General features: G+C 40.7%; 1 protein-coding gene and 1 pseudogene across 1 annotated transcript; both read right to left on the bottom strand.

Moving 5' to 3' along the window:
- Positions 1 to 13,898: 13,898 nt before the first annotated feature.
- Positions 13,899 to 14,734, bottom strand: LOC138174839 (protein canopy homolog 3 pseudogene; annotated as a pseudogene).
- A 6,482-nt stretch (positions 14,735 to 21,216) lies between these two features.
- On the bottom strand, positions 21,217 to 88,882 carry TMEM154 (transmembrane protein 154). Its single transcript, XM_069105549.1, has 7 exons — positions 88,659 to 88,882; positions 56,726 to 57,028; positions 56,597 to 56,635; positions 45,540 to 45,567; positions 43,761 to 43,846; positions 42,761 to 42,818; positions 21,217 to 27,230 (listed from the first exon to the last, which is right to left on the bottom strand). The coding sequence occupies exons 1-7, from the start codon at positions 88,735 to 88,737 to the stop codon at positions 27,215 to 27,217; spliced, it is 609 nt and encodes a 202-aa protein (XP_068961650.1). The 5' UTR covers positions 88,738 to 88,882; the 3' UTR covers positions 21,217 to 27,214.
- Between the last annotated feature and the right edge of the window lie 17,255 nt (positions 88,883 to 106,137).

Consider the following 106,137-nt stretch of genomic DNA (forward strand, 5'->3'; position numbering starts at 1 on the left):
TTCTTTCTTTCTTTCTTTCTTTCTTTCTTTCTTTCTTTCTTTCTTTCCTTCTTTCTTTCTTTCTTCAGGGCAGTTGGGGTTAAGTGTCTTGCCCAGGGTCACATAGCTAGTAAATGTCTGAGGCCAGATTTGAACTTAGTTCTTCTTCACTCAGGGCAGATACACTGATGGCTCATTTCAAACCCACTGTCCCAGCAAACAACTACAAGGGTATATACTGATGACAGCATTTTAGAATTGTTATGAGTAGTGGGGGGCTTAGTAGTTTGCTGCTCTATCCTGAGGGAATATAAGAAACCTTGGATCAAAAGATCCAGAGCTGGAAGGAATCTTAGCAAGCTTCTGGTTCAACCCATAGAGTGGCCCTGAAAGGAGTGACACAGAGAAGATGATTTCAGGTCTTCTGACTCCCAAAGGTGCTCTTCCAACCCCTCCATGAGCTAGGTGGCATAGTAGATAGAGTGCTTAAGTTGAAATCAGGGGAGTTCAAATCTAGCCTTATATATTCATTTCTTATGTGACCCTGGGCAAGTCATTTAACCTGTATTTCCTCATCTGTAAAATGGAGATTAATAATAGCACTCTCCTCACAAGGTTGTTGTGAAGATAACAAGATATTTGTAAACCTTAAAGCACAATATAAATACTAGTTAGTAGTAATAGTACTAGTATTTCTGTGTTGTTCTAGTTAGAACTATTCCTACTGCTGTGATCAAATTTGAAGGAATGAATGAAAAAGCATTTATTAAGTACTTACTATGTGCCAAACACTGTGTTAAATGAAGCAATTTTTTTCTATGGGAAAAGCATTTCTTTAGGCTTTAAAAGGTCCATATTTTTTCATCTGGCAGAGTATTCTCCTCAAGCCACAGCACTTAGCAACAGCTTCATCCCTCCTGATTAGAGAGCTGCCATTAGAGAAATACTCCCCAAAGCCCAGTGAGTCATCTCAGAGCTTGACAACTGTGACCATTCCAGATGGTGACAGCATCATGGCCCATAATGGGTCTTCCTGGCACCGTTCTCTGCATATTGTTCTCAGAATCACAGGGGACAGATCATCTTCTAGCCTGGACAGTGGGAGTATAAAACAGTGAGACGAATGCTGGATTCTACAAGCCACACATGAAAATCTCACTGTTCTCTATACCCATCTCATAGAAGAGAGAGAACATAGCCTCCCCTGCTACAAATTGTCAGCCATAAAGTAGAGAAAAATCCTTGGGAACCAGCAAAATGATAAGTGAGTGCCTCATCTGGGACCTCTTGAACCTGGTCCTCTGCTACCTATTCCCAGGTCTATGGTACTCAAAGGCTAACTGTCCATCTTAGTCCATAGCTCACAAATCCTTGTTTCCACTAAATCTCTCTGGCTAAGCTATAATAAAACATGTGACATCATAGTTAAAACAAAGAACATGTACTTGAACAGAACACAAAATAAAAAATAGGGAATAAAATCAAGAAGCCAGCATTCCCACCATCCACTTCCTAAGGCTACCATATCTCATCCCTTCAGGGACAGAGGCTGTTAATCCTGTCTTCATCTACTGCTTCCCACCCACCCCCAGTCTTCAACATATTTGGAGAGTGATACAGTCAGGTTTATTCATACATGGTGTATTCATACAGAGATTGGTATACATGGACAGCTCCAAAGGGTACCTTCCTTTCTCTTGAGCTGGCTTCATAGTACAGTGCTTCAGGTTAGGGAATGAGTAAGATGATAGAGGTGGGTCAACTTGATAAATGCTTAAGGCTGCTTCCATGTCTGGGAATGACTGATGATCATCAACCTGGGGACACAAGATGCCAGTCTGGATTCTTAAAGGAGCTGTATTTGGGCATGAGAAAAGTAGATCACTATAGAGAACTTTGTTTCTTCCTCTTGGGTTCTAGAGGGAGGAAATCTTCTGCTGCTATTTTGACAAGTGAGTCCTAGCTCTGGTATTCCCTAGGCACAGACTCCATCTTTTTCTTTTCTCTCTCTTAAGCTCTGAGGCCTTGAACTTCAGTCCATTTTTTGTTCCCTGGGAGATATCTCTACAGTTCCCAAACAGTGCACATGGAAAGCACACCTATCCAACCAGAGTCCATTCTGATAATAGTGTCTGAGCCCAAGCACTGGGCCCTGGGGAATGCAGTTCTCAGAGTGAACGTGGTATTTCTTCTCCCAAGATATTTCCCTTTACTTAAAGAAATTAGAAACAGATGTTTACATATCTCAGCTACTATGTTAGTAAATTTCAGGTGTTTTTGTATTCCATTCAATCCAACAAACATTTATAAAGCACTTATTAAGTGAAAGTCACTGTATTGAGCATGGAAATTCAAAGAGGAAAAGGAGACCATCCTTGCCTTCGGGGAATTGACATTTTGCTGGTGGGTCACAATGTGTACAAACAAAGGGTACCAACAAAGTAGAAGGTGACAAAGGTAAAGGAAAGGTTCACCACTACCCCACCACAGCAAATAATCTATGAAAATATGAAGAGAGAGAAGTCATTTTCAACTTGGGGTGGATCTGGGCAGACTCCATGCTGAAGGTGGTGCATGAACATGAAATCTGAGTAAGAAGACTTTAGCAGACATAGATGAAAAACAAGCATGTTCTTTGTTCTGCGTACTAGAAATATTAGCAGACCTCACAAGGTGAAAAAAAATTATTTTTCTGCACCATGATAAAGGAAATATATCAGTGTCCCTGAAATAGATCCCAAAGAGTCCAACTTTGTTGACATTTTAATTTGCCAAATGTTTATTTTCAGCATTGGAAAAAAATGTTCTCCTCCTTCTGGTTATGAGAGGTTGTACCCACCTGAGTATCTGGGTTATTTTAGAGAACTCTAAGAGAGAAGCCCACAGATAGAACAGGTTTGGCTTAATCTGAGAACTTGAAACGTAAAAAACATGGGGGGGAATCTCGTCATCATTGTAGCAATGAGGACTACTCATTTCTCAATGAATTGCGTGAAGTTACTAGTAAATCAACTGAGTAACTCGTAAAAAAAAATGATGCATTGGTTTAATTCCATGTTACTCCTAAGCTCAGCTGCTAAGTTAATATATACATGAAGATGAGACATTGGCAGAGGGTTCTTTGGGTAATAATATTCATTTCTATGTATGGCTCATTTATTTTTTATGTGTTTCTCTTTAAAGCTGTCCTCATTTCTCCTGCAGCACTGAGCACAGCTCAGAGTCCTCAGAGAAGAATCCCTAAACAAGAGTAGAAGGAAGGAAGCTGTCTCATGATGTGAATGGCAAGACTGAATCTGCTTAGAATAGCCCTGGAGGAGGGGCAAATAAAGGGAAGAAATTAGAGGAACGAACCAGTGGCAGACATTGATTTCTAAAGTGCCAGTCAGTCTCTTCTTTGCTGGATCATCCCCTCCCCCTGAACCCCATGTGGAGGGATGTGCATTTGCTTCCTACCCAGACAGTGATGCATCAATACAAGGAATCTAAGCCATCATCTCCTCTCATGCTCTTGGGACAAACTTTAGACACATGAGGCATTTTGCAATTTTAAATGGATTGCCTGAAGAATCAACAATGCACACTGATTGGGGGTGGAGTGGAGGGTGGGATGAAGAATTCTCAAAGGAAGACAGACTAAGACATATTCCTGGGAGGGGGAAAAGATTTTAATTACTCCTGCTACCTTTGCAATGTAGGTCTAATTACTGATACTCCCTCTAGGGTCTAACCCTGATGCCAAATCCCTGCCTGTTTCCTGTGCCTACTGAGCATAGCCTGGTCCCAGGATCCAGTCTGATTTTTCACCCTACAGCTCGGAATGGACTGCATTTTGTTGCATTTCTCAAAGAGTTTCTTTTCAAATATTTAGTTGGTTACCCTTCTAGGAACTCTCATAAACCAGTGCTAGTGAGAAAATCAGGTTGGGAGGAAGGTTAAACCAGGGACCTGCCCGAGATTACAGGTCTCCATTACAATGCTGTGAATAGAAAACCAGAAATTCTGACTCCAGATGCTATCTGTGGTTTTTCACTCAAAAGTCAACAAGTAGGCATTATTCTTGGCCTGTCTTTGTAAACAAGAGATAAGGACTTTCCATTGGGAAGGACTGGACCATCCCTATCTCTGGATGAAATGCAAAGATCTGATCTTTAAGTACACAGAAGCTAGAGAGAAAAGACTTTATAAAGGTTCTCCCCTTCTTCCCATCATTTTCACATGAGAGATAGTGTGGAATAGTGGAAAGATGCTGAGCCTGGATTGGAATCCCACCGAGGCTATCCTGGAGCATCACAAAGGAAATACCCCTCAAGAGCCCAATTGTTGAATTTTCACCGCGTGCATTTACACCTTGAAAATCAGTAAATGCTACAAATGGGGGTTTATTTTTTTGTTTTTGTTTTGTTGATTGTCTAGACCAGGGGTGGGGAACAAAAAGAAACTATGAGGTTTGGATTCAGTCAAAGGGCCACCCTTGAGTACCTAGAAGGTCAAATGTGACCTTGAGGCCGCAGGTTCCCCACCCCTGGTCTAGATTTAACAAAATAATAGAGAAAAAGTGAACAATGCAGATTAAATTTAAAAGCACGTGGCAATACATTTTTTTCAGAGAGTTAGATATTAAACATTTACTAGCAAATCCCTGATCCCTTCACCTCTGTAAAGCTCCTAGTGAATCAGATATAAAGCTGATATTTCACCAGTGCAGTGTTCTTCAACTGATAAGGAAACTGAAGACCAGAGTATTTTACCTAAGGCCACATAGAAAGGGACTGCTAGGGCTGAAATCCAAAGCCACATCCAAAGCCTTTGATCCAATGCCTGATCCAATGGATCAGGTCCAATGTCCCTTTCACCGTGTCATCCACAGATTTCAAACTGAAAGGGACCTTAGGAGTCATTGAATACCATCTCCTCATTTTGACAGATAAGAAAAGTGAGATCCTCACAAACTGAGGTTAAGTGATTTGCCCACGGTCACATGGGTTTATTTCCATGAAGTGCAAGGTGGGGTCCTCAGCTGAGAGTGTGGGAAGAAGGATGCAATGAAGGGTTTGAAGAGAGATGAAAAGGTTTCAAAGAATGGCATAGCAAAATAATTAGGGAAGAATAGAATGTTTGCCTAAATACAGTGAGGGCCAGTTGAGATTATGCGACATAAATGCATAATGAACAGAGCCAGAATTACTTTATTTCCTCCAACTATTCAGCAGCTCATAAATAGTAGTGGAGATGGATGGTGGGAGTATTTCAGGGCTAGGGTTTGGCAAGCTGGGATCAGTACCAGGACACAGGAGCAAGGGAATCATGGATAGAGGATAGCATAGGGTTGAATTGATTCTCCGAGGGGTTTAGATAGTAAGATAAAGAGAGTGTGGTTGTTGTCCTTCATTCTCAAATAGGACCAAAATGGTATCACTATGCTAGAGTAAAATTTCAGGATGTCTGACTATGGCTGCTCAGACCAATAATGAGCTCAAAATGTTCTACCTCAGATCAGGCACAAATAGTACATGTGAACATCCGGGTGGAATTCTCTAAATTTGTGCATCCTGCATTTCCTTTGAGTTGTTTTAATTCTGCTTTGCTCATAGAGCACAGCACCTTCTCTGATGTGGACATGCCATGCTGAATGGTCCTGTGCCAGTGTCTTCCATGTCACACAGTCAATTCCAAAAATCTTAAGAGAGACCTTAAGAGTGTCCTTGTTGTGGGGCGGCCAGGTAGCACAGTGAGTAAGAGCACCGGCTCCAGTGTGGAGAAGACCTAGAGATCGAATCCCGGGCTCAGACACTTAGCACCCACCCAGAAACACCTGGCCAAGTAACCTTGAGCAAGTTACTTAACCCCAATTTCTTAGGGGTGGCCAGGTGGCTCAGCGAGTAAGAGCACCGGCTCCAGTGTTGGAATGACCTGGATCAAATCCGGGCTCAGATACTCAGCACCACACCCAGAAATAACTAGCTGTGTAACCTTGAGCAAGTTACTTAACCCCGATGGCTTTAAAAAAAAAAAGTGTCCTTGTATCATTTCTTCCCACCACTGTATGGTTGTTTGCCCTGTATGAGTTCTCCATAAAATAAATAGTCTTTTTGGCAAGCATACATTTTACATTCGAACAACATGACCAGTCCATTAGAATTGTGCTCTCTCAAGCAGAGTTTGAATGCTTGGCAGTTTAGTTCGAGTAAGGACCTCAGTGTCTGATACCTCATCCTGCCAGGTGATGTTCAGAATCTTCCTAAGACAATTCAAATGGAAGTGATTCAGTTTCCTGCCATGGCCTGGTAGACTGTCCAGGTTTCACAGTCATACAACAATGAGGTCAGCACCCCGGCTCTGTAGACCTTCAGTTTGGTAGTCAGTCTAATACATCTTCTCTCTCATACTTTCCTTCGGAGCCTCCCAAACACCGAGCTTGCTCTGACAATGCATTATCAATGTGTACATCCCTGGAAAATACACAGTTAACCAAAACAAGTAGGCATATGTTTCATTTTTAATTATGAACTTAATATTAACATTTATGAACTTTATTAATTTTATGAAATTGTGAACTTAATAATCATGAATTTTAATATACAAAAAAGGATTATACATGAAATGATGAACTTCTGTTATATGTGGTTTTTAATTGTCTGTTAAATTTAACATAGTAGTAATAAGACTGACTTATTTGTGTCCCCTGCTGACTTTCTTTTGTTTTCTTTGCTTTAAAAAAAAGTTTTACTTGATCTCTCTCCCTTTTCCTCTCTCTCTCTCCCCCTCTCATTCCCTCTTTCCTTCTCTCCCCCTCTTTCCTCTCTCTTTCTCCTTCTTCCTCTCTTTCTCTCTCCCTCCTTCCTCTCTCTCTTTCCTTCATTACCCACTAATCCACTAATTCACCCACTGACTCCACTGCCTTAAATAGAAACTCTCCCTTGTAACAAATAAACATAGTCAAGTAAAACAAATCCACATAGTGGACATGCCCTAAAATAGATGCCTGACTCTCTGTTTCTAGTGCTTCCCTTCTCTGCCAAGATATCACCCTGGACACTGAGGTCCAGCAAGACAGTGCTTTATCTGAGATCACACAACCCTAGACCTGTTCCCTGGGGGCAGAGATGGCACCATGACACTGGTCTCCTGGACATCTGCAGGCTCCTGTTCCAGGCCTCCTTTTATGGCCCAGAAATGCTTCTTGAAATACACAAGGATTTTTTATAGTTTATTAGTAAGGTTTTTTTTTTTAATCAGTAAGTTTCTGTAATAGTTTGACACTGACAATAGAATCAGATCATAGATTTACTCCCAACTCATTGTGACACCTTGGGCAAATCACTTCCCTTTACTCCCATTGGGCATCAATCCTCATCAATCCAGAAAAGGGCTTGGAAGCTCCCTTCCAACCCTGAAGCTCTAATCATTGATAAAAGGGGAAATGCTATTTCCACTCTTTCTCACTTTTTAAAAATTGCTTGACAGGAATGAAAGACTATGGGTAAGGGGGCGGCCAGGTAGCACAGCAAGTAAGAGCACCAGCTCCAGTATCAGGATGACCTGGGGATCGAATCTGGGCTCAGACACTTAGCACCCACCCAAAAACACCTGGTCGTGTAACCTTGAGCAAGTTACTTAACCCCAATTTCTTAGGGGTGGCCAGGTGGCTCAGTGAGTAAGAGCACTGGCTCCAGTGTCGGGATGACCTGGATCAAATCCGGGCTCAGATACTTAGCACCACACCCAGAAATAATAACTGGCCGTGTAACCTTGAGCAAGTTACTTAACCCAGATTGCTTTAAAAAAAAAAAAAAAGACTATGGGTAAGTTTGTCCAGGCTTTCAGAAAGAAAAGAAAAGTGGATCCTGTTTCCTGTCCCTAGGGGCTACAGTTTTCATTACAGTAATCTGCTATTTATCTCCATATTTTACAACGGTAAAGAAGAGTACAGTGCTAGGCAGAACAAGATATCCAATAGTTGCTCAATGAGGGTGAAGGAATATTTTTATAAGAACAGTGTTTACTGACTTCTGCAAGTTTAAATCAGGAATTTAATGCTTTTGTACCTTAGGCACTCATGTTAAATTTCTATAATTGGGGCTCTACTTTTTAAAGATAAAGAGCAGGAAATAGACCACAAATCTAGCTATAATCTCACCTTTTAAGTTCTACCAAGGATTTCAAATACCTGTATTTAAATGATTATGGAAGAGTGTGTGAGGAAGTGCTGGGGAACATGAGGGAGAAAGAAGTTGACAAGCCAATGTTATATTTAGCATAGATTCATAGGGGAGCAAGGGCATTATATGCCTGGAGGTACCAGCATGCCCTGGGGCCCACCTTACCATTGGTCCTTCCCCTCAGGAGGCATATCCCTCAGGTAGGTCCTTCCCCTGGGGAATGGGCTAAGGGTAATGTTCACCCTACATTCATTGTGACAGGACCATATTTACCAGTGGTCTCTCATTCCGCCTTTCCCAACACAAGTTAGAAGATGGAGACAAAACCAGGAGCTGATTGGCCCTGAGTGGGGTAAGGCTTAAGATGTGCCTCCCCATGCTTACCTTAATGTGGGATCTGTCAACACAGGTCTCACTTAGGTAGGGTTCCAACCCTCCGATTTGGTGGATGGCTGAAGACTATGAATAACCACACCTTGCCCTGCTTTTCCGGCTGCTCAATTGTTGCAATTGTCACTCTATATATCTTTGCTATAGAACTAAATAAACCTCCCCTTTTGTTAACTTCTCTGTGACTTATGATGCCTTCATTCCATTCCAAGCTCTACCACATATGCCAAAGTAACCTCATCATCCTGGAAGTTCACTCTAACCCTAAATTTCTTACACTGAAAGTGCCCTTCTCCCCATGGCCTCTTCCTTTGATTGGCAAGTTTTTCTCAGGACCTTTGTTTTTTGTTTTCTGGGTTTTTTTTGGTGGGGGGGGTTAAGAGACTTGCCCAAGGTCACATAACTAGTAAGTGTCAAGTGTGTGAGGCAGGATTCGAATTCAGGTTCTCCTGACTCCAGGATTGGTGCTCTATTCACTTGTGCCACCTCACTGCCCTTCAAAACCTTTGTTTTAAGGAGGACTCCTAGGTGAGCCATGTACTCAGGACTCTCTGGAATTTTTCTACCATTCCCCCTGTAAGTATTCCCGCACTTAGCCTTCCCTTTTCAGTTTCTTTTGATGTGCTGTCCTCCCTCTTTCTGCTTCAATTTGTGTTCCCAGCACTTAGCACAGTGCCTGGCACACAGTAAGTACTTAATAAGTGCTTGCTGACTTGACTGACTTGCCTCATTCCATCCCAACATCAATCCTAAATTAATAGAGTACCAACATCAGATCACACTCCTCTACAAATCTTTGCAGAGACATCTGGTCCTATGGATTCTAATACAAAAACATCTGTTTCAAAGGAAAGATTGGAGTGAGAAGATCTGGGTTCAAATTCTGACTCCAGAATTTATTAGCTATGTCCACAAATGGCCTAAGAAGCCCAAGCCCTTTTATTTTTCAAATTGATTTTTTCCCCTGAATTGACAAAGATTGAATAGAATCAGTCTTGGTGTATACCTATGAGAACAGGAAAAGGTGAACGAATATGAAACTTCAGGTCTACATTGGATAGAGCTTTGTTTTTCTCTTGTGCTAACCTCAGCTCTTTAAAAAAAATAATGTTTTACAAGAGATGGAGAGCATTTTGAAATGTAAAATGGATAACTTTGATTACATTAAACTGAGAAGTTTTTGTACAAACAAAACCAATGTAACCAAGATTAGGAAGGAAGTGGAAAATTGGGAAAGAATTTTTACAACCAGTGTCTCTGATGAAAGCCTAATTTCTAAAATATACAGAGAACTGAGTCAAATTTATAAGAATACAAGTCATTAGGGGGTGGCTAGGTGGTACAGTGAATAGAGCACCGGCCCTGAAGTCAGGAGACTCTGAGTTTAAATCCGGCCTCAGACATTTGACACATTTACTAGCTGTGTGACTTTGGGCAAGCCACTTAACCCCAATTTGCCCTCCAAAAAAAAGCAAAAAGAAAAAAAAGAATACAAGTCATTCCCCAATTGATAAATGGTCAAAGGATATGAACAGGCAATTTTCAGAGGAAGAAATCAAAGATATCTATAAGCATATGAAAAATGCTCTAAATCACTATTGATTAGAGAAATGAAAATCAAAACAACTCTGAGGTACCACATCTCACTGGTCAGACTGGCTAACATGACAAAACAGGAAAATTATAAATGCTGGAGAAGGTGTGGGAAAATTGGAACACTAATGCATTGTTGGTGGAGTTGTGAACTGATTCAACCCTTCTAGAGAACAATTTGAAACTATACCCAAAGGGCTATAAAAATGTGCATACGCTTTGAGCCAGCAAGAACTATATACCAGAGATACAGGGTTGTATCCCAGAGACATCATACAAGTGGGAGGAGGACCTGTATATACAAAAATATTTATAGCAGCTCTTTTTGTGGTGGCAAAGAATTGGGAATCAAGGGGATGCCCATCATTTGGAGAATGACTAAACAAGTTGTGGTATATGAATATAATGGAATACTATTGTGCTATAAGAAATGAGGAGCAGATGGACTTCGTAATAACCTGGAGAGACTTATATAAACTGATGCTGAGTGAGCTGAACAGAACCAGGAGAACTTTGTACACCATTACAGACACATCGTATCTGTGATGACTGACTGTGATATACTGGGCTTCTCTCAGCAATGCAAGGTTTTAAGACAACTACAAAAGACCCATGATGGAAAGGGATATTCACATCCAGAGAAGAACTATAAAGTCTGAAGCAGATTGAAACAAACTATTTGCTCTCTCTCTTTTTGTTTTGTTTTGTTTCTTCTTCCTCGTTGTTCATTCCATTGGTTATAATTCTTCTTTACAATTTGACTAATGTTTAATGTGAAGGTATTTGTAGAACTTATATCGGATTGCATGCTACCATGGGGGGAAGGGGAGGAAGGAGGAGAAATTTGGAACTCAAAAGCCTGTGGAACTGAATGTTGTAAATTACAAGTAAATAAATATTTTTTTTAAAAAGAAAAAAATGTTTTAGAAGGGAGGGCAGAGTAGGGGAAAGGGTAGCAGAATGCATGCCATCTTGGGGTGGGGGGAGGGGAGAGATGGGGAGAAAATTTGGAACTCAAAATCTGGTGGAAATGAATGTTGAAAACTAAAAATAAACAAATAAATTTTAAAAATAAAAAACTTATATTTTATTGATTTTGTTTATATAGCAATATATATATGTGTGTGTGTGTGTGTGTGTGTGTGGGTGTGTTATATAGCACTACCACTCCTTCACAATCCCCTATCCTAACCTTTTACAACAAAGAGAAACTGTACAACAAAACCAAATTGTCACGGTGACTGCAGCTGAGTGTGTGCTCTGGGCCCAGCATTGTGCTCAGGCCAGTTCCATGATCCATGTTCAGAACTGAAATGAAGTGAAATACTCATGGATCAGAAACTACTATCAGAAAAATTTTACTTATAAAGAACTTAAATAGGTACAATTAAATTTAATTAATGAATTAAATTAAATAGGTATAATTACATTTTCTTTAAAAGATACTGCTCCTTTCTAGCTCTTCATTCACCAGGGCAGCTAATCATGAATCCAAATGACATTCTGCAAGGCAGTAGGAATTCCACCAGATCCCAGGGACACCAGCTACCTCTCTATGGATTGGACTTTGGCTGCCCCTAGTCCTTTGGCCCAACCAAAAGGGTGACCTCCCTATAAGAAAGCCATCTAAACCTACATAAAATAAACACTATTCCTCTTGGTTCACAGTGTTTGCAACATTTTCTATTTCCAGTCTAACACCTCTTTACTAAGAAGAGGCAAGTATGTTTTAACATTTTTCTTCCAGAATCAATATTCAACAACCCCCCATTCTTGCCCATATCCCCAGTGAGACTCAATGGCAAATTGATCAATGCTACTTCAGGAATAACCCTGAGTGTCCTTTAGTAAATAGAGAGACAAACAGATAAATCATTGCCCTGTACAGAATTGTGAAGTAGCAGGAATAGTCATTGTTTTTGGAGCCATCGTATCTTTTCTAATAGACCCTTACTCTTTCTCAGAGAAGCCTTCCTGCCGCTGCCATCTTGCCCTTGTCTAGGTACCCACTAATCATGCATAGATGTTAGCTGTTATTAATTCTTTTTAGAGATCCTTACCTTTTTAAAGAGTCAAACAAAGGCTTCAAAACTCAAAATAAATAGTGATCAGGAGATTGATATAGAGGATGGAGAAAGTGGTAGTTTGGGGGTAAGATTTTTGCTGTAGAAGAAAGAGCACTGAATTTGGAGTAAGAAGACCTGAGCTTGAATAGTGACTCTGTTTCTTACTAGTAATGTGACCATGGACCAGTCATTTTACTTTATAACCAGTTGCCACATCTATAAAATGAGATTGAACTGGATCCTTCCAAGGTCAGTTATATCTAGTATTGCTGATTATATTGTGATCCTATGACTTTTTTTTTAAAAGAAAAGAAATTATGTCATGTGTAGATATTAGAGAAGAAAAGCAGGAGACCCAGCATTAAGGAAGTTGGAGTCAATGCAGAAAGCAGCTCACTGGAAGTGCTTAACAGAGACTGGTGATCCTGAGCCACCCTGGCAGAATCTAAGATGGAACTATTTAAGGAAGGGCTCCCAAGTAATAGGGCAGCCAGGTAGCACAGTGGATAGAGCAATGGCCCTGAAGTCAGGAAGACTCATCTTTGTGGGTTCAAATCTAGCTTCAGACAGCTGTGTAAGCCTGTGCAAGTCATTTAACTCTGTTTGCTTCAGTTTCCCGATCTGTAAAATGAACTGGAGAAGGAAATGGTGAAAACCACATCAGTATCTTTGCCAAGAAAACTCCAAATGGGACCCAAATGGAGCCACAAAGAGTGAGATGTGACTGAAAAAAGACTGAATTCCAAGCAATAAGTTGTGAGTGTTGGGCAAACCTGGTTGACATCATCCTGTGGTAACAAGGTAAAGGGCAGTGTACCTGGGAGAGGGAAAATGGTGAATGGTCCCTCCTATTAAGCTGCTAACATCAGTTCTTGGGATCCTGGTGGAAGCTCTCCATGCCCTGCTATGATATTCTTCAGCTGCTGGCATACCCTGGGCTTGTGTCCTTCCTTTGTATGTATTTGTGGAAACACTACTTGTCTTGACTGTGTAGGGGGGTTAGGGTAGTGCATATGTCTATAGAACCAGGCAATTACAGGATGAACCCCAAAAGGGTCATCTTCTTTAGAGACTTTTCACTGTGACTTCTCCCTTTTTCCTTTTTCCTAAGGTCATCTCTGCTATGGAGGTCTTATCCTCTTTTTTTTTTTAAAGGCCAAATATTTTTTACTCTGCACATTGTGCAGTAAAATGGGTTGGGGAGGGGTAGAGACTGGGCGTCACATGGCTGTGGGGGGCTAGAGCCCTGGGGAAGACAGCCTCGACTAGGACTGGGGTGAGGAAGGCCTTCCTGGTAGGACTGGGTCCAAGAGAGGAGTTTCTGATATGAGGGGAGTGGTATTGCTGAACCACCCTCACTGGAAGAAAGTGGGGGTGCACCCATGGGACGATGAGGGATGGAGTCCTCCCTGAGGGCTCAGCAATGCTCAGACCCATCCCTCAAAGGTTTACAATGCAGTTTTTAGCTCTAGGGGCACCACACAGCTCTTCTTCCAAGCTCAGGGAAGAAGTGGCTGCCAAGAAAGGAAAAGGAAGGGCAGGCTCTGTAATCCTCAGCAAGACAAAGGCACAGCAGGGGGTGCAGTGAACCCCCAGAGCTGGGGAGCTCATCCTCGTCTGCCAGAGGCACAAGAGAAAACAGAGTCTCTCTCAGCCAAGGGCTTCCCTTTGCACCCCCGGGACAGCAGATGGGGTGCTTGTTTGGATTCTACAGTTCATCGGTGGGGCTATGTGAGAGGGGTGGCTTTCTGGACACCCTCATCTTCCTCAGAATGAGGGTCCTCATCTAGGCTTCTTGGATACTTCCTCTGCTTGCTGTTCTTATTGTTGGACACCTTGCCTCTGCCTCCCTTTTTCTTGTCTTTCTTCCCTCGCAGGGCTGCTGTGTCCCCTTTCTTGCTGATCCATTGTTCAGCAACTTGTATCTTTCCCCTTAAACACAAGATTGGTGCAAAGAAATGAGCTTAAGTCCTCTTCCTGGTGGTTCCGATACCAGCCCCCAATCACTTCCTCAAATTCCTCCACCAGCACAATGCACTGCTTCTTGAGGTCGGCTACCTCAGCTGAAATCTCATTCCACAGTTCATAGGGTATGTCCATCACCACCTTCATTCCCTTGTGGACTAGATTGTGGAGTGTTTCAAAAGTCTCAGACATACCCTTAGCTAACAAACCAGTTGCTGCCACTTCTTTTCTTATGCAAGCTATAGTCCAGAAGTCTCTTGCAGATGGTGGCAGTTACTTAAATTAACCGAAAATCCAATATAGTATATTTGACTCTGGAAGCTTTCTGGTCTAGGATGCCATAGCCGGTGTCAATCACTTCCTTGGTCTTGCCTGTCTCCTCAAAAGCTGATTTCAGTTCCATGGCTACATACTTGCACACCTCGCACTTGCTGGGCAGTCGTACCCTCAGCTGAGGTGCCCAACTCGGAGGGCAGGACAGGAGCAGCAGCAGCAGCAGGAGGAGGAGGAGGAGGAGGAGGAGGCAGTGGGGCCGGGACCGGGAGTGGGCAGCAGCCACTGTGGCAGCAGCTGCTCCATGGCTGGGCCGGGCCAGCCAGGTCTTATCCTCTTAAAGGAAGGGGCTGTTGACTTCATCTGCTTATCGGGCTAGCTTTACGAGAATGAGCTAGTTAAATGTAGATCAGACTGGAAGAATCTGGCATAGTGAGAATCTACATTATTACCTTATTGAAATAGCAGGAATGTTTATTGACTTAGCATGTTGTTCGGTTGTCTAAACTGTGTCTGACTCTCCCCTCCCCACCCCAATTTGGGATTTTCTTGGCAAAGATACTGAAGTGGCTTGCCATTTTCTTCTCCACCTCATTTTACAGATGAGGAAATTAAGACAAACATGGTTAAGTGACTTGCCCAGGGTCACACAGCTAGTAAGTGTCTGAGGCTGGATTTGAACTTGGGAAAATCAGTCTTTCTGAGTCCAGGCCCAGCACTCTATGCACTGTACCTCCTGGCTGCCACTTTGGCATAACTGATTCCATGTTGTTTTAAATTTCCATTTGGTGATCAAGTTGTTTTGAGTAAGTTGTTTTTTAATAAAACAATAAACTCTTGTATAACAAGATGTAGTGAACAATGTGTGCCTTCTCCAACAACTGGTAAGTATATATGGATGATCTGATAGATCACCAATAGAAAAATATTGTAAACAATTGCCCTGCCTTCCTCCAAAAAGCAAAAAAAATAAAAAAGATAAGATTTGGGCAGCCCATTCACTTGAGCGATTGTGCTAATTGAGGGAAACTTGTCAAATGACTACCCTGGAGGGGGCACATGGCCTCTAGTTAGTTAGAAAGAGAACTTTATTGTTAGTTTGGTATAAAGAAAGGTGATCAGCACCTCTAAGACTCAACTTAGTGCATTGTTTTTATAGGGAAGTATTATTTGCACATATAGATTAGTAAAAGTTTGATTGAATGCATTGAGAAATGCATTTCCATTTGTAGTATATATACTAGACATAGTAAAGATATATATAGTGTATTTTTTTTTTTTGCTTTTTGGAGGGCAATTTAGAGTTAAGAGACTTGCCCAAGGTCACATGGCTAGTTTTTGTGAGAAGTGTCTGAGGCCAGATTTAAACTCAGGTCCTCCTGGCTCCAGGGCCGGTGCTCTATTCACTGAGCCACCTAGTGGTCCCTATATATAGTGTATTTCTATCACACTTGATAGCACATGAGGGCAGATAGGTAGCAGAGTAGATAGAATACCAGGCCTGGAGTCAGGAAGACTTCTCCCTGAGCTCAAATGTGGCCTCAGACACTTACTAGCTGTGTGACCCTGGGCAAGTCACTTAACCCTGTTTGCCTCTGTTTCCTCATCTATAAAATGAGCTGGAAAAGGAAATGGCAAACCCCTCCAGTACCCTTGCCAAGAAAACACCAAAAGGGGTCATGAAGAGTCAGACACGACTGAACCAACTAAACAACCACAAAAATGACCACATGTGACATAAAATCAGTCATGTATGTTACACATAGTATCATAGATAAAGAGATAAAAGGGGGTGCCAGAAGTCATTGAGTCCAATCCTTCCCTGAAGAAATTGAGGCCAAGAGAAGTTAAGAGAGTTGCCAAAGGTCACACAATGTAAATGTAGAGTCAGGATTTGAAGTCGGGTTCCCCAGCTGCAGATCCAGTGCTCTTCCCATTGAACCAAGGCTAAGACTGTAAAAAATGACCAAAACTTGAGAAAATTGCCTCCCTAATACTCCATAGTCAGAGAAGTGCATGGAAGCGTGCTCAGCCGAGCAAAAAAATATGTGAAAAAATCTGTCCTGCAAAAATTATATTAGGCCTAAAAATTAGGATATTGCCATAACCCACCTCCTAATGGCCCTGCCTGCTTATTTGAAACTTTTATCCTGTGCATATGGCTGAATTATCAAGAGTTAGAAGGATACATAGATGCAAAGAAAGAAAATGTGCAGGATTTTTTTTGTGCGCAGGCTGGAATGTGGTGGCAACAGCATCAATAGAAAATCTCCTTATTTATTTAAAAGGAAAGAAGGAGCAAGGTTATAAAGAGGAAAATGTCCAGACTGAGGGAAACTCTAGAGTCCATTTGGATTGGGTCAGGGGAGATGCATGAACAGAAAGGCACATTCATTCTGTCTAAAAAGTCAATCAGTAGCCATGGGCAAAAATCCTTCCTGAAAAGCCATTATAAAGATGGGCAATCTAATGTAATTGCTATTGTTGTTTATCCTTCATTCTCTAAGAGGACCATGACATCAGACATGGAAGAAATGGATATAAGTGAAGGAGGCCTGTGCAAAGCCACCAGCCTCACTTTCTCCGCAGGAGCCATCTGGGCTTGCTATACAACAACGAGGCTGCTTTCCTAAGTGCAAACTCATTCTTTATTGAAACATCCCTCTTCTCTCAGGGCTGGCTGAGCCACCCCAACAGATCAATCAATCAACAAACCTACTATGTGCCAGACACTAGGATGGCATTGGGAAAGGCCCCCCCCCTTTGAGGAGCTTACCTTCTCTCTCAAATAAGCCCTCCTTCTTGTCTATTAATCCTTATGTTCATTTCTCTTGTTCCTCCAGAAGCCTCAGCCCACACCCAGTCGCTCTTGCCTCACTCTGAAGAAGAGTTTCTCTCTCCTCTTCTGTTTAGTCTCACCTACTTCAATGTTTCCATATACATTGTATTGACTTATCCAAGAACATATTGTATCCACCTTCCCCAAGTAAAACATTAGGCGAGACTTGTTTCTCTGTGTAATGAGAGGAATACTGTACCAGTCCCTTGCTCACCCATGACTGGGAACAAGCTTCCAAAATTCCGTGTGGATTGGGATCGGGCAGGGAACACTGTATAATCCCTCAGGAAGAACACATCTGCACCTACTCTAAAGACTGCGCCCACTGGCCAATCTACCCATGACTTGAGTTTTGTCTCTACCTTCAGGGCCTAACACTGTGCTTGGCACATAGTAGGGACTTGACAATTTTACTTAAATTGATGGAGTCAGGAGTGAGTCAGTCAGAGGAGAGGATCAGTAAGCTTCAGGTGGAACCAGGACTAGGGACTGGTTGAGTCAGACAGTTATATAAACTAGGGTTGGAGTACAATGGGTATCATATTTCTTGCCTTGTCAATGAGTGGGGGAGGTCTGGAGGAAGAGAAAGAATTCAGAAGTGAAAATAAAAATGAAAAACAAGGAAAATAAACTGGAGTTGGAGGGAGAAATGAGAGAGGTGAGGAATCACGCTGAGCAGCCTTTGAGCTACTGGTGTGTCAGAGTCAAGGAGTCTCCTGGGGGATACTTCCTCTGTGTCCTTGGCCATCTGACTTCTCTGGGCCACAGTTTCCATATCTACAGGGTGAAGGAGTTAGATCAGATAACCTCTACAATCCTTTCTAGCTTTCATTAGAATTTCATGATCCCATGAACAGGTGTCAAAATTGGGAAAATACAAGAGGCCTTGGGGTAGAGTGCTTGGCAGAGTCCCAGCAGGTCAGCTGAGGTGAGATCACAGGCAGAGGACAGAACAAAATATGACCAACTGGACAAAGTAAGTCAAGAGACAGGTCAGGGAAAAGCCAAGACCAGGGTTGGAGCCAGCCACTGGACTTGCTACCAGAATGTTTGGTTTCACAGCTGGAAGCTGTGTCCCTGGAACCAAGGAGGTACAGTGTGTACCACAACTGCTGCACTCTGGGTTGACCAATCTATATCTTAAAGGGTCCACCCAGCAGGGTGGATCCTGTTACTTCAATTTGTGGTTGTGCTTCCTTCCTCCATAAGGCCTTCCTGCCTGTCTCTGAGGACAGCATTAGAAAGTTTGCTGCTGGAGACACAGTCGAGGAGGAGATGGTAACCAGTGTTATGACATCATCATCCAAGAGCCCAGTAGCTGCCTTTTTGACCAGCATCCTGATATATCTCCTCTCTTGGTGCTCTGTGGGGAGTAGAAGAGGCAATAATCTAGAGCAGGGGTGGAGAACCTGAGGCCTCGAGGAGACATGTGGCCTTCTAGGTCCTTAGGTGCAGCCTTCTGACTGAGTCCAAGTTTTACAGAACAAATCCTTTTGCTAAAGGGATTTGTTCTGTGAAGTTTGGATTCAGTCAGAGGGCCACACTTGAGTACCTAGAGGGCCACACTTGAGGACCTAGAGGGCCACATGTGACCTCGAGACTGCAGGTTCCCCACCCCGATAGGGCCTGAGAGCAGACAGGTCCTCTGTGGGGAGTACAATAATTTTCTTGGTTTATTTCCATTATAATCCCCTGACCTTTGAACTGGGGCAAGTTACTCCATGGAGAACTAGGTGTCTCAGAATTCAAATATGTCCTCAGACTCTTACTAACTGTGTGACCCTGGGCAAGTCACTTAACCCTGTTTGCCTCAATTTCCTCATTGTAAAATGAGCAGGAGAAGGAAATGGCAAACCACTCTAGTATCTTTGCCAAGAAAACCCCAAATGGGGTCATGAAAGTGGGACATGACTGAAAAAGAATAACTCTCTACCCCTATTTTCACTCCAGCATACATTCTGGGGTCAATCTCAGGAAAGAGGGCAGTGATATTAGGAATCATGGATCATATGCTCTAGTGTTAAAAGGAACCTCAAAACCGGTCAGATTGGCTAAGATGACAAAACAGAAAAATGATAAATGCTGGAGAGGATGTGGGAAAATTGGAACACTAATGCATTGCTGATGGAGTTGTGAACTGATTCAACCATTCTGGAGAGCAATCTGGAACTATGCCCAAAGGGCTATAAATAATTGCATACCCTTTGACCTAGTAATACCACTTATAGGGTTGTATACCAAAGAGATCATAGAAGTGGGAGGAAGACCTGTATGTACAAAAATATTTATTGCAGCTTTTTTGTGGTGGCAAAGAATTGGAAATTAAGGGGATGCCCATCAATTGGGGAATGGTTAAACAAGTTGTGGTATATGAATGTCATGGAATACTATTGTGCTATAAGAAATGAGGAGCAGACAGACTTCATATTTACCTGGAGAGACTTACACAAACTGATGTGGAGTGAGAAGAGCAGAACCAGGAAACATTTGTACACAATTATAGACATAATGTATGTGTGATGACCAACTTTGATAGACTGGACTCTTGTCAACAATGCAAGGTTATAAGACAACTGTAAAAGATTCATGATGGAAAGAAATGTCTACATTCAGAGAAAGAACTAGAAAGAGCAGAGTTTCAATGCAGACTGAAGCACACTACCTGCTCTCTTTCTTTTTCTTGTTTGGTTTTATTTCCTCTTTTCCATTGTTCATTCCATCAGTTACTATCCTTCTTTACAACCTGACTAATGTCTAATGTGAAAGTATTTGCAGATCCTATACTTGATTGCATGCTGCCATGGGGGAGGGGGGAGGAGGAGGGGGAGAAAATTTGAAACTCAAGGGATTGTGGAACTGAATCTTGTAAACTAAAAGTAAACAAACAAATTAATAAAGATTTTTTTTAAAGAAGTAACAAAAAAAAAAGGAACCTCAGAACTTCATAGTTGGATGGGACCTCAGTGGCCCTCTAATTCAATCTGTACCTGAGAAAGAATCAGCAGGACAACCCCCTCCCCCACCCCCTGCCATGGTCATCCAGCCCCCCTTTCTTGAAACCTTCTAACAATAACACATCTCCTCCTATGGTTACCTGGCCCACATTTCTGTCATTCTAATTGATTTAGTTTTTCCTACATCAAGCCTATCTCTTCTTCTTTGCAGCTTCCAGCCATTTTTTTAGTTCTCAAATCTGTGACCAAACAGAAAGAGTGGGACATCTGTAACACCATGGGACAGTACTTGAAATACTTAAAACATGGCTCTCAGGTTCCCCCGAAGTCTTCTCTACTCAAATTGAACATCACCTTTGAAAGCTTCTCCTATGACCTGGAGTCAAGGTCCTTCACCAATCTAGTTGCGCTACCCGGATATTCCGTAGTTCATCAATGCCCTTCTTAGATCATATAGTTCTGTTTCCACATTCCACAGGTGAGAAAACAATACCACAAAAAGGCAGTGAGTTGCCAAGTTCATATACAACTAATAAGGAGGAAAAGCAGAATTTGAACCCAGATCCTCAGATTTCAAACTCTAGGATTTTCTACTAGATAAGTAACTCAAGTAAACCTTACTACTGGCCCCTTCCTATACCCTCTTTACCCCCACCAATTTAGCTTCAGTTCCAGGCATTCTGAAGGGACCTTAGAGGCCATCTACTTCATTCTATGCCTAAGCAAGGATTCTTTCTACACCATCCCCCACAAGTGGCTGCCCAACCTTTCCTCTTAGACCTCTAGTGAAGGGATGTCCATCAGCTCTGAAGAGCCTGTGACCTGCTGGGTTACTTGTTATTCCCTTGTTTGTCATGACCCCCCAAAATATCGATGATGAGCACTAAGGACCCACAGGGCCCTAAGGAGTCATCCTGGTTGGCACTGGGTAGTGTGAGAACTGATGTAAGAGCTGGTTGAAAACAAACCAAAAGAAAATTGCATCGACTCCGACATGGGATTTTTCCATTTTTTATTCCAAACTTGAAAAATAAAATTTCTTCAGACAATTACAATATCATCCCCCAATTAAAAAAAAAATAAACACATGGATTGCTTAGGACAGGTAACAATATGAGGACAGTGACAAGTTTGCCAAATTCCATTTGTTTTCCAGTCTAGCCCATCTCTTAGCAACAATTTCTTCTTTCGGACAAGAAAATGTTTTGCTTCTCTATCTGTATTTATAAATCACCTGAATGTAATGTGAAGTCCAAATTCTTCCAGAAAGCAAAGGGGGTTCTCTTTGAGATGTAAACATCTCTGAGGTTTAATAATCAACCTTGCTTGATGCCTGGTGTTTAAATTCTCTTTCCATTCTCAAGAGCTCCATTCAGTAACAACAAAGAAACTGAAGGGCCAATGGGTCCCTCCTCCATGATCAGCTTTGCTTCTCAATCTGAGATGTAAAACTCAATTCAACAAGAATTTATTAAGAAACTACTGTGTGTAAGGCACCACACTGACAGATGCACAGTCCTTGCCTTCAAAGTGCTTCCATCTGATTGGAGAGGGTGAAGGATCCTTCCTTGTTGGGCAACTACAATTCCTAGCCTACTAGTACTCAGCTACTCTTAAACAAGCATCTGAGGTTAGTCTGTTTTATAACATATGGCAATCTGGCATACAATTGGGAAGCTGGAAAGCAAGATGAAAATGAAAAAAAAGAAACACAATTATGCACACACAGACATTCTTTACAGGTATGTTATCAGGGAAGAACTTCCATATTGTCCAATCAGTGCCAAAAATTGTCAATAGTTTTCAAGACAGTAATCATGTTGAATGGCACACCATTCAACAATGTGAGGTCCAAAATAGACTGAATTACCATAATAGTAAGATTTTAACCTTTTTCTCCAGATAATTAATTTCATGTTTGATTGGCTCACTGAGTTAATATATAAGATTTTCCACTGTTTGTAAGACTAAGGAGTACAAAAAGTCTCCATCACCCTAAGATCATTGTTCATCTGATTTTAAACAAGAGTCAAGATTTGGTGAGCGCATATAATTTCATGTAAGATACTATGCTAGCCACTGAGGAAGACAATTATTCTTATTATGCCAAGTTTTTGTTTGTTTCTTTTTTTTTTTCCATTCCAGGATTATGTGATTCCCAGTCTTTCCGCAGGCTAGTATTTATAAAACATGCTGAATTTTCACATCTGTTCCCAATGTTGCAGTTCCAGCAATTTCACCTTAGTTGACAACACAAGGCCTCTCCTTAAGTGGTTTTCTCAATAGGAAAATGAAGCACATTATGTGCAGGTATGCCATAGAAAACAAGCTGCTTTATGTGCAGACCCAGTAGATTACTTAAAGAAATAAAAAAAAAAAAACTAGAGATCTGAGAGCTTTTATGAATAATCCAGTGTACTTGTGTCTAAGGAGCCATATTCTCCTCTTTTGTTTATAAATCATATTCTTCACTTATCAATTAAACTTCCTACAGTACCCTCAATGTCTACTTCCACAGAGATTTAAGATCACAGTGTTTCCTTAAGCCTCGGGGCTTGGCAATGTTAGCATCTTACAAGAACATCAGAGTAAAGGGTCTAGGCCATCTGTAGGGCTGAGAAAAGGTTCTGTTTCATATGAGTCTCTGGCTTTTTTTATGGAATGTGCCACTTAGGAAAACGAAATGGGACAAAGTCCAAAAATGCCCCCTCACCTAAGGCTTAACTGGAGAAGCCCCAGAAAGACGGGCCAGGAAAGGACTATGTGTTTTCTACTTCCTTATTCTCCCCCCCATATGGAACAGACTGGTTGGTTGAGGACCATGAAGAAACAGCCCTAATGTCAAAGCTGCTTCAGACTCCCTTCCACGCAGCAAACATGAGGACCTGTGCTGGCATGTTCTAGAAGTAAGAAAACTCCCTGAGAGAATTCAATTTACTAACAAATCTAAATGCATCTCCCCCTTCCCTGAATAAAAATTCAAAATGAATGGCAGAATAACATGACATCAGTACTGGAAGGGAGCCCAGAGGGCAGCCAGTCCAACTGATGCCTCTCCAACAGCCCTAGTAGGTGGTCATTCATCCTTTCCTTCTCAGCCTCTAGTGAAGGGGGGCTTATTCCATCCTGAGGCAACCCATTCCATTCTTGAATCACTCCAATGGTTGAGGAATCTTTACAATTATATTAATTCTAAATGTGGTACTTGAGAACTTCATTTTTTCACTCAACTTCCATTCTTCATTCCTAGTTCTGGAGCCAAGCATAAAAAAGTCATGTTTTCCTCCCATATGTCATCCCTTCAAACACAATGATGAAGTCTTCCCTAAATCTTCTCTCCTTTAGGCTAAATATTCATAGTTCATAGATATGGAGCAAGGTTTTTTCCCCTGTTTTATATCCTGGACCCTTTGGGCAGTCTGGGGAAACCTAGGGACCCCTTCTCCAAATAATGTTTTAAATGCATAAAACAAAATGCATAGGATTGCAAAGGAGATCGATTATAAGAAAAATAAATTGTAATAATTTCCCATCCAAGGTCATGGGCCCACTATTCATGGGACTCTTTGGAGGTCCATAAACCCTAGATAAGGAGCTCCTTTCTGATCTAGAGCTAAAGGGGACCTCAGAGGCTGGCTAAGCCAAACCCCTTCATTTTGCAGCCAAGGGAGCTAAGTCTCAATATTAAATGACTGGTCCAGAGCCACACAGGTAGAAAGTATCAGAGGTGATATACTATGAACTCAAAACCTTTCCCCGTCTGGGTTGTTCTATTCTAAATCCCCCATTGCTTATCCATGTCCTTGTTTTCTCCAAGCTAAAGATTCCCATATCCGTTAGCCCCTTCTGATATGGTCTGATCACCAGTCTTTGTTCATTCTATACCTTGTCAGTGTCCTCCCACCAAGTACCAAGAGATAATCCCTTTATTTTGTACTTTGCTAAGTCTGCTGTCAGAAGGTGAAAGCCTCCACTCTAGGCCTCCTTTGGTGCTTCATAGTGGCATAAAAGTAACTGAGTTCTCAAAGCCTAGGTTGGCTATGGGCAAAGTATGGCATGCCCTATCAAACTGGAAAAGCCTTTGAGCACAGACCCCAGCAACAGACTGTGCATCTGCCATCTGAGGATCAATTCAAGAAAGTCAGAGGAGGTCACCACCAGAGGTGACCACCAAGTAGTGAATATTTTTGTACACAGCATTTCATGCAGACATTCTACTAAGGTGTTAAGGGATCAGTGACTGCATTAGTGATGGACATACCCACACTGAAGAAATGTACAGATTTCTGTCATTTTGGCCTAAGTAAGATGAGAGCCAGAAAGTGATTAGGCAGGTAGATGACACAGCAGACAAGACAGAGTCAAGAAGAGCTGGGGGGGAAGTGACATTCTGTCAGTGTGGATTCCCAGCAGCCCCGCCACTCCAGCTGGGAGCTCCACCAAATGGTGTGGCCTCCTCAGAACTTGCAGGTGGTCAGATCACAGACCCATGCTTTCAGTTCTGTCATTCTATGATATCAATATGGAATGTAAAGAAAAGGAAATAGAAGTATCACTAAGTGAAAAGAAGAGAAAATGTTGTTGGATGAATTCTCTAAAGACTGCAGAAAGAGCCCTGCTTCTGAAGTCTGAACATCCAGGCCCAAATCCCACCTTGAATGACTATTATCTGTCTGACCTTGGGCAAGACACCTCCTGGGCTTCAGGTCCTTCAGTGATAATAAGAGGTCAGGTTAGATGGCTTCTTAAGTCCTTTCCTCCTCCAGATCTGTGATCCTATGACTTTCAGAACCAAATGGAAATCCCAGATAATATTCTTTTGTTCCCTATTCCTGAGCAGCTTTTGTGCCTCTTACACTCTTCTTAAATTGGATTTAAGGCAGGTGTTGGTTCCTAAATCCAATCACAGACAGTATGTCCCATTTAGAACCTTATGGAAATGAAATGACATCTTGGAATTTCTCAGTCTGTAGAGGGAATTTGAGAGAATGGACGAGTCTGAGGATTGGGGAAAACTGAAGGACAGCTGTGTGGTTTAGAACAGCAGGGGACACTGAGGCCACCAGTGATCTGGGAACATGGCAAATGGACCAAGTAGAAAAGAGATTTTTCCTAAGGTGTTGGGAGAGCACCCAGACTTGGTTTTCCTCCAAGTCTGAAATGACACAATATGCTCTAGGTCATTTTTAGAACAAATGATGATCTTTCAGTATTGACAGTGTGACTGTGGGCAAATCACCTAACCTCTCAGTGATCTTAGCAATTCTATAAGACAATTAGTGGTGGAAAAGGTGCATTTCTGCATTGGTGGAGGGTTTCCTCTACGAGTTTCCTAGGCCAATGAAATCACAGGTCTAGATCCTATCCCTAGGAGTTTCCACCCTTACTAAGAAAAGAAAAAAGCCTTTTCTTCAAAAATCCAAAACAGGATTTTTGAATGCTTTTGCAGCTGTTGTCCATAAGATTCTCTGTAAAGCATACTGAATAAATTGGACCTGGTTGAACAGTCAGGAAGAAAAAAAATACAAACCTGGATTTGGGGATTTGGCTTCAAGAGAGGGGAAAACAATTACACTAGAAACATAACTCCTGTTGAGTTGAGAGAGAAAAGGATTATCAACCTCCCGGCATGCAAACAGATAAGACACCATGAGGTTGGAACTCTGCCTTCAAGTTCTCAGCATAGTTTGGAATGCAGATACTTGTGTGGGCAATGAAAAAGGGGCAGCTGCCTTACTATATCTTAAGGCAGCCTTATAAACAAGCCCTAGAACTCCAGCAATCCACAAGAATGTTTTTACCAGCCCACCAGCCCCTCAGGAGGTACATGGATGGTAAAATACATAAAACTATCATTCATCATAAGTTGCCAGAAATAAATTGTCACATGTCCTAGGAGAGCAGCAGGTTCTATGACTGCCTTGAGAGTCAAGGTTGAATCAATTCTTCCTTCCTTCCTTCCTTTCTCCCTTCCTTCCTTCCTTCCACCCTTCCTTTCTTTTCTTTCTTTCTCTTTCTTTTTTTTCTTTCTTTTTCTTTTTTCCTTCCTCTCTCTCTCTTTCCTCTTTTTATCTGAGAAATAAAATTAGCCCTCAGAATTTTATCCTCTTTTCTTGTTATAAGGGACAAGTTCATTCATTCTCTCCTATTCCTCTTCCCCTCCAATGTAAACACCAAGAGTGAGCAATGCCTTAAGAACCTGCCTGAGTTAGAGGAAGGAATTGATCAGAGTTTAAGGTGATTGCTGCTTTAAGGCAAAGATCACCATGAAAGGAAGTGTGAATGTCACAGTTCCCTTCCTGAATCCTCAAGGGCTGTTAAAGGGAACTTGGCTAGATCTACTGATGATAGGCTACAAGTCACCCCGCACTTCAGTAGGGTTATGAAATAATTCCCTGTGAAATAGGGACAGATTTATCAGTCCTCACTGAGATTATGTCTTAAGTTAAAACTGTAAATTGGGGTGCAGCCACTTCAATGATACAATTGACCTATGCACTGATGCCTTACCTCACATCAGACATATGGTCTACAGATACATGCAAAACAAATGAGGCAATGAGGTTACCCAAAGAAACTCATCAATATGTAAAATGAACCAAGGAATTGATTTCAGCCCATGAAGAACTAAGAAAGACAGCAAAGATTTCCCACAGGTGAGTACAGTGAGGTAGAGTCATCACCACAGTCAGTGGAAAGTTGAGGAAGATGAAAGGACAACCACAGGCTGTGAGTCCAGCACTAGGGAACTTTGGGGATTTGTGGATAGAAGCCAGAGCTTGTTTCTAGTGTGTCTGCCTTTGTACATCCCTCCAGGTCCAGGTGAGGTCATCAGCATTATGAAGAGTGGGCGCAGCAAGGAAAGGGAAAGGATCTTGTATCTATAGTTATTTGAAATTAATTAAATTCTTATCCAATTTATCCCCTGTTGGCAGGCTTCTCAGTCTCCCTCATGGGCTGTTCCTCTTGGAAAAACATGGGCACTGTTCACCTTCAGGATTCAGCATCACTGTAAAAACAAAACAGCAGAATAGGTGAGCTAGATCTGATCCTTGTGCAATGGAGGAAGCCAGAAAAATGTCCATATCTCATCTAGGATTATAATTTTCATTGGCACCAATAACACCCCACCAAATTCAATTAGTCAGTCAACACTCATTTGTTAAGAAAAAAAAAAAAACATGGTTGCTGCTTTCTAAGAGCTCACATCCTAATGGAGGAGAGAACAAATAATTAGCTACCTACAATAAAGATATATAAGGAGTAGATGGAAGCCAACACCAGAGGAGAAGACATTAGCATCTGGGGGATGACAAAGAAAGATCTTCAAAGGGTGATATTTGATTTGAGTCTTGGTGGAAACTAGGGAAGCTAGGAGGTAGCAGTGAGGAGGGAGTGCATTTAAATATGGAGGACAGTCCGTAAAAAAGCATGGAGTAGGGAGATGAAGCACCATGTAGTTTGGAGATGGAAGATTGGGTACAGCCTTTGTGGTGAGTGAGATAGTGAAGCAATTGGGAAGATATAAAATGATTGCCTTGCTTCTGTGAGGGTCCAGTTGAGATTATATGACAAGTACATTTCTGAATGGCTTTATCATGTACAAAGGTGTTTCACACTCCTGATCTTATTTGAACCTCACAAGAAGCATTTTACCTCTGTTTCATAGTTGAGGAAACTGAGGCTCAGAGAGAAGTGTCTTACCCTTGATCATGTAAATTATCAATGGCAGAAAAGGGACTCAAACTCAGACCTTCTCTCCAAAACAGATCTAGAAGTCAGGGTTTCTCCGGCTCTCTCTTCTGCTAGCCAAGGAAGAAATCTGTAGCAGAACCAAAAGGCGACCACTTCCCTTACTTCAGCTCACCTCCATCTCTAGCTTTGATGCTGAGACATCCAGATGGATTTTTTTTCCAATTTTAATTAAATCTAGCCCAATTCTTTATGAATATATGTCAAATTGTCCTTTAAAAAATTCCATGTGTTATTTTCCCTTCAGCGCTGGAGTTCCTGGCATGTTTTCAATAACCTGTTTTGAGCATATCCACAAATGATTTAAAGGTGGCTATTGCCTGTCACATAGAACCCCTCCAGCTCTGAATCCCCCTCCCAGTGGGAGCAGATATGAATGAACATCTTTCCCCTCTTCCATTGTGGTGCTGTTGACTGATATCTCCGTTGTGTTTTTTACTTTAAATTTGTTTTCCTTTTTCTAATTCCTCTTTCAGCAGTTTTTTCTGCAGTGGGGTTGTATCTTTAACTGCCTGTTCTGGAAAGCTGGCTTGGGGATGTCTTCTAACTGATTAAACCAGGGCCACTAATTATAGTTGTAGACAGGAATTCTGGCACCTGTGGAAAATTGAGTTTCCAAGGGTGGAGGGAGGGAGAGGAAAGCCCTGGGGTGGGAGGGCCTAACCATTCCCCCATATGCAGAGTGCCAGAAGAGAAGCCAGGCTATTGAAAGTGGGAAGGTATTGGGATGGAGCAGTTGGTAAGCTGGGGACTGAACTTAATGGGCACAAAGATAGAGTAATTCGGAGGGCCATGAAGGACAGGGACAAGGATCTGGACAGGTTGGAATGAACCTTAAAGGGGGAGAGGTAGTGATGAGGGTAGAAGGAAGGTCTCTAATGTGATAATAGGGAGTAAAGAGCAGATTATCTCTTCTCCATGGCCCTGTGTGTCAGGTAATGTAAGAGCAGCCATCCTTGGAGAGGGCACCATGAGATGTAGTATCTTCAAAAAGAAATCTTGGGTTCAGTGAGCACCAGGAGATGGAAAGGATTAGGACAGGAAGAGATCTAGGATCACAGAATTGGAGCTGAAAGCAAACTTGAAGGTTAGGGATATCAGCCCCCTCATTTTACTAATGAAGTACAGAAAGGGGAAGTTACTTTCCCAGGTCACACTTGCCAAATACAGGGCAGGGCTTCAGAATCTTTCCCAGGCAACTGCTCCCTCCCCCTCCTCAGCTGCTAGTGGCTTTCTCTGCAGGGCCACCTTGTAACTACTGCATGTATTCTTGTATATATATATTTACATACATGTTTCCTCCATTAGAATATAAGATCCTAAAGGTTGGGTACTGCTTTTTGTGTTTGTTTGTTTTTTCTTTGCATCCCTAAAGCTTAGCACAATGTCTAACACCCAGGAAATACTTGATAAATTCTGTGAAACGACTGATCTATTGAATGCTTTTCCTTCAACCTTGCTTTCGATCTGACTTTCAGAATCATAGTAAGAAAATAAGTAAGTAGGTGAAACCAAAACTGCTCTTTCTTCACATGGCCAATGCATTCACAACCATTTTCCCTAAAACCAGGTGTCTAAATGCCTGGACTTGACAATGTTTTGTTCATTAGAATAATGAAAAAACTTGGCAAAATATGGGCCAGTTTCCATTACCAAGAATCCATGGGTTTAGGGCATTAAGGAACAGGATGACTGTAGCTCATGATGCAAATTATTCCAAGCCAATGAGAGTAGGCCAAAGTGAAGGGCATGGCCACCACCTAGACAGTCCCAACTTGGACACTGAGTGTCTTTAATTATGGCAGACAAGGACATTTCTAGGCTCTATGAATGCTCAAATGCACCTTTCACCAGGAGAGCGATGGGGTGGGGTGCAGTACAAGGCTATTGATGAATCAAAAATATTAGATTGTTGGCTGATTCCAGAGTTGAGCCTGGAGGCACTTTCTCACACTCCACTCCTTCTATTTACTTAGGTGTGTTCCTTGGTTTCTGGGTTGCTATTCATCACCTGAGTGAACTGGTCAAATAAGCCCCAGCCAACCTCATGCAGCTTTGGCAACCTCAGGAGCCTCCCATTCAGAGCACCAAAGCAAACTGATATGGGGCCAGCCCAAAGCAAACTTGGGAGAGCATTTCCAAATCCCACCCCCAGCATTGTCATGGGGTTTAGCCAAAAGTCTGGGCATTGGCATTCACAAATACTTTTACAAAGTGTGTGCAACATGAACAATTAAGAATGGGAAACACGTCATTCCAAAAGAACGTACCGAAATTTTAGAATAAGTGGAGTCACTAACCTGACACTGGAACTGGAAGGGACCTTACGGGTCATCTAGCCTAGTGCCATTTTTTCTTTTTTTTCCACTTAAAAATTCCTTCTATTACTGCCTTTTATTTTACATCATATTGTTCTCACTCTCCTATACATATGTATCTATATACGTACTGTGTGTATATATGTATACATATGTGTATGTAGGGGGGGTCCCTCTTATTCCTGACTCTAAACTTGCCTTGCTAAAAAGAAAAGAAAAAGTATTTAAGCAAAAGCAACTAACCCTGGGCAAACACATGCAAGATCCTGCCCTCCTATTACCTCCCCTCACACAAAGGGTAAGAATGCTTCACTATGTTTTCCAGGACCACTATTTCAGATGAGAAAATCAGCCTACAGAGGAGAAACTACCTTCCCTTCCATAGATAGGAAGAGCTCAAGTAGGATGGTGTGTCCACTGCTAGTAAGAAAGCATGTGGCTAGAATGGGACTAAAAATGGATGATGGAAGACGAGATCCAACCTTATATCTAATCTCATTACTTCCCCTTGGTTGCAATTTAGGCTCCAATAAGTTATGTGGGTCTTCTCTCATTGATTCAATTTGACAGGAATTCACTGAGTGCCCTGGAGAAGTTTATATTCTACTGCAGGATGTAATAGGTAAACAGAAAAATAAAAACATACACAGTGCACATGATCTGAGGAGTTTTGAGAAAGCCCTAACACCTAAGGAATCTAGATTCCTATAGGGGATAGCACATAAGCCGAGCCTTAAAGGAAACGTGAGATTCTAAGCCACAGAGATAAGGAGGGATTGTATTCCAGCCATGGGAGACTGCCTTTGCAAAGGTATGGAGGTGGTAGTTCAGGAAATAGTAAATACATAGGACATAGAGTGCATGAAAAGGAGCAAAATGAAATCCATTTGGGAAGGGAGTCTAGAGCTAGTTTGTGAAAGGCATGGGGAAGGCATGTGCAAAGGCATGGATCCAAGTAGTATGTGGAACACAGAATTTTGGAAAGAGAAAACAGGCCAATTTGGTTGCAATAGAGAGGAAAGGGGAGTAATGGGGTGTGGGGCAGGGGGCAGGGGGAGGCAAACTGGAGCTAGCTGAATGTGCCAAACTGAGGACTCTGTGTTTTCTCTTAGAAGCACTAAGAAACCATGGAAGATTCTTGAGCAGGGAGTGACAGGGACAGACTTTGTTTCCAGAAGATTATTTAGACAGCTGTTTGTTTACATTGTTCTCCTCTCTGAAGAGGCATTCATCAATAGTCTGCCCTACAGATGTGCTTTGGGAGAAGGGGTTCCAACATTGTGGATTTACCACATTAATGAAATCACATGGAAAAAAGAAGCATTTATTAAGCACCTATTGTGCAACAGGCACTCTGCAAGTATTATTATGCAAATATCATCTCATTTGATTCATGCTGTCCTAAGAGCTGGGTGCTATTGTTATCCTCACTTTATAGATGCAAACAGAGGTAAGTGACTCACCTAGGGAAACACAGCTGGTGAGTATATAAGGAAGGATTTGCACTCAGGTCTTTGTAACTCCAGGGCCAGGACTCTGTCTTACCACCTAGCTGCCTCAGGATCCTTGCTGCTTTTGTGGTATAGCATGTACTGCAGGTTGAGTCCCTTACTTGTATACTGTCTTATCACTCCATTCAGAGTCTGCTTACACTAACACAGCAGTCTCCTAAATGGAAATCTCTCCACTTTCAATCCATCTCCATTTTTCTTCTCTCTCCAAATTTCTTATCCCAGCAGGCCCTCCAAGATCTGACTCCAATTTCAGTGTCAGACTTTACTTGCCGGTACTCCCATTTTCATTCCCTGAACTTTCCTCTTCTATCCCTTTCCTTACACCATCCCAGAATGCATTCCTACTTTAATCTCCTCCTGATGAAATCCTACTCATCCTTCAAAGCCCAACTCGACTGCAGATTCCTTCGAGAAGTGTTTCCCAAATTATGAAAGGGACTGAAGTATATGTATATATATATATATATATGTATACACACACACACACACACACACACACATATCAGGGACTGCCTACTAACCAAGTAGCAAGACACAAAAAGCCATAAAATAAACTTTTACTTAGTCCTAACTGATAAGATGGAGTAAGGGAGTCCAAATGATAAAACAAACAGGTAGGGTGCTGGACTCAGAACCATGAAGACCTGAATTCCAGTTCTGCTGCTAACACCAGCTATGTGACATGGATAAATCACTATACTTCTGAACCTCAGTCTCTTCATCTGTGAAATGGATCTGTAATATCTGCACCCTCCCACACACAGGATGGTTTCAAGGGTGAAAGAAAATAATGTTTATGAAGCTATTTGCGAACTTTGAAAAGGTCACCTCTTGTTATTGGGCAAGTTACTTCCTTTTATGGGTCTCAGTATCCTTATCTGGAAAGTGACATGGTTGGAATAGATGATCTCTGAGGTCCATTTGGGCTCCAAAATTCTATGATCTGATTAAAACTGTATAGAAATTGTCCTTCCATGAAATATAGTCCTTCCATGACATATAGAAATGTCCTTCCATGGCAAAGAAAGGCTTAATATAGATGGTGGAAAAAGAAGAAAGTAACCTATTTAACTCTATCACTAAAATGACCTCTTTTTTTCTGATTCCAGGTACCAATAGATTCAGCCAATTCAGTGAATTCAGTAGAGGAAGAAAATCTAGCCAACCATTTGTGTTTGCCATCTTGCAGTCCAAATAACCAGCTGGTTTTCAACTCTTTTTTTTTCTTTTGGTACAATGTAAACACAGTCCAAATCCTATTTTAGCAGGGGAAAAAAGCAAAGGGATGGGAGAGGAAAAAATTAGGCAGCTCCTGAATAACCATTGCTTGAGTTATCCAAGAAGCAGGGAAATCACCCATTTTAATATTGCTCTTGAGTTTGGAAACATGAAGCAAAGAGTGGCAGAAAATGGAAACTGTGATGACGCATGTTTGGCACCAGACGCGTTCTCTCTTAATCTGCAATCCTGGTGCTCAAAGCAGTAGCATCCAGTAGCTCCCACTTACATCGAACTCGATGCTTTGCACAGTGCCTCACTCATACGAACTCATTGGGTCCAGCATCCCTGTGTTGTTGTTCAGTCATTCTTCGGTTGTATCTGACTCTTTGTGGCCTCATTTGGGGTTTTCTTGGCAAAGATATTAGAGTGGTTTGCCATTTCTTTCTCCTGCTCATTTTGTAGATGAAGAGACTGAGGCAAACAGGGTAAAGTGACTTGCACACCTGGCAAGTAAGTGTCTGAAGATGGATATGAACTCAGGAAAATGAGTTTTCCTGACTCCTGGTCAGGCATGTTATTTACTGTGTCATCTAGCTTCCCCAACATCCCTGGGATGTAGGTGCTATTATTATTCCCCATTTTATAACTGGTGAAACTGAGGCAGACAGAGGTTAAATGACTTGAAAGTCATAACAGCCAGTAAATGTCTGAGGCAGGATTTGAACTCATGTCTTCTTAATTCCAAGGGCTGAACTCTAACCACTGCTCTCCACCTAGCTTCCTCTGTATATTAGTACCAGTAAGTGAATGGAATTCTGTAATTCAGTGATAGGGAATTAAGGGAATAAAAATAAAAACTAATAACCATAGCTGCCATTTATATAGGCTTGTATATAGCTTTATGAGTTGTTAAGCATTCTGCATTATCTCTGATAAGAACCTGAATATGCTTTCTGATCCACTTTGTTGTTCTGTCCTTTCAGTTGTGTCTGACTCATCATGACCCCATTTGGGGTTTTCTTGACAGAGATATTGGAGTGGTTTGCTATTTTCTTCTCTAATTCATTATACACATGAGGCAAACAGGGTTAAGTGACTTGTGCAGGGTTATATGGCTAGTTAAGTGTCTGAGGTTATATTTGCATTTGGGTATTCCTGATTTCAGGGACAGAGCTCAACTTTGCTATCTAGCTAACATAAATTAAATGAGGAGTATTGGGGGCAGCAGGATACAGTGGAAAGTCTGATGGATTTGTAGTCTGAGAATCTTAGTTCAGATCTTGGCTTTATACCTGGCTAGGTAAGTCTGGGCAAAGAATTTCCTCTTTCTGGGTCTCCATTTCCTTATCTGTAAAACGAGGGGGGTCATACTAGGTGACCTCGAAGTCCCCCCTAACTCTAACTGTATGATCCTATGAACAGCTGCACTTCATTTTCTACTTAAAACAGAAATAGGAAGGGGGCTTAAGGCTCTGTTTTGTAGCTATCTTATGCAGTTTTGTGCATTACTATCACACCTTGCAACCCACAAGTCTTCTTTGACTTGACTCACTCACTCACTCAACACCCATGGTCAATCAGTTCTAAATACTGTCATATCCACCTTTATAAACCCTCTCACACATCCTGTTCTCTCCTCTGGCACAGCTGCTACACTTATCCCCACTCACTCCAACTACTGAAATTGTCTTCTACCATGTCTCTCTGCTTCAACTGTCTTCCCAACTCCAGGCTGTCTTCCACTCAGCTGCCAAATTGACCTCCCTAAAGTGGTAAGTCTGACTGTCACACCCCTACTCTATAAACTTCAGTGGTTCCCTGTTACCTCCCTCATCAAATATAAAATCATCTGTTGGGCTTTGAAAGTCCTCCACAGACTGACCTCTTACAATTTTTCCAATCTTCTTACATTTCACTTTGATCCAGTGACGCTGGCCTCCATGCTGTTCCTCACAGAGAAAACTTTATGTTCTGACTCAGGATAAAATGACTTGCACACCTGGCTAATAAGTGTCTGAAGATGGATATGAACTCAGGAAAATGAATTTTCCTGACTCCTGGTTGTTGTCCCCCATGCCTGGAATGTACTCCCTCCTTTTAACCTTCTTCTGGCTTCCTTCAAGATTCAGCTAAAATCCACCTTCTATAAAAAGGCCTTTCCTGTCCCTTCCTTTGCTAGAGTCTTCTTTCCCTCTAAAACATCAGTCTACCTATTGGTTTCTCTGTCTGTCTGTTTGCCTGTCTGTTTATCTATCTGTCTATTTATCTATCTTCTATCTTTCCATCAGTCTATCTGTTTATTTTATTTTTTATATAGTTGTTTGCTTATTTTCCCCCACCTTACAATGTGAACTCCTTAAAGAAAGGGGGACTGATTTTTCCTTTTTTTTTGTATCCCCGAAGCTTAGGCACACAGTAAGTGGTTAAAAAATGCCCATTGACTTGACTTGATCATAAGATCCTTAAGGACAAGGACCTTATCTTAGATAATGTTTAACATTTGCAATCTCCCATAACGCCCGGAAGTGCTCTCTGCACACAGTAAATGCTTAATAAATGGTGATTGATTTTTAGTATGCAACAGAAGTCCAGATAACTTCCTGACAACAGAGACAGACAAACATTGGTAGGAGTTCCTTGTGATCTGCACTGAAAATGCAAAAATATAGGTTAGACTAGATGGAGAACTGTCCAGAATGTTGACATTGAGGTCTTGACTTTGCTCAGGCTAAAGTAACTTCCACAGGGTGCAGGTCTTTCTCCTTTTAGCAGGAAGAAAAGGAAGCAGGTTTTCCATCAAGGTTCTCATTCTAACTGCTTTTTTTTTTAGAGGGCGGAAGGCAAGGTAATTGGGGTTAAGTGACTTGCCCAAGATCACATAGCTAGTAAGTGTGTCAAGTTTCTGAGGTCAAATTTGAACTCAGGTCCTCTTGACTCCAGGGCTGGTGCTCTATTCCTTGTGCCACCTAGCTGCCCCTCTAATTGCTTTTCTGAAGAGTTTGGTTGACCTAGAATCTGGGAAACATTTTGGAATTCAATAATAGCTCACATTGACATGCAAACCTTAATTTGTATACATGATTTCTTTGATCATGTCTTTACAGGTATGATATTTTACATGCATGATAACTCAGTTCTCAGCACAGAGCCAGAGTATAAGAGGCCCTCCTTAGTGCTGCTTGATTGGTTCTCATAGCAATCATGTAAGTTAGTGCTACAGATACCATCAGTCCCATTTTATAGATGAGAAAACTGAAGTCTAGATTTTCTCTGGCTCATACAACAAGCAAGCATCATAAGTAGGACCAGAAGTCTGGTCCTCCTGGCTCCTGTTCCAGCAATCTACCCACTGCACCATGCTGAGAATTCATTAAGGGTAAGAAAAGAAAGGAGTGAGAGGGCTTGTAGACAAAAACCTGCCAATTGAGACTCTTACCTTTGGGGGGGGGGGGGGGGGGGGGGGGGGGAACTACTGCAACAACGCCAGATCATGACCTCCAATAAAAAGCTAATCCTTCTTAACTTTGGTACTGGTTTTCACCTGTAGTTAAACCACCTGGGGGAAGTAATGTCAATAAAAACAGCTCATAGATTTAGAGCTGAAAGGAATCTCTGAGACTCTTGAGTCCAACCTATCAATTTTGCAAAAGATAAGACTGGGACCATCAGGGGATAAGTCATATAGAAAACAGTCGGGATCTGAACCCAGGTCCTCTACTACCAGTACAGAATATTTTCCACTGGAGCACCTGCCTCAGAAAAGCAGAAGTAAAAAATAAAATCTATAGGGAAGCTAACAACTTTGCAAAATAAATTAATTACAAGGGCAAGGTTGTTTTGAAGTAGAACCACATTCAGGGTTGGGTTTAACTATAGGTACATAGGTAACTTGTATGCGTGTACATACATGGATGTTGTGATTCCAAGTTACATAGGTAACTTGGAAGAGCTTATAGCCATAGATTTGGACTATCTTATGCCAGGAGAACAGCAAATTCTTCACTTCTTGGGATGGGTAATATTCTGTGACACATCCTTAGGGGTGGGGAGCAGAGACAGAGCAGTGCCAAGCTTCCCTCAATACCCCACAAGCTTGGTTTAGCCTGGGCCAACAACAGAAAGTCAGAAAGCTCTTTGGGACAGTCAGATTCTGTCTATTTATACTCATTGTCAAATATACTAAGAGAAGAAAAAAAAACTTTATACGATATTAATCCTTCTAAATCCAAGGAGAGGGCATTGACCTTTAAATTCAAATGTAATGTATCAGAGGAGATGCTGTGAGGGAACAGGCTTACAATTTTCAGGACTAGAATTGATCATAATAGCCCTTCTCAAGAGTATTTGATGCTGAACTAACCTGTCAAAGTTGAACTTTGCCAGGCAACTGGTAACTGTTCAGATGCTAAATTTTCTCCTTAAATGGGAATTTCTGAACTTCAGGAACACTTGTGCAAAAGAAATCCAACTGATTGGCTACTTTCCGATTTCCTGAAATTTAGCTTTTAGGGAACATATTAATTTCCCCAGGAAATTTCCTCTAACTCGATTCAATCCTGACCTTCCATTCCTGGGAGGTAAGAGCAGATATACTTAGCACAAAGTGGTGAATTGTCGATTATATACTGAATCTAGATTGTGTTGATAAGTAACCTGGGACAGATAATCAGTATAAAAGAATATTGTAATGCTAGGAGACAATGTTCCCTAAAACATATGGGAGAAAATGGGGTCTCAAGTGGAAACAGCACTAAATTTGAAGTTGAAGATATAGGTTCAACCTGCTATAAGTAGCCCTGCTGCTTAAATCTCCTGAGTCTTCAGCAAGAGATTTCTGAATTCTGAAGTTCAGTACCCCCATCTATAAATGAAGGGATTGGAATAGATCAGGGATTCTTAACCTGAGTTAGATGGAGAGATTTCAGAAGATGCCATGACCTTGGATGGGGGAAAATGCCATTCTTATTTTCACTAATCTCCAACTGAAATTTAGCATTTACTTCAATTATTTAAAAACATTATTCTGAGATGGGGTCCATAGGCTTCACTAGTCAAAAGGGTCCGTGATACAAGAAATGTTAAGGATTTTTGGACTAGATGAGCTGATCTCAAAGGTCTTTTCTAGTGCTGACATTCTCTGATGGTCAAAGATTTTGACATACCTCCAATGAAAAATGGTACTCTTTTTCTTCAGCTAATTAACAGTGACATTTGGATTTGAACAGGCTAGCTTTACTCTCAGCCTTTTTTCTCTTGAGCTATTCTTCCTGAATCCTTCAGCTCAGGATTCAGGATAAACTTTTATTTACTCAACCTTGCTGAATGGCCAAGCTTTAGTCAATTTCAACACTAGATTGTCTGATTTGGGGTCATTCTTTACTCCTCCTTCTTAATGGGTTGTTTTTAAAAGAATGTTTTGATTTTTAAGGCACGTATTTTAAAAGAAGGAAAATGAAGATAAATTTAGTTTTGAGAATTTTGAACACGATATTCTCCTAGGCAGTGTCTTTTACATAGCAGGACTTAATACATGCTTGTTAGATTGGATAGAATCTGGGGCAGTTAGGTGGTGCAGTGAATAGAGCACCAGCCCTGGAGTCAGGAGGACCTGAGTTCAAATCCAGACTCAGACTCTTGACACACTTACTAGCTGTGTGGCCTTGGACAAGTCATTTAACCCCAATTGCCTTACCTTCCTCCCTCCAAAAAATATAGATTGGTTAGAATTGGATTAGAGATATGTGGAATGCCATAGAGCCAGAGTTTGGAATGACTGCTCTACAAAGATTCTTGTTCAGTCATTTCAGTTGTATCTGACTCTTCATAACATCTAAAGATTTTTTTTTACTCATTTCTAAAACTTATAAAAAATTTTAATCAACAAACTCAAGATCAATGTAGCATAGATGCAATTTGGGGATATGAGCTAATTTCCCTTTTGTCTTTGTATGTCCAGCACCTAGCCCAATGCCTCTGCATGTTCATTTGGACAGACTCTTGTCTTGGGGTTTTCTTGTCAAAGATACTGGAGTGGTTTGCCATTTCCCTCAGTTCATTTTACAGATGAAGAAACTGAAGCAAACAGGGTTAAATGACTTGTCCAGGGTCACACAGCTAGTAAGTGTTTGAGGCCAGATTTGAACTCAGGAAGCTAAGTCTTCCCAGCTTCAGGCTCAGCACTCTATCCACTATACCACCTAGCTACCCCCATCTACACAGACACATTCATAAAATTTAGAACTGGACAAGATCACTATCCATTGTCCCATCCAACTCTCTCACTTTGCAGATGAGAAAATTGAGAGCAGAGGGGTCCAGAGACTTGGCCAATGCTACAGCAGGTCTGACTCCAAGGTCTTCTTCCTCTAAGGTTTCTGCCCTTCCCACTATATGAAGTCACCTCTCACTTTGTGCTCTGACTGGGTTTACAGAGTGCAGAGTGAAATGAAAAGCTACTTCCAGTGAATTTTGGCTTCAATATGCTAAAGCAGAAATATTTAACTTGAAGCTCTCCAACTGTAAGGCTACAACAGAACCAGATTAAAACATAATTGGGAAATCTTTAACCAAATAAATAAAAACACAGTGGAACAGAGATTATGTCGATACATAGTTTTCTAAGTCAATATGGGTCTGTATATTGTTAATAATACCCAGTATCTATTTGAGTTTGACACCACTGTCATAAGGAAACAAAAGTAGGTTATGGCTTTTTGCCCAACAGACAGCAACTCTCAGAATAGTCTTTTTCCACCCCATCACACGAGCAAGCATCTTGTTTGATTTTGTACTCATTTCTAAAACATATAAAAAAATTCATTGACAAACTCAAGGCCAAGGTAGCATATACACAATTTGGGAGCAGTAGCTAATTTCCTTTTTTGTCTTTGCATGCCCAGCACCTAACCCAGTATCTCTGTGCATGTTCATTTGGATAGGCTGTGATTTCATTTTATTAGCATTTATTAGCAGGAAGGAACTTCCTTTCCCAAATCAGATTTAATTCTCTTGTAATTTATAGTCTCAGAGCATTGCCTGGGGGCACTGAGAAGTCAAGTAACTGGCCCAGGGTCACACAGCCAGGATGTATCAGAAGTGGACTTCAACCCCGGGTCTTCCAGACTCAGGACAACTCTGTAGTCACCATCCCAAGCTCCTTGTGTATAATGGGTGCTTAATAAATGCCTTCTGGATTGGCCTTATATATGTATTTGCATTTACTTGTCTGAGTGTTGCATTCTCCTGGAAGGAAGGGACTGGACGTTTCTTTTCTTTCTCGGTTGTTTTGTTTGTCTCTGTATCACTGTCACCTAGCAGCCTAGCACAGTATCTTACACATAACAATGAATTAATAAAAATATGTGTTGAATTAAACTGAATTGAACTTTCCATCAGTAAATTAGACCCTCCAGAGGAACATCACAGAATTGATGAGGATGCTTCCTCTTGATTAGACCGAGTAGAAGGAAGCCCCGCCCTGAGCTTATCACTGTACAGGGAATAAGGTAGAGCTCCACATTCAAGTAAATGACTTCTCCGAGAGCTGGAACTGCCTGGCACTTATCACAGACAAAAGTAAGGCTTCTCAGTGAAACTGACTTTCCTTCCTATATGACATGCTTCTGGAGCGGGGACCTCAGAATTAACACAGCAATAAGAGCTGGAAAGGTTCTTAGAAATCATCTAAACCCAACCCCTGCTTTTTATAGATGAGGAGATGGAGGCTGAGAGAGGTCAAATTTAAGTAAGAAATGGTTCCTTCTTAAAATGTCACACTGTTTATAGTAGGCTATTAATAGTCCTAGTTAGTTAACTATATTGTATAGTTAAATAGCATAAAAATCTAGTTTGATGAAAAGCCTCTTTACATTCATTGTGTGATTTTGTCAGGGGGAAGGGTTGTTTTCAGCTCAAGGGATCACTGATTTGTTCAAGGGTGAAATAATCTATTTTGGGATCTTTCCTTGTTCAGTCTATAATCACTATATGTCACGATTTGATTCTTAGGGCAGGGAAATCCTTGGTCTCTTTCTCATAAATACTTTCTCTGTAGCTCACCAGCATTTGAACTGCTTTTAGCAAACCTTCCATTCCACAATTAAGAGATAACCTTTAAAAAGCAAATACCCAGAGGGAGCAATTCATTGACTTAGATTCACACCACTACAAAGGAATGATGAAATCAGCTTTTCCCCTCCTACCCCTCCAGGAACAGGTTTGATAGGGTCTCTTAGAACAGAGGAGACCTTTTGGGGAGGGGGAGAGGGGGAGAGGGAAAGGAGTGGAGCAAAAAAAAAGAAGCATTCAGGGTTTTAAATATTGACTTTCCAGCAGCCTTACTCATGGATATGACCAAAATACTGCATTTCTCATGCTTCTGGATTGGGACTCTGCAGCTATTCATTAGCCTGTGATCTCCAAGATACAATCATCAGAGCATCAGAAAATCAGGATTTATCATAGCTGTCATTTACTACCTCGGTCATTACTTTCTGGGTCTCAGTTTCCTAATTTGTAAAATGAGGGTGTTTGACTGGAGATGACTTTTCAAGGTACGTTCCCTATTTAAGGGTATGGTACTATGGTTCCTCCAAGGCCAAGGTCGGCTAACTCTCCAAACCCCAAACTACGCCTATTGCCAAGGTCTAAGCTGGGTAATTTAGGCTTCTTTACATATGGTCATGGACAAGGTGAATGCAAGGAGAGATGACCAGAAGCAACTATAATTAAGCATAGGCTGTGGTTGGGAAAATGAAATTTACCCTAATCAGATGGACTGGAATGTGTGTGGATCTTTCTATTTCAACCAAAGACAAATATGATGGTCAAGAAAAGCACTTTAAGGTCCCTGATTTCATGTTTCATCCCAAAGACACCTGTGGCCCCAGCACCATCTTCTCATAATAGCTCAATTCCTTGGGCCCCTCTGGATCACTTCCTCTAATTTTTCCAAGTGTTCCACCTTTGGGCAAAATAGCCTGACCAGACAATCCCTGTCTACAAACCAGCTTTAAAAATTCTCAGATCTAAGTGCCTTCTTTCTATACCAAAGGATATACTCAATGGTACCCTCTGCATTATACCCCTTATGGGTGGCCATAAGATTCTCAAGTAAGCAGAGCCACCTAGTGGCAGAAATAAAAACGTTTTTGTAATGCGCCCCCCCCCCCCAAATAGTCTGTCCAGGTGTTGGCTTTCTTTTTAATCATTAAATGTAAAGCTTCCTTTTTTTCCCTCACTGTTGTTTATACTCACCCCCTGGGGAGACTGTTTCTGCCATCTGTTTTCTGAACAAAACATCCACTTCTCTGACACACACAAACTACAGTTTAGCATAATTAGGGTGACTGAAATAAAACTGGAACTGAACAGTTAAGGATCTACTGAGAAGGTCTGGGAAGTATAAATATGAATTTTAAAAAATTTTTAAGTGGCTACTAGGCTATTGGCTTATAGATACAGAGCTGGAAAAGACCTCAGAAATCAATTAGTCTAAACCCCTCATTTTATAGATAATGAAATTAATCTGGTAAAAGGTAAATGACTTATCCAGAGTGACACAGGTTGTACATGCCAGATCAGAGTCCAAGACCTCTAACTCCAGAGCCAATGCTCTTCCCACTGAACCACATTGCCCTGTATGTTTTGTGCAGTTTTCCCTTCACAACCTTCACCTCCACCTCTGTCCATGCACACAGCCAAGTGAAGGGAGCACCTTCGTTATCTGTAATTACCTTGGGTTGTGGTTTGACTCCTTCTCTTCTTTGACTGTGGGTAGACATTCACATTCAGCTGGGAAAGAATAAAAGACATTTTGGTCATCATTAGTCAATGTCACTTCATTTCAGGGATGTCAGGATAAGCACAGGAGAGTCTAGCCTCATCCTTTGGGTGACTAGTTTGGACTCTGCCACCCTGGGGAGCTCTATAAGTTTCAGGTATGGCTTTGGCAAGACACTTTAGAGTTCTTTCAATGAAAAGCATCTGACACCAACTTGGTGTGTTCAAACAAATCATCTCCCCTTCCCTTCACTCCTCCCACCCCAATATACCAGAAATTTCCATATTACCTTGATTACTCAAACTACATCAGTGTCCACACCAGATCCTCAGTCTGGTTCTAAGAATGATGATATGGATATTTCAACATGTAAAATGGATGAAAAATGGCTTTCTGCTGTGGTCACAATGGTAGTAGAATAACTTCCACAGAAGACAAAATGCAATAGAAACAGATAGAAATGAGGATAAAGATAGCTCATTGATTTTTTTTTTTTGCATAAGGAACTCCCAGATGAGGAAAGTCCCTCTATCGATACAGGCTTGCTCCTTCTCTGTAACTTACAGCCTTAAAAAGTTGCCTAGAATACTGATGGGTCACAAAAGCTGGACTCCAACTCAGGGCTTCCTGGTTCCAAGGGTGACTGACTATGTACTGTACTCTTTTACAGAAGCATTTAAAGCTATTAAGAGCATTAGAAAACTGTTTTTAAATGAGATTAAAGATCTCTAAAGAATGAAGAACAATAAATGTATTGGCTATTATGACATATCTTAAATTTCTTTTTGTCCAATTGCTACCACACTTTGGTTCCCAAATAGAAACATCCTCTCCTGTTTTGAAATACTGCTCCTGGAAAAAAAAAAACTTGGTTATCTTTAGGAGAACTCATCTTTGTAGATATGAAAAACCTCTTGGTCTCATTACAAAATATAATTAGGAGTCACCAATACCATTTCTGTTTATGCTGTTCATCCATTTATCAAGCTCTTCCATTTCTATTTCCATGACAGAGGGCGTATCTTCTTCAAAAATAGGGCTGGAGAGAGGAAGCAAAAGGGAGGTTAGAAGAAAAACAAAGGGTCTGAGCAGGCCGAGTTTTTCTCCAGGAGTCCCCAGTGTTTTAGCACTGTAGAAACTTAGTACTATTTATGCTTCAACTTCTGATTTTCAGAGTTAGCCTAGGGACTCTGCCTTATTCGATGACATTAACCTTCACTCAAAGCTAAGGATAAAGGAAACTTCAGTCTCTCACTGGACAAAAAAAAAAAGAGTGAATATAATATCAACATGTGGGCTATAGGGAGAAAACTTCAGGGTGGCACAAAAGCCAGACCAAAGGTGGAAAATGCAGTCAGCACTGACATATCAACCAGAAGACTGTCTTCAGGAAGGTAATTCTTCATGTTTTTAGTCCTGCCAAGTCTTACTTCCCTTTTCATCAAAGCCTTTCAGAAAAAATCCCCTGAGATCAAGAAACCATCTTCAATCCTCTACCCTCTTCTATCTTTTTCTCTCCTCTGAAAAAAATGGAACTTTTCCATTTCAGAAATCCATTGCAACCAATTCTCAGATTTCATAATTGACTGTAGAACAGAATCGGGGAGAAACCGTCTGGTTATTATAGATATTAAAAAAAGAAAAGCCCCAGCATATCCTTTTTGCAGGGTTCAGACCTCTGGTTTCATCAGTGTGGAAATGTTCCTCACAGATACAGCTTAGCAGCTTAAGCATAACAAAAGTCTTAGGAGTTTCCTGAGCCACTTGTCCATCACACAACTAGCATGTGTCAGAGGCAGCATTTGAACCCACATCTTTCAGACTCTAAGAACACTCCTCTAACCACTACATCGTACTGCTGCCCCCATATCTGGTAATGTGGACATTTCATTAGACAAAGGTCAAGCAAATTGTACAATCAGATAATAATTGGTTGAGCTTGGGGGAAAGGGCTGGGCTTTGTACAGAAAAGCCTCTAGGGGGAGGAGGGGGGTTGCAGCACGGTGGATAGGGGGTGGAACCTGGAGTCCAGAAGACTTAAGTTCCATTCCTTCCTTAGACTGGATGTGTGACCTCAAAAAGTCAATCAACTTTTCTCAGCCTCCATTTCTTTATCTGTAAAATGGGGATAATAATAGCACCTACCACGCAGAGCTTCAAATGAAATAATGTATGTAAAGCAATTCATAAACCTTAAAACTCTCTATAAATGCCAACTATTATTTGTAAGGGTTATATTTCTGCCACCCTCTTTTTTTTTTTTTGATGCCACTATTCCTTTGGAAGGAAAATTAATTGGTAGGGGGAAATTGTTCATAACAAAAAGACTACAATGTGAGAAATAGATAAGAAAAACATCAAGATTGGGAGATAGCACCCAGAGTTTGAGTTTTTATTACCCATCTTGCCTTTAGAATAATTTGTAGCAAATACAAAGGGGTTGTTCATTTGACAAGAATAATCAAACCAATGAAATTCTTCCTAGTAGTTTACTGAGAATTTAGTTTGGAGGGACAGAATGCATTTCTTCTTGCTCACCACTTAGGGACTATCTTCTGGGTTATAGTGCTAAAAAGGTGCATAGAAATCCTTCACCAGGAGAAGGGAACTTCCCCTCCCTTCCAAGGAGAATCAGAAGAAAAGAAAGACTTGAAAACAAGAGAATCCTAAGGATCTTCAGAGTTGTGCTTATCAACAATTGGGCTAATTTAAGAACTTGGAAAAAGGCTTACCTTTTGACGTTTTCACTGCCTAGTTCATCTGAAATAAAATAAAGATAAAATAAATATCTCATAATTATTTATCACTGCATTCTCCCCCTCTTGGAACTCTCCTCCTCTTTCTAAAATCAGACACTTCTGCATAAAAAATAAGGAAATCAATTTAAACAAATTCTTTTGGAAAAAAAAGTACAATAAACAGAACAAAACTGAATGTCTTGTAACTATAATGACCAATTTTAACCCTGAAGAAGAAATGCACCTTCCTCCTCTCATTACAGAAGAGGTTGACTTTGAGTTTGGAATGTTGCATTGACTCTCATACTTAAAAGATGTGTTCATTGGCTTTTTTATCTGTTGTTTTTCTTTGTTCTCATGGGGAGAAGGGGAAAAGGTATATTTGAAAATGATTGTAATGTGGCAGCAAAAAGCATCACTAAATTTTTTTTAAAACAAGTAATAACCTCTAAGTTAAATAGATGCATTTCAATTCAGCAAGGACTTATGAAGCCCCTCTTCTTTTCATTGCAGTGTGCTAGGTGCTGGGGATATAATAACAAATCTGAAACAGTCCCTTTTCTGAAGAAGTTCACATTCCTTTGTAAGGCAAAGTACTAAAACAGGAGCCTTTGGAGCTTGGATACTTCAGAGATAGTTTAATTAGGAGCCCCCTATTCCCAGCCCCCTTCAGATTCACTCTTCAGCCTAGCTTCATTACTAAGAAAAGGAGGTCATAAAATCACAGAATTTTAGAATGAAAACAGCATGCTGTTATATGTTTAACAATCAGGCTGTGGAGGAAGGCAAGGGGGCAGAGGGAGGGATGTATGCACTCACACTTTTAAATTTAATCTGCATTATTAACACTTTCTTAATCAACAAAACAATAAATCAAGCCCTGATTCCTAATGATTGCCATTTCCAAGATATAAAGACTCACACTGAATTTTTAATAATTGGGTCCCCGCAGCAGGCTGGTTTGAGCTGGCTCCAGCCCATTCCTGATTTTAAGGGATTTCAGAGGCTGCCTAAGTCTAACTCATAGCTGGAAAAAAAAAAAAAAAAGGATGATCTTACAATGCCCCAGATAATTGGTCAACCTTTGCCTGAAAACCTTCAATTGAGGGTCAAGAGCACTGAGAGAAGAACAATGGAAAGAAATTCAACCCAATTCAACAAATGTTTATTTAGCCCTCACTGAGTGCAAGACACTGGGATAGAAACTGATTGATTAAAACTGGAGAAGATAAAATACTTGGAAAGACTTGGTACCTGCCCTCCTAAGCAGTAAGGATAATAGATTTGTAGTCAAGAGACTGTCTCTTTGAATTCTGCCCCCAATAATCTCTCTAAGCCTCCATTTTGTCATCTGTGCATAACTTAATGCACAGTGTTATTGTGAGGGAAATGCTTTGCAAACCTTAAGTGCTATAGAAAAATGAGCTATTTTTAAAGAGGTATAAACAATGACTTGGTTGAAGGTACATAGGTATCAGTAGCACACTTATCCAATAAGGCAATGACACCCAGATGGTTACACATGGTTATTTTAAGGGTTAGAAAAGATAAAGCACTTTGCAATCCTTAAAGCACTATACAAATATTAGTTGTTGTTGTTACTACTACCATTGCTACTGATATAGTGTATGACAAAGTCAGGATCCAAAAAATATCAAGACATTGGAATAAACCTAGTAGAATGAAATTTAATCAATTAGAATATGCCTATTAAGAAGAATAAGACTCTTTCTGGAATCAGAAGACTGCTTTCAAATCTCAGCTCAGACACTTCCTACCTACTTCCCTGGGCCTCAGTTCTCTCATCTGTAAAGCTGAGAGGCTTGGACTGGATGGCCCCTAAGGTTCTGCTTTAGTAAGACTTAATAGCTTGGTGCAAAAACTCAACTTCAAAAATACAGGTTGGAGGCAGACCCGGACAGATAATAGTTATATCCCTACTATGTGCTGGATACAAAGAAAGGCAAAGGACAGTCCCTGTCCTCAAGGAGCTTACAATCTAATGGGGGAGACAACATGCAAATAAATATATACAAAGCAAACCAGACTGAGGATAAATAGGAATTAATTAACAGAGAGAAGGTGCTAGAATTAAGAAGATTTGGGGAATACCTCTTATAAAAGAGGTTTTAGTTGGGTCTTGAGAAAAGTTATTTCATTTGAAAAAAGAAAAAAATGACCAAAAACTGTGAAGATGTGAGCATTATAGGTGTGCTATTATATATATACATGTACATATATATGAATGTGTGATATATGCATATGATTCAATAATGTATATGTGTATATATACTTTTTTGGTTTAGGTGACTTTTAAGGTCCAGTGCGGTTAAGTGACTTGTCTGCTATCTTACAGATACTCTCTCTGAGCTATAATTAAAATCCAGGTCTTCTGCCTCCAAATCTGGAGCATTTCCCATCAATCCATGCTAAAGGATGGGTAGAAATTCAGCACATGGCTTTGGAGGGTGTGAGGCATAGCAGTCAGAAAAAAAAAAGCTACATAGGAGACATATCAGAACCATCTTAATGCTGCTGATCAGAGCAGGAAGAAAACTTGTAGGTGATTTAGTGAGAGCTCCTCTGTTTTCAGACATTGTTCTCAGACATCAGAAGTCAGCTGAAGAAGAGTCTTCTCTGGGCACTCTCCCTGGCATCCCTTCTGAATGATGCAACCATTCAACAGCATAAGATGAGTATAGCACTCCATATGGTTTTTGGACAGCCCTTCCCCACATGTAAGATCCCAGTCCTGAAGAGGAGGCAAAGAGTTTCTGCTCCCTCACACCCAGAGCAAATCATGGAGCACCTGAAGGCAGAGCATTCTTCTCCATAATGACTCACTCTGAGCTTGGTGGCATTTCTTCACAGTGGCCCAACAAAGTTCTTGATTTGCACATAGGTGTCCTATATCTTCTTAGTTTGTCCTGTCCTGCCCAGCAAGAGTCTCAAGGACAAGTTCTTCCCCTATTCCCATTTTTTTAAAAACTAGACTTGTAATTTCATTATAATGAACTCTTGGAGAGAGACTTTCACTACAATGCAAATCAGCACCTTCTCATTAATTTGTTGTCCTAGGGAATTGCCTGGAGGCACTTAGAGATTAATTGTATTTAATTTTTAATTTAATTAATTGTATTAATTTTATATATAAATAAATTGTATTTATTTAATTCTTCCTAACCCCTCTTCCCACTGTGTCACTGCTTCTCAATGCTACAGTGTTTATTAACTGCCTGTAATGAACCAAGCGCTGTGCAAGGCATTGGGACTGCAAAGACAACACAAGACCATCGCTCCCCTCAAGGAAGTTTACATCCTATATTCTAGCATGGGATTCAGGCAACATGTCGGTTTACAGAATGATGATAAAGTAGATCAAGCCCAGAAGCTTGTCTGTTTCCAGCACCTAGGAGAGTGTCTAGCACATAGCAGATATTCCTTGGAGGAAGGTACAACCTTCCCCGATTCTGGAAGCATAATTGGGGCACCTCCAGCACAGCAGCTTGGAAGGCTGGACTTTGTGGCAGGGGGTTCCAGCATACCATGAGAAACACTGTCTACCATTGCAATAGAAACTGGTTGGGAATTCTCTTCTTGGTTGTATCCTCAACACCTGGCACATAGTAGGCACTAAAAATGCTTGTTGATTTGAGGGATTTCAGACAGCCAAGTTGCACCATTGGCTTTTTATCATCTGAGGACTATTCAGCTGCAAAAATACCAAGCAGTAGGAATCACTGCATAGAGCCAAATATTGGTGATCTCTAGCAATTGCAGGCTGCTATTTGTCCATGGGGAAAATAGCCAGCAGGCACCTGAAACTGTGCTCCTGGCAGTCACGAGCTGCTTTTATAATTTCCTGTGAGCTGGCAGATTCTAATGGCATCTCTAATCCAAGGAAATCTGCTACCCAGTTTTCTGTTCTTTGGCATCAATGTCTGATTGCTTTCACAAGCTGAAGGGAATTTCCTTCTTCAGCAGAATAGGGTTGTCCCAGCTTCCTGAGGGTGCTGGATTCTCAGGGAACCTATGTTGATATGGAAGGTGTATCTTTTCTGGAGGTGACTAAATGATAGCAATGCAAATTGTAACAATAAAAATAACGACAACAATGATCATACTTCTGTAGTGTTTTTCTTTTGTAAATTTGCTTATTTTTACATGCATTTATAATCTATTCTATTAACTCCTCCCCCCAACTGAACAACAATCCAAAATAAGCCCAAAATAATACCCTCACCATAAACATTCATAGTCCAGCAAAACAAATCCCCACGCTGGCCATGCCCACATAGGTATCTCATCTCTTCATTTAGGGTTCATCCCCTTTCAGGGAAGAGCTAAGTGGTATGTTGAATCTTCAGTCTTCTAGATTTGTGGTTATTAGCTGTGATTGGAGTTCTCAAGTCTTTTGAAGTTGCTTTTCTCTAGAATGTTGTTGCCATTGTGTAAACCATTCTCCTGGTTCTGCTCATTTTGTCATTTCTTATGGCACAATAATATTCATTATTCTATTCCCATGTCACAATTTGGTTAATAGCATGGCTGGAGCATGCCTCCTCCAAATGCCAATAAGAAAACACTCCTTTCCCCCATCTTGTTTCCAGTTTTTGGCTCTTTTCCTCTTTGATCTTTTTGGATAGCTGAGGCAGAGGGTATGCAGAGTTTAGTGATTTGGGGACTTGGTTCCAGATCACAATAGAACTATTTGAAGGTCTGTAAATTGCTTTACACATGTTATCTCATCTTATACTCACAACAGCCCTGTGGGATGAGTGCATTATCCTCATTTTACAGATGCAGAAACTGAGGTTCAAACAGGTTCAATGACTTGGTCAGAGTTACATGGTTACCCACTGTCTGAAGCTGGAATCAAACTCAAATCTTCCTCATTCAGTCCACTACCCCATATACACTACCTAAATTTAATAATAGCTAATATTTTTAAAACACCAGGCACTAGGCTAAGCATTTTACACTTGTTATCACATGTTATCCTCACAACAACCCTGGGAGGCAAGTGCTACTATTATCCCCATTTTGCAGTCAAGGAAACTGAGGCAGATAGAAATTAAAGAACTTGCCCAGGATCACACAACTAAATAAATGGTGGGACCACATTTGAACTCAGATTGACTCTAGTCTAGAACTTCCTGACTCTAGATACAGCTCTCTCTCTACCCACCCTTTCATGAGGAATATTACTATATTGCTTTAAAGATAGTCTCATCCCTCCCCCTTCCTTCTGAACATCCCCTTTCAGAGGAAACTTGTCTTTAGAGGGAACCATCTTTGGGGCAGTTGGGCCCTCTTCAAAGCCATGAGGATCCCTCTGCTTTTACAATCCAGGTCCCTGCATTATAACCCTCAGGCATCTCCCCAGAGAGCATGAAGCATTATCATTTGTAACTTCATGATGAGGATGTCAGTTTATCTTTCAATGCCCTATTCTCCCACAGGCTCCCATGGCACCTGGGACCTACCTCTGCATACAGATAAGTAAGTTTTAAAAACCCATTAATGATATACTCCAGAGGAAACCTCACAAAGTGACTGCGATTGGCATTAAATTAGGATGGAAAATCTGATGTGGACTGCCCATCCTTACTTGGTAACCTTGCCCTGGACACCATGGTAACAGAGAAACATGGAAGACATGAATGGGAAGAGAGAAAAATTTAGCAAAGGCAATGACCAATGACTTGTCCTCCATTTTCTAGGTTTCTAGACCGGTCTACCTAGCCTACTTCTCTTTATATATTCCCTTCTACTCCCTTTTCACTGTCCTTTAAGTCAATCTGACCCCTCTCAACCTTACTGGTTCTGATGGCTCATTTTTGTCTCATCAGCCTTACCTGATCTGACCTCTCATTTCACAACCTCTGGTCATCATTGTTTGATTCCTATTTAAGATTTAGAGCTGAAAGAATTTAAGTGATCATGGAATCCAAGGATTTTTAACCTAAGGTCCATGACCTTGCTTTAAAAATATTTTGATAACTTTATTTCAATACAATTGGTTTTCTTTGCAATCCTTTGTCTTTTATGATTTTGAAAATATTATCCTGAGAAGGGGTCCATAGGCCCTTTATCAGAATACCAAAGAGGTCTATGGCAAAAAAAAAAAAAAGGCTTAAGAAACTCTGCTCAAGTCCAACCCATTTATTTTACAGCCAAGGAAACCAAGACCCAGAGGTGGGAAAATGTAGCAGCAAGCACCCCAGCATCCCCAAAGTGGCTGCCAACACAGGTTCTTAGATCTGCTTTTCTAAAGGAAAGCAACTCAAAATGGGTTAACAAGCTTACTTTAATCAATCAAACACATATCCTTTATCTAGTTCAAGGGAAAAAAAGTCAGCACCCCGAACTTCAGAGTATACAGACAGGAGAGGCAGGCCCGGAAGAGGCCTGATCAACTCGGAGGGCAAGTCTTCCCACCAACCACAAGGTCCACTACCAGGCCTATTACCAAAGGGCTGGGACTGGAAAGAGCAAGGTAAGAAGCAAATACAGGGGCCCCTGTCCTGGTCAGCAAACACTCCTGGGGCTACCACTTCATAGCCCAGAAATTTTTTTAAAAAGCCCCTTTCAGGACCTCCAAAGGCTAGGATGACAGAGTGAACCTCACTTGTTCCAAACCCCCCCTCTGACCCTGAAAACATAGTAACTCTTGCCCCAGGGCAAAACCCTCTACAGTAAAGACTTGGGATCCTAGAGGAAGGGCGTGGCTAGGACCCTGCCTCAAAATGGGTAGAAAGCAGACTACAAAGACAAAGACTCTGGAGTCCTACTATCCTCAGAGGGAGGAACCAACCTCAGAGGGAGACAATGTGCACTCCACACCCAAAGCTGAAACTTCAACAGGGAATGGGTCCCAAGCACAGAAGGCTCTCCTAGATGAGATCAAAAAGAACTTTGAAAACAAAATGAGAGAGATAGAAGACAAAATGAATCATTCTCTCAAAACGAAAATAGCAGAATTAGAAAAACATTGTAATGAGGAAAACATCTCTCTAAAAAGAAAAGTGTATGATATGGGAAAGGAGCTTCAAAATTTAACCAAGGAAAATGATTTGCTAAAAACTAGAATTAACCAAATGGAAACAAATTACTCTATGAGGAACCAAGAATTAGTCAAGTAGAGTATACAGACAGAAGTTACAAGACAGAGAAACAGATCAAGCAGACAGGCTTCCAAACTGTCCAACCATTACATCCATACCAAATCACAGTTACCAGAGAGGAAAGCATCAACATCTGGGTTTTTCAAAGCCAGGGGGCTCTCAATGGCTGCCCAGAGTCTCATCTGGTCAAATCACACAACACTTCTCAAAGTGAGCCCCAAAACAAAGTCTCACATCAGGGATTATATAGTCTTCTCCTGGATCAGAGAATGTAACCACCCTCTTGACCCACTGCCCAATGACACAGCATCAAGGTGTGGGCATTCCTGAAAACCAAGCCTCCTGTCACAGGCTCCATCTGACCACATTCAGCCTATTAGGGGGCAGAGTATATTTTCAAATCAAGGAAGGTTCTCAGAGTCTCTTAAGTCTATCAAAGGGCCTAGGGGCAGGGAAGATCTTTAAATTTGCATTCCTATAACATTTGTCCCCAAGATCTTTCATGCCCATAGCATAGACAATTTACATTTGAATTAGCACTAACCATCTCTTAGGTTACATTTTCAAGATACATAACTAAAGTTACCAAAGTGGCCACAGGGCCTTAAAGAAACACAAAATACATTACATTATCTCATCAATTCAAAACAAGAGTCCAAATAAAGTTCTCTAGGGTGGAGGGGGGTGTCCTTCCCCAGGTCAATTGCCACTGTGAATACAACTCCAAATATTGTTTGCTGAAGAAGACAAGTTGCTATAGTAGGACAACTAATGAAAAGCAAAGAACAGAAGAAGCAAAAGATGAGATGAGAAGTGTTTAGCTAAGAACCTGTGTTGGTAGCCACCCTGGGGAAGCTGGAGTTCTTGCTGCTGCTACACTATGGCATCACAAACAGTATCTGCAGAGTAAAAGGAAAGCTTGGGGGCTGGGATAATTGTTTGTCTCCCAGTTGTGGTAGCTGTGACTCTGTGAAGCCATGGACCAGGAGAGAAGAACAGCTTGCATTGGGACCTGGGCAGAAGCCAGGAGTGGCTGCCTCCTGTGGGAGGAAAAGGAACCCAGGAGTTAGGAATTCAGCCATAGGACAAGATAAGGACTGTGAGGCAAAGCAGGGGCACTGAATGTGTTTCCTTGCTGCATCCCACAGTTTGGGACACAGGGGGAGGATAGACTTGTGACTATGGTGGGTGGGGTGAAGTGCCATGGACCCCCAAGGACTCCACCCTATTGGTTTTGTTGCCCATCTGCCCCTCAGAACTTGGGAGCAGGGGCTGGAGCAGTGTGAGGGGAAGGACACCCCCCTCCACCCTAGAAAACTTTATTTGGACTCTTGTTTTGAATTGATGTGATAATGCTATATACTTTGTATTTGTTTAAGGCCCTGTGGCCACTTTGGTAACTTCAGTTATGTATGTTACATCTGGGTTTTTCAAAGCCCGGGGACTCTCAACAACGGCTTCCCAGAATTCAGATCAAATCACAGAACACTTCTCAAAGTAAGCCCCAAAACAAAGTTACACATCAGGGCTTATATAGCCTTCTCCTGGCTCAGAGAATGTAACAACCTTATTGACCCACTGGCCAATCAAAAAGTATCTACTGAAAAACAAGCCTCCCTCCCCAGGCTTCTGGTGCACTTTAGCCTAGGGTCAGGGAAGATCTTTAAAATTTACATTCGCCTTACACATACTAAAGCACTTAAGTAAACAATAACAACAGATTTAAATGCTCACTGTCTAGAATGATCTCAGAGCATCATAGTGCTACATAATTCATTTATTTTTTCTCAGTGATAAAAGGGAAACGGAGCCCTTACTGAGGTGAGACTGACTTTCTGGAATGTTGGACCAAAGGCTTCCAATAGTCAACTTTAAAATCTTCTTTCATGAAAACCTAGGAAGACTTATATGAATTGATGCAAAGTGAAGTGAGCAGAACCAGGAGAACACTGTGTTCAGCAAAGCAATATTGTAAGGATGATCAACTGTGAATGGCTCACCTACTCTGATCAGGACCAGGATCTAAGACAATTCCAAAGAACCCTTGATAAAAAGTGCTATTTGCCTCCAGAGAGAGCTCTGATGAACTTGAAGGCAAATGGAGACATACTTTCTCACTTCATTGAGGGAGGGAGGATGGGTCTCTGTTTTCTTTTGCAAGATGGCTAATGTGGAAATATGTTTTTGCATGACTTCACATATATCATTGACAGGAACTTTAACTACCATAGGGAGAAAGGTCCTTTTAACCAGGGTCCTAACTACCTGGAGGGCATACTTCCACCCTGCATTGAGGGCAAGTCCCACAACTCTCATTGTACTTGGCTAGCCTGTATTGCTAAGTAACCACCCTAAGCTGCCACACCCTTTCCTCCTACCTGCTATAGGGATGAAAACCAGGTTACTCTTTCTCGAGTTAACTGCACCTTAAAACAGAATATCCTTTATGCTGTTGTTCCAACCCTACCCTAAACTGGTTTTGCCCTACATGAAAAAAACTCTTAATTATGTCTCCATTCTAATTTCTCCTCTCTCCGATCATGATTCTGGCATTCAAGGCTTTCCAGAAGAGAAGAAAATTGGCTTTGTATATAGAAGGCTCTTCCCCCCTTTTCCCTTTACAGTTTCTGGAAGAAGCAACAAGACTCTCTGCAACGATCCAAAGTCACCACGCTCAGATGTGCTGTCTTTAGACCATCAAGGTCTCAATGTTTGTCTAGTTGGCAAGTCTCTAAGAAACCTTCCATTTTCTGTGGTCTGCAGTGCCAGGCTGAGAAGCCAACAAGGGGAGCAGAGACAAGAGAGTGGTTATTCAGTGCAGACATTCATCTCTGTAGCAAACCCATACATGAGTGAAATGGTCCATTTCACTCCCTTTGTGCTGAAGATACAGAGAGAGTGTCTGGGGGTGGTGGATTCATAGCCGGATCCATAGTGGATCCAGACCGGAGTCCCTTGGGAAATCAGAGCTGAGAGGGCTTGCTGATTGATTCAAAGGATCTTAGGTCTGGAGCTTGAAGGAACTTTACAGGTCATCTAGTCCAGCCCCATCATTTTATCAATAAGGAACAGAGACCAACTTCACACAGATAATAAGTAGCTAAGGAAGAATCTGAACTCAGGTCTTCCGATTCCAGATCTCAAACATTACTTATCTGACTTGGATTCTATTCAAGTAAATATGCTTTGTTTACCCTCATGTGTAATTCTGGCTTGGTCGGGGAGATTGAATAGAAATGGGGGCTCATTGGTTATGAATTGAGATGGGTAATTATGTCCTTGAGTGCTGTAGCCCTGGAAGTAGCCCACAGTGGGTAGGCAACATTAGTGAGTCCTCAGGTACTACATTTATGATTGGTATTTCCAAACCGCCTAGGGCAACTAGGAGGCACAGTGGATAGAGTGCCAGGCCTGAAGTCAGGAAGACTCATCTTTCTGAGTTCAAATCCAGCTTCAGACACTTACTAGCTGTGTGACCCTGGGTAAGTCACTTAACCCTGTTTGTCTCCATTTCCCCATCCATAAAATGAGCTGGAGAAGGAAATGGCAAAACACTCTTGCACCTTTGCCAAGAAAACACCAGATAGGGCCACAAAGAGTCAGACATGTCTGAAACAGCTGAACAACTGCCTGATTCCCACCCCTCATTAGTGTTCTCTCTCTCTCTCTCAAAATTGCCTTTTATTTACCTGTGTCTGTGCTATACTTCCAACTTCCCTCTCCTCCCATAAGCACCTGGACTGTAGGGACTGTTTGGGGTCCATCTTTTTGCATCTCCCTTGCCTAGAACAATGCACTGCACTTCACAGGTTTTTAGTAAATGTTGATTTAAATTGGATACACTCCCAAGTTTGAGTTTAAACATTTATAAATGCTCTTTCTCCCACCTTCCCAAATGCAAATGGCAAATGTAATACTACTCACATGACTGTAAAGCACTTTGAGATCCTTGACTTGAAGGCACTGTGTGTAAGAGCAAAACAACTTCATTATTACTGTAACATTAACATTCAAAGTAATTGTTCAGTGTGAAAACACACACTAAATACTCACCTGGCTTGGATTTTCTCCTTTTATTGTGTCTTACAAGGAACACCAACAGCAAAGATAGCAGGAGCAGTAACAGCAGTGGGATCCCCACCATTAACAGAAACTCTGGACTCAGCACACCCTCCTCGTCTGCCACAACTGAAGGAGGCGTAGCTGAAATTTGGGGGTCTCCCATTGGGCTGGCCTCAGTTTCTCCTTGTTCTGTGGTACAGGACAGTTCTGTGTGTATGTCCACAACGTCTGGAGGGCTTGTTTCTTCTATGACAAGTGACCCTTCTCCAGAATATTCTGAATCTGTAGCAAAACCTGTAGAAGCACATACACATTGGCATGCGGACAGGGCTGATGTGTTGTTTTTCATTACTTTTAAGTGATCCCGTCCACCACACCAGGGATAAAATTTGTTCTACTGAAAGCTTTTCCCTCTAGTTCAGTGTGGTATGGGCAGTGGTTTCCAGCTTTTTCAAAGCTAAAGACCCATTCATTTTTAAATAAAAAGCTTAATTTGAGAAAAACATTTGTTTTCACACATAGGATTACAGATTTAAGCATAAAAGAGATCTGAAAAGTTGTCTATCCAAGCTGACTTGTCCAAGGGCACCTGCCTAGTAAGATGCAGCCTCCTTTATGGACAGTCACCAGTCTGATCCTTTCCACTGAGTCTGGGGGAGAAGTCACTAGTCTCTGGCCAGACAGCATTTGCTTTAGCTACCTAATACCCCAAGGTTTAACATCTTCATTGAATGCAACTTCCTATTCTAGGGACTTAGGTCTTTCTGGACACCTCACTCCAGTTTATGGGAACTATCTTCTCTGCCTCTTGATTGTAACTTAGGATGCCCCTAGTTAGTTGTTCATGTAAGGGCTACTGACGTTATAACTACCAAGCAGTTCTCAAGCTCAGGGTGCCCCAGTTTTCCAATTCCAAACCTCTTCATTCCCCCAGGTAGGTGAGTGAGCAGTAAAAGGCACAGGATCATTAGCTTTTCTTTTTGTCCAGCTGCAAGCTTAGCCTTTTATGGTCAAGCTTGATCAAGCCTTAAAAAAGTGTTGGGCTCATCTTTGGGGTGGGGGTGGGTGGGTGGGGTTTAATTGCTATAGTTTTTCCTGCTTGCCTCTCCTGCTGTTGCTACAGCAGCAGTAGCAGGCAAGTTGGACCAGCAGGGATCATGGCTGCAACGAGGCAAGCTTCTGGCTTCTCAGCTCACTGGGAGCAGGGGCTTCATCTGTTGTACTGTGGCATTTTCTTTTGCACAGCTGCATGCATTTCCCCCTTCCACACTTACTTCTGAGAACTATTATGTATATGTATATGTGTATGTATGTATATATATATATATGTGTGTGTGTGTGTCTGTGTGTATCTATATATACACACATATAAATGTATACACATTATTATTATGTATATATCTATCATAGATACATACACACAGATATGTTATCTGAATAATAATGGCTTATAACACAAATTTGTTATGAGGATCAAATAAGTTAATATATGCAAAATGCTTTGTAAACCTTAAATCATTTTTAAATGGCAACAATCATAATTTTGATTATTAGTGCATTGATTTAACATGAGACAGCATGGCATCAGAGACAGACAGCTGGCATCTGAGTCAGGAAGATCTGAGTTTGAGCCTCTCCTGACAGATACGTACTGTGACCCTAGGCAAATCACTAAACTTCTTGATGCCCCAGAGAACTCTCTAAGATTTTTTTTTTAAGCTATCGGGGTTAAGTAACTTGCTCAAGGTTACATGGCCAGTTATTTCTGGGTGTGGTGCTAAGTATCTGAGGCCAGATTTGATCCCCAGGTCATCCTGACACTGGAGCCAGTGCTCTCACTTGCTGAGCCACCTGGCCACCCCGAACTCCCTAAGATTTTAAGTTGCAGAAATGGTGCTGAGTTTCATTGATAGAAGGACTTTCCTCATTAGGAATTCCCTATGCCAGTGAAATTACTAGTCCCTCCTATCTAAGATTGATTTAATACATAAGGAGCATTAACAGCATGGTTGAGTATACAGAATAGAGGGAGAGACAGACACACAGAGACAGTGAGACACAGAGAGATGGGAGAGGCTGAGACAAGAGAGAGACAAGAGGAAAAGGAGGAGGAACAGGAAGAGAAGAGGAGAGAGAAGAGAAACAGAAAGACAGAGAGGGAAGGGGGAGAGAGAGAGAAAACAGACAGACAGACAAAGAGAGAGAGAAGACCAAGAGAGAGAGACAGAGGCAGATAGAGAGGAAAGAGAGACTGAGAAAGAGGAAGGAGGGGAAGAGAGGAAGAGGGAGAGACAGAGAAGAGACAGACAGAGGGAAGAGAGAAGGGGAAAGAAAGACAGAGACAGAGAATGAGAGAGACAGTGAGAAAGAGACACACAGAGCAAATAGATATTTTAGACACATTTAAATTAAGAACATCGCGAAGCTTTCTTGATTTAATGCAGCAATTCTCAGCCCTAGTTTAGAAATACTGCAGGCTGACTTTAATCATTTCATGTTCAGATCTGGGTTAGATTCCATGACCTCCGAAGCCCTTCTAGCTCTGGGTTTTGTGAATCTATTTCAAGGGGTGTCATGGAATTCTCTGAAACCAAGTAATTTAAATTCTGTGATGACATTAACATATGTCATACAACACTATGAGAAGTGGAACAGGAAGGATGTATTGTGAAATTGAATAAATGATTATAAGAGATCCAAGTTCTAAAGGACTGGGAATTGATGATAGTATGTGTTGATTGCCATCTCTGAAACTAGTGACTCACAATTTGTGGGACTGTGCAAGACTGAGATTATCTGACTGCAATCCCCCTGGGTATTTAATGAAAACAAGATGCATATCATTTGAAATTCTCTCGGGGCAGCTTCATAGGAACCAGGAAGCAGCTTCAGTTACATTATGTTAATTTAATAGAATATTTAGAAACTTTTCACTATGAAAAACATGCAGGAAAACTACCCTTTTCCCAGAATCCAGGTATTTGATTTTTAAATGACCATGTAAATGAGCATCTGAGACAGGGTAGATCTGCTTACCAGCATTCAACTGGGGGCAAGAGGAATGCTGTTACCCATATAGAAAACATCTTTTTGGCAGCTGATTCATCTTTCCATTATGTTGTTGTTGTTGTTGTGGTTGATGTTAAGTTGTTTCAGTTGTGACTCCATTTGGATTTTTAGTTGTTTTTTTTTGGGGGGGGGGGGCCGGGGCAGAGAGCGGGGAATGATACTGGAGTGGTTTTTCATTTCCTTCTCGAGCTCATTTTACAGATAAAGAAACTAAGGCAAACGGTGTTACATGATTTGCCCAGGTCACACAACTAGTTAAGTATCTTAGACTGAATTTGAACTCAGGTCCTCCTGATTCCAGGACCCATGCTCTTTTCATACAGCTTTCCATACCTTTGTGTTAAACTGAAGAAGAGCTGAAGGGTTTCATTTCTATGAGGAGTAGACTGGTGCCTATAATTCAATGGGAACTAACTTGTAAAAATTTCATTAGCTTTTACATTTCGGATCTGGCCTCAGACATAAACTAGCTGTGCAACCACGGACATGTCATTTAAACTCTATTTTGCCTCAGTTTCCTGATCTGTAAAATAAAGATAATAGTTGTATCTACCTCTGAGGGTTGTTGTGAGGGTGAAATAAGATAATAATTATAAAGCTTTTAGCACAATGCTTGGCACATAAATGTTAGTTATTATTATTACAGGATTCATGGTCTCCTTGGGAACTATAGTCCCAAGAAGAATGGAATCTGGTCAGCAACACCAAGTCCCAGTCAGCCTCTAGGAACTTCAATGTGGCAGTGCTACAGAAGATCGGGCTGTGGGAAATGTCCTGTCTTACTGAAGATCCAGTCATATCTCTGTCTCTAAAGCAATCAAATCCTGGCTCTGCAGCTAAACTGCCTATTATAACACTTAAGCTCTCTTGCTTTCAGCTTCCTCATCTAGAAAATGGAAGTTGGCTTGATCTCTAAGATCTTACAGCTATCAATCCTATTGTCTATTGTCAAATTGGACACAGAAATGCCAGGTTTGCATTCCCTTTTTTTCACACCTGTATAGCAACTTATTATCCTGATTTGAGTTAAAATTGCCAAGAGAATCTGGTTATGTTGGTTACATAGATAAACTCTTCTTTCAGTCAAGTCCTCCTCCAATGCTTCTTCCTGGTTTAGAAGTAATCCTGGCTTCTCAAAGTCTATGCCAGTGAAGTGAATCTAAGCTCTAGTAGGTTCTACCAAGGTGCAAAGACTTTGCTTCCAGCTCTGTGATGGAATATGTATCTGTTGTCTAAGAGATTGATCAATTGGTTGGATGCAAGTGGATACATTTTTCAGCTAGTTCAACTCTTTTTTTAGATATGTTGATATATTTCATTTTTATATTGTCAATATTTCTCCATGTTTCCCCTTCAGCTCCAAAAGCTGTCTCTTATAACAAAGAAATTGGTTTGTTTGTTTTTTTAAAGGTGATGAGAAAGAACAAAAAATCAGCAAAGCTGGTCAATACATTGAAAAATATGGCAACATATACAGTGTGCACACCTGTGGACCACCACCTCCCACTTCTGCAAAGTATTTATGGGAGATGTCTTCATATCTCTCTTCTTTGGGACCAGGATTATTCTTTGTAATTTTACAGCATTCATTTTCAATGGTTTTGTGGCTGTTGTTTTTTCCATTTACATGCTATAGTCATTATGTATACTGTTCTCTTTGCTCTACTTACCTCACTTTGCATTAGTTTATGTAAGTCTTTTGATGCTTCTCTGTATCCAACATATTTGTCATAGCTATAGCATGGTAATATTCCATTACATTCATGTATTATTAGCCATTCCTCAATCAATGGACATGTACTTCATTTCTAATCCTCTGCTACCACAGCAACTTTTTAAAAAATTGATATTTAATAAATTTTACAATTACATATAAAGATAGTTTTCAACATTCTTTTTTGTAAAATTTTGAGTTCTAAATTTTTCTCCTTCCCTCCCTCCATCCCCCTTCCCCAAGACAGCAAGCAATCTGATATGGGCCATACATGTATAATTATGCCAAACATATTTCCACATTAGTCATGTTGTGAAAGAAGAATCAGAACAAAAGGGAAAAACCAGGAGAAAGAAAAAAAAACAAACAAAAGGTGTGTGAGGGCATGGAATTGTATGCTTCAATCTGCATTCAGACTCCATAGTTCTTTCTCTGGATGTGGTTAGTATTTTCCACAACGAGTTTTTTGGAGTTGTCTTGGATCACTTTATTGCTGAGAAGAGCTATTATACTCTATTTTAGTTAATAGTTATACATATATATTATATATATAATACAGTTAAGCATCACACAATGTTGGCCACAGCAACTCTTGAAGACCCTTTACTAATTCAGTTCAATTCAAAAAGTACTTAGTGCCTACTATGTGCATAGTGAGAGAAGTTGTGTGTGTCCCTTTAGAGAAGAATCTTCAGAACAGATTCATTTAGTAACACAGCAGTACTTGCAGCCCACTGATATCCCTTCCTTTTGAATAATACAAGAATGTGCTTTACCTAATACCTTTGTCTCTTTCTTCTAGAGCTCAGAACTTAGGCTAAGGAGTTAGGTGATTTTGTGACTTCATCCTATGCTTACAAGTCACTTTGACTTAAGGTAATTTCATCATGTCATGTCTCACGTATTTACACATAAAATATTTTGTGATGCACTGGGTGTTTTTAAGGAGCAATAATACTGTGATTTATAGGTCTGTTCTTCCTTTATTGATTGATAGCCACTAATGAATCCTGCTTATATTTACTTCCCAGGACTAGGGCATGAAATTCACACACCCAGGACAAACTCCAATCCTCAATGAGCCTCTCCTCTCTGTCCCACTACTGCAGTCTATAGTCATTCAATTCAATGAAGGTTGTACAGTCTGATGGGAAGAGCAAAAGATTTGGGTTTGAATCCTGAATGTGCCACTTATTCCCTATGTGATATTAGGCAAGTTGCTAACTTTTCTTGCCCTAAGTTTCCTCATTTTTAATTCAAATGTCTGAGTATTTATTAAACACTTACCCCATACAAAGTATTATTCTAGGCGCTGGGATATAAAGGCAAAATGAAAAAGTTCCTCTCCTCAAGGAGCTTACATTCTTAGAGTGGGGGTGGTGTTACAAGATAATTTGGGAAGGAAGATAGTATTGACATAAGGAATTAAGAAAAGACTGACTGCCAGAGCTGAGCCTTGAAAGAAACTAGGAGTTCTAAAAGGTGAAGATAGAGGAGTACATCTCAGGCACTGAAAATAATGTGTGATAGGGACAGAGGTAAGAGATGGAATGTTGAGTTTGGGATATTGCAACTGTGTTAGGGAATGTAGTAGGGATAATATGATGTATCTGGAAACTAGGCTGGAGTCAGGGTAATGCATTTTATCCTAAACACCAGAAGGAGCCCTCGAAGCCTCCCGAGCATGGTCAGATTTGTGCTTTGGAAGATTATTTTGGCAGTTTGGGAGAGGGATTGGAAAAGGGGGAGACTGGAAACTGGGATTCCAATTAGGAAGCCACTTCAATAGTCCAGACAAGAGAACCTAAGTTCACACTGAGGGTGTGAATGTGAAGAAGAGGTGGATGCAGAGATGGGGTAGAGGCAAGAATGACAGTATTTAACCACTTGTTGGATGCAGTGTGGTGAGGGACAGAGAAGAACTGGGAATGATTCTAAGTTCACTGTGTGGCTGGAAGGATGGTGGTACCCTCAGTAGAAATAGGCATGTCTGGAGAAAAGGTAGATTTAGGAGGAAAGAAAATCAATTCCATTTTGTACAGGCTGAGTGTGAGATACCCATGGGCAGCTAGATAATACAGTGGATAGAGTTCTGAGGCTAGAGTCAGGAAGATGAGTTCAAATCCAGCCTCAGAAGCTGACAAGCTATGTGACCCTGGACAGGTCACTCAACCTGTCCACCTCAGTTTCCTCATCTGTAATACGGGGAAAATAATATCCCTTACCTTCCAGGATTCTTGTGGGAATCAAATGTGATAAAAATTGTGGAATGTTTAGCACAGTGCCTGGCATATAGCTGGTGATTAATAAATGTTTATTTCCTTCCTATGGGACCTCCAACTTGAGACTGGCAGCTGGTGATACAGTACTAGAATCCAGGGAAATTGGGAGACATCTACAATGAGAATCCAAGAGAGAAGGTAGAGAAAGAAGGGCGACAAGCCAGGGACTTGTCTAACCACAGGGACTATGGTTAGAGAGTGGGAGAAGTATGATTAGTTTACAAAGGATGTTGAGGCGTGGTCAAACAGGGAGGAAGAGAACCAAGAGAAAGCAGTATCAGAGAAACCGACAAGGGAGAATATATCTGGAAGAAGGGAAGGGTTAATAGTATTACAAAATGCAGAGAGTTCAAGAAGGATGAGGACTAAGGAAAAGGCACTGGATTCAGTAGCTAAATCTGATGGCAGAAAGTGAAGAGGAATTAAGAGGCCTCTAGAGGGAGATGAAAGAGGAGAGAGCTGGCTTGAAACTTAACATCAAAGAAGCTAAGATCTTGGCAACTGGTCCGATCACTTCCTGGCAAATAGAGGGAAAAGAAATTGAAGCACCGTCAATTTTTATATTCTTAGGCTCAAAGATCACTGCAGACAGCGATTGCAGTCATGAAATTAAAAGACGCTTGCTCCTTGGAAAAAAGCTATGGAAAATCTGGACAGTATACTAAAAACCTTGCCAACAAAAGTCTAGATAGTCAGAGTTATGGTTTTTCCAATACCAATGTATGTGAGAATTGGACTACAAGGAAAGCAGAGCACTGCAGAGTCAACACTTTCGAATCGTGGAGCTGGAGACAATGGGATCAAATCAGTCTTTAATTAATTCAGGCTGTTCACTGGAAGGTCAAATACTGAAGCTGAAGGTTAAATACTTCAGCCACATAATGAGAAGGTGGGACTCATTGGAAAAGACCCTGAATGTTGGGGAAGATTGCAGGCAAAAGAAAAAGAGGACAGCAGGGGATGAGATGGATAGATAGTGTCGTGGAAACAATAAATATGAATTCAACAGACTTTGAGAGATAGTGGAGGATAGAAGGACCTGGCCATGGTTCATGGGGTCACAAAGAGTCGGACATGACTGAACAATGGAACAGCACTGGTAGTTAAGCTATCATTGGTAACTTTGGAGAGAATAGTTTCAGAAGGGTTGGAAACCAGTGTGCAAGGGATTGGGAAGAGTATGAGAGGGGTGGAGTGGAAGCAATGAATATAAAGGGCTTTTTCTGTGAATTTGGCGGCAAAAGGATGCAAAAAAATAAGAGGATCATTTGAGGGAATAAGAGTCAAGGAAAGGTTTTTCAATGGTAGAGGAAATCTGGCCTTCTCTTATCCCCCAAACTCCTCTTCAAGCTCTTGGGTCTGTGTCTCCCCCACCATGGGTTAAGTGTCCTACAGTCTCTCCTCCAGCGACTGCATTGCCTTAGGCACTCAAAATGCTAGATGCGGCCCCTTAAGAACCTCAGCCCTGGCAATTACACTTTCGATCTGTTGCTGCAAAGCTCTTTACCCCAGAGGGGCGCTGAACCACAGCATCATAGTCTTGTTCAATTACCATCACTTAATGAAGAAGGATCCTGGGTAGAAGAATAGAGCCTCCATCTGACCATGTAGCCCTAGAAGACACATCCTTAACTGGGGGTAGCGCTGGGGAGCTGGGAAACTGTTTTTAAAAATATTTTAATAATAATTTTATTTTTATCATATTTGATATAGTCAGTCAAGAAACATTTATAAAATGCCTATTATGCCAGGCACTGTACTAAATGCTGAGAATGCAAAGTAATAATACAACAACAGCATGATACAAAAAATACAAACACATGCTTATGGAAATATATGTTCTATGTTGTTCAATTGTGTCTGACTCCTGGTGACCCCGCGGACCATAGCACACCAAGTCTGTCCGTGGGGTTTTCTTGGCAAAGATGCTGGAGTGATTTGCCATTTTCTTCTCCAGTTTTATGTAGGCAGAGATTAAGTGACTTGTTCAAGGTCACACAGCTAGTGTCTGAGGTCATATTTGAACTCTGGTCTTTCTGACTCCAGGCTCAGCACTCTGTCCACTACACCCCCTAACTACCCATATTCTATGTATATCAACACATATTTCTGTAATTATAGAAATATATCTATATCTATAGAATATATCTATAATGTAAAACAAATTTAAGACAGAATTTCTACTAGACCCATAACTGAATACAAAGGGAACTGAGCCATCTCCAGAACTGAGTTGAAAGATTGAACCAATGTTGTTCATTCAATTCCCACAATTAACCACTTGCTGTCCTAATTCCCTAATTTCTGATGAAAAGGGGGATAAAAATTGTGACTTACACTCCACTTAAAATCCCAGATCCAGTCTCCATCCCAAGAAAGCCATTTATGTGAGAATAAACTGCAAAGTCCAGTGGAGTCTGTGTGGATGGATGTTTGTCAAAAATGTTCATGCAAATACACATGTCCTCCCTAACTATTGTATACATCTGAATGTGATCCTGAGGAAATTGTAACCAAGCCTTCCCTTTTCCTCCTTCCCCCACCCCCCAGGCAGTTTCTGACACACTAGAAAGAGGCTTTAGGAGAAAGGCTGGAGCTGAGGCTTTTCACAGCATGGCTTCTTCCCTATCCCATGGTCTGGAATTTTATCACATAAGTGGAAATGGCTTGGTTTCTTAACGAAATAAATGAGTTAATAAAGATTTCTTCTGGGGCGGCTAGTTGGCACAGTGAACAGAGTGCCGGCCCCGGAGTCAGGAAGTCCTGCATTCAAGTCCTGCCCTCAGACACTTAGCACAAAAACTAGCCATGTGACCTTGGGCAAGTCACTTAACCCCAATTGCCCTCCAAAAAAACAAAGAAACAAAAAAAGATTTCTTCTTAGGGAGCAGGTAACCAATTTGCTATTAAGGACTAAAAGAAAAAATATCTAATGTCACCATGATGCTCCCCCAGAGATCAGCCATCATCCAGAGGCAGCCCACTGCTCAATAAGCAGACTGGCTTTGAAACTATAGGATGTGGATTTGAATCCCAGGCCTCTTTCTTTCTGGCTTGTGTCCACCTCTCCGCATCTCCAATTGTTCACCTGTTAAATGATGGAGCTGAATAAAACAGACAAATAAAAAACTATGTGAAGGAAGCAGAGCCAGGAAAACAACATACATGTATTGTTACATACTCATAACCACATGTAAATATATAAATATATAGACATATTTGGGCAGCTAGGTGGCACAGTAGATAGCTGAACCTGAAATCATGAAGACTCTTCTTCCTGAGTTCAAATCTAGCCTCAGATATTTACTAGCTGTGTGACCCTGGGTAAATCACTTCACTCTGTTTGCCTCAATTTCTTCACCTGTAAAATGAACTGGAGAAGGAAATGACAAACCACTCCAGGATCTTTGCCAAAAAAGCACCAAATAAGATCCTGAAGAGTAAGGCACGACTGAAACATCTAAACACCAGACATAGCAATATACACCTGAGTATTACAATGGAAACAAAAACAACAAAAAACAAAAGCTAAACATAGTGTAATTATAATGAACAAGCTTGACCCTAAGAAGACATATGAACATATACCCCATTTCCAAGAGCATGCTGGTAAATGTTTAACAACCAGCTCCACAGAGGGGAAAAAATATGCTCCAGTCTAATATGCATTATTAATAGTTTCTCCATTATTTTCTTAAGTCTAGACAATCTGCAAAACAATTGCTCAAACTACCAGTATCCAAAGTGTAAATACTCACACTGAACATTTAACAATCAGTCTTTGAAAATAGGCATGAACTAGTTCCAGCATGCCCCTGCTCATTTCCTCCTTTGCAGAGGGATAGAGGGACAATGGAATGTTGCATATATTATTGGACTTTCGACTGGTTTTGCTGAATCGCTTTTTTCTCCCTCTTTTTTTATTCTTTGTGACAATAAAAGATGACTCCTGAGTAGGGGGAGGGAGAAGGGTGTATTAGGAAATGAAGAAAAAAAAACAAGAATGGGGGCTAGATGAGATGATCACTAATGAAGGTCAAAACTCTAAATCCCATATACAAAGGATAATATACAAGCATTTGCTGAGTCGACTTCAGTGAAGAAGTTCCTATCATCTCAGGTATTTGTGAGCTGATGAGATTTTCTTAACTCTTCTATTAAGTGATTGTCAAGTAAGGGCCCTTAAGCCAGTGGTCCAAAGGAAAGCAGAATGAGAAAAGTACCTGCTTTAGAATAGAAGACTCAAGGTTCAAAACCCTGCTTGACTCCTTTCTAACTGTGATGATGGAATAGGCTCTTCCCTTCTACAGTTTTTAGTTTCTTCATCTGTACAAGTAGGGGTTGTATTATTTGGACTGTCAGTTCCTTCCCTCTAAATCAATGATACTGAGTTCAAATCCTGGACAACAATAATAGTCCTTCCTCTAAGATACTGTAAGGGTGAATGACAGCACACAAATTTCATCATCACCATCACCATCATCATTAATCATCTCATTTGACCCTCACAACAACCCTGAGAGATAGGTGCTATTATGATCCCCATTTTACAGTTGGGGAAACCGAGGCAGACAGTGGTTAAGTAACGTGCCCAAAGTTACACAGCTAGTAAATGTCTGAGGCTGGATTTGAACTCGAATCTTTCTGACTGCAGGCCCAGAGCTCCTTCTACTATGGCACTCAGCTGCCGTTTTTTTAGGAAGCATAGTGTGGCAACAGCACAGGAAGGGGGCTTATTTTCCCTTTGTGCATGAGGAAATGCTGCACCATGAAGCCAGAGGATAGATGGTTTCTTATTGTATAGACAGAATTGGAAATCCACTAAAAATCTGCCCCAGATACACGGCCTTCACCTCTCTCAACTCCCAAATAAAGTCATGAGTAAAGTCATCATCTCCTGCTCCTTTTCTTCCTTGAATCTTCTTGATGAATATAGATGAAACCAGAAATTAGGAAGTGAAAGCAGGTGGGGGCCAAGAGCCTGCACCCCAAAGAAACACCTTCTCCACTTTGCAGGTGTGGTTTTCTAGCAGAAGCCAACAAACTGAAAATAGGTACAGAAAGATTGAACCCAAGTGCGCTGGAGCGTGCGTGCACACACACACACACACACACACACACACACACTCGAGTCTAACAAATCTGCCTTTTTGAATAAGACAGAATTCAAGAGGATAGTAGTTAAATAAGACAAGAATTATTTATGAAGCTGAGCATCTTCATTAAGGAATAATGTAGTGAAAACACCTCGATTTGAAGTCAGGAGAGCTGGTTTGCAATTTCAGCTCTGCCCCCTCCTATGAAACATCGAGCAAAACTCTGCCTTTCTCTTACCCTCCATTTCCTCACTTGATGGTTTCTTCCTGAGTTACAGCTGACAAGTCACTCTGACAAGTTGCTGGCTAAGTTGACTTCACTAAGTGTTTCCCAACACTAAGAGAAGAGTCAGGAGCCCCTGAGTCTATTTCCGGTTCCACCCTAAATTGCTGTGTGTCTTTGGGTAGGTTACTCTGGACCTCAGCCTCCTCATATTGGGCCATTTATTAAAAGCTGGCGAAGGACCTTTGAGGTCAGCTAGTCCCCAACCCTCATTTTAGAGATGAGGTGTTAGACCAGAAGACCTCACCAGTTCCTTCCCACGCAAACTAGCTCTGAATCTATGCTCAGACATTAACTAAATCAATTCTCATTTTAATTGGTCTAAATTGATGCTTCCTGTGGATGGTCTTGGTTGTGTTCCAGATATAAATGGACTGTCCTTACACAAAAGAAAACCTTTGGAAGCAGATATTATCACACCACATGGAATTTGGCTGTGGGGCATCCAGAGAAATAACAGGCAGAGCTCAATTATTATTATTTCATTATCCTAGACGAAAATCTTTGAGGACTTTAGGGGTTATCTAGCTTGAACTCCTGATTTTACAAATAAGGAAACAGAGGTCCAGGGAAGTTAATTCATTTGTTCAAGGTCACACAGAACCTAAGTGGGAGAGGTGGGATTGGAATTCAGATCCTCTGACTCCAGATGCAGCCCCTCTTCCAATGCACTAAACTACTTCTATAAGATTTGCAAAGCCCTTTCCTCACAATAGCTTTCTGAGAATGACAATACTATAACAAATCTTACTATTGAATAGAATGTAATCTCTTTGAGGGCAGGGATGGTTTCCTTTACTCCTTTGTATGCCCTGTAGCTAGCACAGTGCCAGGCACATAGTAGGGACTTAATAAAGGCCAGTTGAATTGAATATAGTCACTTAACATATGGGGTAGCTAGATGTACAGTGATAGGCCTAGTCAGGAAGACTCACCAGCCAGTCAGAGCTGGCTCCAGCACACTCTTGGGTATATACTAAGCATTTCATTGCTGCTAAATAAATGAATGCTCACAGTAAAAAGCAACTAAGTCAGAGAAAAGGAAGTTCTCTCCTAGGCCCTGGGACAAATCTGATCTTAATCAAGAGAAGTCCAGCCCTATCTCTATAGCTCACTTAGCTCAAAGCAGAAGTGGTGGAAGGAAGGAAATGAGTAACTGGCAGAGTCACCCTGGGCAAAGGTATGACATCATCCGAGGGAGCACTCTCCCAACCCCTTCTTCTTTCGGTGGCGGGCTATCCACCCAATAGCTCATCCTGGGAGCCAATGCTATCCAGTAAGCACTGATTAGTTCCTGCCGTGTTAAAGGCACTCTACTAGGTTCTGGGGATAACAAAGCCAGAGCAGCCTCAGAACTTTCATTTTCTCAGTTTGGGAGGGCATGAGATGCAACAAATATAGGCCAGTTTCAGGCAGCATAGGATAATGGGTAGAAAGCTAGCCTCAGAGCAAGTAAGACCTAAGTTCATGTCACACTCATGTTGTCTGTGTGACTCTGGTTGTTGCTGTTGCTGCTCAGTCATATCCAATTCTCTGTGACCCCATTCGAGGTTTTCTTGGCAGAGATACTGGAGTGGTTTGCCATTTCCTTCTCCAGCTCATTGTACAGATGAGGAAACTGAGACAAACAGGGTGAAGTGACTTGCCCAGGGTCACACAGCTAGTAAGTGTTGGTATCACTTAGCTGCCCTTACTTTGGGGTTTTCTTGGCAGAGATACTGGAGTGGTTTGACATTTTCTTCTCCAGCTCATTTTACAGAGTTAAGTGATTTGTCTATGTTCACACAGCTGAGGCCAGATTTGAACTCAGGAAGATGAGTTTTCCTAACCCCAGGCCTGGTATTCTTTTTTTTGTTTTTTTGTTTTATGGAGGGGGGAGGGTAGGGCAATTGGGTTTAAATGACTTGTCCAACATCACACAGCTAGTTTTTGTGTGTGTGTGTGTGTGTTGTGTATGAAGCTGGATTTGAACTCAGGTCCTCCTGATTCCAGGGCTGGTGCTCTATTCACTGTGCCACCTAGCCGCCCCCTAGGCCTGGTGTTCTACCATGTCCCTTAATGTTTCAATGTTCTAGGCAAATCTCTAAAGTGACAAGTTGCAAAGAAAAGTATTGACCAGCTTTGGTGGAGGGAGTTTCCATACCTGGAAGTTCTTTATACCAGGAGATCACTATCTTGTCACTATCCTGCTAATTAAAGAGAGATAATACTGATACACTAACAAGCATAAGAAAGGTTAATCTCTCTCTCTCTCCTGTTACTAACGAAAGTAACCTCCTAAACATCTTTTCAAGGTGGCATTTGGGATTTAAGATCATGGACTGATTTTAGAGGGCATCTAATCTAATCCCCTAATCTTACAAATGGGGGAACTGAGGCTCAGAGTGACTCAACCAAGGTCACCCAGGTAGTAAATGGCAGGACTGGGGATAGAACCAAGATCCTTTACTCCAAATGCAGCATCCTCTCCCCAGCACCACGTTTTAGATAGCCACTCAGTGAGGCAACATGGAGTAATAAAGTGCCTGTCAGACTTAGAGGTGCCTGGGTTCAAAGACTCTTACCCTAACTAGCTGGATCAGTCAACAACAAGCATTTACTAAGTGCTTACTGTGTACTAGGCACCAGAGATACAAAGGCAATAAGTTAGTCAAATTAGAAAATACACCTATTACATTATTACAGATAATAGACTATTCAAAATTAAAACTGCCCTAAGAATTTGGGGACATGCTGTATATTTAAAATGCTATGTGAAGGTCTATTGTTGTTATAATTACCAGGCCCTCATTAGCTCTGCCTGGACTATAGCTTGGAAAGCACCTTTCTGCTGTCAGTCTGTCACTGTTCCAGTCTATCTTTCATTCTGATGTCAGATTAAGCCTCCTAAAAGATTCTAGAAGGGGCAACTAGGTGGCATGGTGAGTAGAGCACTGGCCCTGGAGTCAGGAGGACCTGAGTTCAAATCCGAACTCAGATACTTGACACTTAGTAACTGTGTGACCTTGGACTAGTCACATAACCCCAACTGCCTTGCCTTCCCCGCTTCCAAAAAAAAAAATTCTAGAACTGCCTTCAAATATCTAAAGGATTGTCATGTAGAAGAGGGATAAGAAATGTTTGAGTCCAGATCTAGGAGACACGAGTACAAGTTTCAAAATGGAAGATTTAGGCTCTACCAAAAGAGAAAACTGCCTACCAACCAGAGTTGTACAAAAAGTAGAAGCCTCAGGAGGGGTTGAGCTCCCTCTTCAAGCAAAGGTCTGAGAATACGGGAGAAGAGGGCTATTGGATTCTTGTTCAGGCATGGGTTGGATGACCAATGGGTTGGAAGGCCTTTCAGTTTCTTCCACCTCTGACATTCTATGAGTAGTCAACTCGCAACTTAACCAGTCGCTCCAGGCTTCGCACAGTTGGGCTCAAACCTTGTACTGTTCCCTCACCTGTACTATTATCCAGTCAAACAATACACTTCTGTTTTCCCATTTCCATATCTTTGTAGTTACTATTTCCAGTGCTTGCTCTTTCCTTATCTCTGGGTTTACTGCTCATCCTTCAAGGCCTAGGGAAAAACCTTCTTTTTTGTGAAGCCTCTTCTGATTTTTCTTTCTTATTGTAAATGATCTTTCCTTCCTTGGAATTCTCATAGCAAGTTGCTTGTACCTCTAATGTACTATTATAGTTATATAATGTCACATCTTAGCTCCTCTAATCAATTGTAAATTACATGATACAAAACCTTGTCCTCTGTATCAGAGGACATATTGGCAGAGGGGAAAAAGAGCTAGCTTTGAAGTTAGAAAACCTGAGTTCAAATCCTACTTTGATCCCTTATTGTCTGTGTGATTTTGGGTAGGTCACTTAACTTTTCCGGGATTGACTTTCATTTTGTAAAATGGAGGCACTTGTACCTATAAATCTATTGTCCTACTGTCTCCACCAGATCAGCAGATAACAAAGTCCTTTGCACTGAGCAGAACTCAATAAATATCTGTTTACTTTATGTATTTCCTTTCCCAGGGGAGTACTTGAATTTAAAAATAATTCAGAAGAAAAAAAGACACACTAATGGTGGAATTTCAGTCATTCTGTAGGGTTATTTTTCCCCTAATGGAAGGAATGATTCTTCCCTATGACCCTGAAATCCTGTGTTGTTGATCTTCCATGGTTAATCAAACACAATCATTAATTAATATAGATTAAGATCAAGGCTGGTCCTATTGAAAGTAGACACAACCCCACTCCTTCAGTCTACATTCACTTTATTCACATTTATTTAAGGAATTAAGCAAGGAACAAACATGCAATTATGCATGATAATAAAATATGAGACAATTATGCAGATGGGAGGAAGACTAAATGCCAACTTTCTAATGCCACAGGTGTTCTAACTACCCAAATAATGGTAGCTATATTTGGAGACCTATGAAGGGATTGCTTACCCCAGGAAGTATTAATAAGGAAATTAAACAGAGGGCATATTTTGGATGCGATCATTGGCCTTGACATAACCAGAGAGAGCCGTGACTGATGCTGGGGAATAATGAACAAAAATGCCGACAGTGATTGGTTTTCCTCTCTGCATCCCACCTTGGGGACAGACGAGGGGCTGGAAAGCAGCCCAAAGGGACAATTAGCAGGTAAGCTGCTCCACACTCTTGCCGTTCAGTTTGCACCCAATTAAAAGGCCGTCCATCGTTTCGATATTAGAGTGAGATATGAAGATTTGTGCACTGCAGCAGGAGATCTGTGTGAACATGTATTCACAATGACCAATGAGGCTTGAGACACACATTTTGCAGGAAAGTGTCAAGCCAGTGCATTCTCTTGGGCTGGAAACTAAATGCTATCTTACCAGGAACCAGCCACATGACTTCAGGTAAGTAACCAAGCCTCTCTGGGCCTCACTCAGTTTCTTCCTCTATAAAATACAGATACAAAAACCTCCGAAGGTCTCTAAGGTTTCTTCTAGCTCTGTCATTCTTTTAGTTGCTAAGGCTGTCCCTCAGTTTCCGTTTGGAAATGTGGGTTCATTCTTTCAGGCCACTGGGGTACCTGTGAGTGTACTGCCCTAATCCAAGCCTCTCTTGTCTTTTTAAAATGATTCTCCCTCCTCTCCTGAACATGGAAATGCATAAAAAGTCTTAAAATTTTTTTGGTTGAGATTTGTAATTTCATAAGTTTATACTTATGAAACTCCCAGTGAGCAAATTCCCTCTACCAGTGCAGAGCAGCAGCGGTTCTATAATATACTGCCTTAGAGAGGTTATATCACCCAAAAAGATGTCAAAAGAATCACTTGAGTCCAAATCTTCCTGACTTCAATAGTTGTCCACATCCACTACTCTTTATGGCCTGTCTTAAAACCTTGGGGCAGCTAGGTGGTTCAGTGAATAGAGCATTGACCCAGGAGTCAGGAGGACCTGAGTTCAAATCTGGCATCAGACACTTGACACTTAACTAGCTGTGTGACCTTGGACAAGTCACTTAACCCCAATTGCTTTGCCTTATCCCCTCAAAAAAAAAACAAAAACAGACATATACCAACTTCTGTCTGTAACGGGGGCCATCCCATGGAACATGTATGGGGATGAGCCTGGCCCCTGTCCCCTTCCATGGGCAACATGTGCTCTGGTTCCTTGCTAAGAGACATATACCAAGTCATTCCCCAATTGATAAATGGTCAAAGGATATGAACAGGCAATTTTCAGATGAAGAAATTAAAGCTGTCCATAGTCATGTAAAAAAATGCTCTAAATCACTATTGATTAGAGGAATTAAAATTAGAACAACTCTGAGGTACTCAAACCTATCAGATTGGTTAATATAACAGAAAAGGAAAATGATAAATGTTGGGAAAATGTGGGAAAATTGGGACACAAATGCATTGTTGGTGGAGTTATAAACTGATCCAACCATTTTGGAGAACAATTTGAAACTATGAGCCAAGGGTTATCAAACTGTGCAATATCACTTCTAGGTCCCAAAGACAAAATAAAAAAGGGAAAGAACCCACATGTACAAAAATATTTATAACAGCTCTTTTTGTGGTGGCAAAGAATTAGAAATTGAGGGGATACCCATCAATTGGGGAATGGCTGAACAAGTTGTGGTAAATGAATATAATGGATAAGAAATGATGAGCAGAAAGATTTCAGAAAAACCTGGAAAGACTTACATGAACTGATGCTGAGTGAAGTGAACAGAACCAGGAGCACATTGTTATAGCAACAAGTACCCTAGCACACCCAGGATGGCTGCTAGCACAAGTTCTTAGATCTGCTTTACCAGGAAATATAGCTGTTTAAGGGGTCAACAATCTTTTTAATTACATTCACTGTTAAAGAGAAAAGTCAGCACTCTGACCTTCAGAGAAAATACAAGCAAAGAAATAAAGACCAACAGACAGGCTCTGACTGCCTGAATCAAAGCAATATTGCTATACACTTTATATACATCCCTGGATCAAGAGAGCCTTTACATCTGAGCAGTCAGGGAGCTCTGAACATATGGCCTCTCAGAATCTCAACCGGGAAATCATAAGATCCTTCTCATAAGCAAGCCCCCAAAGCAAAATACCAACTCAGAGTATATATACACTTCTCAGAGCCAGAAGGTATCACAGCCCTCTTGATTCACAGCCTAATTAGAAATTAGCAAAAGGTGTGAAAGTCAGGGCAGTTAGGTGGTGCAGTGAATAGAGCATGGGCCCTGGAGTCAGGAGGAACAGAACTGAGTTCAAATCCACCTCAGACATTTAACCCTTACTAGCCACGTGACCTTGGGCAAGTCACTTAACCCCAATTGCTCTGCCTTCTCCCCTCCAAAAAAGCAAAAAAAAATTTTTTTTAATAAAATAAAAAGGTGTGAAAGTCTTTCTACAAGCAAGCTTCCCTTAATGGGCTTAATGGGCTCCATGTGAGGCCTATTAATGGGCAGGGAAGATCTTATATACCATTAATATTACAATTGTACACAGTAACAGCAATATTGTGTGAATGACTTAGTTCTTCTCAGTAATGCAAAGATCCAAGATAATTCCAAAGGACTCATGATAGAAAATGCTATCCACATGCAGAGAAAGAACTGTGGAGTCCAAATGCGGATTGAAGCATATCATTTTCACTTTTTTGTTTTTTGTGACTTTTTCCTTTTGTTCTGTTTCTTTCATGTAACTAATGTGGAAATATGTTTACATGACTGTTTATGTATAACCTATATCAGATTGCTTGCTATCTTGGGGAGAAGGGATGAGAAGAAAGGAGGAAGGGATGGAGAAAAAATTGAAACTCAAAATCTTATTTAAGGGGTGGCCAGGTAGCACAGAGAGTAAGAGCACTGGCTCCAGTGTTGGGATGACCTGGAGATCGAATCCCGGGCTCAGACACTCAGCACCCACCCAGAAACACCTGGCCATGTAATCTTGAGCAAGTTACTTAACCCTGATTGATAAAAAAAAATTATTTAAAATGAATGTTGAAAACTATTTTTATATGTAGTTGGAAAAAATAAAATGCTATTTGCTAAAATAGAAAAGAAAAGAAGAGAAAAGACGTATATAACCAGCAACCTCAAAATATCACGGGGTTCAAGCTCCCTGCCTTCAGGAAGTTTAGTTATTACTATCTTCCTTTTATATATGAGATAACTGAGGGCCCAAGAAATGAAATGACTTGTACAAAGCTAGTTTACTTCCTTATTCCCCATGACACTAACCATTTAAATTAAATTAAGTCCCCCCTTCCCTTCCATTACAAATATCTGTTTTTAAAACTGTAACCCCAAATTAAGTAGAAAGGAATCTATCCTAGTCAGCTCCTATTTTCAGTTTTTGTGCCGACCACCTTGCTCATTTTTCACCTTTACATTCCCATGAGGAATTGCCTCTTCAATTTTTCTACCAGCAAAAAGAAGCATTTGCCCCAGGTCACAAAGTTAGTGGCCAAGATGGGACCAAGATTAAGCCCTCTAGTCCATCTTTGGCATAATTCCTTCTAATCAATACCTGCCCCAAAAAGCAAAATGAGAAAGTCTGAAAGCCAAGGGCTACAGGCCAATGTGAAACACAGTTACCTGCTCCCCCCCCACCAGGTGAGAGATTTATCTCAAAGTTTAGGAAAGAAGGAAAAATCAAATGATTTCTCTAAAGTGATAGGAGGAAACAAGCTAGTCTAGATTAGTGATTAATGACTGGTGACACAAGCCAAGGGCTATAGATAACATCCTAGAGGAAAGTGGAAAGGAAGGACCAAACTGGCAACCACTCTAGAAGAAAAAGAATGATTTGACTGTAATGTAAATAAAACTTAAAAACAACAATCTGTCATTTCATTGAACTGTCAAAATGATTATGATCAGGCCCAGACAATCCAATGTAGTAACTATGAGATATAATGGTATAATGCTAGGCAGACAGTGTGGCATAATGTATGGTCTCCTGGATTCCCTGGTATTGGGAAAACTGGAGTTCAAATCCTTCCTTATACACTTAGTAATTGGGTGACCCTGGACAACTCATTTAACCTCTGGACCTGTTCCTCATCTTCCGACAGGCATAGCAATTTATAAGTTAACAATAACTTTGTTAAAACTAACAACAATGAAAGCTCTAAGAACTTTGATCATCACAATGACCAACCATGATTGGGAGAGGACTGATCACTATCAAAGCATGCTGTTGTCTCTTGACAGAGAGGTGACAGATTTAAGGTACAGAGCCAGTACTGTGGTCATTAGAGGGATTTTGTTTGTTTGGTGGGGGGTGGAAAAAAGAAAGGAAAAAAATGGATTTTTGTTCATTGAAAAAAATGTAATTAAAAAATTTAAATTGCATCTACCTCACAGGGTGTTAGTTTCTATAACACGTGTAACAAGCCTTAAAGCACTATATAAATGCCAGTTACTATCATCATTGTGTCAACCCTATTTCTGCCATGAATGTTCAAATGCCACTTAGTCTAGAAGGGAGGAATCTCCCATTGAGATGTCTCTTTTTTCTTCCAAATTTTGATAAGGTAAAAATTATATAAATTATAACCAATTTTAAAATCTTACTAATTTCCACCACTTTTTTACCCTTTCCATTCATGCTTATATATATTTTAGTAAATGTTGGGTAAGACATGAACCAAATGGGGGTGGGGAATTGAATTTGAAAAGATTCTCAATGGTTAAACTACAAATGATTTCTAGAAAGTCATCATCCTACAGACAATCTGTTGATGAGACTTAAAGCTTAGCTGGGCTGGGCCTTGTATATCAAGCATATGGTCCATAAATACAGGGTTGTGCTTGAGGCCTTTTCAGATTAGACAGCACCCAATCAAACTTTCTGTCCCATGGTACAACCTTCAAGAACCTGCAGCCACCTCCATACCACAATGAGGCTTCAGAAAACAACTTTAGTGGCGGGATCCCAGAAAGCACCAAAAATCAACTAAATTTTTTTTTTTTAATGAACAACAACAACAACAAAACATTTTTTTCTCTGCCCCTCCCCGTCACTGAAAAAAAATCACTTCTCTGTCAGGAAGTGGGTAGCATGCTTCAATCCTGACTAGTTCTCTCAGACTCATGATTAGTCATTCTTTGTTTTTATAATGCTGTTCTTATTGTATAAATTGCTCTCCTGGTTCTGCTCCTTTCACTCTTATATCAGTTTATACAAGTCTTTCTAGGTTTCTCTGAAGCCATCCTTTCACCCTCTCCTATGGTACAACAGTATTGCATTACATTCACCTACCATAAACTGTTGTGGGTTTTTTTAATGGCCAGTAATAATCCTAGGCCCTTGTATAGAAAGTTCCTCTTTTTAAGAAAAATCATTGGGGAAACATTAAATATTCATCTTTATTATTTCTTTTCATCTATGTGAAAATTACAGTTAAAGATTTTGTGATCTCCTTTAAAAACATCTAAGATTTTTATTTTCATTGCTTTCTTTGGTTGGACTTTTTATTAGCCTGAAAACCACCTGAAATTTAATCATTCTGATCTTATGACTTAAGGTAGCTTTTTTCTTTTATCTTTTATTTCCTACTTATTCTTTGTTCCCTCCCATACAATCTATTACAAGAAAATGTGAGGCAGAGTTTATAGTGGGAAGACCACTGAGTTTAGGCCATTGAAAGACCTGAATTCCAGCTTTTTTTCCTGCCTCAAGGACTTGGCAATTCAATTAGCTCCTCTGCATCCAGGTTGATTTAACTGTAAAAGGGAGAAAAATAACACGTGTACTCCCTACTGCACAGGATGTTTTGAGAGACAAAAATGGACATGCAAAGCATTGAGGCATAATGTTCTGATCTGTTGAAATATCAGTTTTTCCATGTGACTGAACTTCCTTTGAACAGTTAAAAATAAATTGATGGTTGCAGTTGATAAGCAGGTGTTAAAAGAAGCAAAGAATCTCTAGACCAGGGTTTCTTAACCTTTTGGGGTGTGTCATATCCAGATCCCATTGGCCGTCTGGGTCTCCTTCTCAGGAAAAGAGTTTTTTTTTTTTTTATTTTATAATTATAAGAAATGTCAAATTTCAGTTAGAGGTTATTCAAAATAAAGATGTGATTTTTCTCACCTAAATTCATTTCTCCTTTTGGAATCCCTGGACTCCAGGTTAAGGACCACTGCTCTAGACTAACGCTGGGCAGAAACATTCATTTCAATGCCCAATTCATTCAGTGAATCCACTAAAGCAACTAGGAACAATTAAATCAAGAGTGTTTTTTTTTTGTTGTTGTTGTTGTTGTTTTAAGCAATCGGGGTTAAGTAACTTGCTCAAGGTTACACAGCCAGTTATTTCTGGGTGTGGTGGTAAGTATCTGAGCCCGGATTTGATCCCCGACACTGGAGCCAGTGCTCTTACTCGCTGAGCCACCAGCCGCCCCTAAGAGTGTTTTTATATGGAAAGTCACCCTCCAGTCAAAATAGCTTTATAGTCTAGGAGGTAGAAGTCTAGAAAATCCAATTTTTAAAAATAAGCAGTTTACTGAAAGAATGATTAATTAGCATATCTAGCACCAGAAGCAGTCTATGAATTCCTATCTCTCCATTAAAGCCTGATTCAAATGGAATATACCTCTTCTATAAAGGCTTCCTTGGTCCTCCTGGTAGGTGCCAAGCTTGCCCATCTCATACCTTACAAAGCACTTTGCTTTACAACTCTCTACTATATTTAGCATATAATACTGTATATCATAGTTAGCTGCCATTTTCTTTGGAGGAGGGGTGAACTGGGGTTTTGCGAGGGGGGATCTCTGGGTAGGAAAAAAATTTTTTTGTCTAATTCAGACTTTTCTCATGAAAATTTAGAAATTTTATCTTACAGTTTGTCATTTCATCTCTCTGTAAGCTTCACAATCTAAGCCCAGCTTATCTCAAAACACATTGCTTTGCAAGTCTATTATCATATAACACTGTGTCATAGTTATCTCGAATTTTCTTGGGGGGGAGGGCTATTATCATTTTGTGTGGGGAACTTTGAGCACGAAATTCCCTTTTATTAATGAAGATCAACACTTATTCTACAACTTTTAGTTTGCACAAGCATTGTGCAAAATGCTGGATGTAGGATATTTTAAAGTAAATCGATATAAAACCTTTATGTTATGGCATAAAGGGATAGGTTTACTTTTGAGCAATGTCTCACATAGTGTCAGAAAATTATAGGATTTAGAGCTGGAAAAGACTTTTATGATTATCTAGCTCAAACCCCACATTTTATGCGTGAGGGAACTTGGTCCTATATTCTTGAATGCCCACCTCTAAACCTGGTAAACCTTCTCTATTAAGTGACCTGGTACTTTCCCATAGCAAGTGACACAAAATCTCCACCTTCCCAAAAGTCATTCCTTCTATTACCAATAAGGCCATCCTATTCATGTATTAGCAATGACAGCTGTAGCTGGGAGCTCCCTTTAAGCCACAATCTATTCCCAGGAGCTGACATGAACTGACAGACAGGAGCCCAACTGAACTGAGAGCAGTCACACTCCCTGCCATGAGAGGCCAGTCTGGGTTGGGCTCCACCTTGGGTGTTTCTGTCTAGAAGTTCTGTCACTAGAACTAATGGGCCTTCTAGGTCTAGCCTGGATCTGGCTTTAAGAAGTAAGGGGAAAAAACATGAATCAAAACTAGCATTTCCTAGTGAGTCACCATGAGTCAAGTCTCAGAACTTCATAAGCAGGTAGAGGACTCAGAGTCTAAAGGGTCAATGGAAAAGGGCAATTCTGGTGTTGTGGCTTCAGTCAGTTCCAAAACAGCAAAAAAAAATTGGAATTTTCTGATTGCCCCAAAGGCTCAAATTCATTGAGATCAGCACTGTGTGCCTGATTTGATCCAATTATTCAATCCAATATGCCTACAATAAGTCTAAATGCAGACTTAAAGCTTAAGGCAGCCAGCCCCAGAGCCAGTTCAAGTATCCTATAGAAGTACTTTTTATGAATAATGATCTGGTGCTTGGCCAAACCTCCTGAACCAGTGCTCCATGCAAGAGATTTATAGGATTGTAGATTTAGAGCTTGAAGAGACCTTATAGGACATTGATCCCAACCTCTCTCCTCCATTTTACAGGTGGGGAAATTGAGGCACAGAGAGATTAAGTGATGTGCCCAGGGTCATGTAACAAGTAAGTATCTGAGGCAGAATTAGAACTCAGGTCTTGTATCACCTAGCTAAAACTGGGTTAGTGGTTGTTGTCATTTGTCCTTCATTCTCAAAGAGGACCAAGACAGAAGGACAGCGTGTGGTCTACCTGTAGAAGGAAACCCCTGAACTGTTAGGTGACTAGTGCCTAGTCAGATTTACACAGTTTGCTTGTGACTTGTGAGTGGAGAACCATGAACTTCAGGTGGAATTCACCATTTTCCATTATGTAACAGAAAAAGATTTAGCTTTATCTCAGGTGCAATAAAGTCAGCTAAAAGTCACTGACAGAGAAATTATGACTTCTAGGCCACTCTTCTCAACTTCACTTGTGTCACAGACCTTTATGACAATCTAATGAAGCCTATGGACCTCTTCTCAGAATCATATTTTTTAAACTCATAAAATAAAATAAAGAATTACAAAGGATAGTTTATCAAAACATATTTTCAAAAAAACAATTTCATGAACCTTAAATTAAGAACACCCTGGTTTAGAGGGTGGCAGCATCCAGGTCCAGAAGAGTCAAACTCACCAAAGTGGAATAGCAAAACCTATAATTTTCAGGATACTCACAAGATCTTTGGATATCAGCCTCATGTCCCAAATGGTGATGACTCTGACATTAGACTACAGTGAGAAGGTCATGTAAGTAAGCAGACTAGGCATCTCTAGAATTTCTCAATCAAGAAAAGAAATAAAGTATTAACAAATATCTAGATTTTGGGTTCTTTTATAAAGGCCAGGATGGTACCAAAAGACAATATGTCAAGAATATGTGATGCATGAGAAAGGCAGAGGCAAGATCACAGGCAATTCTCTCCTGAACTCTCCCAAATTCCCCTCCAAACAACTGTAAAATAACACCTCAAAATGAATTCTAGAATGGTAGAAGTAACAAAATAATGGGGTGAAACCATTTTCCAGGTCAAGATAACTTGTAGAGTCAGAAGAAAAAGGTCTGTCTCACTGGGCTGAAAGTGGAGCCCCAGTCTAGTTCAGGCTGTACCCTGGCAAGCCAGCAGCAAGCCTTGGGGATGACTGAATCTGAAGTGGCAGTGGTGGCTCCTGGAGGAGTCAGTGGCCACATATCTCCTTAGATCATTCCATCCTGGAAGAATTTAAAACTTAGAAACCCCCAGAAGTAGCTCTGAAAATGGTGGCAGGAAAAGGTTGAAGGTTGGGACAGTGCCCCTGCCACCCTAGGAGCAGAGACCAACTCTAACAAAGTTAAAAGTCAAGAAATTGGCTAGAAAATTGAGCAAAAAAAAATTGCTATGGTGACAGGGAAGATCAAAACACAAACTCAGAAGAAAATAACAATATCAAAAAAGCTACTGCAAAGCCTCAAAGAAAAATGTGAATTGGTCTTAGGCCTAAAAAGAAGTCCCACAAGCACTCAATAAGGACTTTAAAAATCAAATAAGAAATGTAGAGAAAGAATTGGGAAAAGAAATAGGAGTGAAGGCAAGAAAATCATGAAAAAAATCAACATCTGGGCAAAGGAGGAACAAAAAATATACTAAAAAAAATAACATCTTAAAAAACAGGAGATGCAAAAATGGTAAAAACAGGCACAAAAATCCACTGAAGAGAAGAATACCTTAAAAAGTAGAATTAATGAAATGGGAAAAGATGAACAAGAATTCTTTGCAGAAAAAATTCCCTAAAGAGTAGAATTGGCCAAATAATGAGTTATACAAGCTCACTAAAGAAAATAATTTCTTAAAAATTAGAATTGGGTAAGTGAATATTAATGATTCTATGAGCTATCAGGAAACAATAAAACAATATCAAAAGAATGAATAAAAGAAGAAAATGTGAAATATCTCATTAGAGAAACAACTGATCTGGAAATTAGATCCAGAAGAGATAATTTAAGAATCATTGGATTTATCTGAAAGCTATGATCAAAAAAGAGCCTGGACATCATATTTCAGGAAATTATCAAGGAAAACTGCACTTATATACTAAAACCAAAAGGTAAAATAGAAATTGAAAGAATTCACCAATCACCTCATGAAAGAGATCCTAAAATAAAAACTCCCATGGATATCATAACCAAATTACAGAGCCCCCAGGTTAAGGAAAAAATATTACAAGCAGCCAGAAACAATTCAAATATCACACAGCCTCAGTGAGAATTACATAGGATTTAACAATTTCTTCATTAAAGGATCAGAGGGCTTGGAATATCATAATCCAGAAGGCAAAAAAACTAGGATTACAACCAAGAGTCACCTACCCAGGAAAACTGGATATAATCCCTCAGAAGGGAAAGTGGATATTCAATGAAATAGAGGACTTTCAAGCATTTCCGATGAAAAGACCAGAGATGAATAGAAAATTTGACTACAGGGGAAGATGATACTCATAACTCCAATCAATTTTATTATTATTAGGGCAGTTAGAAGGAGTATACATAGACAGAGGGCATGGGTGTGAGTTGAATATGATAGGATGATTATTTAAGTAATAAAATTAAGGGGTGAGAAAGAGGAATGTACTGGGAGAAGGAAGAAGGAAGAGGTAAAATGGGATAAAAAAAGAGGTAAAAAAAAATCTCACATGAAAGAGATACAAAAGAGCTTTGACAGTGGAAGGGAAAATATGGAAGGAGGCAATATTTGAAACTTACTCTCATCAGAATTAACTCAGAGAGAATGACATATACATTTGGTTGGGCAGAGAAATCTATCTCACCCTACAGGGAAATAGGAGGAAAAGGAGATAAGATAAGTTGGAGGGGGGATGGGAGGGTGGAGACTGATAGAAGATAGGGTGGATTTGGGGAGGCAGTGGTCAGAAGCAAAGCATTTTTGAGAAGGGACAGCATGAAAGGAGAGAGAAGGAGAAACAAGGGGAAAATAGGATAGAGGAAATACAGAGTAACAAATCATAACTGTGAACATGAATGGGATGAGCTCACCAATAAAACAGAAGCAGAAAGCAGAGTAAATTAAAAACCAGAATCCTGCAAAACTGGGTGGAAAATTTTACACCAAGTATCTCTGATAAAGGCCTCATTTCTCAAATATAGGGAGAACTAAGTCAAAGTTGTAAAAATAAAGAGATCATTCACCAATTAATAAGTGGTCAAAGGACATGAACAGGAACTTTCAGAAGAAAACAAAGCTATCTATGGTCATATGAAAAAATGCTCTAAATCACTATTGATTAGAGAAATACAAATTAAAATAATTCTTAGGTATCACCACATACCTATAATATTGGCTAATATGACAGAAAAGGAAAATGACAAATGTTGGAGGGGATGTGGGAAAATTGATGCTAATGCACCTTTGGTGGAGTTGTGAACTGATTCAACCATTCTGGAGACCAAAGGGCAATCAAACTGTACATACTCTGACCCAGCAATACCACTACGAAGTCTGTACCTCAGAGATTTTTTTTTAAAAAGGGAAAGTACTTCTATGTACAAAGATATTTATAGCAGCTCTTTTTGTGGTGGCAAAGACTTGGAAATTGAAAGAATGCTTATCAAATGGGGAATGGCTGAACAAGTTGAGGTATAGGATTGTGATGGAATACTATTATGCTATAAGAAATGGTGAGCAGGATAATTACAGAAAAATCTGATTACATGAACGGATACAAAGTGAAGTGATCAGAACCAGGAGAACATTATACACAGTAACATCAATATTCTAACAATGATCAACTGTGAATGATTTAGCTATTCTCAGCAATACAATGACCCAAGATAATTCCACTGGACTTCTGATGAAAAATGCCATCCACCTCCAGAGAAAGAACTAATGGAGTCTGAATGTAGATTGAAGCATACTTTTTTTGGTTTCTTTATTTTTCTTGAGAAGTTTTTTTGGTCTGTTTTTTTTCTTTCGCAACATGACGCATACGAAAATGTGTTTTGCATGACTATACATGTATAGCCTACATCAAATTGCTTTTCATCTCAGGGAGGGGGAAGGGAGGAATAGAGGGACAGAATTTGGAGCTCAAAAATTTTTTTGAATGAATGTTAAAAATTATTTTACATGTAATTGGAAAAAATAAAATATTAGTAAAAAAGAATATGTGATGCAGGTTACATCCCTACATGACTTGGAAGATAATAGAGTAGCCTGAGGCCCTGAGGAGTTAGGTGACTTGCCCATGATTACACAGGTAGTATCAAAGGTGGGATCTGAACCCAAGACTCCCTGATTCCAAGTGGCACACTCCATAAGGCCCAGTATTCTCTGCTTCCTACTCTGGTCCAGAAAGGCATCAGTCCTTGAGTCAATGGGTTAGAGAAATTTTAGCAGGTTTTGGCCCAAATGTTACTGATAGTGTAGAGAAGCGTTGTTCACCCTTCGTTCTCAAAGAGGACCATGACATCAGGGAGGCAATGTTATGACTTGCAAGTAAATTAGGTTCAGTTGAGACAGGCCTATGCAAAGTCACCAGCTTCACTGTCTCCTCCACAGTCATCTAGGTCCAGTGGCAAGATATAGATCAGGACAATGGGATTTGGCCCCAGATGCAGTGGGGGACTTAACCTTGTAGACTCAGAGACCTCACTCTAGATCCCACACTAAGCTGTCTTCTTTGTCAAGTCACCAATTCCCACTGGGCCTCACTTTCCTCACCTACAAAATTAAAGGGTATATTAGATGTTTTGTAACTTCCTCTATATATACAACTCTCTGATTTAAGGAATAAAATCCACAGATGATTCCCTCGAACTCATTTCAATTATTAGCCTCACAAACCATTATAACACATTAGGGGTGGCTAGGTGGTGCAGTGAGCAGAGCACCGGCCCTGGAATCAGGAGGACCTGAGTTCAAATCCAGCCTCAGACACAACACAAAAACTAGCCGTGCGACCGTGGGCAAGTCACTTAACCCCAACTGACCTTCAAAAAGCAAATAATAATAATAATAATAACAGCATTGCTATGGAGGAACCAATGGGATAGCTGGTCTAAGTCTCACTTCCTCTCCTTCCCTTTACCACCTTCTGGTAGAGTTGCTAATGAGCTGGGACATGCCCCAAAGTAGGGCAGCCAATGAAAGAAAGAGACACAAAGATCTCTACAAATGGAATAATGAATTATCCACCTTCATCATAATTGAAAATTTGCTATAACAATCCTCAGGGCAGTGCTTCCTGACCCTGTGTATCTTACAAAGACCTGCAACGGGTGTGTAGAAGCATGAGCCCAGGAGGAACCAAGATTCTTACTACCTGTACAAATCAATTCCTCTCACTGAGCCTTTTCTGTCATCTGTAAAATGTGAAGTTTGAATGAGATTAAAGATTTAGAACTCCAAGAGGAGGTCATCTAAGTCAATCCCTTTTATTTTACAGGTGAGGAAACTGAGGCCCAGAGAAATGAAGCAATTTATACACGGTCACACAGCTGGTAATTGTCAGAGCCAGGAGCTGAATTCAGATTCTCTGAATCCAGACGCAGCACTCTTTCTCAGCAACAAACTGCCTCGGTAGATGAGCTCCATATTTTACCTTCCAGTTGTAAAATCCTAGTATCCCTATAGGATAAGAATACTTCTTTCCACACATAGACTGCCCTGGGTCAGATGCTGGCAGTATCCATAGTCAGTAACCAAGAGAACATTTGTTTTTATTTACCCAAGGGCAGGTGCAGCAAATACAGTCTATGGACTAAGGCAATTGTGATCAATCCTGCTTCCCATGGTAACTGTCAAGGACACAAATCAATTGCTACTCCTTACATAGAATGTTGAAATGTGATAGTCTGGCCTTCCTAGAACCTTTTAGCCACAAAGGTTTTTTGTTTTTACAAACAAACATTCATCAGTGATGAATGGAAACTTTTAGGGACTACACATATATACCTATGCACAAATACATCCAATATGTATGTATATATTATATGTCTATATTTTTATGTGGAGGGAGGGAGGGAGGGAGAGAGAGAGACACAGAGAGAGAGAGAGAGACAGAGACAGAGACAGAGATAGAGAGAGAGGAAGAAGAGAAGGAGGAGAATGAGAAGAGCAGGAGGAGGAGGAAGAGGAGGAGAGAGACAGAGAGAAGGAAGGAAGGAAGGAAGGAAGGAAGGAAGGAAGGAAGGAAGGAAGGAAGGAAGGAAGGAAGGAAGGAAGGAAGGAAGGAAGGAAGGAAGATGGAAAATGCTAGCCTACATTATCTATGTGTTCTAACTTTAGTGAGAAAATCCTCAATGTAAATACAATTCCTGCCACTATAAAAAAAAATCCAACAAACATTTATTAAGGTAGGGGTGCAAACGAACCTCTCTAAAAAGTTCGAAGACAAGGAAATGGAAATAACTTCCCTGTAGTGTGGAGTCCATCCCCTCTTCCCACACCAATCACCTCCCTATTGATAAGTCAACACCAACGGCTGTCTCCTTGGTTCCCTTCATAGACAACATCTTAAAAGCCACGTTTTTCCCGTCGTGGGGTCTCAGCCCCCTTACTCGCTCCTGGTCTGTTTCAGTCCGCTCGCTGCCCCGCTCCCTCCCCTAAGTTTCCCCAGGGTTTACAGCTTCTTAATGTGCCCATTAAATCTGGGTAAATTATAGGGGCCCAGCCATTTCAAGAGTGGGAATTGTGCCAGGAGGGTCAGATGCCCTGCCAGAGCAGAACCTGATGAGCCCTCAGAAGGGAGCGAAGGGGAGAGAGGGTGCCTACGGGACAAGCCCGCTCGGGTCCGCCTATCCTCCTCCCTCCTAAGTGCATTGAGAGCTTCGGGTTTGCTGGGTGTTGTCCGCCCTCCCTCCCCGACGAGTTCTGTAGCCTTGGGCACCCAGCCGGCCTCCCTCGCCCCGTGAACAACATGCAAAAGGCACCAGGTAACTTACCCGAGAGCTTTCCCAGCAGCAGAGAGAAGATGAGCAGGAAGCTGGGCGTCCTCGAGTTACCTGGGCCCCTCTTAGGCATGATGCTGTCTGGGGCTCCGACCTCACAGGAGCCTGTACGTTTCCTGTTTCCTGCTGCTTTTCTGTCAGTGCTCACTTTCTGAAGGAGATGTGTTTGAGGGTTTTTAGGAAGTGATGTAATTCTGTAGGAGCCTGTCAGACCAGCAAAAGATTGCAAAAGAGAAGCCTGCTATTCAAGCACCAGGGATTCCGTCAGCCCTGCTCTCACCTGAAAGGTTTCTCTGAAAAGTTTCTCCTCTATGTAGACTCCTCCTTAGGCTTTAGTGTCAGAGGTACAGAGGTTAGTCCCAGGTACTCTAAACTAAGCTCATGCTAAACTTCTTGACCTCAACCATCCCCAGGGTTGGTGTCCCAGGATTCCTCAACCCACCTTCACCAAAGGCATAGGTAGGCACCACACATCTGGAACAACAAGCAACGTTAAAAAGCATTTGCAAGGTTATTTTCTTCCAGTAAAGTGAACAACAGTTCGGTTGTTGAAATTTTGTCTGACTCTTTGTGACCCCATTTGGGGTTTTCTTGGCAGAGACACTGGAGTGGTTTGCCATTTTCTTCCTGCTCCTTTTTCAGATGAGGAAACTGAGGCAAACAGGGTAAGTGACTTGCCAGGGTCATATGGCTCATAAGTGTCTGATATCAGATTTGAACTCAGGAAGATGAGGCTTTCTGACTCCGGACCCCTCACTCTATCCACCGTATCTGCCTGTGTGACCTTGGACAAGTGAATTAACAGCCCTCAACCTCGATTTCTCCATCTGTAAGAGGAAGGGGCTGGACTAGATGGACTTTAAAATTCCTTCCAGGCCTATATATATAATCTATGAGGCTCGTGTATGTTGGTGGCCCTTGCATGCCTCTCCAAATGATGGGGGGATGGCAATAGGTTTTACAGGGACTCTTGAGGACCAGAGTCCCTGCTGTGCAGTCTGGAATGAATTCAGTAGGCCCAAGCAATCTTGAAGTCAGGATTGTAAAAGTTTATTGTTACACTTTATAGCAGGCAGGGGTTCTTAGGGAACCTGCAAAACTTAAAGAAGTCACAGGTATAGTTTTTAAGGAGTCAAGACAGTAAATCAGGTATCAATTATGCTAACTAGGTGTGTAAGGGTGGGATTAGGGAGGGGTTAAGGAGTGGTCAGTGCTTAAAGGAACATGCACTTTTAAAGTCAACTGCCCAGGCATATTGCCCATAATTCACTAGGAAATAGCCCAGGGGGGAGCTACCTGGAGGTGTAGCTAGCCTAGACTTCTCAGCTAACAGTCAAGGCTGACTGAGAAGTACCTAGTCTGCCACCCATCAGTGTCATGTTTGACAAGATGGATGTTGGGAACCAAGGCTAACAGAGACCCAGTATGTATATAAATTGGCTAAGGAGTTAACCTATAGATAGTGCATTGAAGGATTCATCGATGCAGCTGACCATTATACTAAGGGGAGATAGTATTTGCCTAAGCTAAAATGTTTATAGATGGTTTAGTGAAGGATTCATAGGTGTAGCTTGTTATTGTTCCAAGCAGAAATATGAGTTCATGAGTTGTTGCTGGGCAGAGTGCTGGCAGGGGGAAGGGACAGAGTTAATGCTCTGAGGCTGGGGGGAAATGTGATTTTACAAACTGATGTTACAAACTGATATTACAGACTGATGTTACAAACATAGATCCCAAGCACCCCATCACAACCACATAGGAGGTCCTTTGGCTTGAACATACATTTTTTTTTTCCATGAGAGGAAAACAATACCTCAAAAATCCATGGAAGGTGGGAGTGGGAGGGGAGGAATTCAGAGTACTTTCTTCATCCTAGCTGAATGAACATCTCAAACCCTTCAAAACCCTCTCAACCTCCAAATGGGACTGGGTTGTAAACCCCAATCAATTTAACCTATGTGACAAGGGTTGTCCCCCTTTTGTAGAATGGGAATGTCATTGTGTGGCTCAAAGGCAGGCAGAATAAACATCTCTAACCTCTTCTCCCTCCACTTTTCTCCAAAGGAGACTTTAATAGGAATTGAGTATTAAACTGGGGGAGGGAGCAGCTAGATGGCTCAGTGAATAGAGTTCCAGGCCTGAACATTCATCTCCCTGAGGTCAAATCTGGCTTCAGACACCTACTAGCTGTGTGACCATGGGCAAGTCATTTAACCCTATTTGCCTCAGTTTCCTTATCTGTAAAGTGAGCTAGAGGAGGAAATGGCAAACCACTGCAGTATATCTGTCAAGAAAACCCCAAATGGGGTTACAGAGAGTCAGGCACAACTGAAAAATGACATGATCAAAATAAATTAAGGCCAGAGGTACCACTGCCTTCCAAATAGAATTAATTATATCTATCTGCTTCATTAAATATCATCAGTCTAAAGGATGTGATTTTCAAATTGAAGCTAACTTCTGATCATTGTTTCATTAAGTTAGAGGGAAGGAAGAAGTTTTATATCCAAGGCTTGACCCTTTCCCACCAAATACCCTTTCCACAGTGAACACAAATAGCAATTATGAAAGAAACCACTTTATTCAATTCAATAGTAACAGAAATCAGAAAAGGTATATACAGGAGAATAGATACCAGACAATAGAGTGAAAAGGCTCTCCCACTGAGAGTGAGGTAATTCAGCTAAGCAGGGAAAGAGTTGAAGAACTCATCCAAGGGGAATTTCCCCAAAGTTTCTAGTGTAGCAAGCTGGGGGTAGAGACATGATGGAGACTGCCAGCTCCTTTCATGTTGGCTTCTTCTCAAAATCTTTTCCTTCAACTCCCTAAGTGGAGTTGGCATTGTCCATCTTCTCTCTCAAAGCTAGAAGCATGCAAAGGACCCAAAGAACCTGGAAAAGAAGTTCCATCTCTGCTCTGCCCATACACAGGTGCAGGGCTTTGATCTCCACCAATAAGGAGAGAGTCCCTTATCAATGGGCTTTGAGACTGGAGTTCTTTTCCATAGGCACTTGAGTTTGGGGCAAGAGATAGTGGCAAAGGTTGGGAAAAGGAAGGTAGAGTTTTCAGTTTCTTCATTTTTACTAAAGTTCCATCAGTTTTAAGATCTATCAATGCATCTTCTCAGAAATCTTTATTATTGTGAGAGATAGGCAGACAGAGAAAGAAGAAGAGAGAGACTGAGTGGCCTTCACATGTACCATTCTAACCCTCAATCTTTTTCATTTTACCTTCCAACCACATACGTGTCCAACTGGCTGACTTTCCCTTCTCCATAAAAGACATTTCCCCTCCAGCCACCAAGTACCTCAGGGTGCTGACTTTCCCCCTGAACTAGTGAATGTGATCTTAAAAGATTGTTGACCCCTTGAACAGCTGCTATCTTTCCTAGTAAAGCACATCTAAGAGCCTGTGCTGGGGATGACTTTTATAAGGAGCCCTTTCTGATTTCCCAGTTCTTGGAGTTCCATTCTCCCCTAACCTCCACTTGAAATTACTTCTTACTACTATTATTTACTATTACTTACTACTTATTTTATATTTAATTATTTATGTACATGTCATTCCTCCTCACCCCCAAGGAATATAAACTACCCAAGGGCAAGTAACTTTTCTCTGCATCCCAGTACTTAATACAATGCCTAGCACATAGTAGGTGATGAATCAATGCTCATTAAATTCATTCTAGATTAAATGCTGACAGGCAGCACTTTCTAGGTCTCTCTACAATGTAAATCGGAGCCTTTCCTGTTATGATTCTAGTCACATCTATTTATTTTTCTTAGCTCACTGCTGCATTAGTCACTGTTTATCACAATGCTCATCCACAAGAAATAGGTTGGTGAGTCATGGAATGAACAGTTTGTTAATGGATTTACAACATGCATATTAATGTTTTGATCTGGCAGTCAAATCCAACACTATTCCTTGATAAAATACATGTTTACATAACAAAACAGTTTTTAAAAAAGCAAAAAAAAATAGATAAGTAACAGAATAGCTGTTTGGAAAAAAAGATATCCAAGGCAACAAGATATATCCATCAAACCTTCCCCAGCTAAAGGGCTTACAAACGCTAGCCCTCTAGCTCAAACATCCATCAGCCCTGCATTTAATTTCCAATTATTCCTGTACTTTGCTACATTTCCATAATGGGGAAATTTTTATGCAAGGGAGAAGGCCAAGTACCTTATAATCATTCAGGATTTTTCCAAATAGTTAAGCATTGTTATTCTATTTTCTCAAATGGAAAAAAACCTAAGTTTCACCCCCCAGTGAAGTTTCTTACCCAGAGGGCTAGAACAATGGATTTGGGATTCCTTCTGTTTCTCCATTATCAGCACAGCCAGATACTAGGCAGACAATTCCAACCATGAGCCACCAGCAGAATGATGACTGCTGGTACCAAATGCTTTACAACACAGCAACAATAAATCAATTAGAAATCTACAAAATGAACCGAGTCAGCTGGGAAATCCTATGCAGCAAAGTAATTTTCCTTTGAACTCATGCACTGGAAGGCCCTTAGTGTGATTAAGCTTATCTTAAAGTGAAGAAAATTACTACTATTGATTGGAAAATTATAGCACCTCAGTGATCTCTTGGCTGCAATGAAACTCACAGAGAGACTGGATTATTCTGGGCTATTTATTCCACTCTTAGTAGCCATTAATTTCACAAAATGACCCCCTCTTCTCAGATTCAATCTTGATCTGCGAACGGGAGAAAGTCAGTGCCTCCTCCAAAGCCTCAAAGAATGAGAAAGCCTTGGGGATTAATAGCGTTCTGCTCTCAAAGTTTCAAGCTCCCAGGGGAATAGTTGGACAGTTGCTTACCCAGGCTGTCTCCCCACAGGAGGAATGTTTAGGAAATGCAGTGAACAGCATCTTCAATGCTGCTTTCATCTTCAAGAAGAAAGGCTGACAATCAATGGTGGTGATCATGATGCTGGGAGAGGGATGGGTGGTAATACCCAGTCTGCAGGTCTGGGAATGAGGAAATCCCCTCCACTCTTTCTGGAACCAAAAACAAAAACAAAACAAAAGCAAATCAGTGGTTGGACCCAAAGCAGGAAGGTCCTTTAAGAGAATAGTTGCAGACATCACAATAGCCCCTCCCCATGATAAAGGACTACTGTGCAAAGTCCCCCTTCTTTGGCCTTCCTGCTTCTTCTCCCTGAGTAAATGATACTGCTACTGTTCCAGGACCAGTCAGACAAGTGTCAAGGGTGCAGAGTGGTGAAAGTCTCAGAATAAATCATATATTTGTGGACATGTATACTGGAATTTAAGGCAACTAGGTGGTTCAGTGGATATAACGCCGGGCCTGGAGAGGGCCTGGAGTGGGCCTGGATTCAGGAAGATCTGAGTTCAAATACACACTCAGACACTTACTAGCTATGTGACCCTGCTCAAGTAAATTAACTTCTATTTGCCTCAATTCCTCATCTGTAAAATAGGGACACACTGTAGAAGGAAGTGGCAAATCATGCCAGCATCTTTGGCAAGAAAACCCCATGGACAAGTCCATGGGGTCTTGAAGAGTCTGACACAACTAAAGGACCGTAACAACTTTGGAAGTTGTTTTGCTTGACTATCTTTATTTGTTACAAGAAGTTTCTTTTTCTTTTCTTTTTTTTTTTTTCCAGTGGGAAAGAGAGGTGGGTGGAAGATAAAATAAATGCTCATTAATTGAAAAATAAAACAAAGGGGTGGCCAGGTGGCTCAGCAAGTAAGAACACCAGCTCCAGTGTTGGGATGACCTGGAGATCGAATCCTGGGCTCAGATACTCAGCACCACACCCAGAAATAACTGGCCGTGTAACCTTGAGCAAGTTACTTAACCCCGATTGCTTAAAAAAAAAAAAAGAAAAATAAAACAAAATTTATATTTAACTGATAAAAATCTAAAAGTGAACTTGGAGGGGATAAAAATGTATAAAAGGAGGCTGAACTACCCACTGCTCTTCTCCTGAATGGTGTCTTTAGGCAATCTGTGCTATCTATACCTGTTGTTACTTAATTTTACTCCATACTTTTCCTAATTAATTTTTTTGCTATGAATAAATAGTGTCATGGGCTGAAGGTCCCATTGCCTCAAGGTCACAAAGGGTTAAATAATGTGGACAAAGAATCCATTCTATGGCAGAATGGATCAGTAATGGCACACCAGGCAATTGGGCAAGCGCCTTGTCCAAGTGACCAAAGGTCGATAAACCATGTCAGAGACTGGGACAGAAGGGTTAATCCATCAGAATTCTCTCAGTCCCCAGCCCCATGGCCAGGGGCAGTAGTTGCTCTGATAGCTGCTACAAGGCTTTTACTACCTTTAGAGATGGAAAAGTTTAGGCCTTTCTCCTTAGCTTCATCCTGCTTAGCCAGCAATTTCATAACATGTAAAAAGAGGGTGATGGATTAGGAAGAATCTTCAATCTGTAGAACTATGATCTCATGATTTCACTTTAGGTAGGTTGAGTCTGAGATTTCTATGGGACATTTGCAGGGTAGTTATATCTATCCTAAGCAGTGTCTGATGTGGGATTAAAGTTCAAGAGAGAGACTAAATTGAATATATAAATCTGGGACTCATCTTCAGGGAAGTGACCATTGAATTTATGGAAGCAGAGAGAGACAGAGAGACAGAGAGAGAGGGGAGGGGAGGGGAGAGAGAAGAATGGAAAAGAGTAGCCAAAGGTAAAGTCTTGGGATACATGTACTCTTAGTGAAGAGGAGATGTACCTACAGTTATAGGTCTTGGGTTCAAATCCTGACTCTACCATTTACTGATTACATGATCAGGAGGAAGTCACTTAACCTCTCTGAGTTTATTTCCTCATCTATAAAAATAGGTAGGGGGGTTTTCTATTACAGTTGATTTTTAAGGTCCCTTATAGCCCTAAACCTACGATCTCCTATTTTCAAATTATAATGCCTACATTTGTTGGGAAATTGATTCTGGGTTGCAGTCCATACTTTTTAGTTATATTTTTATCATGTTCCAATCTTTTTGGTCACTTTTTAATTGTTGTTTTGATTTATTATTGTTGTTTTAGAAAAACCTTGATCACTTTTCTTTTCTTAAGCAATTCCTTCTGGTTGCTTGAAAGAATTTTTTTTTTTGGTCATTGTAGTCTTGAAATTTGATGATGATTTGAATCACAGAATTTATAGTTATTTGGGATCTCAGTGACCATCTAGTCCCCATCCCCCATACTGGAAAGGAACCCTAACTATAGCATATCCAACAAGTAGTCATCCAGTCTCTTCATGATAACCTCTAGGGAGAGAGGGAGCTCACCACCTATTGAGTCAGCCCAATCCACTTTTGTAGATCTCTAATTGTCCAAATGTTTTGTTTGTTGTTATTGTTGCTGTCATCATTATTGTTGTTGTTACTTTACCAACATAAAAACTAAATCTGCCTCTTTGGAACTTCCCCCGTGGTTCCTGGTCAGCCCTGCCCTCTGCGGACAAACAGGGAATAAATCAGTTTGCTCTTCCTCATGACAAACCTCCAAATACTTGAAGACAACTGTCATGTCCCCCCTGAGACTTGTATCCAGAATGAATTCCCTAGTTCTTTTAAGTTGCTCTCATTGGACATGAACTCAAGGCCCTTCACTTCCCTGGCTGTTACCCTCTGGATCCTCTGAACACTCATCGGCTTTTCAGTGCCATTCTTAAATGGTGGTGTCCAGAACTGAGATTCTGCCAATCCTTGCTCTGTCTTCCAAACCCATAACATTTACCTGCATTACTTGCAAATTTTATTATAGGCAAGATATTTTGGGGGCTTGTTTTCCATGTCAGCTGCATTATCTTCCATTCTATTAATCTTAGTATTAGTTTTTTACTTAATAGTGATCTTTTCATATTTTCTATGTTATTGCATATTTTGTTTAGTTTTGTCCTTTATCCCTTAAACTTCTCTTATTGTTGTTTTTTTTAAAGCAACTGGTGTAAAGTAACTTGCTCAAGGTTACACTGTCAGTTATTTTTGTGTGGGTGCTAAGTATCTGAGGCCGGAACCCGATCCCGGGTCTCCTGACTCCGGGGCCAGTGCTCTTACTTACTCTCTGCGCCACCTGGCTGCCCCAAACTTCTCTTATTGTTTGTTGATGTTGATGATGATTTGTTTTTATGTCACTCCTTGAGTGTGTCTGTAACATATTTGATTTTTGCATTGTTTCTAGGGCAATCATGATATTGTTTAGGCATGTATTTCTCTGGTATTATTTCCTTGGCATCTCTTACTTCATGACTTTTTTTATTGGAATTCTTTTTCAGTTTTCTGGTTGTCTTTTTGGATGAGGTTGGATTTTCTAGCAATTTTGCTTCTTTTCAGCCTTTGAAAAAAGTGGTCATTTTCTAGTGAGATTATCAAAAGTCTAGCTTTTGCTAATGACACAAAAGTGGGAGTAATCAGCAACAAGTTGGGTGACAGAAGCTGAATCCAAAAGGGTCTTACAGGTTAGAACTTGGGACTAAATCTTGTAAGGTAAAATAAAATGAGGTCAAAGTAAAGGTTTACACTTGCGTTAAAAAAAACAACTTTGCAAGTGAAAAATAGGAATGATATGGCCAGATGGCAGTTCATTTGAGAAATATTTCTGGATTTTTAAGAGGCTGAAAATCTGCTATGTCATACTCTGATATGACAACCAAAAATGCTAATGTAATCTTAGGCTACATTAAGGGAGGCATAGTGTCCAATACCAGGGAAATTGTGGTCTTTAATGATAATTATAATAACAACATTTACCACATACTATGCTAAGATATATATATATATGTATATATATATATAGAGAGAGAGAGAGAGAGAGATCTATAGACATACATATATTCTCATATTTTCATTTGATCCTCACAACAACCCTGGGAAGTAGGTGCCATTATGATCCAGCCTGAGCTAGCAATTTAGCCTCTTGTGAGGCTATCTGTTTTCTCATCTAAAAAAAAAAGAGAACAATCATTCTATGTCTTGTTTTGACAGTCTAGAATAATCCCAGGTTTTTCTGACCTAATCTTTCTTCAATAGACCCCACTGGAGTCTCACTTGATGTCCCCAATGATATCTGGTATTTCTTTCTGACAACCCCTCCATTCTGCTCTTACCCTTGTCTAGAACCCTGCCCTGATCCCTCATATCTGGAAACTTCTACATATGGAATATTCTAGGCTAGAAACTTCTTATTTTATAATGGATTGATTTATAACTGCCCAGGTAAGAAACTAATCAGATCCATCTGAGCAAAGTTTTTTTTTTTTTGCTTTTTTGGGAGGGCAATTGGGGTTAAGTGACTTGCCCAAAGTCACACAGCTAGTTTTTCTGTTAAGTGTCTGACGTTGGATTTGAACTCAGGTCCTCCTGACTCCAGGGCCAGTGCTCTATTCACTGTGCCACCTAGGCACTCCTGAGCAAAGTCTTATAAAAATCCATGAGCAGTTCTGATCTATGAAAGTTCCACTCTGATGATGGAGTTGCTTCATCAGCCCTAAAACATAGAACCTTTATGACAGACCACTGTGGCCTCCCTGCCAGACCATGTTGATGCTCTTTTTTTGTCCTGGTCTGAAGATCATTTGGTCTAAGGCTCCTGGCCAATATCCCTACTTATATTTTTTCATTGTCCCTTTTCTGTCCTAATTTGCTTTGGAGATATTAGTTCCAGTCCTTTTTTGAGAGAGTTGCAGGGCTCCCCTAATTGGGAAATATCAATCCTGGCTCCAGTTTAAGGGGTTTGGTGGATAGCCCCAGTCTCCTTTTCTTGTTCTCCCTCTATCTCACTTCCTTCAGTGTCCCCAGTTAAATTAACATGGCCTTCACTTTGGAGCTTTTCCTCAAAAATGCTAAATAAAACGACCCATTGTTTTCAGCATTGGCTGGCTATTCTAATTCTTCTATAAAGTCCTCTCTAGTCCCAGCAGCAAACTGTGATATTTGTTTAACTCATAGTGTTGTTTTAAGGACCTTTCAAACTGGACATTGTAGAGATATCACAAATTCAACATTTTCAAAACAGAACTAGTTATCTTCCCTTTCCCCCCAACCTACTGCTTTTCCAAATGTCCCTTTTTTTTCTTTTTAGAGGGCAATTGGGGTTAAGTGACTTGCTCAAAGTCACAGGGCTAGTAATTTTGTCAAGTGTCTGAGGCTGGATTTGAACTCGGTTCCTCCTGACTCCAGGGCGGGTGCTCTATTCACTGCGCCACCTAGCCGCCCCTCAAATGTCCCTCTTCTTCCAATTTGGTGACCTCAGCATTATCCTTTTCCTGAACTCACTCCACATAGCCAATTTATTGATGTTTCTACCTCTCCAACATTTCTCCTATCTGTATGTGAAATGGAATTGTCTCTATCTTTAGAATCTATGTTCTTTGAGAGTAGGATCCATTCTTTGCATTTGTATTCTCAGTATTCTGTGCAGTGCCTGCTAGTGCCTGGCATGTTTATAGGGAGTAAGGGAAGCAGCCAGTAGGCAGGAAGAGATCGAAGGTAAATGACAGAGTGAAGGTGATAGAGAGGAGTCAATCTGGTGGAGAAGACAAGATGGAAGGGTCTTACTTGGAGTGCAGAAGGGTCACTTCTTCACGTGAGACAGGGGTGAAGGAGAAGACAGTGAGGGAAGGTATCTAAGTAGTATGAATGAGAAGGAAAGGAGAAGAGAGAGCACTACGTGAATGGCCTTATTTTTCAGTGAAATATGAGGCAAGGTTCACATCTGAGAGGGTGGAGGGAGGGGGAGCCATGAGAGGTTTGGGGAAGGAAAAAAAAAGATTTGGAAAAGCTACAGTAATAAGTGAGATAGTGAGTCAATTGGAGGGACATGAAAGCATTACCTTTCTACAGAGAATCCCAGTTGAGAATATGTAACATAAATTTGCAGTGGATCAAATCAGGATCCAGTCCATTTCGTGAATTCCAGTTTCATTAAGCATCATCTGTAGGAATAATGGAATGAATGATGGGAGTCAGCCAAGGCTGAGACTTGGCAGGACAAGATGAGTGACAGGTTTGAAGGAAGTATGAATATGTATACTGAAGCTCCTTAGCATGAGGACAAGGGTTGGGGAGTAAAGACTCTGGGCCAGGTGGTAAGTAGACAACAGCTATTAAAATTTTGATTGGGTGTAAGATATAGATTAAATAAAGGAGGAGACGTTACTGAGCAACTATAATAGAGGGTGAACTTGAAAGTGGCAATGGGGAAATGAGGAAAAAGCATAACCAGTATTAGAAAAGGTAGCCAGAGAGGCTGTGTCTTTAAGAGGGAGCCAGATCAGGGGTGGCTAATTGGTACAGTGAATAGACCCCTGGCCCTGGAGTCAGGAGGACCTGAATTCAAATACAGCCTCAGACACTTAACACTTACTAGCCATGTGACCTTGGGCAAGTCACTTAACCCCAACTGCCCTGCCTTCCCCCTCAAAAAAAAAAAAGAGGGAGCCAGATCTCACTGGGAACCAGAAGATGGAAGGAGTGGGAAAGGAAAAGATTTAGATTGCCCAAAGGAAGCATTCTAGAAAACATTGAAGGAGTGGTAGCTTTAGGATGGGATGTGGTGAGATGGAGATGTGATGAGATGGGGATGTGATGGTTTAAAAGGGATGAAGATAAGGTGTGGACAGTGGAAAATGGAATAAGGAAAGCAGAAAATTCAGATCACTGGGATGGGGAGGGTATGACTAGGTTTCAATGTGTTAATCTTCCAAGAGTGAGTTCTTACAGTTATCAACAGCTCCAGAGATTTGACCTCAAGGTGAAATCCTTTAAGGGTGTTAGCAGCTCAGGGAAGGGGACCAGTGTGGGGAACAGGTAGAATGGCATTTCTCTCTTTTCCTTGAGTCAGGCCAAACCCAAGCCAGGCAGGACACCAGGGGAGGGTGCACCAATGGAATAGCATTTCTCTCCTGAAAGGCAGGACAATCCAGGCTATGAGATTGGCAGAGAGAGCAGAATGGAATGGTGTTTGTCTCCATTCTCTACCAGCAGTCAGGAAGAAACCAGGTGTAGGGACCAGCAGACAGTGGAATGTTGTTGACTGACTGATTGATCCCTGATTGGTAGAAGTAGAAGGATATCCAGGGAAGACTTGTATGAATTGACACAGAGGGAAGTGAGCAGAAACAAGAGAATAATTTATAAAGTGAACGCAATATTGTAAAGAAAAAAAAACCGTGAAAAACTTTACTGATCAATGCAGTGACCAATCACATTGATGATGAAATATGTTTCCCACCTCTTGGCAGGATGGACTAGAAATGGAGAATAAGATCTATATTTCTAGACCCTATGTATAAATTTGTTTTGCCTGCCATGGTTATTTGTTCCAAGGAAGGAGAATTATGGGGGAAATGGAGGGGGGGAGTAGTAATGCAAAAGAAAAAGAAAACAAACTAAGAGTTTCAATGAAACATCATTTTAAATGTACAGAGAGAGAAGAAAATAAAGTGACAAAGAAGCAGGGCAATATTGAAATCGCCATAGATACATGCATATATACATACACACAAATATATATACATATGCTTCTAAAAAAACAGCCTATAGATAATAGAAACATGATTTTATATGTAATCCCCTTCCTCTGTTGAAATGAAATGAAAACGTTCAAGTTCATTTATGTTTGTCAAGTTCATTACAGTAAAACAATTTTTAAAAATTATGCAGGGAGTTTCCAATGGGGGAGAGGAGTTTCTCTTTGCGGATGGTTGTTTGACCACCTTTCATTACTTATCCACAGTCAAATGAGAACATTTTTAGAATTTGGATAAAATCCTATTTGATCATTCTAGTTTGGGGGAAAAATGCTGTTGTCCATCCCTGGCTTTGGAAGAGGACCAATGACATCACAAGTGATGTCCATGAATTGGATTCAAGTGAGACAGAGCTGCACAAGGTCTTCAACTTCCTCTCTCTTCCATAGTCACTGAAGTCCGGTGGCAGGACAAAAGTCAGGACAACCGGTCATGGCCCAGGACACATAGATAACCTTGGTGTCTTTTATGTCTGACCATATTCTGAGTAAAAGAACTAAGTTTTTTCTTAAAAGAAAGAACACAAACATCCAGGGAATGCCCTCACATGGGATTTCACTGTTTTCCTTATGGGTCATGAACATGCTGGTTTTCTCTTTGTGAGATCTTCTGGGAGGCCTGGCTACTTTGATACCTTTGGAAAAAGGACCATGAAAAATCAGTTACAAATAGTGACTGACACAGACTATTTTTTTCAATGCCATTTAAGTGTATGCAAGGAGTCATGCTCTGCCACAAACCCTAATATGTTTGTTACTATAACTACATATTCACAGGAACAGAAATAGAAGACAGACACTTTTATTTATGTGTCTAGTTATAGACTCTTTGGGTTATATTTAAATCAGTGTCATCACCTCTTCAAAGCACATACTAAGTTAGATGTACTCCTATGCTACCTAAATAACAACTCTGACTCCCTCATTCAAGAAGCTTTGATGGCTCCCTATCACCTCTAAGATAAAATGAAAATTTATTGACTTGGTATGTATAAAGTCCTTCACTAAGATGTTTCTAATTTTATTGCAAATTGCTACCCTTCACATAATTTCTGTTCCAGTCAAACTGGACTAATTGCCCTGCCTTGAACTTACCATCTCATCTTTATCTAGCCTCTATGCCTTTGCATAGTTTGTAGCTTTTGGCATTCCCATATGACTGTAATGTACCCTCTTTTTATGTCTATTAAAATCTATCATTTCCTTCAATGTTCATCTAATATGACATGCTTCCTTCATCCCCAACTTGTCAGTGCTATCTTCCTCCCAAAAAGATCAGATATTTCTGATCTGATCTATGTGTCTGTTTATATGCTGTATTTCCCCCCCCCTCAATCCCCCTCCTCCCCACCCCAGTAGACTGTAAGTTTCCTGAGGGCAGAAAAGCATGCTAAGTGCTATATAAAGGAAATTAGAAATACTCTCTAGTTGATTCCCCTTAAACACAAAAGTTTGATGAGTCAAAAATCCTAATATATTGAAAGTGACCACTTAAAACAAGCAATTCATTATTTATTTTGATTTCCTGTCAGATAAAAGAAATCTTTTTGGAAAAGAGTAGTTTCATTTTCTGACTTTTTCTTTTCGAGAAATGCAAGTGGTTTAAAAAAAATCTCTGTAGAATGGTCTTCATTCCACTCCAGGATGTTCTCCCTCCTCTCTGGGTCTCCTCTATCACGCTGCAGAAAACTCTTCACTCAGGAAATTCACTTTAGTCGTGTACTTCTCTTTACTGGTAGCAGTATCTTCCCCTGATTTCCTGAGTCCTCTCAGAACCTCCATGTTTAATGAGGACTCCCAGGTCAGCCATATCTTCATTCCTTTCAGACTTTCCTCTCCCCATCCAGTGCACACATCTCCAGTCTTCCTCTGCTCCAACACCTTTTTTCATATATCCTTAGCCTTTTTGTTTCCTTTTATGTGTTGTCTTTCTCTTTTTCAAACATAAGCTCCTAAAGGGAGGGACTATCTTTTGTCTAGATTATGTCTGTATTCCCAGAAGTAAATTCTTCATGAATGCTCACTGACTGCTCAGAAACAAAATGATAATTAAGGACAAATACAAGCTAGTAAACCAGAGGAAACAAACAAAAATACAAGAGGAGCTTTGAATATGTTTGAACAAAGAAAGATACAAGCAATTCCTTATAAATTAGAGTTGTCCAATTCCACAAAATATTGTGGAGCCACAGTTAGGATAATGCAAAATTTAGCACCTTCTACATTAAAGTATCAGAGGGCATGGGATGGAATGGTATATTCTGGAAGGCAAAGGAACTAGGATTACAACCAAGAATAACCTACTCAGCAAAAAAGCATAATTCTTTAGGGGGAAAATGGATATCCCTGAAGAAAAAAACCAGAACTGAATAAAAAAGGTACCATAGACAAAGAAGCAATATCAAGAATTTTTATAGCAAGTTTCTCTGATAAAAGCATCACTTCTCAAATAAATAGGAAACTGAGTCAAATTTGTGAAAACAAGAGCCATCCACCAATTGATAAATGGTCACAGGATATAAACAGGCAGCTTTCATAAAAAGAAATTAAAGCTATCTATAGTCATATGAAAAATACTCTAAATCACTATTGATTAGAGAAATGCAGATTAAAACAACTCACACCTATCAGAAATGACAAATGCTAGGTAAATTGAGGGAAAAGAAGACTAACAAATTTCTGGTAGAGTTGTGAACTGATCCAATCATTCTGAAGAGCAATTTGGAACTATGTCCAAAGGGCTATAAAACAGTCCATACCCTTTGACCAGTAATACCACTACTAGGTGTGCACCCCAAAGAGATCAAAGGAAGAGGAAAAGGACCTACATGTACAAAAACACTTATAGTGACTCTTTTTGTGGTGGCAAAGAATTAGAAATTGAGGGGATGTTCATCAACTGGGGAATAGCTGAAAGAGTTGTGGCATATGATTATGATGGAGTACCATTGTGCTGTAAGAGATGATTGGGGGAGGGAGGAGGGATTCAGAAAAAAACATGGTAAGGCCTATATGAACTGATGCAAAGTGAAGTGAGATGAACCAGGAAATCACAGTGCACAACAACAGCAATGTTGTAATAATGATCAGCTGTGAAAGACTTGGCTACTCTGATCAGTACAACAATCTGAGAAAATTACAAAGGACTCATGATGAAAAAATTCTGTCTACCTCCAAAGAGAGAGCTGATTAATTCTACGTGCAAATTTAAACATAACTTTGTTGATTTCTTTATTTTTTTAATTTTTTTGCAATATGGCTAATATGGAAACATTTTCCATGATTTCACATGTATAATGGATACCATTTTGCTTGCCTTTTCAGTAGCTGGGTGAGGAGTAGGAGAGGGTTTGGAACTCAAAATTTAAAAAGAAAAGAATGTTTTTAAAAAGTAAAGATTGGTAGATAGATACATAGATATATAGATACATAAATGGATGGATGTATAGAAACCTCAGAATGGTCCAGCCTAAAGTCTGCAATCTATTGCTTTTGCTTAGAAAGGAAATAGCAAACCAGGATACATTATTGATACATGCTGTAATGTACAATGAAATAATCTTCCCAAGGCCTATTACCAGCTGGACCCTTTTTAGGGTACTGTGTCCAGATCTGCGCACCAGGATTTAAAAGGAACATCGTTCACCCAATGATTATGCTGCACATTTGGAAAGGGTTCAGTGGAGAGTCACAGAAATGACTAAAGGGCTTGACAATAAGCCCTTTGAGGAAAGGTGAAAGAAAGTAGGCTTATTCAATCTTGAAAAAAAGAAGGCAAGAGAGACAACTTAATAACAGTCTTCAAGTAGATGAAGGGTTTGCATACATAGGGTGGTGACCAGCTGTTATCCATCTTCACTGAGAAATGGAAAAAGGGAGCTAACAGCATTGCCCTGCATTTAGGTAATGCTTCCTATGAGTCCTTTCAAGTCCATAATCCCCTTTTATCCTTTTCAACTATTCTAGAAGTCTTAAATCCTAACCCAAAGGATTTAGGTTATACAGAAGGGAGAATGTCCTGAAGGTTATTAAATATGTGGACAGGCTGTCCAGGGGGGGCGACAGAATCTTTCTCTAGTGATCTATAAAAACAAAATTATTTCTCATCAATTAGAGATCATTTAAATCTATCTAATCCTGCTTAAAAGTGAAGGAATAATAAAAATGCGTTTCATCTCATTTGGGGATGTTAAAGGTCTTGGCCAGTGCTACACAGCTAGTAAGTGGTGGAACTGAATCTGACTCCTCTGTCACTCAGTAATGTCACATTCTCCTGTCCTCATATAATAGAGCTTAGAGCTGGAAGATACTTTAGAGATTATCTTCTAGCCCAACCACCTCATTTTACAGATAAGGAAACTGAGGCTCAGGAAGCTTTAATGACCTGCCAGAGGTCACACAGGCAGTAAATGTCAGTGCTGAAATATAAAACCAGGTTTTCTGACTCCAGACTTAGCATTCTTCCTCCCACAAGAGAGCTCCTGTATTTAGTCTCTTTGTTACTAGATTAAACATCTTTCTATGGAACATGTCAGGTATCTCTCCCTCCCACCCCTGGAGCCAAAACATAACTAGCTTTGAATGAATGAAAAAATAAATACATAAGGAATGGAATCAATAGAGAGTATATTCATTTATCTTTTCATGAGTCAATGCTTTTTCTATGGTTGGTCTTTTCTAGACTCAGGATTTCATATTTGTTTTAAGTCAATAGTTTTCCCCTAACCTCAGTGCTTCTATCCCAGTGGATCTGACATACTGAGTAACTTCATACTTGATTTGGGGGGGTTTTGTTGGGTTTTTTAATAGAAAATAATTTTTCATTTCTGACCCCCCTACACACAATACAATGACCATGTTTGACAGTAGATACAATATTCTGTACCCTTAAGTTCCTCCACACACTCTCTCTCTCTCTCTCTCTCTCTCTCTCTC

Source organism: Petaurus breviceps, unplaced genomic scaffold (assembly GCF_028583685.1).
Source record: "Petaurus breviceps papuanus isolate PSGF00001 unplaced genomic scaffold, PetGlider_PUasm1.0 76, whole genome shotgun sequence".
NCBI classification, from domain to species: Eukaryota; Metazoa; Chordata; class Mammalia; order Diprotodontia; family Petauridae; genus Petaurus; species Petaurus breviceps.

Coding starts and splice junctions, on each gene's coding strand:
- TMEM154 (XM_069105549.1), bottom strand. CDS start 88,737: ATGCCTAAGAGGGGCCCAGGTAACTCGAGGACGCCCAGCTTCCTGCTC. Junction 43,847..45,539: donor GGCAGTGAAAACGTCAAAAG/GTAAGCCTTTTT, acceptor TCCTCTCTCCAG/CCCTATTTTTGAAGAAGATA. Junction 42,819..43,760: donor GAACAGCATAAACAGAAATG/GTATTGGTGACT, acceptor ATTCTTTCCCAG/CTGAATGTGAATGTCTACCC.